Below are 144,179 nucleotides of genomic sequence, written 5' to 3'. Positions count from 1 at the left end.
TCCCAGAAACAAGGCTGAATTGGTCTGGCAGCCTTCAGGTTGGAATCTGGGGGAAGCTCAGTCTCCCAGTGAGAAGTTTCTGAATGGGGCTGGGAGTCACTTCTCCAATGGTAACATTTTTTGACTTAGATGGTAATTTGAGTGCCCAAGCTGGGTGAGATTACAAGACTGTGTAGTTCATAGAGAAAAAGAGATGGTGCTCATCCTCAACTCGAGTTGATTCTCTAGAAGAATCTCTGGGATCTGATACCCATAAGCAAATATATAATAAGATTTGTGATAGTGGAAGCAGAAGGAGTAGAGGACCAGGCAAAGAGCCTTTGCTCTCAGCTGACCTGCAGAAATTGAATAATTTAGATTAAAGAAAGCCCCAGGCACATTTTAGCAGCTGGTCAATTTTTCTGCTTGAAACAGAATTTCTGGACTTTGTTTTACATGAAGACATAGTTTATTTTTAGGCCCATCAGGGAGGCTGTCAGGTGGGTAGCTCAGAAAGCTGGCCTGCTAGTGAAATACAGCCCCCATCATCATGTTGTCTTGTAGCCTAGAAAGACTCTCTTGCCTGCTCTAGCATGAAGGACCAACCAGTTGCCTTTGAGGGTAGTGGGAAAGGTCATGAGAAAGTTGAAGGTTTTCAAAGGAGAACACGCTTTCTTGCACAAAGCCCATTGCTGTAGGCCCAAGTGTAGCTCTTTGGCTAAGAAAGCTCCAGCTGAAATAGCTCATTCCCCTGGGTACTAAGTGTTCATTAAAAATCCAGTTTGTCAGGTGGTATGACCCTGGTTGTCCCCAATTTAAACAAAAGTCCCTTTGTGGCCACTGGCACTTGGGAATAGAACCTTGGAGCCATGTGGAGGCCAGAAGGCAGCTGGGGGAGCCTTTACAGTGTTTCTTGGTTTGCCACTGATAAAGGATCCCAGCACGACACAAGAAGAACCTTTGCTCTTATCTTGTTTCTTGGTTGACTAAAGAATCGTGAGGCCTGCACTTCACTTTCAAGAGTCATAAACTTCTCAAGTGGTGAAACAGGCCAAAGCCCAGGATGTTGAGCCATAGAATTTGTTGTGCTTGCAGAAATCTGTCGTGACAGGACCTATGCTCGCCCCAAACAGCATAATGACAGAGTCTCTAAGGACTTCTGTGAGCAGAACATAAAATTAACACTTGTTTTTCAAGACCAAAGAGAGAAAAGACAAGGCCACTGCTTGGGCTGCCTTCTTGAGCTCGTACTTTCGGTTCTTCTGATCTGTAGACAGATGAAATCTACCGATTCAGCAGGTGCTTTCTTCTTCTACGAAATCTCTCTACGGAAGAAAAGATGGGCACTTGGATGGAGTGTAGGCGTAAAGGTTTCTTATGCAAACACTAGGTGAGCAAGAATCCTAGCATCCTGCCTTGAGTTGTGAATTTAGTTGACACACCATTTAATTGCACTGGTTCCTCGATGACAACAAAGTATGTATCTGCAAGGAAAATTACAGTCCAGGCAACATGCGAGTAATTTCAACTAATGACTCTTTGTTTGGGTGTCTCTTCCTCCGGGGATGCCTCACCATAAAAACATCTGTAAATCTGCAAAAGGCTGTGTGCTGCTTTCCTGGGCAGGAGGATAAGGAGGGGGGTATAGTTTTCCCTCTTTTTCCAGGTGAGTAGGGGGAGAGCCGAGTCTAGCCTTGGAGGATGGAAAGGTTGTGAATGAGGGAGAATCTTCCTAGGTCTGTTCTAGCTCAGTCAGGTTATTTCCCCCTAAATGGTCTTCTTGCACCCTGCTTTATTGCCCACCTGTTACTCCGCCCACACTTTCTTCAGAGAATCACAAATCAATATTCGGTACTCGGGCTTATTCAGGATAAAATGTCTTTCTTGGCCTCTTATGATTAAAGCCTGGTTTGAAAATGTAGTGGGACTAATTAAGCATTTATGAGGGGAGGAGAATAGTTCTGTCAGCCTTATTGAAAGATTCAGTCTGAGCTAAACCCTGTGAGAAAAATGGGGGGGTGGAAATTGCGGGGATGGGAATGTCAAAGGGAGAGCAGAGGCGGCTCTGGGCCCTGTTTTCGGGGCTGGCTTCATGAAAGTCATTTCAAATGTTGAGGTGTATGGAGTCCTCATTTAAACCCAGATGATGGTTGTCAGCCTCATCCTGTGAGTTGGGAAAGCTGGACGCTGGTCCAGCCACTTTAAATGGGCACAAATTCCCACCCAATGTCTGGGGGCTTTTCAATTATGAGAAAAGATTATAATCCTTCCTGGCTGAATCATAAGTGTTGGAGTTCTCTTGCTTTCTGATATCAAAGGAGAACATTGTTTTTCCCAAGAGCTGTAATAATTCTACCACTTTGAAAATCTCATTTAAAAATCCATCCCACGACATCCAGTACCTTGTACGCCCAGGCAGAAGCATTCTGTGTAGAAGACTATGTCCTCAAAAAGTTTACAAGGCAGGACACTAGTCTGCAAAAGGGGAAAAAGTGACGGATGAATATGGTTATCTGCCAGGAGTCGGGGTTGGTTTTGGACCCTTAGGAATCCTTTCTAGATGATTCCATAAGAGCATGGACATTAAAGGCAAGGGTTTGGTGTCAGATCTGAGTTCAAGCTGTGCTCTGCTATTTATTGATGGTGTGACTTCGGATAAGTTATTTCTCCCCCATTGTTATTATTTTAAATCTCTCCAAACCACAGCTTTTTGTGTAAAATGGTGATGGCATTTCCATAAGGTAGCAACAACAAGGAATATATAAAAGTGATGGAAAGTGTTAGAGGACCATGAACTTGGAGTAGCGCAGAGACCACTGTCGCCAACCAAAGGCAGCCTTGGAGTGGAGGTCTTGGAGCGCCTGGCTTCTCTCTGCATGGCCCCCGCCACCCAGCGCACAGATGGAGTCTGAATTTTGGTGAGCGCCTAGTGCTTCAGTTCTCAGGTCGGAGGAGAATTCCACTCTTCCTCCCAGGCCTAAGAAGCCCATTGCAGTTCCTCATTGAAATTCTCATTTATTGGGGCTGCTTTGGTGGCTGCAGAGTTGGTGATTTGCCCAATTTGTATGGGAGCGCACACTTTAAAAAGGCTACTTTAAACTGTGACTTGACAGGATAAACATGTCATTTAATATCTTCCCAACACTTCAAGTTCCAGGACCAGGGTCAGCACCAGGGCTGAGCTCCTTCTCCTCTCAGGTCTGGAGGGCGGGGCTGAGACCGAGAAAGAGACTGGTGTTAACAGCCACAGGATCCTCTCTTGTCTAAAGGGGGAAATGAAGACATGCATTGGAAAAAAAAAAAAAAATCAGATGATCAAATTGTTGAAGGGCTGACGAGTGTTTCCACATGTGTGACAATGAAATCCTGTCCAAGACAAATTCTATCATTCCATCCAAGATTTACCTACTGGCTGTGCCTCACAGAGAGAAACCAAAGGAGAGCCTGGCTGGGTCCAGGCGTTGTGTTCTTAGAGAGGTCTGGAAAGCATTGGCTCAAAATGGAATTGGAGCTCTCCCTTACCATCCCGTTCATGGGGGGGGCTGAGGCGAGGGTACTGGAAACTTCCATAATTGGAACTGTCAGAGGCACTCACTAAGCACCTAAGTTTTTAAAAATAGAGTTGACATATGATCCAGCAATCCCAATCCTGGGCATATATCCGGACAAAACTCTAATTCAAAATGATACATGCACCCGTATGTTCATGACAGCACTATTCACAATAGCCAAGACATGGAAACAACCTAAACCTGTCATCTGTCCATTGACAGATGAATGGATAAAAAAGATGTGGTATATATATATATACACACACACACATACACACAGTGGAATACTACCCAACCATAAAAAAGAATGAAATAATGGCATTTGCAGCAGCAAACGGATGCAACTAGAGATTATCATACTAAGTGAAGTTAAGTCAGAAAGAGAAAGACAAATACCATATGATATCACTTATATGTGGAATCTAAAATATGACACAAATAAACTTATCTATGAAACAGAAACAGACTCACAGACATAGAGGACAGACTTGTGGTTGCCAAGGGGGAGGGGGGTGAGGGATGGATGGATTGGGAGTTTGGGGTTAGCAAATGCAAACTGTTATATATAGAATGGATAAACAACAAGCTCCTACTGTATAGCACAGGGAACTATATTTGTATCCTGTGATAAATCATAATGGAAAAGAATATAAAAAAGAATGTATACATGTGTATAACTGAATCACTTTGCTGTACAGTGGAAATAACACAACACTGTAAATCAACTGTACTTCAATAAATTTTTTTTTAAAAACATCTAAGTTTTCCCCCAAGACAAGGTGTTTCAGGGCATCCAGAAGAGGCAGAAGGTCTAGTCCTTGCCATCTCAGGTACACAAACATTGGAAACTAGTGAGAAGGTTTAAACAAGTGAGAGGGAGAAGCTGTCAGTCATGGAAACTCAGGGAGTGTTTTGTGGCCACTGTCTGGTCAGGCAGAGGAGACTTGTGGGAGGTGGTGGGTCTTGATGTGAATCTTTCCGGATACCTTGTGGTGTGGACTTGGTCTCCGTAGGTAGGAATCCCAAGCCCCCCACAGCCCATGGTGGAGCTCAAGGCAGGCAGCAATGAGGTGCTCCCCAGAGCTGCCCTGTGGATGTAGAAGGGTTTGGTTAGATCATAGGAGAGCTCTGGGCCATGCGAGGTCAGGAATTGATTGTGTGGCTACACTGATCCCCTCAAGAGCTTCTCCTTTTCGGGCTGGTTTTCTTCTCATCTCCAGGGAGATAATAGCCACTGCTATTCATGGCTCTGCCCTTCGATCTCCTCTTGGCTAGGACTTCTTAAACTTTTCCAATTTGAGATTAAATTTGGCCAATCAAGAGACCTTGGAGGTGATGCTCCTTTTTGGAGTGGTTTTCTAACTTCAATCTTTCACGGTCACTGGGAAGGTTGTTTAAAACACAGACTAATAGCCCCACCCCAGATATTCTGATTACGGGGTCTCATTGCTGGTCTGTTTAATCTATTCAACAAGAACTCGAGGAGCTCCTGCTTCAGGTGGTTTGAGGACCACTATCCTAGTGCAGTGTGATTCAAAGTCACCCCGGACAAGGATCACTGGGGATCTTGTTAGAAATGCAAATTCTTTGGCCCTACCTCAGATCGACTAAATCAGAAGCTGGGGTAGGGCCAATAATCCAGTTTCAACAGCCCTCCTGGAGATTCTGAAGCAGGCTAAGGATTGAGAAAGAACCAAAGCACTAGGGTTTGCAACGACCAAGGGTGTGCTGAATGAATTTCAAGCCCTGCTTGTTTGCCACTTGCTCCTGGGGATAGGGCACCAAATACCAGTGTGAGCAGGCAGGCATAATTTTGGTTAGGTACTAATCTGGTGGTATTACACATTTACAAGGACACTAAAAATAACAAGGAAACGATTCATGCTTACAAGTATTACCATTGTCCTCCTATAATCACGGGTATGTCACTGTGCGCTGTGAATGCTGGCTTTGTGAGCCTGGGTAAGGTACCTGACCCTCCCGAATATCAGTTTCCTCAGCTGTAACATGTGCATAACATAATTTTATCATCTACCTCAACAGTGTTAAAACTTGTATGAATTCCATAGAACAGAGCCTGGTTCAGAGCAAGCCGATACAGCTACTAATATTTGCTAGAAATCTATGGTGGACAGAATTCTAAGATGGCTCCAAGATTCCTACCCCTGGAGGGTTGGCATCTCTGAGTATGATGTCATTCCTTTGATTAGGTTCTGTTACCTGGCAAAGGTGATGGGATGTCATTCCCGTGATCACACTGTGTTATGTGACTGTGTCTTAACTGACAAGGGAGAGATTTCTCCTGCTGACCTGGAGAAAGCAAACAGCCACGTTATGAGAGGGTCATCTGGCAAGGACCTGAGGGCAGACCTGGGAGCTGACAGTGATCCCTGAATGGCAGGTAGCAAGGACAGGGGCTCCTGATATGTTTGAGGGACAGCAAGGGGCAGGGTAGTGGGAGATGAGGACAAAGAGAAGGGTTTATAGACCACTGTAAGGGCTCTGGCTTCTGAGCAGAGGAATGACATGTTCTGACTTTCAGTTTTTAAAGAGTCACTTTGGCTTCTGTGCAGTGAATAGACTGTAGGGGTGGGAGGACTAATTACCGGTTGTGAGCAATCCAGGTGAAGAATGATGGTGTGTGTGTGCCTGCATGTGCACACAGACAGACACATGCACACACATGTGTAATATACATGTAATGTATATTACAGTACAACTCCCACCTTTAGCCAGAATGGTAGCAGTGGAAGTGGGGAGGAATGGCTGGATTCTGTATGTATTTGGAAGGTAGGGTTAACAGGATTTCCTAATAGATTAGATGTAGGTGGTGAGAGAGAGGAGTCAGATGTCACTCTAAGGTTTTTGGTGAACAACTGGGGGTGGAGTTACCATCAATGGAGATGGTGAAAGCTGTGTGCAGAGCAGATCTGGGGCAGAAGGTCAGGGGTCGGTTTTGAATATGTTGGGGCTATGATGTCTAGAAGACTTTCAAGTGGAGGTAGTGGGAGTGTAGATGGAACACAAGCCAGAGTTGGGAGCCAGGACTGGGCTGGAGATGCAAATTTGAGAGTTATAAGAATATAAATGGTTTTTAGAGCCTTGTTTAAAACTTTCAGAAAGAAATTTACTTAATTTGATGGACTCCTTCATTCTGATATTTTTCTCATGAGCTTTTCGGTGTTCTTTCCTTTTTTGGAATAAAATTGAGATTCGTTGGTGGACCTTTCTAATGTTCTTACTTAACAAAGGATATAATTAGCAACCTTTGTTCATACAGGGGGCAATGGAACTTTAAAAACTGAAGTAGGACATACACAAAAATGTGCACAACTCTGAAGTGTAGTGCAGCTCAGTGAATTAGCACGAAGTGAGCACAGCTGTGTAACCACTGCTTCACTCACAGAGGATGGCATTATCTATACCTGAGACTCCTCATACCTTTTAATCACCTCCCCACCTTCTCCCAAGGTGACCTCTCTCCTGACTTGTACATTGTAGTGTAGTTTTGCCTGTTTTTGAACTTCCTACGAATGGAATCGTAGAGTATGCTTCCTTTCCGTCTGGTTTCTTTTTCTGAACCTACCATAGGATTCATCCATGTTGTTCTGTGTAGCAACAGTTGGTTCTTTTTCATTGCTATGTAGTATTCTGCTGTGTGACTAAATCACACACTTTTAACATGTCCATCATTCTGTTGATTGTCCTTTGGGTTATATCCGGTTGTTGACCATTTTGAATGGTGCCTCTATGCTTTCTCATTCAAGTCTTTGTTGTATATTGCACACACTTCTTCAGGAGTAGAAGAACTGGGTGTGCTTATGTTCATCTTTAGATGCTGACAATCTTCCAGGGTGGTTGTAACAGTTTGCTCTTTCACCAAAAGTATATGAGAGTTCCAGTTGCTCTGCATCATTTTGTCAGCCCTTGATATTGTCTGTCTTTTTCATTTTAGCCATTCTGGTGGCAGCGAGTAGTAGATCGTTGCTGTTTGCATTTGCATTTCCCTGTTGACTAATGATGGTGAACACTTTTTTTTTTATCAGCCATTTGGATATCTTCTTTCATTATGTTTTCTAGAGGCTTTTGTCCATTTCTTTATTGCATTATCTGTCTTTTTCTTATCGAATTGTAGGAGTTTATGAATAATATGGATACCAGTCTTTGGGTCATAGATATGTTCTCCTACTCTATGGCTTGCCTTTTCACACTCTTAATGGTGTCTTTTGATGAGCATAAATTTCTAAGTTTAATGTAATCCACAATATTAATCTTTTCCTTGGTGGACAGTGTTTTTTGTGTCCTGTTTAAGAAACCTTTGCCTACCATGAGGTTTTACCTTTTCTGTTTGGATCTAAAACCTACCTGAAATTGATTTTTGTATATATTGAGTTAAGGGTCAAGATTCTTCTTTTCCAATATGAGTATCCTGTTGATCCAGTACAATTTATTGAAAAGATCATCTTTTCCCCCATGCTCTGCAATGCTCTCTTTGCCATGAATCAAGTATCCATATATGTGTGATCTGCTTTGGGCTCTCTATTCTGTTTTATTAATCCGTTTGTCTATTCTTGCTGTCACACCATTCCATCTTAGTTACTGTGGCATATGAGTCTTACCATCTAAGAGTGTGAATCCTCCAGCTTTGCTTGGAATCTGGCTAGTGAGCTTGATGGGCAAGCCAGGTGGACAGGTCAAGAGGTACAGCTCAAGAATGTGAATAACGCATCTGGAATGGTGAAAGCTAACTCTGCTGCATGCTCACTGCATGCAGACTTGTGCCGAGCCCTCTACACGCACCATGTCAGTTATTCTTTGAGGTCTCTGTCATCCAAGGATGGCTGCTATCGGAAAAGATCCCTCAAAGTTCAGTTGCCTTGGTTGTTCTTGGCCCTGTGCATTCCATAATACATTTTATAATCAGTTCATCAATGTTCACAGTGAAATCCTGATGTTGTTTGATTGGCATTTTATTGATTTATGATCAATTTGAGGAGAATAGATATGTTTTCAGTATTGAATCTTTTAATGCAGTGGTTTGGTGAACTTTTTCTGTAAAGATTGTGATAGTAAATACTTTAGGCTTTGTGGGACAGACAGTGTCTGTTGCAACTGCTCAATTCTGCCGTTGTAGAATAAAAGCAGAAATAGATCTATAATATACAAATGAATGAGTGTAGCTGTGTTCCAATAAAACTTTATTTATAAAAAGAGGCAGTGGGCCAGATTTAGCCATAGGCTGCAGCTTGCTGACTCCTGTTCTAATCCATGAACATCTCCAAGTTCTTTCATACCTTCTTGCTCTGTGAAATCCAGAAGTCTGGGAACCATATCCTATTATCTTTAACCACACCTTATAATCCCCTCCTCATAGTTCTGTCCTGCCTTGCACAATAATTGTTTGTATTTTTATTGGAGTCTCTGATTAGGTCATGAGCCATTTGAGACCAGGGACTAGGTCTTTTCCGTTTCTTTTATCCCTGTGGTGCTCTACTCAAGGTCTGGCACTCAGGTCCTTTGGACATACAGAAGGAACATGTATATATTAGATTTGGAGCCACCGGAGAGCCAGCCTGCATTTATTGATCTCCTGGGTCCTAACACGGCACTCCATGAGCCTTTGAATGAATGACTGGACTAACCAAAGGAGAAGGAGCTGCTATTTCTGTTTCTCATTGGAAATCCCTTGGTAACACCTCTTGGGATCACGTTCCTTTTAGAATGGCGGCACTCTGCACCCGACTTCCAAGAGGAGGGTTTATTGGGGGCCACTCTTTCAGCACCACCTGGCAGAGCTGCTCCAGCCCGCTGTGATTTGAGTTTTGTTGTTGTCTGACCCTGAGTGGGGAGGAAGAGAACCTGGCTCAGCATAGCCTGCGGTGACCTTCTCTCCGTGATTTACAGCTTCACGCACAGAGTCGCTGGTCACCCTGAGAAGAAGTGACTCAGCAGATCACAGCCCCGGAGGCTGATAGGGGCCATTTGGGGCCTCTGGCACAAGGACACCTGGCAGCCTGGGCTGGCTCTCCATCCTCAGAGTCAGCAACAGGACCACGTTCCAGGACTTCCCAGCTCAGGTTAGAAATTGGGCTCCCTTGGAATGTTTTTTCTCACTTTTGGTTGTGTTTTTAAAGCTGTACCATTTTATTTCTCTAGTGCTTAGAACACTTGTTAGCACATTGTAGTTGCTCAAAGACTTCAGATCTAACTAGTGTGGTTGGTGGGCTAGCCAGGTGGACAGCCTGGAGGAGTGAGAACAGAGCATCTGGAATGGCAGTAGCTAAATTTCCTTGTGTCCACTGCATCCCAGACCCTGCCACGCTCTCTGCATGCACCGTCTCAGTTACTCTCTGCCATCCAAAGCCGGCTGAAACTGGAAAAGGCCCCTCAAAGTAAATCCATGTAAATGGGGGCTAAAATTTCAAAGTGAACGGAGGTGGTGGGGTTGAAAATATTTTGGAATTTTGTATTAAAACTGCAATTAAAAACTTTAGAAATAAGTTTACTTAAAGTAACAAAATTTAAGTTGGGGAGAGGGTATGAAGGAGAGTTCAATTTCAATAATATGTTCTCTTGTTTAAAGAAAACAATAACTGTAAAGCAAATATAGGAAAGTGATCATTTACTAATTCTGGGTGATATTGTATTCTTTTTTTTCAAACAACAACTTTATGGAGATTTAATTCTATACAATTCACCCACTTAAAGTGTACAATTCAGTGGTTTTTAGTATATCCACAGGTTTGTGCAACCATCACCAAAGTCAATTTTGGAGCATTTTTATCAGCCCACAAAAACCCCATACACTCTAGACATCACTCCCCTCTCCCCTCCCCACACCCATTCCACACCCCTCCTCCCCTGCCAGCCCTAAGTCAACTGCTAATCTACTTTCTGTCTCCATATATTTACATATTGTGGACATTTCATATGAATGAAATCATATAATATATGGTCCTTTGAATCTGGCTTCTTTCATTGAACACCATGTTTTCAAGATTCATCCATGTTGTTCCATGTCAGTGCTTCATTTCTTTTTATGGCTGGTATAGTTCTTTATGCTTTTCTGTAGTTAAGAAATTTCCCAACCTGGCAAAATATTCTATTGTGGTTGTATTGGAAGAATTTTCTTACCTGCAGGAGCTAAATATTGCAGGGAGGGGCACGAGGGGTGCAAGGGATCAGGTTCAGTTGTAAATTGGGTAGTCGGGGACGGTCGTCTCAGTGTAGAGGTGCTCTTAGGGCAAAGATTGAAAGAGGTGTGAGTACCTAGGAGAAGGTGATCCAGAGTAAAGACCTGAGATAGAGGCATGTCTGGGTGGTTCAAGGAATATCAAGGAGGCAGTGGGGAGCGAGGAAGGGAGGGAGCAGGAGGAGAGGTATTGGGGTGGGGGTGGGGATTGGAGATCACTTAGGACCTTGTAGACTGTTGAAGGCATTTGGCGTTTCTTCTGGGTGAAATGGGAAGCCATGAGAAGGCTTTGAGCAGAGCAGCAGCTTTCCTGACATTCAAGTTCAAGGGCCCCTCTGGCCATAGTGTTGGCGATGGACCATAAGGACTGGAGGGCAGAGGCAGGGAGTCCAGTCTGCAAAGAGTGAGTGTGACCATGGCTTGGATTCCAGCACGGGGAGATGAGACAGGACTCACAGGATTTGCTGATGGATCGAATGTAGGGGTGTGAGAACAACAGAAGAGGTGATGCTGGCTTTAAGGGTCTTCTCTGAGTGGCCAGTAGAATGGAGTGGCTGTTGTCTGACATGGTAGAGACTTGAGAAAGGCAGGTGAGGGTTGAGGGGAAAGATCAGTGATTTGTTTTTTTTAAAAAAGATTTATTTATTTATTTATGGCTGCGTTGGATCTTCGTTGCTGCGCGTGGGCTTTCTCTAGTTGCGGCGAGCAGGGGCTACTCTTTGTTGCGGAGCGTGGGCTTCTCGTTGCAGTGGCTTCTCTTGTTGCCGAGCACGGGCTCTAGGCGTGCAGGCTTCAGTAGTTGTGGCACAAGGGCTCAGTAGTTGTGGCTCGCGGGCTTAGTTGCTCCGCGGCATGTGGGATCTTCCCGGACCAGGGCTCGAACCCGTGTCCCCTGCATTGGCAGGCGGATTCTTAACCACTGCACCACCAGGGAAGTCCCAGTGATTTGGTTTTGATAACGTTGTTTTTCAACCTTCACTTCTCCAAAGAGTATGGTTCTGACCCAGCGTCTATGTAGTATTACAATTGCTAGTTTGGTCTCTCCTTACAAGTCATTTCTCCTGGGAAGATGTCACCAGTTCCCCCTGACGCTGGGTTTAGGGTACCTGCTTGTACTTCCCTTATGGCCTGAGCTTACAGTGCTGTTACAGTGCTGTTATTGCACAGATGGGCAGGCCAGGGATGACCCTCTGCCCTGTGCTGGCCGGGACCACCAGTGAACACTGTACATCCCCACTGGGAACATAGGGGATACTCACCATTAGTTTGGTGGCATCCTTCCCTACAGACATGAAGGTACTTCCTTTTCTCACTCCGAAATCTCCCATTCAATGTTTAGGACAAGAATGAAACAATGTACAATCCCCAGTTGAGTTTCTGGGTCTCCCAATAACTTTCTTCTACATTTCCCCAGCCTTTTCCTATTTTCTATTCCCCTTTGGGCAAAGGTGTACACACACGGGTAGTGACATTGGGTAATGATTAAAGTGAAATTGACAGCTCCCTGTTATTAATAAGTAAAAATAACCAGGCACGAAAATGAGAGAGGAAGATGTATCTTTGTTTTTTTGTTTTTTTTTTCCACACACACACACTGTATTTTATTTTTACAAGAGATAGACTGACACCAAGCACTGTAAATGGATGACCACAACAAAAGCAACAATGATTGCAATTACCAAACACGAAACACACTCATACTATGTCATAATATTGACATTCAGTCCAGTAATCCTCCACTGTAACAGCTCCTTTACTTTGCAGTGAAAATTGATTTCTATATTCTTTGCCTCTGAGTCCTTGTGGGATTTTTTAAAAAAATTCAAACAGAAAGTCACAAAAATTATAATCATCCTCATCAGTTCACTCAGTCCCATGTAATTAATTTTTTTTTCATCTTGATCTTTTGTTAGCACTTTTATGAGTTCATCAGTTTTTCATTAGAGTTCTGAAAATGCTTATTCATTCAGTTCAGCAGTACAGTTACCAGAAACCTGTACTTGTCAGAGTCTTTTCTATGAATTCCTTGAAGATGAAACCCTTTTATAGGAACATATTTGCAAAAGCATCAGGGTACACCCAGAACTGTCTGTAAATGACAAAAGACTTAAAAATGACCATAGTTAAAGATTTGATGAAAGTTCATAATAGTGCAATTGACAAGGAAATTTAGTTTTTTCTGAGATATACATTTTAAAGTAATAACTAGAATTATGACTTATAACATTATACCAGAACATATAAGATTTTTAGAAGTTTCACGTAATGTCTGAAACATTTATATTAACATATTTCCATACAGATAACCCAATGAAAGTTTAGTATTAGTTGTTTTGTTTGTTTGTTTTTTATACTGCAGGTTCTTATTAGTCATCAATTTTATACAAATCAGTGTATACATGTCAATCCCAATCGCCCAATTCAGCACACCACCATCCCCACCCCACCGCAGTTTTCCCCCCTTGGTGTCCATATGTCTGTTCTCTACATCTGTGTCTCAACTTCTGCCCTGCAAACCGGCTCATCTGTACCATTTTTCTAGGTTCCACATACATGCGTTAATATACAATATTTGTTTTTCTCTTTCTGACTTACTTCACTCTGTATGACAGTCTCTAGATCCATCCACGTCTCAACAAGTGACTCAATTTCGTTCCTTTTTATGGCTGAGTAATATTCCATTGTATATATTTACCACAACTTCTTTATCCATTCATCTGTCGATGGGCATCTAGGTTGCTTCCATGTCCTGGCTATTGTAAATAGTGCTGCAATGAACATTGGGGTGCATGTGTCTTTTTGAATTATGGTTTTCTCTGGGTATACGCCCAGTAGTGGGATTGCTGGATCATATGGTAAATCTATTTGTAGTTTTTTAAGGAACCTCCATAGTGGCTGTATCAATTTACATTCCCACCAAGAGTGCAAGAGGGTTCCCTTTTCTCCACACCCTCTCCAGCATTTGTTGTTTGTAGATTTTCTGATGATGCCCATTCTAACTGGTGTGAAGTGATACCTCATCGTAGTTTTGATTTGCATTTCTCTAATAATTAGTGATGTTGAGCAGCTTTTCATGTGCTTCTTGGCCATCTGTATGTCTTCTTTGGAGAAATGTCTATTTAGGTCTTCTGCCCATTTTTGGATTGGGTTGTTTGTTTCTTTAATATTGAGCTGAATGAGCTGTTTATATATTTTGGAGATTAATCCTTTGTCCGTTGATTCGTTTGCAAATATTTTCTCCCATTCTGAGGCTTGTCTTTTCGTCTTGTTTATGGTTTCCTTTGCTGTGCAAAAGCTTTGAAGTTTCATTAGGTCCCATTTCTTTATTTTTGTTTTCATTTCCATTACTCTAGGAGGTGGATCAAAAAAGATCTTGCTGTGATTTATGTCAAAGAGTGTTCTTCCTATGTTTTCCTCTAAGAGTTTTATAGTGTCTGGTCTTACATTTAGGTATCAAATCCATTTTGAGTTCATTTTTGTGTATGGTGTTAGGGAGTGTTCTAATTTCATTCTTTTACATGTAGCTGTCCAGTTTTCCCAGCACCACTTATTGAAGAGACTGTCTTTTCTCCATTGTATATCTTTGCCTCCTTTGTCATAGATTAGTTGACCATAGGTGCGTGGGTTTATCTCTGGGCTTTCTGTCTTGTTCCATTGATCTATGTTTCTGTTTTTGTGCCAGTACCATATTGTCTTGATTACTGTAGCTTTGTAGTATAGTCTGAAGTCAGGGAGTCTGATTCCTCCAGCACCATTTTTTTCCCTCAAGACTGCTTTGGCTATTCGGGGTCTTTTGTGTCTCCATACAAATTTTAAGATGATTTGTTCTAGTTCCGTAAAGAATGCCATTGGTAATTTGATAGGGATTGCATTGAATCTGTAGATTGCTTTGGGTAGTATAGTCATTTTCACAATATTGATTCTTCCAATCCAAGAACATGGTATATCTCTCCACCTGTTGGTATCATCTTTAATTTCTTTCATCAGTGTCTTATAGTTTTCTGCATACAGGTCTTTTGTCTCCCTAGGTAGGTTTATTCCTAGGTATTTTATTCTTCTTGTTGCAATGGTAAATGGGAGTGTGTCCATAATTTCTCTTTCAGATTTTTCATCATTAGTGTATAGGAATGCAAGAGATTTCTGTGCATTAATTTTGTATCCTGCAACTTTACCAAATTCATTGATTAGCTCTAGTAGTTTTCTGGTGGCATCTTTAGGATTCCCTATGTATAATATCATGTCATCTGCAAACAGTGACAGTTTTACTTCTTCTTTTCCGATTTGTATTCCTTTTATTTCTTTTTTTCTCTGATTGCCGTGGCTAGGACTTCCAAAACTATGTTGAATAATAGTGGTGAGAGTGGACATCCTTGTCTCGTTCCTGATCTTAGAGGAAATGCTTCCAGTTTTTCACCATTGAGAATGATGTTTGCCGTGGGTTTGTCTTATATGGCCTTTATTATGTTGAGGTAGGTTCCCTCTATGCCCACTTTCTGGAGAGTTTTTATCATAAATGGGTGTTGAATTTTGTCAAAAGCTTTTTCTGCATCTATTGAGATGATCATATGGTTTTTATTCTTCAATTTGTTAATATGGTGTATCACATTGATCGACTTGCGTATATTGAAGAATCCTTGCATCCCTGGGATAAATCCCACTTGATCATGGTGTATGATCCTTTTAATGTGTTGTTGGATTCTGTTTGCTAGTATTTTGTTGAGGATTTTTGCATCTATATTCATCAGTGATATTGGTCTGTAATTTTCTTTTTTTGTAGTATCTTTGTGTGGTTTTGGTATCAGGGTGATGGTGGCCTCATAGAATGAGTTTGGGAGTGTTCTTTCCTCTGCAATTTTTTGGAAGAGTTTGAGAAGGATAGGTGTTAGCTCTTCTCTAAATGTTTGATAGAATTCACCTGTGAAGCCATCTGGTCCTGGACTTTTGTTTGTTGGAAGATTTTTCATCACAGTTTCAATTTCATTACTTGTGATTGGTCTGTTCATATTTTCTGCTTCTTCCTGGTTCAGTCTTGGAAGGTTATACCTTTCTAAGAATTTGTCCATTTCTTCCAGGTTGTCCATTTTATTGGCATAGAGTTGCTTGTAGTAGTCTCTTAGGATGCTTTGTATTTCTGCGGTGTCTGTTGTAACTTCTCCTTTTTCATTTCTGATTTTATTGATTTGAGTCCTCTCCCTCTTCTTCTTGATGAGTCTGGCTAATGGCTTATCAATTTTGTTTATCTTCTCAAAGAACCAGCTTTTAGTTTTATTGATCTTTGCTATTGTTTTCTTTGTTTCTATTTCATTTATTTCTGCTCTGATCTTTATGATTTCTTTCCTTCTGCTAACTTTGGGTTTTGTTTGTTCTTCTTTCTCTAGTTCCTTTAGGTGTAAGGTTAGATTGTTTACTTGAGATTTTTGTTGTTTCTTTAGGTAGGCTTGTATAGCTATAAACTTCCCTCTTAAAACTGCTTTTGCTGCATCCCATAGGTTTTGGATCGTCGTGTTTTCATTGTCATTTGTCTCTAGGTATTTTTTGATTTCCTCTTTGATTTCTTCAGTGATCTCTTGGTTATTTAGTAACGTATTGTTTAGCCTCCATGTGTTTGTGTTTTTTACGTTTTTTTCCCTGTAATTCATTTCTAATCTCATAGTGTTGTGGTCAGAAAAGATGCTTGATATGATTTCAATTTTCTTAAATTTACTGAGGCTTGATTTGTGACCCAAGATGTGATCTATCCTGGAGAATGTTCCATGTGCACTTGAGAAGAAAGTGTAATCTGCTGATTTTGGATGGAATGTCCTATAAATATCAATTAAATCTATCTGTTCTATTGTGTCATTTAAAGCTTCTGTTTCCTTATTTATTTTCATTTTGGATGATCTGTCCATTGGTGTAAGTGAGGTGTTAAAGTCCCCCACTATTATTGTGTTACTGTCGATTTCCTCTTTTAGAGCTGTTAGCAGTTGCCTTATGTATTGAGGTGCTCCTATGTTGGGTGCATATATATTTATAATTGTTATATCGTCTTCTTGGATTGATCCCTTGATCATTATGTAGTGTCCTTCCTTGTCTCTTGTAACCTTCTTTATTTTAAAGTCTATTTTATCTGATATGAGTATAGCTACTCCAGCTTTCTTTTGATTTCCATTTGCATGGAATATCTTTTTCCATCCCCTCACTTTCCGTCTGTATGTGTCCCTAAGTCTGAAGTGGGTCTCTTGTAGACAGCATATATATGGGTCTTGTTTTTGTATCCATTCAGCAAGCCTGTGTCTTTTGGTTGGAGCATTTAATCCATTCACGTTTAGGGTAATTATCGATATGTATGTTCCTATGACCATTTTCTTAATTGTTTTGGGTTAGTTTTTGTAGGTCCTTTTCTTCTCTTGTGTTTCCCACTTAGAGAAGTTCCTTTAGCATTTGTTGTAGAGCTGGTTTGGTGCTGCTGAATTCTCTTAGCTGTTGCTTGTCTGTAAAGCTTTTGATTTCTCCATCAAATCTGAATGAGATCCTTTCCGGGTAGAGTAATCTTGGTTGTAGGTTCTTCCCTTTCATCACTTTAAGTGTATCATGCCACTCCCTTCTGGCTTGTAGAGTTTCTGCTGAGAAATCAGCTGTTAACCTTATGGGAGTTCCCTTGTATGTTATTTGTCGTTTTTCCCTTGCTGCTTTCAATAATTTTTCTTTGTCTTTAATTTTTGCCAATTTGATTACTATGTGTCTCAGCGTGTTTCTCCTTGGGTTTATCCTGTATGGGACTCTCTGCGCTTCCTGGACTTGGGTGGCTATTTCCTTTCCCATGTTAGGGAAGTTTTTGACTATAATCTCTTCAAATATTTTCTCTGGTCCTTTCTCTGTCTCTTTTCCTTTGGGACCCCTATAATGCGAATGTTGTTGCGTTTAATGTTGTCCCAGAGGTCTCTTAGGCTGTCTTCATTTCTTTTCATTCTTTTTTCTTTAGTCTGTTCCGCAGCAGTGAATTCCACCATTCTGTCTTCCAGGTCACTTATCCGTTCTTCTGCCTCAGTTATTCTGCTATTGATTCCTTCTAGTGTAGTTTTCATTTCCGTTATTGTATTGTTCATCTCTGTTTGTTTGTTCTTTAATTCTTCTAAGTCTTTGTTAAACATTTCTTGCATCTTCTCGATCTTTGTCTCCATTCTTATTCCGAGGTCCTGGATCATCTTCACTATATTTATTCTGAATTCTTTTTCTGGAAGGTTGCCTATCTCCACTTCATTTAGTTGTTTTTCTGGGGTTTTATCTTGTTCCTTCATCTGGTATATAGCCCTCTGCCTTTTCATCTTGTCTGTCTTTCTGTGAATGTGGTTTTTGTTCCACAGGCTGCAGGATTATAGTTTTTCTTGCTTCTGCTGTCTGCCCTCTGGTGGTTGAGGCTATCTAAGAGGCTTGATGGGAGGCTCTGGTGGTGGGTAGAGCTGACTGTTGCTGTGGTGGTCAGAGCTCAGTAAAACTTTAATCCACTTGACTGTTGATGGGTGGGGCTGGGTTCCCTCCCTGTTGGTTGTTTTGCCTGAGGCAACCCAACACTGGAGCGTACCTGGGCTCTTTGGTGGGGCTAATAACAGACTCTGGGAGGGCTCACACCAAGGAGTACTTCCTAGAACTTCTGCTGCCAGTGTCCTTGTCCCCACAGTGAAACAGAGCCACCCCTCGCCTCTGCAGGAGACCTTCCAACACTAGCAGGTAGGTCTGGTTCAGTCTCCCCCAGGGTCACTGCTCCTTCCCCTGGGTCCCGATTCGCACACTATTTTGTGTGCGCCCTCCAAGAGTGGGGTCTCTGTTTCCCCCAGTCCTGTCGAAGTCCAGCAATCAATTCCCACTAGGCTTCAAAGTCTGATTCTCTATGAATTCCTCCTCCCGTTGCCGGACCCCCAGGTTGGGAAGCCTGACGTGGGGCTCAGAACGTTCACTCCAGTGGGTGGACTTCTTTGGTATAAGTGCTCGCCAGTCTGTGAGTCACCCACCCACCAGTTATGGGATTTGATTTTACTCTGATTGCGCCCCTCCTACCGTCTTATTGCGGCTTCTCCTTTGTCTTTGGATGTGGGGTATCTTTTTTGGTGAGTTCCAGCGTCCTCCTGTCGATGATTGTTCAGCAGCTAGTTGTGATTCTGGTGTTCTCGCAAGAGGGAGTGAGAGCACGTCCTTCTACTCCGCCATCTTGGTTCCTCTCCCTGTATCTTTGTTTTAAGAGTTAAAAATCTCTTGGGAACTTCAATGCATTACTGAAATAAATGGCTGTAAATTGTCCTGAGCACAAATCAGTATTTTAAGGTGACAAAAGGCTGGCTAGAGTGACAGATTATATTTAATATTGAGGTGACAGTGGAGATAGCATCCTCTTCATTTGCTGTTTTTCCAAGTTAGGGCTTCAAAGGGAATAGCTAGGGAGACAAACATTTATTATTTAAGTTTTCCACTTCCTTTAAAAGGTTAATATTGCTGTTGTGCTTAAAGAAAAAAAACCCACAAAAATACGTTTTAAATATACATTTGTTTTAAAGCAGCTAAAAGTGAAATCCATGTCACTTAACCCTTTACTTTCCACAAAAACCCTCTGGCATGTTTATGTCTTGTAGCGTGACAATGATGTTGATAAAGTGATGCCATATTTTCAGTGTCTTTAAGCTGGATTCTAACTTCTGTATGTGACCCAATTGCCGTGTTCCATAAAGCCATTTCAGAAGCCTTATAAGATCAAGCAATGCTGCAGTTTTGAGTTTCATTAATAGAAGGATAATGTCAGGGTGCATTGCTAACAGGAAGGTCAGGTCACCTTCCCTGGGATCAATCTAGTCCTTGTGCCATTGGAGGAGAAGGACCCTTGGGAAGTGGAAGGTCACACAGGGACCTAGAGGCAGGTCTGGAAACCTTTCTGTGTAGGACACAGCTGAGTAGGATGGGGCATTGCAGAGAAAATGTAAAACGGGTCCTGGGAGCTGTTTGCAGACACCTGATAGGTTTCTAGCAGAGGGGAGTAATTTGTTCGTGCATCACATCAGCAGGCTAGGTAAGAACAGCTGGGAAAAGAACTGGGGTGGGTGGGTTAAGCATTTGGTCTTTGCATCAGACAGACCTGTGTCAAGTCCCAACTTCTCTGTTTCATTCAGCAAATCTTGGTTGAGGGTCTGCTTCAAGCCAGGCACTTTTCTAGGCATGAGGAATACAGTAGATACAGGACAGAGAAGGTCTCTGCCCTCCTGGAGCTTACATCTGAGTGCGGAAGCCAAAAGGAAACCCATATTCAGATATTGAGAAGGTTCTGCTGCAAATAAAACAGGGTGATTGAGAGCAGACTGGATGTGTGTGGGTGGAAGGGACTACTGTGTACCAGGTGCTCAGCGGCTGCTTTACAAGGGTAAACATTTAGGCTGAAGCATGAACGATGAGAGGGATCCAGTCCCATGAAGATTCAGGGGGAGGGTGCCCAGCAGGGGCAGAGGGAACACAAAGTCGCTGTGATGGGAAGTGGCCTGGGGTGCTCAGGGTTCAAACTCTCAGCCACAGAGCTGAACTGCACACACTTGGAGGAACCAGAGGACATGTTCCCATGGCGGGGTCAGAGGTTGCATGGCTCAGGCCACTGGGGACGATCAGCTTTCTGCAAAATAGCTGCCTGTGGCTCTATCAACTGCGGCATCTGTGCTGCTTCTGGAAGGGCTTTCCCATGTTGTTAACCTGGGTAGAGACCCTGTTGTGTCACGTCTTGTGTTGGGTCCTGTTAGGGTCACAGATGATGATGATAATCACATATCACAGCTTAAACTGAGGACTGTTGTATACTCAACACTTTGTGTGCCATCTTGAATCCCTACTAGTTGGGAACGATTTCTCTTCCCCTATTGTTCTGATGACACTGAGATTAGAGAGGGTACGTGACTTGCCCAGGGTCACACAGCATCAGTACTGCTCCTAGGACCATGCTTGTTGCTAGTTTTCTGAACTGCAAATCAGGAAAAAACAAGTTTGGAAGTAGAGTTTAGAAACTCACCATGTCCAGGACACCAGTGTCAGTACTATGCGTGACTAATATAATTTAAAATATTAGAAAACATGATTCTTGTCCTGAATAAAATATTCATCCAGCAAGACTCTGTGTGGTGGTGACAGCTGAGGGCATATGTGGGCATTTGTTTTTGGAGGGGTGGCCTTCCAGTTAGGAGACTTCTTCAAAGTAAGCTAAGCATCACTCTCTAATAAGATATTGTGACCTTTAATTTTTGAATGAGTAGATGCTTTGGGGCAAAAAAAGGCTCCATTTGAGGAAATCTTTCTTCTTTTTTTTTCTCTTGATATCTAATTTTTGCAAAAGAGCCCTGACTGGGGATAGATTCAAATGCTTTTTTTCTGCCCTCAAACTAGCTGTGTGATTGTAGACACTTCTCCTGGTAATTAGCTTTCTGGATTGTCTACTAGGTCTGGGTCAGTGATGACTGAGGTAGGCTCTGCTTCAACACTCTTTAATTCTAATTAAGGGGGCCCAGGAGTGGTACCTGCGAGGCACCTGCCCACATTTTATCTTGAATGTCTTTGTCTTGATTCAGTGCAGTTACAAACTCAGGCTGCAGACATAGCCCATGCATTCATTCAGGAGTGAAGTTGACGCCCACTGTGAGCTCTTTATCTTCATGACTGCATTCTGGCTTCCAAGGAAGAGATGGATTGTCCTGGAGGCACACTGCAGCTCAGAAGCCTGCAGCCATCCATCATCGGGACACCTTCTTTATGGGCAGAATGACTTTGGTGACGCTTGCATCAATGTCAGCCCCGGGCGATGGTGCCTGATGTGAGCCTGACGACCAAGGGTACTTTGAGCAGCTACTGAAGATTTCCTTATGGTTAATAAAGGGATTGTATTAATGAGTTAAAATAGGTGGGCCAATTAGGGGAAACTGGGGAGTCTGGCCACAGGAGGTTTGGCATAGGTGAGGGCTGGGGGCTGGGGAGCGTCTGGTGTTTTCTATTTTCCGGGAGAAGATCCAATGTGGAGAAGAGAGAGGATTAAACTAACGGCTAACATTGGGCCCTTGCCATGACTAGATCCCATGCTAAATGCTTTGCATGGATTGTTGCATTAAATCCTCATGGCAGCCCTCAGAATTAGGTATTATTGTTGTGTCAGTTTGACAGATGGGGAAGCTGAGGCACTAACTGTTTGAGTCACTTCCATAAGGTTACAATCTCGGGGGGGGTGGAGCCGGGATTTGAACTCAGGCAATCTGATTTTGGAGTCTAACTCTTAATTATTCCCCTCTGCTGTTCCTGTACATCATATAGCCACACTCTTTACCACGTGACTTTGCTGTGCCTCCCAGTACAGAAGAGGGAATATCTGCCCCCACCAACTATTTGATGTTGGACTCGGCCATGTGACTTTGTTTGGTCAATGAAATATTAGTGGAAGTGATTCAAGCAGAGACTTTCAGGGGCTGGATTCTCACCTTTGTGCTACGTGCCATGACAAGAACATGCCCTGGGAAGCTGTTTCTCCATGCATTTGATCTAAACTCAACCTGCAGCCAGAAGCTAAACTGAGCCACAGCAGCAGTACACAGCCTGTGTACAAATCCACAAGTGAGAAATAAATGCTGCTTGTTAAGTCACTGGTTTTGGGGGTTGTTACGTGGCATTATCATAGCAATAGTTGACTGATACAATGGGGTCTGCGAAATCATTTTCTTTCTCTCCCTTCTTTCCTTTTTCTTGCCCCCTCTTCCATTGAATACCTACTATGTGACAGGTGCTGTGCTAGGCTTGGGGAAAACAGACACACTGTGAGTCCCTGCCCTCATAGGTCCCAGTCTTGTGGGGGAGTTTGTTGATAGGCAGATGAATTAATGTGCTATACTTGAAGCACAAGCAAAGCGTGACAGTCATCGACTCAGCCTAGGAGTTTGGAGAAGGTTTTACCTTGGTGGTAACATTTGGCCTGGGCTTTGCAGGATTTATAGGAGTTTGCCAGAACTGCTATTCTAGAACAAAGGAAGTGCTTTATTTAACAGTCTCTGCGTCCCTGGGGTCTGGTACACGACAGACACCCAGTGATAGGTTGGAAAGAGAAAACTCTGGTGGTCCTTAGGGAGTCCTGGACTGCCCGCCCCGCCCCCTTCTCCAGCCAGCCAAGATAAATCCCACAGATCTACTCCAAGGCCTTGTGCTTGATCCTTTAGTGCCTTCCCCACCCTGCAAAACCTCCCTTCTTTGTCTGGACTTCAGTGAAGCAAGAAGCAGCTTCTGCAGGTTTCCAGTAAAATCCTATGGTCAGAACATCTGTGTACAGGATCTTTGGTTTTCTCCTGATTAAATAACGAAGGGCCATTCATCTCTGTTCATGCTAGAAGAATTCAATTTTGCCAATTAATGTAGTGAATTGCAAAATTTAAGGAAATGATTGTTTCCATAAAATAAAAGCAGTCACCATATTTTTATTACACGACTTTAATGGTTCAATACCACTGCAGCTTTCCTGACGTGTTTTAATTGCTGTGCTTTGTGGTGCAGGAAAACCTGGCTGGGTGTGACTGGAGCAAATTGCTTCTTTGGGAATTGCTGATGTTTTCAGCAAGAGGAGCATGTGTGTGCATGTTTGTGTGCACATGGACACCTGTCTCTTTCTTGAAAGGTGCTGGATTGAGGCTTAGCATTGACCTCTCAGAGAAGCTTAAACTGGAAGCAATCATGACCTAAGGCAGCATCCCCACTTCCCCATTATCCAAACTAATGAGCCAAGATCAAGGGCGTGGATAATCAAAAACATGGACAATCGCTAATGACTGTTGTGTGTGTGTGTGTGTGTGTGTGTGTGTGTGTGTGTGTGTGTGTTTAGCTCCTGGCATATTATGTGTGGCTTAGACTGAGCTATTTCAGAACCAAAAATCAGGATGCAAATTCTCACAGTTAAATTTTCTGATTGGTAAATGTATTTATATGAAGCATCTTATAGAGATGTACAGATTGTTTTACATCTAACAACTTATTTATAAAAGAAGGAATAAGATTATTAACTAGTTTATCTTCACTTATATGTACCAGACATGATTCCCGGGATTTTAAATGTATTAACTGAATGATTCTCCTATTATCCTCATGATAGGCACCGTTTTGATCTCCATTTCATGGATAAGGAAATGGAGGCCCAGAGGGGATGAGTTACTTGGCCACAGTAACACAGGTAGTAAATGGGAGAGCCAGGATTCGAACCTAGGCAGTTTGTCTCCAGTGCCTGAGCTCGTAATCACCAGCAATATGTGTTTGTTGATAAGTGTTTTACATCAGGACTGGACTGTTCTAATACCTGGGAAGGATGGTGCCATATATACAATTTCTGATCCTATTTGAGTCCTTTCATTCTGACATAATCATTACGGTGGAGCCTCACTTAGTCATTTTATCAGTGTATTCCAAAATAAGAAGTTTATTTGAAAAAAGATAGTGGGAAAGGATACTGTTTTTTAAAATAACTATTTTATTTTGGAATAACTTTAGATTTACAGAAAAGTTGCAAAGATAGTACAGAGAGTCCTCATACAGCCCTCATTCTACTTCCTCTGATGTCATCTTACATGACTGTGGTGCTTTGTCAAAACTAAGAAACCAGCACTGGTACAGTACTAAGTAAACTCGAGGCTTTATTTGGATTTCACCAGTTTTTCCATCAGTATATTCTTTCTGCTCCAGGGTCCCATCTTGACCCCAAATAGCATTTTTTTTTAATTAAAAAATTACCCATGGAGTCTGGCAGGGTCTAGCATGTAGTAAATGCTCATTCATTCATTTGGCAAACGTTTGCTAAACGCGGCTTTGTGCCTGACTCAGTTCCTGGCATTGAGGCACAGCTGAACAACCCAATCTTGCCCTCCCAGGGCTAACATGCTAATGATTTGTTGAAAGACCTTTTAATGATGAGAATGAGTGTTCGCAAAGTGGCAGACTCATTTGACTGATGTGACCCGGGGAGGTGACTGATGTTCAGAAAGGTGAGTAACTTTCCCAAAGTCACACACCTGGTTAGTGGCAAATAAACCCTTTTACCCCACGTCTGCGTGACTATAAGGCTGATGCCCTTAACCACTGCATGGAAATGAATGAATGAATTCTTAATGCAATCTGAGGCCAAAGATGTGTTGGATGCCAAGAGGGAGCTAGTCTGAGGTCAAAAGAAGGAAAATAAAATTACCAAGAATACCCACCCCCCTGTCTTTGAATACATGGACATAGTCTGTACCAATCCTTTTAAATAATGTAGGTGTTTCTCTGCGTAGATGCCTAGAAGATAAGCAGCAATGAATTATCTCTGGACTCACAGAAGCATGGTTGTATGTGTGTGGGTGGAGCCACCACCTCGAGACTTCACTCTTGGAGGAAGCTTCCGGAAAGTGCTGCCTAGAAATGGTGGTGGGAAAGAGAAGTCTGCAACTCAGCTAGCAGAAAGTCATTACCTATAAATTTAATGTCAGTTGTGCTTTTGCCGAAGTCCGTGACATTCCTGTAGGATAAGTGAGCAGGTGGTGCACACATCTGGGCAAACCTCCCTGCATGGATCCTGGGAGGAGAACATGTTTTTTCTCTCTAAATCCTACCCTCCAGTCATGCCAGACTCTCACTGGCCTGTCCAGATATGCAGTTTTGTGTGACTGTGCATTTTGTTTGCTGTTTCCCTCTCTTTTTTCTTTTTTTTCCCTTTGAAATCCTTTCTGTCTTCTAAGACCTGAAATTGGAAGGAGTTACTCTCACCACTGGGCTCCCAGACATTGTATTCAGTCCTTGAGCAAGACTCACCCTCTCTTTGTGTTCACTCATCTATCTCCTTTGAGCGACCGAGAACTCCTTGAAAATGGAAACTGGGTCTTCCTCAACAATCTTGTCCCACAAGCCAGCCCAAGAGGGCTGATCTTAGCAGATGTTCAATGACTGTTTCCACTTAGAGAGGAAATGGAATTGAATTAGTATAGTAATAATCCTTCAGTACTTACATATGATAAGCATTTTATATATTAGGTTATTTATTCCTCCCAAGAAGTTGAACTATTTTAATTCTCATTTTCTTATCAGAAAGTGAGACTTTAAGGGTACAAGAGAGTTGTGCAAGGTGCCAGAGCTAGCAAGAATAGAAACTGAGATTTCAAATCCAGGCAGTCTGGCAACAGAGTTTGTACCCTTAACTGATGTTCTATGCTGCCACCAATCAACTCAAGAGAATTTACTGGACTTTGTCCAAGAAGTTTACCTTTGGGGATGTCATTCTATGGCTTAGATCTGTGGAAGAGAGGTGTGAACAGGTTGGGGAGCTGGTGCACTGAGCTCCAGCTCCTTTTTGGGAAGTTGCATTTCTAGTAGAGAGTACCAGCTGGTCTATAAGTCCCAAACAAATGCGTAGTTGTACCTTGAATTAAGAAAACCCAGGATATACATATCAGAATTTACAGCATGGGATAGTAGATGAAATATGAACCTCGGAGTTAGACAGAGTTGAATTTAATAGCTGACCAGCTGACCATGACACTACTGACTGCAGCTTTGGGCAAGCCACTTCACATCTCTGAGCCCCAGTTTCCTCATCTCTAGAATGGGCATAATTACTTATACATCTTTCTCAAAACTGTGAAAGTTTTGATATAAGATATATATATACATTCTAGTTCTCTGATAATATATACATATCAGATAATTTATCAGAGAATTAGAATCTATAAAAAAGAATCAATGATAACTCTACAGTTGAAAAATACTGTAAGTGAAATGAACTCAATATATGGGTTAGACACAGCAGAAGAGAGGATTAGTGACCTGAAAGATTACTAGAAAAAAATATATGTGATTGGAGTTGAAAAAATTTTAGCTGTTATTCTTAATGGGGGATTATTTGGGTTCAATTTTTTAAAAAATTTGTAGAATTAGTTGTTAAAAAGATTCTTAAATGGACTTCATCTGAAATATCTGATTAGTATGAATTTTATTTATGCCCCAAAGGTCTGAGATGCATCTGTGATGTTAAGTGGGGAAAATCTGCGTGGTCAACCATTACTACATAGGGAAGACTGAGCTCTTTCATACTTACACACTCTTTCAACCCCCCTCCCCACCACTTGCCTTTGTCAGATATTTGCTGAGTGCTGGAGATGAATAGGGCACAGCTTAGGAGACTGGTGGTCCTCAAATGTACATGTTCACCCACACTAAGATTCATGTTTAGATTAGACAGGCTTCCTCTCTGCTCAGCCCTCATACCAGCAGCCCTAAACCTTGCCAAGTCAAGTCAGGGACAGTGATTGTTTGGCAAGTGCCTAGGTAAAGCAAATGGGATTTGCGGATTCTTTCCCAGGAAGCATCCTCTCCTGAGGGCTCTGTGTTCTGGAGTTTTGGCAGCAAATGGAACTTTAGAATGAGCACAGCTGTGTTTCAGATTTTCTTACCAGTAATGGAAAAGAAACTTGTTGCAGACAAATGTTCCCACTGAGAACAACTAGAAAAACTGGTCCCAAATAAAAATAAAACCCACCACCACCACTACCCCACCATCACCATCACCATCACCATCTACAACCAAATTCATGCATTTGAGAACATCAAAGATCTACCAAAGCAGCTAGAACTTAGGGACCCAGGGTCCTGGAGAGAGGAGAAGCCCAGTTGGATGTTAGTCCAATTGGATGTTAGTCCAATATTCGGCTGTGTCTTCCTCTTAAAGGTGTTTGACAGTTGCATAAAGCTGAGAGGATAAGAAGCTGAGCAGAAAGGAATAGTCAAAAGGCTGGAAGACCAAGCAGGAATTTTGGCAGTCTCCTGGGTCTGGGAGACAAATATTGAAATCTGGGTCTGCCAAGGAAGAGGGTCTCTGGTAAACCCTCAGATTTCCAGTTGGTGTCCTGGAATGGTGATATAGTAGGAACTCAAGTAAACTTAAAATAGAGCAGCCTTCAGAAGAGATTGAAGCCTGGCTTCAAACTCCTCAGTCCTCAACTGAATTCAGGTGATTTACCTCTGCTTTACTCCAAAGAGAAGTAAATCCTTTCTGGAGGAATCTATACTTCACCAGAGCCTCAAATTATATTCATTGTGTTTCATACACAATATTTTGCATTCAATAAAAAATTCCAGAAATGCTAGAAAACAGGGACAAATGACCAAAATCCAAAACAAAGACTTGGAGTTATTTAGATATGGACTTTAAAATAACTATGATTAATATGCCTAATAAAATAAAAGTTGGAGAATTTTATCAGAGAACTAGAATCTCTTTAAAAAAAAGTCATACGACAACTGATGAAGGAAGAGCTGAAAAATATTTTAGCTGAAATTAACTCAATATGGGTATAACAACAGATTAGACACAGCAGAAAAGAAGATTAGTGACCTGGAAGATAAATAGATAATGCACACACTGAAGCATAAGGAGAAAAACTGATGGAGAATACAGAGAAGAGTATAAGAAGCATACGGGACATGGTGAAAAGATCTAATATGTAAAATTGAAGTCTTGAAATGAGAAGAGAGAGACAGTGGAGTAGAAGCTGTATTTGAAGATATACCAGCCAAGAATTTTCCAAACTGGTAAACAATATCAAGCAATAGACCCAAGAAGCCCTATACATCCCAAGCAGAGTAAACAAAAAGACTATGCTAGATTCATTTTTCTACAACTAAAGAAAACCAAAGACAAAGAGGAAGTCAGAATCTTCCAATGAGCACAACACAAACAGCTGACTTCTCTAAAGACATGGTGAAAATCAGAAGACACTGGAACAATATCTTTAAAGCACAGAAAGAAAATAATAGCTACTTAGAGCTCCATATCTAGAGAAAATAACCTTACAACACAATGGTGAAATAAAGGTGTTCTCAGATAAACAAAAATCTAGAGAATTTGTTGCCAGCAGACCATACTAAAAGACATATTAACAAAGAGAGTTTTCAGGCAGAAGAAACATGACCCCAGAAAGAAGAGCAGAAATGCAGGAAGGGATGAAGAGCAATACAAAGGGAAGTTATGGGGAAATCTAAATACATGCTGATTTTATAAAATAATATATGCAAAGATAACGCAATCAAAAAAGAAGCCTATGTGGTATATAGAAGAAGATATACAAATGGCTAATAAGCATGTGAAAAGATACTCAACATCATTAGTCCTTAGGGAAATGCAAATTCCAGTCAACATGAGACACTATTTCACAATGAATGGCTATAGTAAATAAGATGATAACAAATGTTGATAAGGATCTGGAGAAGTGAACACCTTTATACATTGCTGGTCAGCATGTAAATTGGTGCAGCCACTTTGGAAAATAATTTGGCAGTTTCTCAAAAAGTTAAAGATAAAACTATCACATGACTCAACAATTTCACTTCTATGTATCTACCCAAGAGAAATGAAAACAAATGACCACACAAAAACTTTTATGTGGATGTTTATTGCAGCATTGTTCAAAACAGTCAAAAAGTAGAAACAACATAAGTGTCCATTAGCTGGTGAATGGATAGACAACATGTGGTGTATCACACAATGGAATACTATTTGGCAATAAAAAAGAATGAACTATTGGCACATGCTATATCATGAATAAACCTCAAAAACATTATGACAGAAGCCAGACACAAGAGACCACACATTGTGATTCCATTTATATGAAATGTCCAGAAAAGGCAAATTCATAGAGACAGAAGACAGAAAGTAGATCAGTGGTTGCCTAGAACTAAGAATAGGAATGAGAATTAACTGTAAGTGGACATGGAGGATTTTATTGGGGGAATAAAGTGCTCTAAAACTAATTTATGATGATGGTTTTACCACTTGTAAAAACTTACTAAAAGTCATTGAATTGTAGATTGATGAATTTTATGATATGTAAAATATACCTCAATAAAGTTGTTTATATGTAAAATTAAAATACATACCCATGTTTACACAAAAGTTAGTGAAGTCAAAGGGATTTAACGTTATAAATATCTTGAATTGTCCACAAAGGGTTAAAAGTAATAATTTATATTAGACTCTAGTAAGTCAAGGATGCATGTCATCATCTCTATGGTAAATACTAATAGAAGAGTGAAAATGTAACTAAAAAGCTAATAGAGGAATAAATATAATAAGAAATACTTGATAAATCAAAAAGAAGGCAAGAAAACATAGAATAAGAAATAGAAAACAGTTTGACAAATAGAAAACAAATAGGAAGATAATTGATTTAAACAGATATATTAATAATTACATTATATATGTAAATAGATAAGATATTCTAATTAACAACAACAAAAAATGAAAATCTAACACTATGCTCTTACAAGAGATATACCTTAAATATAAGGTACAGAAAGATTTACAGTAAAATGATAGAAAAGGATATACCATGCAAATACTAACCAAAAGACAGCTAGTGTCATTTTGTTAACATAAGACAATGTAGACCTTAAGACAAAAGACATTACTAAATATAAGGTGAAACGTTTCATAGTAATAGCAAAGACAGGCTCAATCTACCCAAAAGAGAAAATCTGTAAGATAGAAATAAAACAATTCATATGCACCTACTAACATCACCTCACAATATATACAGCAATATATGATCGAGCTAAAAGCATATTCACAATCACAGTGGGAATTTTTTTTTTAACACAACTGTGCCTCAGGATGATTTTTTTTTAAACAACATTTGCCTTCAGTGTTGTGGTCTCTGTGTGTGTGTGTGAGTGTGTGTGTGTGTGAGAGTGAGAGAGAGAGAGAGAGAGAGAGAGAGAGATTTGTTTTATGGACCTAGTGTGTGGGGTGAGCTGAGATATTGGGAACCAGAATGCTAATGGCAAAGGCCACCTGAGTTGGGGAAGGAGGTGGTGATATGGTCCACAGACATTGGTGATGGTTCCTGGGCTTGCTTTGGCCCCCTCTCTGCTGGATCACCCATATCTGACCCCTGAGGAAGCACAGTGACAGGTCTTGGGTATTTCCATGGAAGGCCTGTCTCCAGCAGCAAGAGGGGTCACATGGTAGTGGACAGACCATCTGGACTCCTGCCTCCTTGGGGAAAGTCACTCAGATAGATGAAACTCTCCTATTTTAAAATAAATCCAGAGTTAGCCTTTCTGTATTCTTTCCCTGATCAGCAGTTTCTGGTGCTTTTCTATCAAGAAGAACATTCTTTTGGCTAACCTGAATCCCTCATGTCATGATTTAAGTGCCTTTAATCTGCTTACCACAGTCTTATTGATAGAAGAGCAGCAATCTCTTTGAACACAAGGTTTTTATTTCCTTAATCATAAAATGTATAATGGAGTGGTGAAGAGTCCAGATTCCAAAATAGGATGCTCCTCTTCTTAGCTGTGTGACCTTGGATAAATTACTTCTCCTTTTCCCTATCCATAAAATGGGGATAAAATTAGTAGTTCTGAGGATTAAGAGAGATCATGAACACAAGTCTGCCAATATAGTGATCAATAGTATTACTTACGCTTATACTCACTGTAGAAAATTGGAATTGTTTCACTTATCCCTGTAGTACTGAGGATAATTCTTGGCATCTAGTAAGGTCTCAATAGTTGTTGAATCAGTACTCCAAAAGACCCATGATCTCTGCCTCTGTGCTCCACAGTGCATGTCAAAGCTCCTAACTGGCCAAGGTTTTATACTACTGAAGGTAATATAACACTTTCTTCATCTGTCTTAATCCATAACTCTATATGCTAGGGCTGTAACTGGCCCCTACTAAACATGTTTCATATTTTAAAATAAGGTGGTGTATTAGTTTTCTAGGGCTGCTGTAACAAATTACCATAAACTTGGTGGCTTAAAACAGCAGAAATGTATCGTCTCCTAGTTCTGGAGGCCAGAAGTCCAAAATCCAGGTATCAACAGGGCAATGCTCTCTTCTGAGGCTCCAGGGGAGCATCTGTTCCTGGCCTCTTCCAGCTTCCGGTGGCTCCAGACATTTCTTGGCTTGTGGTTGCATCACTCCGACCTCTGCCTCTGCGGTCACATTGCCTCTTTCTCCTCTGTGTGTATGTGTCAAGAATCCCTCTGCCTCTCATAAGGATATTTGTGATGGTATTTATTACTTACCTAGGTAATCCAGGATAATCTTCTTCATCTCAAGATCCTTAACTTTACACCTGCAAAGACCACTTTCCCATATCAGGTACCATTCACAGGTTCCAGGGACTAAGAACTGATTTCTTTGGGTGGCCCTTATTCTGCTTCCTACAGGCAGGGAATAGAAAGAGCAAAGGACTATGGCAATGTCAGGTGATTGAAAGTTGTCCTGCTTGGGGAAGGAGGGCAGTTGGGACATTTTCTGCAAGATGGAACCTTCCTGTACTGAAATCCAGTGTTGGCTTTTCAAGCCTTACCCCCCAAACCTCTCTGTTGCCTTTGACATCATGGAATATTTCTTCTTTTTGGAATCAACCTCTTTCCTGTTTCAGTGCTACCTCCCGTGGTCTCCTGGTTTCCCTTCTACATCTCTGGAAGCATCTTCTCAGAAGCTCTGCTGCCTCCTGTTCGTTAGGCTGCCGTGTTTGGAAATGAAGGTGTGGCTCAACCTTCTGCCCAAGGCCCCTTCCCATTTCACAGATGGAAAATGGAGGCTGAGAGAGCTAAGAGGTTGCCCAAGGTCACTCAAGCAGCAAGAGGCAAAATCAAGATTGGACTTGATGTGTGACTCAGATGTCCTAGCTCTTTAATGATACATGTGCTGCCTCTCTGGTTTAATGTGTCCCAGTACCTAGCATGTACTAGATGTTCAATAAATATTTCAGTAAATGCTGAGTAAGAGCTCAAACCCAGCTCTTCTGGATCTAATCTATTATTTATTTCAGCCAACATTTTGGTAAAGACATCATTTTCTTCCCCCCAAAGGGAGTAGCTGTCCCAGAAATTGCAGTTCCTCTCAAGATTTTTATTTTCAGCAGCTCTTAATTTTTATGTCCAGGGACTACACTTAATTATTGCAAAACATCTGCCTGCACAAAATGCCATTTTGTTCCTGAATCATTCCCAAGAACTCCCTGTGAGCTCTTGTACTTGGAGACACAACTTCTGCAGAGGCCCTGGGCCAGCAGAAATGCCTCCTGTTTAAATGGCAGCAGGAGAGATTCAAGGACAACTTGCTTTGAAAACCATTACTAATTAGATCACCCAGGGCTTAAAAAAAAGATAAGACTCTTGAGTAACAGGCAGTGGTCCTTATCAAACATTTAATAACCTCTGCATGGCTTTTCATGAGCATCTCTGTTTGAGGAGGCATTTTTTGGGTGGGATTTTTTCCAAGCCCTTGCATGGAGTTTCATAATGATGATCATAATAGCTCACACTTACCAAACCCTTTCCCCATGCTAGGCAGGATGCTAAGCAGTCCTTGAACTGCATCACTTTCCAACTTCACAATGTCCTACAAGGCATGGATTGTTACCATCTCTACTTTACAGGGAAGGACTCTAGGTCACCAAGAAGTTGACCCAGCCTGACCCAGTTGGTAGGTGGGAACAGGATCTAAACCCACATGGGCTGACCCCAGAGCCCTCTTCAGCCTCCAGCCTCTAAGGTCAAAGGCATTCAGGGAGCTGCTGCCCAAAATGCAGCCAAGACAACACTCAGCTGCAGGTTTGGGAGAACTCCTCCTGCAGCCTTTCACTGCAAGACTGGGTTTGACATTAGGACGGTCTTCCTGGCTAGGATTTTGAGGCACTGGGACCAGGTGAGGTCCACAAGCCTTTGCATGGCCCACAGGGGCCTTGCTGGTCTCATCCCTGCCTTGCTCTTCTGCCTCATTTTACACATCTCCTCCCTCCACCCCCAACCCTGTGGCTGAGCTCCTGGAGCACCTGTCTCTCCCAGGCCTCTTACTTTGCTTTTCCATGTGCCTTTGCCTTGTTGGGGCTGCCCTTCCTCCACCCTTGGGCTGAGTCAGGTACCAAGACCTTCTCCCTGTCCTCCCAGTGGCCTTGTACAATGCCATCAGGATGTCCTTTATGTCGTCCTGACCTCCCGGCCAGGTCAGTGCCCTCCAAGGCCACCTCTCCTGGCATCCTGCATTGCTCCCCTGCAGTGCTTGCAGCTGGCATTTTGCACCTGTCTCTGGGATTTGATTGTTGCTCCTACCAGACTGTAAGATCCGGAAGGCTATTACCTGTGTCTGGTTTTGGTTTTGTTTGTTTGTTTGTTTTTTATAGTCAATCCCCAGGCTTCAGCACACTACCGGGCCCATAGTTCAAATTCAAGGTATTTTTTGAATGAGTGAATTGTCTACTTTCTTGTTGGTTTCCTCAACAGACTGGTAGGTAGTTGTTGACATGTTCAAACTGGTCTATTGGTGCTAATAAAGGTACAGTATACAAAGGTGGGGGCGGGATGGAAAGAAACCACATGGGGTAGGGCAGTACTGTGGGCTAGTGCCAGCGGGGAGGTATTAGAACCCCCGGGCCTGAGCGGCCAGGGGAGGGAGGGGCTGCTAGAGCATGGAGAGGGCTGCCTGGCAGGAGCTGGGGCCAGCCCCTGGCCACCTGCAGGAGAGAGCAGGGGAATGAGGACCCTACCTCACCCATCTCTCGTTCTCTGTCCTCTTGACTCTATTCCCATTGGCTGAGCCCACCATGCAGCCATAGAACAAGGGGGCCCACTGATGCAGTTGGCACAGGCCTACCTCTCGGGGTACATCAGGGGTGAAGTGTCTATCCAGAACTGTGTTATATGGATGTGGGAAGGAATGAATGGCCTTCCCAAGAGATGTGACAGTGTTGTGGTTCTCTGGGAATTGGAATTGAAGGAGAAGATAGAACTGGATGTTGCTGGTTTTATTGAGAAGACCTTGCCTGGGCTCCATAGGATTTCTCTTAGTTTCAGCCTTTCATGCTAATACCCAGCCCTGTATGAACCATAACATGTTGTATTAGCAGGCTATAAACTAGCATTGTTGAGCAGAGAGGAGGGAATATGGTGGTGTGGACAGATCAGCCCCATTTGAGTACGCATCCTGGGTCCAGGAGAGGCAGTATTGCATAATGGTTAGAGCATGGGACTAGGAGCTTGGTGGCTCGGGTTCAAATCCTGGGTCTACCACTTCAGAGCTGTGTGCCTTGACTTTTCTATCTGTGAAATGGGGATAATGGTATATGAGGATGTGATGAGCTAATACATACAAAGCATTCAGAAGCATGCCTGGCACATAACATAGGTGAGTGACCACACTTCCTGGTGCGCTCTGGACAGCCCTGAAGTATGCCTGTAATCCTGGCGTAATTATTGTATCCCTTCACTCCCAAAGAGGTTCTGATTTGGAGATAACTCATATGACCTTACACACAATAAGACGTTATTAATGCTGAATGTTCAGCCAAGCTACTTAACTGCTCTGAGTCTTAGCTCAGAAATGAGCATAACAATAATACCAGCTTTGTTGGGTTGATTCGGGGATGGTGGGATGATGCAGGATGGCTAGTGTACGGTTGGTCTCAATTATGGTGATGCCGTGTGTGGTTCAGGCTCTGAGTCCAGGTAAGCCATGTGGACTTGGATAGGCCCCCTGACGCCCTTACCATCCAGTCTGCATGCATACAAACCTTTAAAGTGAATGCATTATGAAGAATATGATGCCCCAAAACCCTCAGACCTCCTGGGAGGAAAGCATGACCCGTGGCCCTGTTGCCCTGTTGGCTATCTTGCCTTGGGCAGCTCTGCTATTTATTCTCAGCAAGGCAGTTTTGGTGATTGTTTCCCAGGGAAACCTTGAACCAGGTCAGGCCTGTCTGCTGTAAGTAAGGGTGGTGTCTTAACCCAGATTCCTGCAGACCTATGGGAGCTGCTGATTGTTTGAGGACTGTTTGATGTGTCATCTTCTTTTTTCCAGCAGCTCCTTATTTGAATGAGAAAAAGGGATTCAGGGCTCCTTACAGCTCCTGACTTTTTTTTTTTTTCCTCCTGAGCTGCCTTCTTGTGCTCCAAATACCTGGTGCTGGACTTTTCAGTGGAAAGACAGAACGGACATCACAAAGCTGGGGCAGGGTCTTCAGGAACAGATACAAATCTCTAGGTTCCTTTCTGGGGCAGAACCTTCAGTTCAGAGCACTTTATTTTATAAAGCCAGCCTCTGGAACACAGTACAGAGATGATGTCCCACTTTTATTGCTTTGACCATGACCCTGAAAAATCTCTCCACTCCATCATCATGGAAAGCTCCCCATGTTGGAAGGTCACTGGCCAGTCTATAAGCACAGATCAAATACCAGTAGTGCCAGCTGGACCACACCTGTGGTGTGTGACTTTGGGGATATCACTTTCCCTCTCTGGGCCTCCACTTCTTCATCTTTTAAATGAGGGAATTGAATGAACTAAGGTGATTTTGACTTCCCTCCTAATTATGTAATTCTGTTATTCCTAAGATATAGGGAAATAAATTTTTAGCTCAACACAAAGGGCTTTCCAATAGGCAAGACTGCCCAACAGACAGTGGAGCAGCCTGTCTCAGGAGTAGTGAGAGGTTGGAGGCATTCAAGCCGAACAATCTGAAGGGGAGGCTATAGAAAGCCTTCCTGACTTCAATGGGCAATTGGTCTGGGTGGCTCAGAGCTGCCATGATTCTTCCTGGGACTATCTCATTTCTCTTCTCTCACAACCTCACGTGCTGGGGTGGGTTTTCAGTTCATGGAGGAATTATGGCTACTCCTAGGGGCCTTGCTAGAATGGTCTAAATTGACACTTAGCTCTTAGAATCTGGAGAGATTTTTTTTGGCCAGCAGAGTACTTAGTGCTGTAAAAGTCAAGCTTGGATCCAGGCCAAACCTGACTATGGGAGAGGGTTAGTTTTGCAAAGATTTCAGAAAGCGTCTCAGTTTTATTTTCACCTCAACGTCAGATGATGATTTGTCTGAGCAGAGAATTCCTGATCCCAAATAAATTTTCTACAGAAATTAACCCTTTTTCTTCCAGCATTTGGTCTTGCCAACAACAAGTCTGATCTCAATTTGATTTTTCATTCCTATGTTGATAATCTTTTTTTCTTTTCTGGAATCTTTTAGGGTTTTCTTTATTCTGTTCTGAAAGTTCACTATTGTATTTCTAATTGTGGGTCTATTTTCATGAACTTGGTGGGGGTGTATTCATGTCTTCATCTTATCTCCTATTTCCTCTCTTATATCCTGATTGTTCTTTAATTGTTCTCAAGTCCCGGTTACATCTGTGTTGAACAATAGGGTAGCCACCAGACACATATGACTATTAATCATTTGAGGCGTGATTAGTCTGAACTGAGACATGCTTTAAGCTTAAAATACACTTCAGATTTCGAAGATTTATTTATTTATTTTTCTTAATTTATTTTTATTTATTTTTTTAACATCTTTATTGGAGTATAATTGCTTTACAGTGTTGTCTTAGTTTCTGCTGTATAACAAAGGGAATCAGTAATATGTATACATATATCCCCATATCCCCTCCCTCTTGCGTCTCCCTCCCACCCTCCCTATCCCACCCCTCTAGGTGGTCACAAAGCACTGAGCTGATCTCCCTGTGCTATGTGGCTGCTTCCCACTAGCTATTTATTTTACATTTGATAGTGTATATATGTCCATGCCACTCTCTCACTTCATCCCAGCTTACCCTTCCCCCTCTGCCTGTCCTCAAGTCCATTCTCTATGTCTGCGTCTTTATTCCTGTCCTGCCCCTAGGTTCTTCAGAACCATTTGTTTTTTTTTTTTTCTTTTAATTTCATATATATGTGTTAGCGTACAGTATTTGTTTTTCTCGTTCTGACTTACTTCACTCTGTATGACTGACGCTAGGTCCATCCACCTTGCTACAAATAACTCAATTTCGTTTCTTTTTATGGCTGAGTAATAGTCCATTGTATATATGTGCCACATCTTCTTTATCCATTCATCTGTCGATGGACACTTCCATGTCCTGGCTATTGTAAATAGAGCTGCAGTGAACATTGTGGTACATGACTCTTTTTGAATTATGGTTTTCTCAGGGTATATGCCCAGTAGTGTGATTGCTGGGTCATATGGTAGTTCTATTTTTAGTTTTTTAAGGAACCACCATACTGTTCTCCATAGTGGCTGTATCAATTTACATTCCCACCGACAGTGCAAGAGTGTTCCCATTTCTCCACACCCTTTCCAGCATTTATTGTTTGTAGATTTTCTGATGATGGCCATTCTGAATGGTGTGAGGTGATACCTCATTGTAGTTTTGATTTGCATTTCTCTAATGATTAGTGATGTTGAGCATACTTTCATGTGTTTGTTGGCAATCTGTATATCTTCTTTGGAGAAATGTCTATTTAGGTCTTCTGCCCATTTTTGAATTGGGTTGTTTGTTTTTTTGATATTGAGCTGCATGAGCTGCTTGTATATTTTGGAGATTAATCCTATGTCAGTTGCTTCATTTGCAAATATTTTCTCCCATTCTGAGGGTTGTCTTTTTGTCTTGTTTATGGTTTCCTTTGCTGTGCAAAAGCTTTTAAGTTTCATTAGGTCCCATTTGTTTGTTTTTATTTCCATTTCTCCAGGAGGTGGGTCAAAAAGGATTTTGCTGTGATTTATGTCATAGAGTGTTCTGCCTATGTTTTCCTCTAAGAGTTTTATAGTGTCTGGCCTTACATTTAGGTCTTTAATCCATTTTGAGTTTATTTTTGTGTATGGTGTTAAGGAGTGTTCTAATTTCATTCTTTTGCATGTAGCTGTCCAGTTTTCCCAGCACCACTTACTGAAGAGGCTGTCTTTTCTCCATTGTATATTCTTGCCTCCTTTATCAAAGATAAGATGACCATATGCATGTGGGTTTATCTCTGGGCTTTCTATCCTGTTCCATTGATCTATATTTCTGTTTTTGTGCCAGTACCATAATGTCTTGATTACTGTAGCTTTGTAGTATAGTCTGAAGTCGAGGAGCCTGATTCCTCCAGCTTCGTTTTTCTTTCTCAAGATTGCTTTGGCTATTTGGGATCTTTTGTGTTTCCATACAAATTGTGAAATTTTTTGTTCTAGTTCTGTGAAAAATGCCATTGGTAGTTTGATAGGGATTGCATTGAATCTGTAGATTGCTTTGGGTAGTAGAGTCATTTTCACAATGTTGATTCTTCCAATCCAAGAATGTGATACATCTCTCCATCTGTTTGTATCATCTTTAATTTCTTTCATCAGTGTCTTATAGTTTTCTGCATACAGGTCTTTTGGCTCCTTAGGTAGGTTTATTCCTAGGTATTTTTTTCTTTTAGTTGCAATGGTAAATGGGAGTGCTTCCTTAATTTCTCTTTCAGATTTTTCATCATTAGTGTATAGGAATGCAAGAGATTTCTGTGCATTAATTTTGTATCCTGCTACTTTACCAAATTCATTGATTAGCTCTAGTAGTTTTCTGGTAGTGTCTTTAGGATTCTCTATGTATAGTATCATGTCATATGCAAGCAATAACAGTTTTACTTCTTCTTTTCCGATTTTGATTCCTTTTATTTCTTTTTCTTCTCTGATTGCTGCAGCTAAAACTTCCAAAACTAAGTTGAATTATAGTGGTGAGAGTGGGCAACCTTGTCTTGTTCCTGATCTTAGACGAAATGGTTTCGGTTTTTCTCCATTGAGAACGATGTTGGCTGTGGGTTTGTCATATATGGCCTTTATTATGTTGAGGTAAGTCCCCTCTATGCCTACTTTCTGGAGGGTTTTTATCATAAATGGGTGTTGTATTTTTTTGAAAGCTTTTTCTGCATCTATTGAGATGAGCATATGGTTTTTCTCCTTCAATTTGTTAATATGGTTTATCACAGTGATTGATTTGTGTATACTGAAGAATCCTTGCATTCCTGGGATAAACCCCACTTGATCATGGTGTATGATCCTTTTAATGTGCTTTTGGATTCTGTTTGCTAGTATTTTGTTGAGGATTTTTGCATCTATGCTCATCAGTGATATTGGCCTATAGTTTTCTTTTTTTGTGGCATCTCTGTCTGGTTTTGGTATAAGCGTGACGATGGCCTTGTGGAATGCATTTGGGAGTGTTCCTCCCTCTGCTATATTTTGGAAGAGTTTGAGAAGGATAGGTGTTAGCTCTTCTCTAAATGTTTGATAGAATTTACCTGTGAAGCCATCTGGTCCTGAGCTTTTGTTTGTTGGAAGATTTTTAATCACAGTTTCAATTTCAGTGCTTGTGATTGGTCTGTTTATATTTTCTATTTCTTCCTGGTTCAGTTTTGGAAGGTTGTGCATTCTTAAGAATTTGTCCATTTCTTCCAGGTTGTCCATTTTATTGGCATATAGTTGCTTGTAGTAATCTCTCATGATCCTTTGTATTTCTGCAGTGCTAGTTATTACTTTTCCTTTCTCATTTCTAATTCTGTTGATTTGAGTCTTCTCCCTTTTTTTCTTGATAAGTCTGGCTAATGGTTCATCAATTTTTTTAATCTTCTCAAAGAACCAGCTTTTAGTTTTATTGATATTTGCTACTGTTTCCTTCATTTTTTTTCCATTTATTTCTGATCTGACCTTTATGATTTCTTTCCTTCTGCTAACTTTGGGGTTTTTTCGTTCGTCTTTCTCTAATTGCTTTAAGTGTAAGGTTAGGCTGTTTATTTGAGATGTTTCTTGTTTCTTGAGGTAAGATTGTGTTGCTATAAACTTCCCTCTTAGAACTGCTTTTGCTGCATCCCATAGGTTTCGGGTCATCATGTTTTCATTGTCATTTGTTTTTACGTAGTTTTTGATATCCTCTTTGATTTCTTCAGTGATCTCCTGGTTATTTAGTAGCATATTGTTTAGCCTGCATGTGTTTATATTTTTTACAGTTTTTTTCCTGTAATTGATATCTAGTCTCATAGCACTGTGGTCAGGAAAGATACTTGATACAATCTCAATTTTCTTAAATTTACCAAGGCTTGATTGTGACCCAAAACATGTTCTATCCTGGAGAATGTTCCATGAGCACTTGAGAAGAAAGTGTATTCTGTTGTTTTTGGATGGAATGTTCTATAAATATCAATTAAGTCCATCTTGTTTAATGTGTCATTTAATGCTTGTGTTTCCTTATTTATTTTCATTTTGGATGATCTGTCCATTGGTGAAAGTGGGGTGTTATAATCCCCTACTATTTTTGTGTTTCTGGCGATTTCCCCTTTTATGGCTGTTAGCATTTGCCTTATGTATTGAGGTGCTCCTATGTTGGGTACATAAATATTTACAATTGTTATATCTTCTTCTTGGATTGATCCCTTGATTATTATGTAGTGTCCTTCTTTTTCTCTTGTAATAGTCTTTATTTTAAAGTTTATTTTGTCTGATATGAGTATTGCTACTCCAGCTTTCTTTTGATTTCCATTTGCATGGAATATCTTTTTCCATCCCCTCACTTTCAGTCTGTATGTGGGTATGAAGTGGGTCTCTCATAGACAGCATATATATGGGTCTTGTTTTTGTATCCATTCAGCCACTCTGTGTCTTTTGGTTGGAGCATTTAATCCATTTACTTTTAAGGTAATTATTGATGTGTGTGTTCCTATTACCATTTTCTTAATTGTTTTGGGTTTGTTTTTGTAGTTCTTTTGCATCTCTCGTGTTTCCTGCCTAGAGAAGTTCCTTTAGCATTTGTTGTAAAGCTGGTTTGGTGGTGCTTTTTTTTTTCTCTTAGCTTTTGCTTGTATGTAAAGGTTTTAATTTCTCCATCGAATCTGAATGAGATCCTTGTTGGGTAGAGTAATCTTGGTTGTAGTTTTTCCCTTCATCATTTTTTTAAAAATTTTTTTCTGCCTTTATTTTTTAATTTTTTTAATTTTATTTTTTAAAATTTATTTATTTATGGCTGTGTTGGGTCTTCATTTCTGTGCGAGGGCTTTCTCTAGTTGTGGCAAGTGGGGGCCACTCTTCATCACGGTGCGCGGGCCTTTCACTGTTGTGGCCTCTCTTGTTGCGGAGCACAGGCTCCAGACATGCAGGCTCAGTAGTTGTGGCTCACGGGCCTAGTTGCTCCACGGCATGTGGGATCTTCCCAGACCAGGGCTCGAACCCGTGTCTCCTACATTAGCAGGCAGATTCTCAACCACTGCGCCACCAGGGAAGCTCTTTCCCTTCATCATTTTAAATATGTCCTGCCACTCCCTTCTGGCTTGCAGAGTTTCTGCTGAAAGATCAGCTGTTAACCTTATGGGGTTTCCCTTGTATGTTATTTGTTGCTTTTCCCTTGATGCTTTTAATATTTTTTCTTTGAATTTAATTTTTGATAGTTTAATTAATATATGTCTTGGCCTGTTTCTCCTTGGATTTATCCTGTATGGGACTCTCTGTGCTTACTAGACTTGATTGACTATTTCCTTTCCCATATTAGGGAAGTTTACAATTATAATCTCTTCAAATATTTTCTCAGACCCTTTCTTTTTCTCTTCTTCTTCTGAGACCCCTATAATTCGAATGTTGATGCGTTTAATGTTGTCCCAGAAGTCTCTGAGACTGTCCTCAATTCTTTTCATTCTTTTTTCTTTATTCTGCTCTGCAGTATTTACTTCTGCTATTTTATCTTCCAGGTCACTTATCCGTTTTTCTGCCTCAGTTATTCTGCTATTGATCCCTTCTAGAGAATTTTAAATTTCATTTATTATGTTGTTCATCATTGTTTGTTTGCTCTTTTGTTCTTCTAGGTCCTTGTTAAGTGTTTCTTTTATTTTCTACATTTTATTTCTGAGATTTTGGATCACGTTTACTATCATTACTCTGAATTTTTTTTCAGGTAAACTGCTTATTTCCTCTTCATTTGTTTGGTCTGGTGAGTTTTTACCTTGCTCCTGCATCTGGTACATATTTCTGTTTTCTCATTTTGTTTAACTTATTATGTTTGGGGTCTCCTTTTCGCAGGCTGCAGGTTCATAGTTCCTGTTATTTTTGGTGTCTGCCCCCTGTGGGTGAGGTTGTTTCAGTGGCTTGTGTAGGCTTCCTGGTGGAAGAGCCTGGGCCCTGAATTCTGGTGGGTGGGGCTGTATCTTGTCCTTCTGGTGGGCAGGGCCACGTCCGGTGGTGTGTTTTGGAGTGTCTGTGAACTTAATATGACTTTAGGCAGCCTCTCTGCTAATAGGTGGAGTTGTGTTCCTGTCTTGCTAGTTGTTTGGCATGGGGCTTCCAGCACTGAAGCTTGCTGGCCATTGGGTGGAGCTGGGTCTTAGTGTTGAGACGAAGCTCTCTGGGAGAGCTCTTGCCGATTGATATTATGTGGGGCTGGGATGTTTCTGGTGGTCTAATGTCCTGGACTCGGCCCTCCCACCTCGGAGCCTCAGACCCAGTACCCGGCCGGAACACCAAGACCCTGCCAGCCACACAGCTCACAAGAAAAGGAAAAAAGGTGAAAAAACATCACAAAACAAAAACAAAAACAAAAAGATGGACAGACAGTACCCTAGGACAAATGGTAAAAGCAAACCTATATAGACAAAATCACACAAAGAAGCATACACATACACACTCACAAAAGGAGAAAAAAGAAAAAGAAATATATATATATATATATATATATATATATATATATAAAGGAAGAGAGCAACCAAACCAATAAACAAATCCACCAATGGTAATAAGCTCTAAGTACTAAACTAAGATAAACATAAAACCAGAAACAAATTAGACACAGAAAGCAAACCCCAAGTCTACTGTTGCTCCCAAAGTCCACTGCCTCAATTTTGGGAACATTCGTTGTCTATTCAGGTATTCTTCGGATGTAGGGTTTATCAAGTTGATTGTGAGGATTTAATCTGCTTCTCCTGAGGCTGCATGGAGAAATTTCCCTTTCTCTTCTTTGTCCGCAGAGCTCCTGGGTTTCAGCTTTGGTTTTGGCCCTGCCTCTGCATGTAGGCCACCCTCAGGAATCTGTTCCCCCCCCAGACAGGAGGGAGTTAAAACAGTGGCTGATTAGGGCTCTCTTGCTCTCTCAGGCTGGGGAGAAGGAGGGGTATGGTAGTCATAATTGGAATGCAGGGTGAACCTGGGTTGCAGAGGCTGGCATGACATTGCAACAGCCTGAGGCATGCTCTGTGTTCTCCTGGGGAAGTTGTCCCTGGGTCATGGGACCCTGGCAGTGGCATGCTGCACAGGCTCCCGGGGTGTGTGTGGGTAGTGACCTGTGCTTGCACACAGGATTCTTGGTGGCAGTGGCAGCAGCATTAATGGTTCATGCCCGTCTCTGGGGTCCGAGCTGATAGTTGTGGCTTGTGCCTGTCTCTGGAGCTCGTTTAGGTGGTGCTCTGCCTTCTGTGGGCACACCGGGAAGGAATCCCCTCTCCTCACGCACCCCAAAACAAAGGTCTCTTACCTCTCCGGCAGGTCCAGACTTTTTTCCGGGCTCCCTCCCAGCGAGTAGCTGTGGCACACTAGCCCCCTTCAGGCTGTCTTCAGGCAGCCAACGCCAGTCCTCTCCCTGGCTGGTGAGTGCTGGTCAGCACCCATCCTTTGTGTGGGAATCTCTCTGCTTTGCCCTCTGCACCCTTGTTGCTGCACTCTCCTTAGTGGCTCTGAAGCTTCGCCCCCCGGCCACCCCCCATCCCCACCAGTGAAGGGGCTCCCTAGTGTGTGGAAACTTTTCCTCCTTCACAGCTCCCTCCCAGAGGTGTGGGTCCCATCCCTATTCTTTTGTCTGTTTTTTTCTTTTTTCTTTTGCCCTACCCAGGTACGTGGGGATTTTCTTGGCTTTTGGAAAGTCTGAGGTTTTCTGCCAGCATTCAGTAGGTGTTCTATAGGAGTTGTTCCACATGTAGATGTATTTTTGATGTATCTGTGGGGAGAAAGGTGATCTCCATGTCTTACTCCTCTGCCATCTTGAAGGGCTCTCCTAAGATTTATTTTTAAAAAAGAAAATATCTCATTAATTTTAACATTGACTACATGTTTAAATGGTGATATTTTGTGTGTAATGTATTAAAGTTATTATTAAAGTTAATCTCACTTGTTTCTTTTCACTTTTTAAGTAGCTCCTAGAAAATGTAAAATCACATATGTGGCAGGTATTTATGGCTTGTATTGTATTTCTTTTGGACTGTGGAGTATCAGACACTTATGGAAACTCTAGGGTTTTTCCTTGAATGTCTTTTAACTTTTCTCTTTTACTTTCTATATCTTTGATCTCTTTTTCTCTCATATTTTATGTTTCTAAAATCTTTGAAGTGCATTTTGGAGGATTTCTGAACTCAGTCTTCTATCTTACACAATTTATCTTCAACTGTGTTTCTTCTCATATTTAACCCTGTACTAAATTTTTAATTTGGATGGTCATGTTTTGAAATGTTGATAATCTCTAATTGTTTGTGATTATTATAGTTGGTTCTTATTTTAGAGATTTAATAGGCTCTTTGAGGATATTAATTATGCTTATTTAAAAAAAATGGTTTGGTTTGTTATTTCTACTTCTTCAGGTGTTAATTCCTTCCTCTGTTCAATTTGGAGCTGCTTTTTCAAGGTGTGAATTTCCCTGAAGTGTGTCCTGAGTTTGACTATGTACTTATCCTCATGTTTAAGATTCCCTGTTCCTCTCTCCATGAGTGTTCTTTTTGTTCATGACGGTCTCTGTCCGTAAATTGTGAAAGATGTTTGGGATGTGCAGTTTGGTGGGCATGCTGGTAGCTTATCTTCTGGGTGTGGGACTCTCTGTTGGTCCTTCCCTAGTTCACGGGCCCCAGGGCCCACATTCACAGCTTCAGGCTGGGAATGCTTTCTTCTTTGCTGTGCACAAGCAGGGGAGAGTGTGGGCTGCCTGCCCTAATATTCTACGTATGGTGGCCCCTTTTCACTTAGTGATTGTTCCCAAGCCCCATCCCATCCCATGTCTCCACTGAGTCTGGGCTTAGAGCGCCATGAAACTGCTCTTGCCTCTGTGGTGGTCTTTACCTGAATATGTTTTGAATTGTGGTTTTCTCTTTTTGTTTCTCTTATTCATCTGACCCTCTCTTTTTTCCTCTCTTTTAGAAAATTTCCAAAAATTTTGGCTTGCTGATGAAATTCATTTTTATCTTTCAGAGTTTTATGAATTCTTTCTTTAAGAAAATATTTCCTGTTTATTTTACAGGATTTGGGGACATGGACATGGTGGGTGGGTAGCAGTATACACATGTTCTTAATCTGTCAACATGAGCTAGTTTTTCACAAAGAAATGTAGATTCCACGTGATCATAACTTCCCAAGTCACTTCCTACTAATTACAACTCAGCCAACACAATATGGAAGTCCTCTTAGGAGGACCCGTGAGAGGTGGCAAGAGGCCACAGAGAACTTACCAGGGGAGACAGCTCACTCCTTGTACCTTCATCCTGAGAGGTCGTAGGTGTGCTGTACCTGAGTTCAAGTTCTGGAGCCATGCATGTTTTACAAAGTTGTTCTCCAACTCAGGAATCTGGAAAGGAGAAGAATATGGGGAAAACGTTAGATGGATGCACGAGCACTTAAAGCCATCTTACTTTTTTAGAAAGTTTCCCACCCTGTTGGGGTTCACTGAAAATTCTATTTTAGTCTTAGACCTTGATATGACTAATATTTTATCTCAAGAGGAACTGTATTGCTACTACATGAACACAACCTTCCTAACTTCAAACTTTAAAGAAAAACTAAAGAAGGGGCACTAAGGAAAGTCCATGGGTATTTTTTTTTCTTTAAATCATGAATCTTTTTAATATCCTTCCATGGTTATGGGGCATCTCTTCTCCTGGGAGTTGTAACTATGCTGTCCACAGATTGCTGGGTCATACCAGCAATTCCACAAGGAAGTGTTCTTCTGTTGGACCCATCCTAGGCACCTGTATATGGTGAATGCCCATAACACCAGTATATAGTGAGATCTAAGGTAAAGATTCTGGAAAGACTGTTGAATGAATGAGTGATTAATGCAATAATCAATCCCGATTGGAACTGGAAAATATGTTCCCATTTTTATTCACTAAGTTGATGATGTTTTATATTAATTCCCTCTAGATCATTAATAGGTACTTTCCCTTGTTGGCATTCTCTTTGTTATTGTTATCACTGAATTGTACAATCTTCAGGTTGACTCTTCTTTGCTTGACATGTCAACCCTGAAAGAAGTTTTAATGATGTCTGTAAGTGTTACTCCATCATTTCTTTCTGTTTTTTTTTTTTTTGATCATTTGTGAAAGTGTCAAATTAGCCCAGTTCTAGCCCTGATTCTCTAAGTGGATTTACTGTTTATAGTCTTCTACCCAAGAGACATCTTTGTCACATCACAAAACTGTCTTCCTGTTCCTTGCCAGCTCACGTTTTGAAAGGAACTCTTAAGAGAAGTATTTCTTGGGAAGTATTACGATACACACATGGTCATCTTTTCTTTCTGGGCATCCCTCCAAGGCTCTTGTCACTAAGTTTGTATCCTCCGAGTGTGGCCCACTAATGCTGTGGTAATTGTTGCATCTCCGGCAGGAAGTCTGTGCTCATATGATTGCATACATGCTTGGAGCGTGATGTGCACCCTCTGTTTTGTTGTTGGGGAACAAGTTATTGCTTTCAGGTTTAAGAAAAACCAGCAAGGACTTGAAGGATGCATAGAAAAGATATAGGAAGAGACTGAGAGAGCTGCTGTTTGCTTCTTGTATCTTAGATAAGTAAATGAGGACCCAAGGAAGGGAAGGATGTTTTCAGGGTCCTGAGAGGTCCGGGTTACTAAGTGAGGCTATGGCATCCTGGATTGTGAGTGCAGACTTAGGAAAATTCCTCCTTACTTTTGTCTTTAGGTTGGTGAGTGGGTGAGGACCTGAGGTTGGGGACAGCCAGTGCGGGTCTTGCCTACAGGATGATCTTGCCTTTGCTCTGAGTTTTTGTTTGTTTGTTTGTTTTTTTCATGATTCAAGGATTTATTAAGTCATACATGCAAAACATGCTGCTAATCGCATTAGCAAAAGATCAAGGTAAAAACACTCCACAATTTTGCAACTGTCAATTTAAAAAATTTTGTTCTAGTGGTTGAAAGGTCCACGCTCGTATTCTTGCCAGTGGGTAAATTGTACAGAACTTCGTTAGCACGAGCACGGGGTTGACAGAACCTCACAGACCCCAGGGAACATCGTTTGAGCAAGGACAGGAGGTGTGTGTGCACGCAGTGAGGCAAGAGAGGGGGTCAGTGTTATTAGTCCAGGTGCAGTGTTGGTGATCTGGCAGGGTTTACAGTTTAAGAATATCTAAAGTATTTTAAAAACTGTAAAGCTGCAACACATGATTTTTATACCTAGTTACTAGAAAACCAAGGAAAGCACATATTAGCTTTGAATAAAGTAACATGAAAACAGGAATGCACTGTTACTAATCTATAAAAAATTTTTTCTAATGCATATTCAGAAAGATTTTATAATACAAGCAGACATATTGCTCATTAAGAAGGGGTTCTAAAAGAAAAGCACTTACTAAGTTAGCAACTATGAGAATGATCAGGTCAAAGATGGATTAAATGCCCAATTTCAGGAGGGATGGGCATGTTTAAGGAAAAGGAAAAGCTTAAGAATGCTCTGAGTTTTATAGGGAAGATCCACGAGTTGGAGGTGGAAGGAGAAATCCTGCCCGGTATCAGAGCCTTGTGAGCTGCCAGGATACTTAGAGAAAGCTCTGAATCAAAGAGTAAGAGCTCCAGTCATTGCTGCTTGCCACCAACTAGCCCTGATTTAGTCGCTGGACTTCAGCCCCCCTCACCTGTAATGTGGGCTTCACTGTACCTGCATCACAGAGGTGTGCGGAAATGCAAAATGAAATGATATAAACAGACTATAAGGTGAGAGTTAATGCTTCCTGGATGCCAAGTACTGCTCTCGATGCCGGGGATATAGACAGTGACCAAGATGATCCAGGTCCCCGCTCTTCTGGGGCAGGGAGTCGGAAAAAAACCAAGCAAGCCAATAACTAAGATAATTTATGGTAGTGATGGTGCTGTTCAGTCAGTAAGAGGGTAAGGAGATATGGAGTGACTGGGAAGAGACTTTGAATTGGGTACCCCTGTTTCTAATAGTATACATTGGCTGCTGTCGTTATAAATCTGATGATGATAATGATGACAGTGATACCCAGGGGACAAGATTGGTCAGTGCTGTATGTCTAAGGATGGGATGGGAACCTGATAGTAGTAATCCTGCTGGCTGTTGAATGGGCATGTGCATTAATGCTGACCCCATTCATTCATTCAAATGTTTATTAAGCACTTATATGTGCCAGGCACTGCTTGGGCACTGGGTACACCGTGGGGAACCCTGAAACCATGGCACGTGCACCCAGAGCTTACAGTGGAGTCAGGGAGACAGAAGTTAATCATGCACAAGTAGAAAGTCAATTGCTAATTTTGGTAAGTAGTCTTACGGAGAAGCACAAGATTTAATTAAAGAGATTAACAGGCTGGGGAGGATCTGCTTTGGCGGAAGGTCAGGGAATCTCTCTGGGGTCGTATTTAAGGGGAGACCTGAGGGGCAAGTAGGAGTTGTCTGGCCTGGGAGAAGTGGTGGTGTGAGCAGGACCCTCTTGACAGAGAGATGAATCTTTGGGAGGGTGGAGAGACTCTAGGAGCAAACGAGCTTGGCAGGTTCCAGAAGAGAAAGGACACACGCATGGCTGGAGCAGCGGGGGCGTAGGGGGTAGATGGAGACACGGTTAGAGGAAGATGCTGGAGGCCAGATGGCTTGGTAGGGTCTGCCGTCCATCCCATCCATCCCAGCTAACGTGTTCCTTGTTGTTCTTGCCTCTGGTCCTGCCTCACCCCCAGCCTTTGTTTCCATCAGGACCACGGTGATTCTCAGCCCCAGGTCCAATCACGTCCAGGTGGCTGCAGACGTCTCCTGGCTGATATCCCTGACTCAGCTTTCTGTCCTTCCAGAGCTGGGTGTAGGCCCTGTGTGGCTTGAAAACCAACCATGCAGGAGGCCACCTTGAGGCCTGTGGCTGACCTCACCATGAGAGGCTCTGGGATGGACTGCAGGATGGCAGGGAGGAAGTAACAGGCAGTGTTCATGACCAATTCTCTTTATCCACAGTCCCCAGAACAGCCTGGAAAATGCTTCAATAGAGTGAGTCACATTGAAGAATCAATTGGCAGTCAGTCCCGCTGATCCTGCTGAGCATGGCTGTGTCCTCTCGCACCCTCAGGGCCTTTGCACTTGCTGTTACCGCTGCCTGGGATGCTCTTCCCCTCCCCCACTCCTCTTCACCGAGTTAGCTCCTATGTATCCTTCAGTCCTACGCATAGAGGTTTCCTCCAGGAAATCTCTCCTGACTAGGTGAGATGCCCCCATTCCCTCCATTCATTCACCCCCGCCCTGGGAGATTGACAAATTCAATCAGCCTTTCTCACTAGACTGTGAGCTCCTTTATCACAGGGCCTGGGTCTAATTCACTCTCTTAGCCTTGGTGCCTGACACCGATCTGGCTTATAATAGCACCTAATAAATAACCATTAGAAAGTCATTTGTTGAAGGCCCGCTATGCTCCAGGCACTGCGCTGGGAGCTGGGGAGGGCTCTGTGATGAGTAGAAACAGACACAGGCTATTCCTTCTACATTCATGTATATTTCAAATTTTTCTAATAAGAAGTTTAAAAAACTATATTAGGGTCTTCCCTGGTGGCGCAATGGTTAAGAATCCGCCTGCCAATGCAGAGGACACGGGTTCGAGCCCTGGTCCAGGAAGATCTCACATGCTGCGGAGCAACTAAGCCCGCACGCCACAACTGCCGAGCCTGCATTCTAGAGCCCGCGTGCCACAACTACTGAGCCCATGTGCCACAACTACTGAGCCCACGCGCCTAGAGCCCGCGCTCCGCAACGAAGAGTAGCCCCCGCTCTCTGCAACTAGAGAAAGCCCGCACAGCAGCGAAGACCCAGTGCAGCCAAAACTAAATAAATTTATTAAAAAAGATATATATATATATATATTAAACCCCATCCTTGCCTTCATGGAAGTTAAAGTCTACTGGGAAAAAAGCTATTAATAGTCACAAAATTTATTGTTATAAATCATGCTTAGAGATATGGAGAAAAAGTGATAATAAAGTTAACTTTTACAACTCCTGAGTCCATGCCAGCATTGTTCTAAGAGTCCTATGTGCATCACTCATTTAATGCGCACAAAATCCCTAAGAGGAAAGCATTGTTATTATCCCATTTTGCAGACAGGGAAACTGAGGCACAGAGCTTTGCCCAAGATCACACAGGCAGGTGGGGCTGGATTCTAACCTAGGTATCCTGACCTTAGTTAGAACCCACTTTTGATTGTATCTGTTGCTTTTATAAAGATGCACAGAAGTCATGTATGTTCTAGCAATTCTAGAATCAGTCCCAAAGCTGTTCTTAGGGAGTGCATTTCCCCACTTGCCCTGGTCACAAAGAGAGAAAATCCCAACAAATTCACTCCCTGACCAGGTCCATATCGAATGCTACATGTAGCCACAGTGACCTCTTGTGGTCAAAATGGGGATAGCATGAATATGCCACATGGGTGGAGGGGAGACCCAACCTCTGGGTTATTTCTGAAGTCGGTTTGTATTTTCTGAGGCTCATCTGGCTCATACCTGTGCTGTGCATCTGAGAACATGTGGAACGATAAGTCTCCAAAGGTGGACTTTCGGGCATTGGGCATTGGATGGGGCCGTGGTGGGGGGGGCATGGGAAGTCTATGCTCCTGTGTTCTGTACAAGCTTATGGAAACCCCCAGACCTGGCTCTTTCCAGCTTCCCTCTCCTGGTGCTTCAGGGCAGGAGGACTCTGGGGAACTATGGCCTGGGGAGTTTATCTCAGCCCTGTTCACATAGTCACAGCTTTCACAGGCACTGTGCCCCTGGTGGAGAAAGGACCAGCTTATTCATTCGTTTGACCAAATAATTATTGAGCACCTACTATGTGCCGGGCATGTTCTAGGTACTGAGAATAAAGCAGACAATAAAGCAGATGAAATTCCTGCCTTCCTCCTCCCCCACTTCCTACTTATAATTCTGCATAATGATTTAATTCCTGGGGTTTGTGTGTGTACAGAGTCTGTATGTGCATTCAGGGAAAGGAGCCCAGCTTCTACCCCATTGAAAATAAAGATAATAAACCACAAAACCAACCCCTGCCCCGTGCATTCTGCTTTCATGGTGTTTACTTTCTAGTGGGGAGAGACATACAACCAGCAGATGGTGATACATGTCACAGAGAGAAGTAGACCCACAGTTAGGTGGGTGGAGAGTGGGGTGGAGGATGGGGGCCATTTTATGCAGTGGATTGGGAATCTTGTTTATAAGGCACATTTAAGGAAGGTAAAAGGTGCCTGGGGGCAGTGCAATTTGTTCTCTCTTTTTTGTCTTTTTTCCTCTCTCTCTCCTAGAATTATCCAGAAATTAATACATGCAGGCGTCTTTTTATTTGTTTGATAGTCAACAATTTACTCAGGGTAAAACTGAAAAGAGAATTTCCCTGCTGGAGTGTTTTCCCTGCAGGAGCATATATCCCCCTCTGTCCTCCTGTGCTTCACCCCTGGAGAAGGATCTGCAGGAAGTGGGAGAGTGGGCCATGTGTATATCTGGGAAGAACATTCTGGGCAATGGAAACAGCATATGCAAAGGCCCTGAGGTGGGCACTTGAGAAAGGAGGGGGTGTGGTTTCAGGAGAGTGAGGGTAGTGGGGTCAGAAGGTGAGGCCAGAGAGTTGGGGAAGGGGAGGCGGGTAACTGTCCTATGGGGCTTTAAAGGTGCATCGTCCATACTGTTGGTGGGACTGATTTTGGCCTTGCATACAAGGGCAACACCTCTTCAGGATGGTGAGTGACTTTACCCACACAGAGGAGGGAGCGATGAGATCAGCTCCTGGCTCAGCTGTCCCGACAACATTTGGGGCTCTCTGGGGCTTGGCATGGATAGAAGCTCTCACTTGCATTATTTCCATATATTTTTACAACAACTTTGAGTGATGAGTGACATCCTACCCATTTTCTAGATGAGAAAAATGAGGGGCAGAGAAGTCAGGGAGAGAGTTCTAGGTGGACAGAGGCATGATGAATGGAGGATTAGGAGACGTCCAGGCAATGGAGAGGTCTTGCTGGGGATTGGGGCTCTCGGGGATGAAGCTAACGAGATGAATCGGGGCCCCTTTGCAGGCACTTGTGTGTGATAACAGGAAGTTGGGACTTCATCTTGATTTCAGCAAGATATTGAAGGAGGAAGGGACACGATAATGTCTGTTTTTCTAAAACAGCTTTGGTGATGAACTAGAGAGAGGTGGGCAGTGGGGCGGACAGGTCAGAGAGACAGACGGGAGATTTTGGCCAGAATCTAGGAGGAAGCTGCTGACCATCTTAAATAGGTGGAGGGCTATTTTCAAGAGAGAAACAACTGGATTTAGAAACATTGAAAGTTGAAAGCGAGGGAGAGAGGTTAAGGAAGAGTATGAAGCTTTTAGCTTTTAACTTTTATTCCCTAGAACCTTTGCGGATGCAGCATTTTGGGGAGTACACTTGAGAAGCACTCCTTGAATTGCAATTCCCCAGCTTTTGTTGCCCTGTCCTAACTGTACCCTTTGTTGTTTCCTTACATGGATGGTGTCTCCAAATAGGCCTTATCCTCTTCAAACCTAAGCAAGCATCATCTTTTGTACACGCAGCATTTTTGTTGGAAAATGTTGCTTTAATTGTTATTCCTCTGGCTCCTTTAGGAATGAGTCTATCATCTGGGAAAATAGAGAATTTTCTAAGTAAATAACAGCTACCTCTTATCTTCCTTTTTATCTCTCTTAAAATCCTCTTCATGCTTCACAGCCTAGTTTGATTGCTATCTCCTCCATGAAAATTTCTCCCTCTCTCTCTTCTGTGCTCTTTTAAGGGGTTAAACACTTTTGCTCTGAGCTGTGTGTGTGTGTGTGTGTGTGTGTGTCTGTATTTGGGGAGTGGGGTGGGAGGCAGGACAGTACACTAGATGGGCTTTGTAGTCAGATACCTGGGTTCTCCTTCCAGCTCTGCCATTCACTTGCTGTGCAGCCTTGAGCTGGTTGCTTAACCTCTCTGAGTCTTAGGTGCTCTCATCCCCATTTTACTGATGAGAAAGCTATCTCAGAATGCTGTTTTGGGAGTTAAATAAACTCACTGACCAACGAGCTTGGAACAATGCCTGTCATTTGGCAGGTGCTCAAACAGTAGTGGTGGAATTGTTATGATTATGTACCCGTTTGTTTATTAATTCTCCAGTTATTTCTTGAGCACCTATCATGTGCCATACGTTGTCCTAGGCACTTGGGGAGGCATCAGTGAACAAAACACATGTGTCTGCCCTTGAGGGGATACAATTCTATATAATCTGGTTGGGGGAGATAGACAATAAACAATATACACAACAAATAAGTATATTTTACAGCCTATTAGAAGGTATTAAGTACTGTGGAATAAAGAAAGATGTCAAGGGGGTAAGGTGATTGGCAGTGTTTGGGGTAGGTATAGCAGTCAGCTACTGCTGCATAACAAAGTCACCAAACCTGATGGCCTTGCTGTGGAGACCATAGTTGTATCGATTTGTGCAGTTTGGGCTCTGCTGGGTGCCCCTCTGGTCTTGGCAGTACTCACATGTGTGCCCATAGTTGCTGGCTGGTCTAGGACAGCCTCAGTTAGGACAGCTCTGTCCCATTCCCTGTGGTCTTTCCTCCTCCAGTGGGGCAGCCCAGGCTTGCTGTCATGGCCTCAACTGGGAGGCACCTCATCATCTCCGCTGCATTCCATGGGCCACCTCTTAAAGGAAAGAGCTGAGAGGTGACAGTGTGAAAGGTGTGGACATGGGGGAGGGAGGGACAGACCACTGTGGCCGTTTGTGCCGCCTGTCTACCTCAGTGTGGAGGGTGCAGGCTGCGGCATGAAATGGGGTGGCCTCCCTGAGAAGGTGACACTCGGACTAAGACTTGAAGCCAGGGTGAGGAGGTCATAGGCAGGGAGCCTGGAGAGGAGTGTCCCAGGCAGGGGGCACAGCTAGAGCAAAGGCCCTGGGGCAGGTGCATACCTGGGTCATCAGGAGGGGCAGGGGGCAAGGCTGCAGGGCAGTGGGACAGTGGCCAGAGAAGAGGACAGAGACCACCAGGGACCTTTCACAGAGTGACCTGGTGGGGGGGCCCTGGAGGGACAGGGTCTGACTTGCATTTTCAAAGTGTGGTTTTGGGTCCCATGTTGAGACTAGATTGTAGGGGGCAGGGGTCAAAGCAGGGAGACCTGCCTGGAAGCTCATGGGGGGATGCAAGGGAGAGGATGGCAGCTCAGGCTGGCGACTGTCACAGTGCCCACCTCCTCGGCATGACGGGGACCTTCTAGGGCTGTTTTGAGACTTGAGTGATGCTGGGATGAGGTTGTGTCAATGCCCAGAACGTGGCCGGGATTCAACAGTTGGATGAGGGCTGTGGTTTTTACTAGGTTGGGAGATTTAATGGTAATTCTTTCAGAAGGAATCCCTTTCTGACCTTTTGGACCTGTCAGTGTGGCATTGACCTCCTTGCACTGCTGCGCCCCCGAGAGGCTGGAGCAGCCTGAGGACGGGCACTGTGTGTTCACCTGCATTCCTGGCTCCCAGCCCCACACCTGACGCAGCGGGTCTTGGAGGCTGGGTTGAGTGAATTCACTCTGCTGTGAAATCAAGGGGGCAGGAGCTGCCTCTTAATTATCTGTTTGCACAGGGCAAGGTCCCCTCACAGCCAGTAGGTCCCTGTGATTGAATTACTCTGTTGTCATGTCTTCACCTAAATGCAGAATGTTTCCCTCTGAATTAGAAAGACCTCACGAACCACCCAGTGTTCGTGATTCCAGCTGGTTTCCTGCCAAGCTGCTCATCCTTCTGCAGGAGGGGCTTGGGCCCTCGTCCTGATTTACAGGATTATTGAGCCCAGGAGAGGGAGGCAGAGTACAGCAGAAGGGTGCCTGTGTAGGAGCAGCACGGTCAGGGTGTCTGTCCTAGTCTCTGTCGTTTTCAATCAGACCCCTTGGGGGCAGCTGCCCAGAGAAGCTGAGGCAAGGTCAAGGTCTCCCAAGCCTCTCCCCATCCTTCTCTTCTTCCCCCTCCCCCCTCCTCATCCCCCTCCCTTCCCCTCCCCCCTCTCCCCTCCCCCATCCCACCCTTCCGCTTCCTCCCCACTCCCTTCCTTCTGCCCTCACACCCCCTCTCTCCTGCCTTTCTCTCCCATCCCTCCTCTTCCTTTCCTCCCTCTGATGTTCCCTCAACACACCTGAGCTACTGTCCCTGTAAGAGGCTGCTCGGGACCAGGAAGGAAAATAGCAGCAGGAACGAGAAAGGACATAGGGAAGGACCATCTTTCCTTTTTTTTTTTTTAACATCTTTATTGGAGTATAATTGCTTTACAATGGTGTGTTAGTTTCTGCTTTATAACAAAGTGAATCAGCTATACATATACATATATCCCCATATCCCTTCCTTCTTGTGTCTCCCTCCCAGCCTCCCTATCTCACCCCTCTCGGTGGTCACAAAGCACCGAGCTGATCTCCCTGTGCTGTGGAGCTGCTTCCCACTAGCTATCTATTTTACATTTGGTAGTGTGTATATGTCCATGCTACTCGCTCACTTCGTCCCAGCTTACCCTTCCGCCTCCCCGGGAAGGACCATCTTTCCAGGGACAGTGATGGAGCCAGGGGGTAGGACCCAACTAGCCCTTTGGATCTCACACTCTTTTCTTGGGCTTCCCCTTAGCCCTGGCTTCTGTCTGCTTTTAATAGCAGCAGACCTGACTCACAGCACTTCCTAGATGCTGGGTCCGATGGTAATTGATGTGTGAATCTTATCTCGCAAACCTGGCAAGGACTCCGTGAGGCGGAAGCCTAGGCTTAGAGCCGTGACAAGACCTCTCCAGGGCCACACAGCTGGAGAACAGTGAAGAGAGTATCAGAACCCAGGAAGTCCCAGCGTAGACCAGTGCCACCTGCAGCTGTCCGGCACTTGAAAAATGGCGAGGCTGAACTGAGATGAGGTTTTGAAGAGTTAGAGTCACCAAAGGGTGTAGAATATTGTATTAATCATTGTTTATACTGATTACTTGCTGACAGGATCATTTTGGAGATATAGTAGGTCAAATAACGTCTATTAAAGTTAATTTCTTGTTTTCCTCTTTACTTTCTTTAATGGGCTACCAGATAACTAAAAGTCACAATCATGTGTAGGCTTATATTGTAGTTCTACTGGTGGGTGCTGGTCTAGACCTTAGGTTTCAATCACCACCTTATATGTGTCTGTGTAGCTGCTCCCCTCCCCCCATCACCCCCAGCTCCACCCCAGCTAGACTTGAAGCTTCTCAAAGGCAGGACCCAGGGCTTACCCACCTTTTTTATTTTCCCTGGCACCTTAGATGGGATGGGGCACAGACTAGGTTTTGATTTCTGTTTCTGCTTGCTTTTTATTTTGAAAGCATCGCAAACTCTCCAGAAGTTGCAAAACTTGTACAGAGGGCTACAGGCACCCTTCACCTGGCTTCCCTGGGGTGGCGTCCATAGGTAACAGAGGAGGTTTCTGACAGATGTGTGTTGATTGACTCAAGCATGCATTAAGTAGGCGTCACTCTTGTCTACCCTGCGAGGAACGCAGGGTTTCCGGAGTTGAAACCTGAATGTGGAGAAGATTACCTCAGTGGCGCTTTGGAAGCTCCTTTGGCCCCCAGTAGTATGCCTAGATGACCCTCTGGAAACCACTCTGGTGGCCAGAGTCAGGTGGTGTAGACACAGACACAGTGTGGACGGGAGGGAAAATGGAGAGGCCTGGGGTGGGCTGCCCGAGTCCAGTCCTGCCTTTACCACTTGTGAGTGGTGACCACTGCACTTCACTCCCCAGGCCTCACTCTCCCTACCTCTAAATGGAGCCAGTGACCTTGCTTTACCTCCTGGCTGGTGATTTGGATGAACTGGGACAGTGCAGGCAGAGGGGTGTCATCCCCACTCTACGGGTGGGGATGGTGGTGGGGGAGTGAGTGGTGGCTTTCCCAGCCAGCCAGACCCTGAGTTCCCAGTTCAGATCTCCAGTTTCTGTTTTCCTGAGACCAGAGAAGGGTCTTTGCTCTGCAGGGATGGGTCTGCTGTCCGTTGCCAAGAACAGATACAGCTAGTACCCTGCACCTGCCAAGGCTGACACTGCTTTTCCCCACATGGCCTCAAACACAGATGGGCCAGTGACATTGGCATTGAAGCACGTGCCTCTCGGCAGCTGCAGGAAATCAGGCGTGGTGGGGAGCACCGTGGCCTGCCTGTGCTCTCCTGCGAAGGAGCAGTGCACCGCTGGTCCCCAAGGCAGCAAGGAAGGAAACCATGGAAACCATGGAGACAGGGCAGGAGGCTCCTCGCCCTCGGCCTCTGAGCAGCAATCTTCCAAGGGCTGCCGCACTTGCAGGTCCCTGGGGGCCTCCTCCTGCCCCCAGCAACATTATCCCAGGGCATTCATTTCCCACTGTGATTTCTTGTGGAGAAAATGACTCGTTTGAGAGCTCAGTTTTAAACTGCTAAGTGGTGGTTCCAGGCACTGGGGAGCCCGCTGCCCTGCATGTGTTCAGTGTAGGCCGCTGAGAAAGTATCATCTTTTAGGGCATCCTGGGACTTCACATTCACTTCTTAGGATACCTGCAAGGCCATTACCGAGGGAACTGAGATCATCTGAGAGGGTGATTTAAGCCAGGGTGGTTTCCAGCAAGTGGCCTCTGACTTTCCTGAACTGGGAGGCAGACTTGCTAGGTTTGGGAGATGGTCTGGGAAGAACCAGGTCTTTGGAACTTGTACTATGGATCCCTGAGATATAAAATGGGTGAGAAGCCGTGAGGAGCCAGCCCCTTCCCCCTTTCTTTTTTTTTTTGTTTCCTAAGTATATCTATCTATTTATTTATTTATTTAAAAACATTTTTTTTTTTGGCTGCGTCAGGTCTTAGTTGCAGCACGTGGGATCTTCATTGCGGCATGTGGGATCTTTTGTTGCGGCATGGGCTTCTCTCTAGTTGTGGCATGCAGGTTTTTTTCCTCTCTCTAGTTGTGACGCACAGGCTCCAGAGTGCATGGGCTCTGTAGTTGTGGCGCGTCGGCTCTGTAGTTTGCAGCACGTGGGCTCAGTAGTTGTGGTGCGCAGGCTTTGTTGCCCCGCGGCATGTGGGATCTTAGTTCCCTGACCAGTGATAGAACCCACATCCCCTGCATTGGAAGGCAGATTCTTTACCACTGGACCACCAGGGAAGTCCCCTGTTTCCCCCTTTCTAATCCTAGCTGCCAAAAATCTGTCTTTGACCCAGTCCGCTCTGCCTTCCCTTTGTCCGTCACAGCCAAACTCCTCAAGAGATTTCCCTGTACTCCTTGCCTCTACTTCCTCTCTATTGTCCACTCTCCAGCCCCTTCCAGATGGGCCTTGTCCCCACCATCAAGGACATTGATGACCTTTATTTTGCCAAGGTCCATGGTTGGTCCTTCCATGTGACCTCATATCAGCATGTGATCATGTCCTCCTAGAAATGCTTTCTTTTCCTGGCTTATGAGACACCAGACTGTTCTGTTTTATTTTCCTCACCACCCTCACCACTTCTTCCCAGTCTTCTTTGCTGGTTCCTCCTCTTGCATTTGAACTTTGAGGGTTGGACCACCCAGAGTTCCTGTTTCTCGATTTCTACTCTGTGGATACTCTCTCCCCAGTTAATCTCGTCCAGTCTCATGGCTTTAAGTGCTGTGCACTTGCTGATGACTCCCAAATCTACAAGTGCAGCCACAGCCTGCCTGTTAAGATTCCATATTCAGTTACATGGTTGACATCTCTACTTCGATTTCTAATAAGCATCTCAAACAGCAAATCTAAAGTGAGATATTTGACTTGTACCCCTGAAAATTCTCCTCCCCAATCTTCTCTAGTGATTCATTTATTCAACAAATATTTCTTCAGCGTATGCTATGTACTAGGGAGTCTTCTAGGTACCTGAGATATGGCAGTAAGCAAAAAACAAGTTCCTGCCCTCATGGGGTTCATATTCTAGTTGGGGAGGGGGATGTTATGGATTGAATTGTGTCCCTGAAAAATTCGTATATGGAAGTCCTAATCCCCAGTACCTCAGAATGTGAACTTATTTGGAAATAGGTTTGCAGATCTAATTAGTTAAGTTAAAATGAGGAACTACTGCAGTCATGTGGGCTTCTGATCCAAGAGGATTGGTGTCCTTATAAAAAGAGGAGATTTGGACACAGATAAACATGGAGGGGGAATACAGTGTGAAGATGAAGGCAGAGACCAGGGTGCTGTTTCTACAAGCCAAGGAACACCAAAGATTGCCAGGAAACCACCAAGAGCCGGGGTCTCCCCTGGCAAGGAATAGATTCCCTCTCACAGCCCTCAGAAGGAAGCAACCCTCCTGATACCTTGATCTCGAACTTCCAGTCTCCAGAACTGTGAGGCAATAGATTTCCACTCATCTTGTGGATCTTTGTTACAGTAGCCCAAGCAAACTCATATGGGGAAGACAAACAACACAAACAAGTGTAAATATCCAGGATGTCAAACAGGGGTGTATGTTATGGAGAAAAACAAAGCACTTCAAGGGAGTTGGGAAGCACTGGGGTCGGGGGGGAGTGGTGGTTATTTTATAGTTAGTGGTCGGAGAAAGCCTCCTTGATGGAGTGATGCTGAAGCATGGGCCTGGAGGAGGAAAGGGAGTGAGCCATATGAGTATTCACAAGAGGAATATTCAAGTAAGAAGGAAGAGCAAGTTCAAAGACCCTAAGGTGGGAACGTGCAGTTAGGCTCAAGCCAAAATCCCAGGAGGCACCTTAGCTCCTTCTTCTTCCTTCATACCCCACATCCAGCCCAACAGTGAATCTCGTTGGCCCTGTGTTCAAAATATACCCAATATTCAGCTCCTTCCGCTGATATCACCTTTCTAAGCCATGCTCATCTTTTGCTTGGATTATTATAGAAGCCTCATCACTTGTCTCCTGGCTTCCATTCTTTCACAGTCACACCCACAAGTCTGTTCTCCACGCAGCAACCAGAGTGAACCTGTCTAAAGGTACGTCAGATCATGTCTCTCATCTGCTCGCCAGGCCTGAAGGCTTTCCATCTCCCTCTGAGCAACAGCCAGGTCTTACCTGGCCCCTCCTCTGAGTGCATCGCCCATCACTCTTCTCCCCACCCCCTCTGCTCCAGCCCCCTCGGCCGACGTGCCAGGCAGTGAACGTGCCAAGTTGGCTCCTGCCTCCAGTTCCCTGCACTATTCCCTGTCCTTGGAACATCTCCCCAGCACTTCATGAGCCTTAATCCTTTGCATCATTCAAACCTAGGCTCACCTGCTACCTGGCCAGTTCTCCAGGCTGAGGTTTCATATGATGTCAATCTTTACTTGGAGGACAGATGACTAGGACATGTGCCCTGTGCTACACATCACCAGATAAATAATTTCAGGTGGACTCCATCTGTGACTTGAGAATTTTGGACTGCGTTGTCTTTTGGATTAAAATATAATGACCAATAATAGCTAATAATTACTTATTCTTAATATGATCCTGGGATGTAGGCAGAACCCATTTTATAGAAGAGGAAACCAAGGCCCAGAGTGGTTAAGTAGCTTGCCTAAAGGTGCACAGCTGATAAATGCCAAAAATGGATGTAAACCTTGGTTTATTTGATGCCAAGGAAAATTCCACTTTGCTAAGTGGATTAATGTTCCTATTCAATTGTCACTCATGTCCTAGACTACAGGAATATTTAGTCTAGGATAAAGAAGGCTAAAAAGTCAAATAATTATATTCTTGGTTTTTTAAGCAGAAGGAATATTCCAAATACCATCTGCTCCTGATCTCTCTTCTGATGGAGAAAATAATATCTGTGAGTGAATGACTAAGGCATTAAATATTAGCAAAGAGCACTGACAAGGGCTGATAATGGTTCATATTTTTCAAGGGTGTCCCAGGAGCCTGGCCATGTGCTCTGCCCATCTACACCTCACCTAATCTTATGACAGCTCTGGAAGGACATGCTGATATGATTCTCACTTTACAGGTGAGGAGACTTGGGCTCAGAAATGAAGTTGCACACCTGTGCTTATACAGCTTGGATGTGGGATAACAGGGGCTTAACTCCAGAGCGTCTGACCCCCAAGAGTTTACTCACTGATAATGAAGCAGGTGGGCTCTGGGCCACCGTGAGCACCTGTTACTAACTGTCTGCAGTGAATGAGGTGTGGATCTGCTCAAAGGCAGGGGGATGGGTGACATGACCTCTTAAGATGACTCTCTCTCAAGGGAGTTCCATTTTCCTTGACCAAAATGTCAAGATGTCTTTTGTTCCAGAACCAACGCCCATTCTTAACAATGACTTTCTTTGAGAGACAAAAGGCGTGGGACTTTGCCTGGTTCTTCTACTCTGACTTATTGGCATGGCCTCCACGCCTGCTTCTTCTAATTTTTATCTAAAATAGGCCATCCCGGCTCCCTTACGGGGTTGTGGCTTCTGTCTAAGCCAATCACAATACTCGGTCATGAAGAAAAGAACTTCCGGCATCCCGATTTTCTGGTTGTGATGACTGTAATGAGAACTGGAGATGGCAGTGCTGACTCAAATCTCATTATAGATTTGGGTAAAGTGAAGACGGATGTATTTTGTGTATCATTTATCTATTGCCACAAACCAGCCCCAAACTGCCTTGAAACAATAAGTGTTTGCTCAGCTCACTCTGGGTGGGCAACTTAGGCGGACTTAGTGGGGAGGTTCTTCTGCCCTCTGTTAGACTGCCCACATGTCTGGGAGCTGGCTGGCTGGTGTCTGATCTAGGACGGCTCGGCTGGAATGACAACTCAGGTCTCCTCCACTGACTCTCACATCCCTCCACCAGGCCAACTGGGCATGTCCTCACAGCCCAACAGAGATGTAATAGTGAGCAAACTTAATTGTGACAGAGAACAAGCGGAAGCATGCATGTGATTTTGAAGTCTCTGCTTTCTTCATCTGCTAGCACCGCTTAAGCCACAGCAGGTCATAGGGCTGAATGCAGAATTAGAATCAGACTGTCTGTGTATGAGGGGGGACCACAGGTATAGCTCAGAGGGCATGGATTCATCGGGTCCAATAATTGGGGTCACTAATACAATCAGTCTACTACATTTCATGGCTACACATGAATGCATTCTCAACATGGGCTTGAATGACCCTCCCGGTCATCTTCACATACCTTGGTTGCCAGACCAAGACACATCCAGTTTCCCTGATTCAGGGAACACACATCCACTTGAATATCTTGTGAATTTCATTTTGACTTATCTGGGAAGAATTTCAGAGCATGGCTTCCAAAGATATGGCATCACAGAGAATTGTCTTGGGTTAAATCAGAGTGGATGAGGCATGTGCAAAGGGAAAATAGAATATTTTAGTAAACAGTACAAATTGAGAAGTAAAAGACAGCAACCACTGAAGAAGCCTCCAATAAATTAAAAACTTACATTCCTGTGCAAAACACCACCCTACTTTTGAAATGTACAGAGATGTGGGGATGCTCCTAAGTACTTTTGTTTAATTAAAAGGAGTTCAGCTGTCAACTGCTGTTAGACCAACAGTCAAGGTTGAGTGCAAATAGAGGGCAGGCAGGTACAATCCACACCATCCAGAAGTTCCCTGATCCACTATGGGGCCTGTGATCTTTGCATAAACAGTACGATTAACCAGCTAGAGTGCCCAGAAGGCAAATCCTGAGCCTTTTACTCTGATAGACTGTCCTGAAGATAGGAGAGGACCAACCTCTCTCATCCTCAAAGTCAGATACCTTGTGGGGTTCTCAGATGCCATCACCAGAAGCAGCCTGGTTTTATTTGAAGAAACTGGACTGGAATCAGAACATCTGGATACTGCTCTCGTCTCTTTCATTGACTTACTGTGTGTCTTTGGGAAAGTCATTTTCCTTCTCTGGGCTCTAGTTATCACCTATAAAGTTAAGGTTCTCTTGTTCTGTGTCTCTAAGGTCAAGTCCCTGTGTTGAATCAGGGTTTAGAATCTGAGTGTAAGAACGCTTGATTCATTAATTTAATGTATTTCCTTAGTATCTACCACATGTCAGATAGGACAGTAATAAGGAAATTCTTGCTGACAAGGAGCTTCTTTCTCAAAGGGATTTTTTTTTCTTTCTCTTCCTCCTGCTCCTCCTCCTCTTCCTCCTCCTTTTTCTCTTCCTCTTCTTCACCTTCATCATCATCATCATCATCAATAAAATAGTGATTAGGCATTTACATCATACCAGACAATGTGCTGAGTTCTCCCTTTACATGTACCATCTTACTTAATTATCATGATAACCTCGTGATGGTAAGGACTAGTATTGCCACGGTGCTGGGGTACTTTCCATTTGCCCCCGCCCCCAGTTTCACTGTCCACTCTTTTCCAACCTGCTTTATGGCCTAGGAGGCTGACCCCTGTGGACCTTATCAACTGGTGTCCCTAATCTCAGGCTTGCAGTTGGGTTTGGCCAACAGAGGATCAGAGGAGAGTGAGGTCACAGTATTTGTTTACCTGGCTCCCTTCTTACCAGCTTACCATGGATTCTGGCTCTGGTCAGTCCCTCCATATAGCTACCTTCTCTGGGTTCTGATAACCACTCCCTCCCACTAGCCTTTCAGGCCTATGGGTGGTTCAGTTTCCCACTGTTGCTAGCCCAAGGGTACTGTATTTTCCTTTGTTGGTTTCCTTAAATCCTGACCATGCCTTTGTGTATAATCCCTTTTTAAAACTTCCCCCCAATAACCCAGTTTGAGTGTGCCATGGGTTTCCTGCAGATTTTGACTGATATACCCCCATCTTGCAGGTACGAAAACAGCTTCTGTACTGGCCCTGACACTCATGAGCTGTGTGATCTTCATCCTAGGTCTCAGCTCAAATAGCACATCCTCAGGGAAGCCTTCCCTGGGGCCCTAAGTAGGCTCCTGTGTCAGGTGTCCCCAAGGCCACCCACAGGTTTGATGATTCACTAGGAGGTTTCATGCCTGTGACTTTTTACAGTTAAATGATCCAAGGCAAAAGCAGCACAGGGAAAAGGCGCATGGGGTGGCGTCTGTTGGAAACCAGGCACAAGCTTCCAAGAGTCCCTCCTGGCGGAGTCACACAGGGTGTGTTTAACTCCCCCGGCATTGAATTGTGACATGTGTGAAATGTTTTCTAGCAGGGAAGCCCATCAGAGACTCAGCGCCCAGGGTTTTATTGGGGGATGGTTATGTAGGTATTCTCTGCCTCGCACGTATCAAAATTCCAGGCTCCCAGAAGGAAAGCACGTATTCAGAATAAACCATATTTTTTGTACAAATAGCCTAGGCACAGTGAGCTGCTCTTACCATTTAGGGAAAGCTTTATAGCAGAACAGGGAACTGTTTACAATTCCAGTTTGCAGATAGGAGCTATAGTGGGTTGAGTGAGGTCCTCTTTACAGATCTGTCCACATCTAATTCCTAGAACCTGTGAATATGACCTTATTTGGAAAAAGAGTCTTTGCAGGTGCAATTAAGTTAAAGATCTTGAGATGAAACTATCATCCTGGATGATCTGGGTGGGCAGTAAATCCAATGACAAGTGTCTTTATAAGAGACACACAGAGAAGATTTGACAGAAGAGGAGGAGGTAGCGTGGCCACGGAAGCAGAGATTGGAAGGATGTGGCTATAAGGCAAGGAATGCCTGGAGCCACCAGAAGCTTAAGAGCCCAGGGACAGATTCTCCCATAGAGTTGGCAGAGGGAGTGCAGCCCTGCTGGATTTGGGACTTCTGGCCTCCAGAACTGTGAGTGAATAGATTTCTGTTGTTTTAAGCCTCCCAGTTTGTGGTAATTTGTTATGGCAGACCTAGGAAACTAATATACCAGCCAAGGGTCAACCTTGCAAACCTTCCTTTCTAAGGGTAGCAATCTCAACCTGCTGCGTTAACTCTTTTACATCCCCACTATCCACATTGCTATTTGCCATCACCTGTTTGTTATCTTTATAGCACTTTTCTTACCGTAATTATGTTTTTGTCAAATCTGGTCATTCATTTAACACATATGTATTGATCACCTTCTGTGTTCTAGGTACTCTGCTCGTTTTGGGTGTACAGTGATAAGAAAAACAGACAGGAATTCTCTCCTTACAGATTTTCCAATGGGGAGCTATAATAGGAAGATGGATCACAGCACGTTTCAGGCTGGTGGCTGAGTCAGTTGCCCTGCCCTGCCTCCAAGTGCATTTTGATCAAGGTCACTACTTCCTGCCATTACTCAGAAGACAGATGGGGGGGCGGGTGTGACTTTTGATTTTGTGGCCCCTCGAGATCACTGTTCAGAACCCAAGGTTACTTCATCACAGCCCAGACCAAGCACATGAAAAAGGTCTCTTTGTTTTAAGAGCATCTTTGGAGTCAGAAAGGAGCTTGAGATGACATTGGGCTTAGGGGTGATGCTTCAGAGGGTTCAATCTTTCTTCTGGGCTCAGAACCAAAGGCTTCAGGAAAGAGTTGCATTTGGAAATTTCACTGTGCTTCCTTGAAGATTGAACCACAATATCGACTTTGTTTATGAATGTATTTGTTTATCGTCTATCTTCCCTACTAAAATTATAGCTACTCAAACACCCTTTCGTGTCCCCAATGCTGAGTACAGAGCTTGGCACATAGTGGGTACTCATTAAATATTGGTGAATGAATGAACGAATCAATCACATATTACCTTTTTATAGGACTTACTGCACCATCAGGAAATTAGCATCGATTCATCTGTACCCCCATCCGACCATGAGCTCCTTGGGAGGACCAATAATGTCATAGTATTTTTGTGGTCCTAGCACAGGAGAGGTCAGTCAGTCTTGCTGAATGAATGAATGACCTGAAGGGATAAATATGAACACATGCACAATAAATCCAGCTTTTGAAAGGTGTTTTGATGAAAACTTAAAACTTGCTCAGAGTCCTTGGGAAGTCTCTCCTAGATTTGGGTCACTTTTCCTCTGGGTTTTAGATGTCCAAGACAATTAATTTTGTTCAATCCATTGCAGCCTGCCCTGAATCCAGATGTCTGGGTGATTTTTCTAAAACTCTGGCTGTTGATCTTGTGAGACTGGTTCCCACATTAATACACATACCCCATCTGTTCTGCTCTTCAAATTGTGTCTTTGCGAGACTTCTTAGAGTCTGCCTCTAGAATCTCAGTTTCCAGATGATTTTCCCATTTGTAACAATGACCATTCTGTCTAATTTTTATCCTTAATATTTCCTGATGGACTTTCCAAATACATTCATGCTTTTGATCTTCCAAGGGAGCAAACGTGAAATGGACTAGTAAAAAGCCATAATTAACAGTTTTAATAAGTCAGTCTGTCCTTTGCTGTCATAGAACCAAGCTTCCATTTCACTGTTCAAGAACTCATCAGATAAAATGACCTCCCAGTCAAGAAAAATTACTCCATATGGTAATGTAATCACAAAGGAGAAACATTATTTTCCTATATATTATTCCCTGCAGAAATTGTAGTAAGAAAGCCATCGTATTAAAAATATCTAGGATGCCGAAGTTCCTGCTTGCCAGCCTGATGGAGTTTCATTTTCTTTACAGGAGAGGCAAACAGTTCTTGTTGGCAACATTTTATTTTAAGGGTTCATTAGGCAATTGTACATTACACTTGGACACCTGTGGAAGTGTAGATTATATCTACATGAATATAAATGCCTTTGTTATGACTCACATGATTACAGTCAATAACAGATATCTTTTTAAGGACAGACACTTAAAATGAAGTGTGTGTGGAAGCATTCACCTATCTTCCTTAAAATGTTAGTAGAAATGTTGTGTGTTTTGTAAATTTAGGAAGTCAGTATGAAGAGAGATTAAAGCATCTCTAGTCTATTAAGCATCACCTTCCATTAAAAGTGTGGTACTAGTCAGGAAAATGTATACGTTTAAATAGCATCTTACTTAATGAATCCTCTCTTTGAACCACATTTACTGCATAAGGAAAATATTTTTCTTCATTTCAGTAGGGCCATGGAGACAATTCATCCAAGGTTGAGTTGAGCTAGGAGCCCTCCTGTCTTATGAATTATTCAACAGTTTCTCACTTCAGAAATATAGGTCTACTCTCTATTGTTGGTGAGGATCAGAGAGGAGGTAGAAAGAGCCTGCCTGTGTGGGAGGAGAGCTAAGTGACAGAGAAATCATTCTTTATCCTTGTTTTTCAGCTGTTTTTCAGTTTTTCTTTTGTTCCAGATGTTATCCGAAGAGAGTTGGTGGTGAGGTATCAGTGGTATATTGGAGAGAACATGGAACTTAAAATAAAACTCAGCTCTTCTATTTTGATGATTTTTCTTGGGAAATAATTTAAATCTCCAGTGTCCTAGTTCCTCACCTATAAAATGGGGATTTATACCTATTGCACAGAATTGTTCTGAGGTTTTTAAAGAAGTGATATAGAACTTCTGATTCTGATGGAGCTTGGATAGACTAACCCTCCCCTCCCTCTGAAAACAATAATAAAACCATACAAAATACATGAAAAATAGAAAAAAAACTCTCTAAAGATATCAGAGAGTGACCAAGGTAACCAGAACTTGAGAGGCCAAATGCTGGCAAGAAGAAAATTTTCATTCGTGTGAGCCCCACATTTCTCTCTGCTTTCTTCCCTCAGGCACTTGCTGATTCACAGTGAAGGGGAATAAAGGCCTAGCAGAAAGAGATGACCTGGAGCTTACAGCAGTCTTGATAGCTTGGGGAGGCAAGGGTTAGAATTTGTTGATGCCAAGACAGTTAGGACTTGAGGGGCTCAATGTCTTAGAAAGGAGGAAGTTACAGAAAAATGAGCCCAAAAGTCTATGTGCAATTTCACATTGATGCAATTGGAACATTCTTAAATTATACATGTGAGGGGGCAAGACTCAGAAAACAAACAAATACAAAGCAGGTGCTAGGTGACTAAAGTGCTAAGCAGAAGTTTTAGCAGTTAAATAGAGCGTCTATAGTTTTTATATTCACAATGTCTGGCATTTTAATAAATTACTGCATATGATAGGAAATAGGACCAAATGACTAGAAGTAACAAGAAGAACAGACCTATGGGTGATCCAAATACTGGAGTTTTTAGACACAGACTTCAAAATGACTATGGTTCATTTGTTCAAGAAAATAGAAGAAAAGATGAAGAATTTTATCAAAGAAGTAGAATCTATTAAAAAAAACTACACAGAAGTACTGTACCCTAGAGATAAAATAATTGAAATTAAAAATTCAGTAGATAGGGTTAACAGTAGATTAGACACAGTAGAAAAGAGGATTAGTAAACTGGAAGATAGGTGGATAGAAAATATCCAGATTGAAGTGCAGAGAGAAAAAAAAGGATGGACAAATGTTAAAGTTTAATTTAAAAAACATGTGGGACATGATTTAAAGGTCAAACATATGTGTAAATACAGTCCCAGAAATAGAGGTGAGAACACATGGAGCAGAAGCAATATTTGAAGAAAATAATGACTGAAAACATTTTATGCTCATAAAAAGCATCAATCCCCAAATTCAAGAAACTCTACAAACCTCAGGATAAATACAAAGAAAACCAGTCTAGGCACATCATAATAAAACACGTTGGCAGCCAAATACAAAAGACATCTTAAGGGCATCAAGAGAAAAAAGATACATAACCTTCAAAGAAGCAACAATAAGGCCAATAGCCAATTCCTCAGCAAAAATGATAGAAATCAAGTGGCAATGAAAGCTCTTTAAATTACTGAAAGAAATAAATTCTAACCTACAATCCTATATCCAGCAAAAAATTCTTCAAAAATTAAAATAAAGAAATGTTTAGAAAACAAAAACTGAACTGCACTAAAAGGAATACTTAAGGCAAAAGGAAAGTGCTTCTAGATGGAAGCATGGTTATTCAAGAAGGATTGGAAAGGGTCTGTATCTGGTAAATCTAATTGAAATCTGTCAACTTAAACAGTAGTAGTAATGCCTTATAGGGTTTAAAATATACATAGAAATAAAATATAAACTAAAGCAGTTACAAAACGCAAGAGGTGGGTAAATGGAGTTAAAGTGTAGAAGGTTCTGGCATTGTCCAAAAAATGGTAATGTCCTAATTTAGGTAGATTTTAATAAGCCAAGCATGCATATTGCAATCTCTAGGGTAACCACTAAAATAATAAAATAATATATAAGTGAGAATTTGATGGAAGGAGGAAAGTGAAATAATAAAAAATACTTGAATATTTGAAAGAAGGCAAGAAAGCACAATTGAACAATAAACAGAGGAAACAAATATAAAACAAATAGTGAAAAAGTAGTTTTAACCCCAATATATCAAGAATTACACTAAGTGTAAAGGGAGCAAATGCTCAATTAAAAGCAAATATTGCCAGACTAGATTTAAAGACAATAACTGTATACTGCTTATAAGAAATATACCTTAAGTATAAAGACATTGAAAAGGTAAAAGTAGGAGGGTGGAAAAAGATATACCATGAGAATCCTAACCAAAGGAAATTTGGTGTAGTTATAAAAATACCAGACAAAGTAGACTTTAAGACAAAAACATTTACTAGACATGAAGAGAAAATTTTACAGTGATAAAAGGGTCCTTTCAACAAGAATGTATAACAACTCTAAATTTGTATGCACCTACTAAAGTAGCCTCAAAATATGTAAATCCCAAATAGATATAATTAAAATGGGAAATAGATAAATATACAGCCACAGCTGGAGATTTTAAGATACTTCTCTTAATCAATAGAATAAGCAGACAAAAAATGAGAAAATATATAAAATATTTGAAAAGCACAATGAATAACGTTGACCTAATTGACACATGTAGAATACTGCAGCTAACGACTGCAGAAAATACATTCTTTTCAAGAACACACAGAACCTTTACAAAATAAGACAAATAATTGTCCATAAGACAAATATCAGTATATATCACTGGATTGAAATTATACAAAATACATTCTCTGACCACAGTAGAATTAAGCAAGAAATCAGTGATGAAAAGGTAACTAGAAATTCCCAAATGTTTAGGAGTTAAGCAATATACTACAAAATAACCCATGAATCAGATAAAACATTATAATGAAAATTAAAATTATTTTAACTGAATGATAATGAAAACATGACACTCAAGCTGTTAAAAAACAACTAAAACAATGCTTGAAGGAAATTTACAACACAGAATGCATATGTTAGAAAAAGAAGAAAAGTTGAAAAAACTCAAGTTTTCATCTCAAGAAGCTCTAAAAAGAACAGCATATTAAGCTCAAGAAACACTGGAGAAGGGAAATAATAAAAATAAAGAGTTGAATCAGTAAAATAGAAAGCAGATGTACAATAGAAACATTTATAGAGCCCAAAATTGATTATTTAAAAAGATTAATATAATTGGTAACCCCCCAGCAAGGGTAATCAAGAAAAAAAGAAAAACTTAAAATATTAGCAGACTGAATCTAGTGCTATATAAAAAGGATAATACATCCTGACCAAGTAAAGTTTATCTCATAAATGAAAAGTTGGTTTAGCATTTTAAAATCAATCAGTGAATTTATAACATTATTAAAAACTATAAGATTCTTTAAATAGATGGAGAAAAGACATTTTATAAGATTCAACATTCAATCATAATAAAGCTCTCAGCAAACTAGGACTAGAAGGCAAGTTCCTAATATGATAATGAACATCTACTTGAAACAAATAGCAAGAATCTGACTTAATGAGGAGATACTGAAAGTGTTCCCTTTGAGGGCAGGAATAAAACAAACATATCTACTATCACCACTTCTATTCAACGTTCTACTGATAGTTTTAGCCAATGAAGTAGGGTAAGAAAAATAAATAAAATGGTTATAATTTGCAGACATAATTGTATAAGTAGATAATCCAAAAGAATCCACAGGTACTCTATCAGAATTAATAAGTGAATTTAGCTGGCTTGCTGGATACAATTAAATATATAAAAATCAATTTTATTTTTACACACTGGAAACAAATATAAGATAAAAATTTTAAATTCCTTTAAAGTGTGGAAACAAATATAAGATAAAAATTTAAAATTCCTTTAAAGTGTGCCTTTAAAGTAGCATAAACTATTCAACACCTAGGAATAAATCTAACCAAAGATATTATAAGACATCTACATGGAAAACCATAAAACTTTATGGAGAAAATTGTAAAAGGAGGAAGTCCTCAACTGTATTAAGTGATGTTGAGAGTTGAGTGAAATGTGGATTGTTAACCATTGGGTTTGACAATATGGAACTTGTGGTGACCTTGGGATGAACATTTTCAATGTAACAGGTTAGTTTCAGGGTAAAAGACTGATTCTCATATATTCAAAAGAGAATGGAAGGTGAGGATTTGGAGAGAACAGGAATGAACAACTCTCAGAGCAGTTTTTCCATAAAAGAGAGTAGATAAATAGGATAGTGGCTGGAGGGGATACTGGGTCAAGGATGGTCTTTGCTAAGTTTTCTCTTCCTTTTTTTAAAATATAAGAGTGTGTCAGTATGTAATAGAGAGGGAGTTGTAGATTAGATTTATGGTTTCTTCCCCAGGGTTCTGGGCTCTGTGTCAGCTGGAAATGCAAGTAGGCGTCTAGTTCCATGTCTGCAAACATCTCATGATGTTGAAAAGCTTCTCTGAACACTGGTAGAGAAGTGAAGAGACTATTGTGCCCCAAGCACATGGAGTTAGTTCTCAAGTTTCAGCTCTGGCTCAACCCCAGTTTGCTGTTAAATAATCAAATCTCTAGCCCTGCCTAAGATCCTTCATTGACTCCCTATTTGTCCTGGGAATAAAGTCAAAACTGCCTGAGAATGGCTTACATGGTTCACGACTCTGTAGCCTCCACTCACCAATTTCTACTCCACTCATACCATTCGGTGCTCCCTTCTGGCCTGCCTGGGGAAACCAACTGTCCTGGTTTCTTAGGACTGAGGGACTTAACAGGATGTGAGGCTTTCGGTTTTAAAATTCTGAGAGTCTCAGGCAAACCAGATGAGTTGCTTACCTTGCACCGTTTTCTCCCTTCACTCATGCCCAAATTCCTGAAAATCACTGACAATTTCCTGAATGTACTTTACTGTCCCCTGACCTTGCACAACTGTAATTCTGTTGGAATATCAGCCCCTGTCTTTTTTCTTGGCTGTCTTCTTTTCCCCATTTATTTATTGAATTATTGAGTTATAATTAACATACAAATTATATTAGTTTCAGGTGTAAGCAGTAATTCGGTATTTTTATATATTATGAAGTCCATCACTATATAAAGTTGTTACAATATTATTTATATTTTCTATGTGTACATTATTTTATAGCTAGAAATTTGTATCTCTTAGTCCCCTTCACCTATTTCATCTGTTCCCTCCCCCCTCCACCCCAGCAACCACCAATTTGTTCTCTGTATCTGTGAGACTGTTTCTGTTTTGTTTTCTTTGTTTTCTTTTGTAGATTCCACATATAAATGAAATCCAGTGGTATTTATATTTCTCTGTCTGACTTATTTTGCTTAGTGTAATACACTCCAGGACCATCCATGTTAGTGCAAATGAGAAGATTTCATTCTTTTTATGGCTGAATAGTATTCCATTGCATATATACAACATATCTTCTTTATCTATTCATCTATTGATGGACATGTAGGTTGCTTCCATATCTTGGTTATTGAAAATAGTGCTGCAATGATCATAGGGGTACAAATATCTTTTTGAATTAGTGTTTTTGTTTTCTTTGGCTAAATACCCAGAAGTGAAATTGCTGGATTATATTGTAGTTCTAGTTTTAATTTCTTGAAGAATCTCTATACTATTTTCCATAGTGGCTGCACCAATTTACATTCCTACCAACCGGCCATGAGGGTTCCCTTTTCTCCACATCCTCACCAACACTTGTTGCTTCTTGTCTTTTTGATACTAGCCATTCTAACAGGTATGAGGTGATATCTCACTGTGGTTTTGACTTGTATTTCCCTGATGATTAGTGATGTTGAGCAACTTTTTACATAACTTTTGGACCTCTGTATGTCTTCTTTGGGAAAATGCCTATTCAGATCTTCTGCCCACTTTTTAATTGGATTGTTTGGGGTTTTTTGCTATTGAGTTGTATGAGTTCTTTATATATTTTGGATATCAATCCCTTAGTGGGTGTATAGTTTGCAGATATAGTTTGTATCTTCTCCCATTTGGTATGTTGCCTTTTCATTTTGTTGGTGGTTTTTTCCCACTGTGAAAAAGCTTTCTAGTTTAATGTAGTCCCACTTGTTTATTTTGCTTTTGTTGCCCTTTCCTGAGGAGACATATCCAAAAAAGTATTGCTAAGACTGATGTCAAAGAGGTTACTGTTTTACAAGGTTACTTGTTTTCTTCAAGGAGTTTTATGGTTTCAGGCCTTACATTTAAGTCTTTAATCCATTTTGAATTTATTTTTGTATATGGCATAAGAAAGTGGTCTAGTTTCATTCTTTTGCATATAGTTGTCTAATTTTCCCAACAGCATTTATTGAATAGACTGTCTTTTCCCCATTGTGTATTCTTGCTTCCTTTGTCATTGATTAATTGACCATATGAACATAGGTTTATTTCTGGACTCTCTGTTCGATGGAAGTTCCATCTATGTGTCTATTTTAGTGTCAGTACCATACTGTTTTGATTACTTTAACTTTGTAGTATAATTTTAAGTCTGGGCGCATGATATCTCCAGCTTTGTTCCTTTTCAAGATTGCTTTGGCTATTCAGGGTCTTTCATGGTTCTGTACAAATTTTAGAATTATTTTTTGTAGTTCTGTGAAAAATGCCATTGGTATTTTGATAGGGATTTTTTGAATCTGTAGATTGCTTTGGGTACAATGGACATTTTAACAATACTGATTATTTAAATCTTTGAGCACAGTGCATCTTTTCATTTATTTGTGTTGTTTTCTATTTCTTTCCTCAGTGTCTTACAGTTTTCAGAGTACATGGTTAAATTTATACCTAGGTATTTTATTATTTTTGATGCAATTGTAAATAGGGTTGTTTTCTTAATTTCTCTTTCTGATAGTTCATTTTTTTTGGTGAAACCTTTGGGGTTTTCTATATGTAGTATCACATCTTCTGCAAATAGTGACAGTTTTACTTCTTCCTTTCCAATTTGTATGCCTTTTATTTCTTTTTCATACCTAATTGCTGTGGCTAGGACATCCAATACTAGGTTTAATAAAAGTGGTGAGAGTGGGCATCCTTGTCTTCTTGTTCCTGATCTTAGTGGAAAAGCTTTCAGCTTTTCAGCATTGACTATTATATTAGTTGTGGGTTTGTCATATATGACCTTTATTAGGTTCAGTTCTGTTCCCTATATACCTGCTTGTTGAGAGTTCTTTTTAATCATAAATGGATGTTGAAATCTGTCAAATCCCTTTTCTGCATCTATTGGGATGATCATATGATTGTTATCCTTTGTTTTGTTAATGTGGTGTATCACATTGATTTATTTATGGATGTCAAAACATTCTTGCATCCCTTGAATGAATCCCATACACATGATGTATGATCATTTTAATGTATTGTTGAATTTGGTTTGCTAGTATTTTGATGAGAATTTTTGCATTTATATTCATCACGGACATTGGCCTATAATTTTCTTTTTTTTTTTTTCTTCATACTGTTGTGGTAGGAAGAGGTGCTTGAGAAGATTTCAATCTTCTTAAATTTATGGTGACTTGGTTTGTGGCCTAGCATGTGATCTATTCTGGAGAATGTTCCATCTGCATTTGAAAAGAACATGTTTTCTGCAGCTTTTAAATGGAGTGTTTTATTTATATATATATATATATATATATATATATATATATATAGAGAGAGAGAGAGAGAGAGAGAGAGAGAGAGAGAGAAAGACAGAGAGAGAGAGAGAAAGAGAGAAAGAGAGGGAGAGAGTCCATCTAATATAATGTATTGTTTAAGGCCAGTGTTTGCTTATTGATTTTCTGTCTGGATAATCTATACATTGATGTAAGTGGAGTATTAAAGTCCCCTACTATTATTGTGTTATCAGTTTCTCCCTTTATTTCTGATAATATTTACTTTTTATATCTAGGTGCTCCTATGTAGAGTGCATATTTCTCTGCCATCTCATTTTGTTTGACCTTCATTTTATGTTTCTATAAATTAGGCAAAAAAGCTACTCTCCTGGTCTTGAAGGAGTGGCCTTGTATGGAAGTGTCCCCTGTATAGACTGCTTGTAACTGGTGGCTTTGACAGTGTGGCTGGGGCCGAAATGGGCCTGTGCCAGGGGAAGTCCCTTAGGGGCACAGTACCTGAGGCCACTTTGGCAGAAGGCTGGAGCTGGAGTGGGTGTGGGCCAGGGGAAGTCTTGGAGGGACTCAAACAATGGTGCTTACTGGTACCTCCAACCCTGGAGAAGGCTCCTTGCCCATTTGGCAGAAGCTCTAAGGTTAGTAAATGGATTTATTTCCCCTCTAGTCTAGGTGCCCTTTAAACTGTTGTTTTCTCACTGTGTCCCAGTGTAGGTGAGTCTGAGTTCAGCTCCTCAGCAATATCCCTCCTTACTGTAGGTCACTGAGTCAGGAGTGGGGTGCCTGTGGATACCATGTCTCTGTCTTTCCTACACATTTCTATGTGGTCCTTCTACAGGCAGTAGCTATTCAGTCAGTCCTCAGGTTTTCTTCTGGAGGAATTGCTCTACATGTAGGTGTAGATTCAGTGTGTCCGTTGGAGGAGGTGAGCTCAGGGTTTTCCTATACTACCATCTCAGACCCTTCCTGTGTCTCTTCTCTCTTAAAACTCTTTCCAAAGGCCACTCTTTCCAAGAAAGTCTTCCCTGTCCTCCCCCTGCCCCTATTCTGGTTTGGGTCTCCACTTGTATAGCATTCTGGCCTTACACTTATCATAATTTTTTTTTAATTTTATTTTTTTATTTTTTTAGATTTATTTATTGATTGATTGATTGCTATGTTGGGTCTTCGTTTCTGTGCTAGGGCTTTCTCTAGTTGCAGCGAGCGGGGGCCACTCTTCATCGCGGTGCGCGGGCCTCTCACTATTGTGGCCTCTCTTGTTGCGGAGCACAGGCTCCAGATGCGCAGGCTCAGTAGTTGTGGCTCACGGGCCCAGTTGCTCCGCAGCATGTGGGATCTTCCCAGACCAGGGCTCGAACCCATGTCCCCTGCATTAGCAGGCAGATTCTCAACCACTGCACCACCAGGGAAGCCCTATCGTAATTTTTATCATACTGAATTGATAACATTTTTATCTCTCTGTTAGACTGCAAGCTCCATGAGTATAGGAGCAATGACTTTTAACTAATTTTAGTATCCTTAATGCTTAGCATGGTACCTAGCTTGTGATGACTAATAAATGCTTGTTGAATAAAAGAATGTATAAACAGGTATTATGATGGGTAGAAGAACCAAAAAACATTGCAGCTAGAAGAAGCCATGGAGCAGTAATTCCCAAGCAAAGTGCAGTCCTACAGTTCTTCTTGGATGAGTTGCTAGAATTGAATCCATCTGTGAAATGTATATACTTACCTCATAGGAAATTGTGAGGATAAAATGAATTAATAAGTGTGGAATTCTTAGGATAGCTTTTGGTACATTGTAAGTGTTCTGGCTATCTGTTGGGTAATAAACCATGTCAGAGCATAGTGATCAAATTATTTGTTATTATCTCTCTGGTTCTGGGGATTGGCTAGTCTGGGCAAATCTGGCTTGGTATCTCTAATGTGATTACAGTCAAACAGCAGCTGGAGCTGGGGTCCTCTTGAAGGATTCTTTACTCATATGTCTGGAGCTTGGGCTGGGAAGACTCCCATGACTGATGGTTGGAATAGCTGAGCTTATGGGGCATCTTTCTGTATATGTTGTATTTCCAGATGGTCTGTCTAGCATGGCAGCTGCTGGGTAGTCTTTATATATATATAGTGCATATATATAATATATATATATATACTATATATATACTATATATACACTCAATACATAGCACCTAAAAGCTCCAAGAGTAGAGTTCCAAGAGAATCCATGGGAAGCTACCTGGCCTTTTATGGCCTAGCCCAAGCATTTTCAACAGAGGTGATGTTGTTTTCTGGGGTCAAAAGTTGATTCATGGAAAGGTGTGAAAAACATTATTTTTTGTGTAAAAAAACACAGATATACATACAGTACAAGAACTATATTTGTGGAATTAAAATATTATGGAGTTGGAAATGCAAGTAGGAAAAAATGTCTAAAAAGGCTTTCTAGGGGGAAAATAATGAATAAAAAAGGTTGAGAAAGAGTGCCCTGGCCTTAAAAGTCCCATAGTGTCATGTTAGCTATACTCTATTGGTGTCAGCAGTCAGAAACCTGCCCAGATTCAAGGGGAGGGACACAGATCTCCATCTTTTAAGGGGAGGAATGTCAAAGGATTTGCTGCCCTATTTAAATCAGCCAGAGTAAACATTCTACAGATTCCTGCAATTATGGAGCTCTGTCAAATGCACAGTTGTACTAAGCACAACAAGAAAAGCAGTGAGGAGAGGGAATCTGTTGAAAGGCAGAGTGAACTTGAACCTGTGACAAAGCAAGAGGTCTTTTTTATAGGTTCACATGAGAATGCTCACCTCCCATGTACGGAGAAGGAGGGAGTCAGGGCAGCTAAGAGTCTCCACTGCTAGCCCTGTGGTCCAGAGTGGGCCCACGTGAAAGGATACAGTAACTCTGGAGGCTTTTACAGACACTGGGAGATGCTGTGACACGTTGCATTTGTGACTGTCATCATTATTGCTGACCCAAATATCCCTGTCTTAAACATTGTTGGGTAGGACATTCTTATTTTACAAATCAGAAGAATGACCTTGAGAATGAAAGCAGCTTGGCTGTTGTCACACACAGAGGCAGAGAGCTGTCACCCTGCTTTGCTAGGTTCCCACTTTAATGTGAATTCACATGTCTTGGAGAATAATTAGAGGAATCATTAACAACTGATTGACCTCAGTTGTTACTGTGCAAAGACCCAAAGCCTAGAGGGACTCCAGTGAACCAGGGCTGACTCCTGTTAGGGGAGAAAGCCTTGGGCTCTGCTTAGGTAACTGTGCATGTGCTTCCACTAAGGGCAGGCTGTTTTGGATTGCCCATCTCATGGGTACCTTCTTTTCTTCTCTTGACACCTTGGCCCTCTCATTTATCTTCTCTCTCAGCCCTTACAAAACTCATGCCTTTTCATTTTTATTTCAAAAGCAACACATTTTCATTTTTGGACCCTTTCTTTCCTTTTCAAAACGTCAAGGGGAGTGTGGATCTAAGATATGGGGGCAGAAGATGGGGGTGGCAAAGAGAGGGAAGTTCTTATACTTATCAACTCAAGCTTGGTCCAACCTCAGTAAATTTTGGGAGTGATGGTAGAAATGACTTGCCCTGGGCTGCCTTTCTTTGGATTATATATCAGGTAGCCCAGTAAGCCTCAAGAAAATGGGCAATGAGCTGTTCTTTACTGGACTCATCAACAGAAATGGCAGTATTTCTCTCACATGTCAAGGATGGAAACATGTCAAAGCAGCTTGAGCATTAATAAATTCATCGTTTACCTAAGTAATTCCACTTCTTGAAATGTCTTCTAAGAAAGGAATGAGAGAGGTGGATAAAGATAATTTTGCGAGGATGTTCATCCCAGTGTTGGAAGCAGTCTAACCTTTCAACAATTGAGAGTTTGTTACATAATTGTGGTGAAAATATAAGAGGAAATACTAGGAAGGGATGGAGTCTGTCTTATTTTTATGCACAATGACCACCACAACGCATGGCATATAATAAGCCTACAATAAACATTTTTTTGGTAGACGTCTCATTGAGATCTAATTCATACACCATACAATTTACCCGTTTAAAGAATACAACAGTTTTTAGCACATTCATAGTTATAGTCAGTAATCACTTTTAGAACATTTTCCTCACTCCAGAATGAAACCCTATATCCATTAATAAGAGTTACTCCCCATTTCCCTTTAACTGCCAAGTTCTAGGCAACTAATCTGCTTTCTGTCTCTATAGATTTGCCTATCCTGGACATTTAATATAAGTGGGATGATTCAATATGTGATCCTTTGTGACTAGCTTCTTTCAGTTAGCATAATGCGTTCAAGGTTCATCTGTGTGGTACCATAAATCAGTATTTCATTCCTTTTTATTGCCAAATAATATTGCATTGTTTCTGTTTTTTGGCTAATATGAATGATGCTGCTATGAACATTCATGTACAAGTTTTTGTATGGACATGTGTTTTTATTTCTCTTGGAATATATTTGTAGGAGTGGAATTCTTAGGTTATACGGTAACTCTTTTTCAACTTTTGGGAACTACCAAACTGTTTTCCGAAGTGGCTGGACCATTTTACATTCCCAGCAGCAATGTATGATTTCTCCACATCCTTGCCATACAATAAATATTTGTTGAACAAAACAATAATATGGAAAATTGATCATGATATAAAATTATAAAACTGTAAAAGGTACTATAATTGTATTTTTTTTCTTTTATAAATTTGTGTTAGGAAGAAAGCTTGTAAGAAATATAATAGGTTATTTCTGGTTTGATGAGATTAGGAGTAATTAAAATTTTCATTGTAATAGTCACATGTTCTAATGTGCTGCCATGAACAAATGTTGCTTTTAAAATAAGAAAAAATATTTTACAAAATGGTGTTGGTCAGTAGGAAGTTGTATCAGAGAGGAGGAAAAACTGTCTCAAGAATATGTTGCTTGCATTGAATTGCATTCATTTCCTCCTGTTTTTGGTTGACTTGAGGATTCAGTGACTCAGTTGGGGGTGTACAGCAGTCAAGGTTCTTTGTTGCAAACAATAGAAATCAACTGCAGTTAAGCAGAAAAGGAATGTATTGGAAGGCTATCGACTGGTTTGCAGAAGGCTGGAGATCCAAGCTGAGGAAAACGAGCCAAGGAGGAAGGTAGAACCAGTACACCACAGAGGAAGAAAGTGTGGGCCACTGGGGCCCTCACATCTGGACAGCACTGCTGGGACATTGGGTTTCTCCCCATGCAGACTCAGGCTGCCATGTCATGGGACTTGTGAATATGCTACAGCCCTGTGATTAATGTCCCTTTGGTGTTTTCCTCAACCCTGAGAGCAGTCAGTTGACCAAGCTTAGGTCACATACCCATGCCACAACTGCTAGGAAGCCAGGAGAGGACTATCGCCCGCTGACCTATAGAAGAAAGGAAGTGTTCTTCCACAGTGTTAGGTGTGCCCCTGCCTCCTATCTCCTGAGGGATTTCTCTCAACAGAAGGGTGCTTGGGCACTCAGCAGGCAGAATTACATTGACTTTTGTATCAATGTAGTCTAGATTGCAATGTCACAGTCATAAGCATTTGGCAAGAAAGGACATTGTTGTTTCTTGTATGGGGGAGAAAGACCAGACTGCCAAATTATTCATATTTCAGCAGGAAATACTAGAGATAAAAATGCCTCTTCCTGCTGTATTAGTCAGGGTGAGTAAGGCTAGCTGCTGTTACATACAGCTCCAAAGTCATGGTTCTTTAACACATGAAGATTTTATTTCTTGCTTAAATCAAGAGTCCAAATAGGTGTTCAACAGGGAGCTTTCCCAGTGGTCATGCGGGGCCCGGACTTCTTTCATCTTATGGCTCTGCTCACTCCAAGGCAATCCTTTCTGGGACCTCCCTGGATCCCCTGGATGTGCAGACAATGAAAGAAGAGAAAGGACATGGAGCATCACCCAGGAGGTTTCAGGGCTCAAGTCAGGAAGTTGGGACCTCATTTCTCCCTACATTCCATTGGCTAGAACTCAGTCATATGGTCTCTAATTTCAAGGAAGGCTGGGAAATGCAGTCCAGCTGTGTGGCTAAGATGGCAAGGAAATGGGCTTGGTAAGCATGTAGCCAGGCTCTGCCAGAAGTCCTTTATTCATAAAAGAAAGCAAAAGTAGCTTTTGTCAAAATCTACTGCAGTGATTCTTAGCATGTTTTGGGTCACCAACCCCTTTGATAATGTGTTAAACTCCCCACCCTAAAAAGTATACTTGTGAAAACATTTTGCAGACAACATCAGGAATTAAGGCTACTCCTGCACTTTGGGGTTCCCCAGGTGAAGAGCCCTTGGTATATGTAGTAAGCAGAGATCAAGTTGATATTTCTTGAGTACCTACTATGTACAAAGCACATTTCTGGGTATTGTGGGGTCATACTGCTAAACTAGATGAAGTACCTGACCTAGAGGGGCTCTCACTCCTCAGGTGGAATCAGAGAAAGACATATCACCTAGACCAGGTATGCTAACTGCTCGGCAGAGGCTTCAGGCATCAGTGTACATAGCTGTAGATCAATATAGAAGCAGTTCTTCAGGGTTGGGTTACAAAGTAGAAATGAGACCAGCCATTCATTCATTCATCCATTTCTTTGTTTATTCAGTTCCTACTCTATTCTGGGCACTATTTTAAGTGGTTAAGATGAAGCAGTGAATAGGAGAAGCAAGATTCTGTTCTCAGGGAAGCTTACGTTGTAGTTGGGAAGACAGGGGCTGCGGGGGGAGATACTAGTAAAGAAATAAAAGTTTAAGTCACTTAGTAACCATAGACCCCTGGTGAACTCATCAAGCATCTAGACTCATCTTTGATTCCAAGGAGAAGGATTAGAAGGCAACACTGCCTGCTTAGAGGCCAGTATGGCTGACCTAGACTTCATGACCACTTTGGCCACCATCCTCGGAGAGGACCTGGCAGAGCTGGGCCAGCCCTAAGCAGGGCATGCCTAGCCAGATCAAATGGCTGGAACCATCTGAGGCTTTTCCCTGGTAAGAAAAACCACTCAAGTGAGAAACTACAGAGAGGGCGTTACAGATATGACATTGCCAATAATGAGATGTGAAGCTGAAAGGAACTTTTCTAAACTATCAGTAATAAAAAACAAAGTTCACTTCAGATGAAGGCCTTGGAAGTTTCTTATAAAACTAAGCATGCATCTACTCTTTGACCCAGAAATTCCACTCTTAGGTATCCACTCAAGTAAAATGAAAACATGTGTCTACAAAAAGACTTGAGTAAGAATGTTTATGGCAGCTTTTTTCATAACAGCCACAAATTGGAAACAGCTCAGGTGTCCATCAACAAGAGAATGGATAAACAAATTGTGGTGTATTTATACAAAGGAATGCTTCTCAGTACTAAGAGGAAACACATCCCTGATGCAGACAACAATGTGAATAAATCTCATAACCATTCTGAGTGAAGAAAAGCCAGATGCAAAGGAAAATATACTGTATGATTTGCTGTTTATTGTGCTCTGGACTGGTGAAGCTCATCTGTGGTAGAAAAAAAGTTCAAAGAGTTGTTTCCCATGGAGAAGTGGGGGCAGGGACTGATGAGAAGGGACTGGAGGGAACTTTCTGAGTGTTGGTAATGTTCTATATCTTGTTAGGGGTTTGGGTTTCACAGGTGCGTGCATTTGTCACAACTCAGGATGGTACACTTAAGATTTGTGTATTTCATTTTATGTACATTTTACCTCAAAAGAAAAAAAAAGCCCTTAACTCAAGTTAATGACATGCATACTGAAGTGTTGGGAGTAAATTGTACTGATGTCTGCAACTTTGAGGTGTGTAAACAATATGGAGATGGATGGACAACCAGATAGATATGTGATAAAGCAAGTATAGTAAAATGTTAATTCTGCAATCAAAGAGGTGGGTATATGAGTGTTTACAATTCTTTCAACTTTTATGTTTGAATATTTTCATAATAAAATTTTGGAAAGAAAACTATTATTGCTCAATAATAAACCACTCAAAGACTTGGTGACTTAAAACAATTATTATTCCTCACCGTTCTGTGGTTTGATCGGATGGTTATACTCCTTCATGAGATGTTGGCTAGGTTAATGAGATGGCTGGAAGGTCCAGAATAGTCTCATTTAACTGATATTGGGGCTGGCCATCAGATGGGAGCTCAGCCTTGGTTCTCCCCATGTGGACCTCTCCAACTGGCTACCTGACCTTCCTCGTAGTATGCCGCCTGGGTTCCAAGTGGGAAGTCCCTGGAGGAAGGAAGCAGAAACTGCCAGTTTTCTTTAGGCCTGGACTGGAAAACTGTGTAAATTTTTGCTGCATCCTGATTCAAGGGGAGGGAAAATAGAGTCCACCCAATGGGAGGAGTGACAAAAATTCACAGCCATCTTGAATCTACCAACATTTTTTTGACCAGCTCTTTTGTAGGACAGATTGTGTTATTTTTGTGTTCTCATTATGAAAATATTATGACTACTATCAAATGTGGAGTTAGTCAAGGAGAATGTAGTCACACTATATAGGATGAAATGATTATGGAAGTATGTTAGGAAGTTAGTTGATAACAATATTATCACGTCATTTTTCAGATTTTTCTGACTTTGTGACATTTGTGTTATTTGCCAGCTTTTGAGAATATTTGTAATTATTATGATTTCCTTTTTCGTTCTAAACAAATATTTACTGTTAATCTCATTTGAATTTGTAATTTTAAATTCTTTTTCCTTAAAAGGCCTCCAAATTATATATGTTTCACACAACACAAACTTGGATTCTTCTCTGAATAAGAGTAAAATATAATTTTATTTATCTTTGTTATAGGTCAGCTATACATTCTCTGCCCTAGGTCTATGGCTTATATCAGAGTATGTTAACAGCATCACAATTAGACACAATTCATGCCTTTTCTAGTTGGGTTGCCTCATTGGGGGCATTTCCTTTCTTCAGGTAGTGAATTTTCCTGTTTGAATTACTAGTGCTTTATTCCAGGCTCATGGCTTAGAATAAGTTTTGGTTTCAGACCAAAGCACTGGAGGATAGCTTAGAGGTGCTAGGACCTTACCTTCAGGTTTGCCTGGGACTGTGCTGGTTTATACTTATTCCAGTGTAAGCGTGTTATTTCCCTCCCCAGTGTCGTGGTTTGGACAATAAGTATATGGTACATCTACTCATGGAACTTTCTTCAGAAGTGGAGTTTTCTTAATCCAGGGGATGGTTTAGAGGTACCTGCTTGCTTCAGCCTTTGAACCGTAGGTCCATATGTATATTTTTCAGCTTGAGTGAATGTACAATTTTGCTTGTATGTGCCCTTTTAGGGTAGCAGGTTCTTTCAAAGAGTTAACACCCATTCTGCTCAATGGTTATTTACAATTTCTGTTAATCTGTTTAATGTTGATTTTATTGCATTTAAGGTAAATCACATTTCAGAAATAATTACCACCCATTTAATTAACATTTCATGTATATTTTTGCTGCTTTTCTGATCCTTTCATTTTAAAGTCTTTAAAATGAATAATACTGTTAACTTCAAAATTGAGGTGAGTCAGTGGACTGTTCTGAGGACAGTGTAATGGCAATGACAGTGATGAATTCACCAGGGTGGAAACTGAGGCAGAGAATGGTTGGGTAGCTCACCAAAGATTCCATAGGCGTGGTAGAGTTGGGCAGTGAGGACAAAGTTGGCATCTGCCTTATTCTCAATAAAAGAAGATTTTAACTACTTTGATGCTATGAAGTGTTTTGGGGGGTAGTATATTAAAATGAAGGGTTTCCAATTCTTTATAGTACCTTTGAGATTTTCCTATCTAACCCTCCCATTTTACAGATGAGAAAACTGAAGTACAATTATTGGTGGAAGCTCAGCAGCATAGGGTTTGAATTGTATATCCTGGAGTTTATTCATGAAGAAACAGGGAAGAGCAGAGTGTGTTCCAGAGTAAAGTTGTGCCAGTGAACAAGGGAGACTCGGGTAGAGGTGGTTTGTGTCTATACATGTGTTCATGGTGTATGGGGTACGGGAGGGAGAAAAGAAGCAAGAACAGGGAAGACTAGTTAATGTGCTTATTTAACGCATCCTATGAAATCACTGGTGTGCTGGTAAATGTTAACAACCAGCTCTTGGTGGGAGAAGTGGTGGGGGTAGGGAAAGAGGAGGGCCTGAATGGTAACATTTGCCAATTTCCATGCTGTAAATACTCTCACTGTGATGGATTTCATGCTACCAGTGTGATGTTGCTGAACGTGGGGTCGGGAAATTGCATTTTTACCACACAGATAAAATAAATGTATTGATAAATAACCTCAAGAACAAAGATAACAGTAACATGTAGTAAAATAGTTAGGAAGTAATACATTTTGAGTATGTATTACCTTTGTTTTGATGTAATTTCTTAAACTGCAAGTTTATATCATTATGTTTAACTATGGGCTCACAAAATTTTTGAACATGTAATAATTACAATCTGGTAAGAGCTGGCTCCAGCAAACCATGGCAGGAAATTGTGTTTTCATGATGTCACAGAACAGGAGTTGCTTCAACCTCTTGACAGCATGTGCCTGGAAAGGTGGAAAACCATAGTGGTACCACATTTTATTTTGGAATGGACCATCTGATCCTGCTAGTAGCAGGATACAACTTGGCATCTCAGGGAGATGAATTTTGTTGTGTTTAATGTGGAGCAAATATTCTTTCCCCCTGTACTTTCTGAGAGGTCAGCTGTTTCTTACTCTAGTTGTTCTTGGGGTTTGGCTGAGAGAAGGTGATGGCTAATTGTTTACACCTGGGACAGTGGGGATAATTTCTCTTCTGGAACTCCTTTCCCCCAATTTCCTTCAGCAAATACCATGGTTGACTTGTTTCTCTTTCCAAGTTTTTTTTTTTTCCTGTGTGTACTCTCAGCCCCAACCAACGTGAGCCATGGGTACGGATAGCAGTGTATCTCATTCCCACCCCTCTGTGCCTTACTCAGGCTGTCCTCTCTTCCTGGATGCCTTTTTTCCATTATATGCACCCTCCCTACTACCAACCAGCTAACTCCTACTCTCCCCAGCCAACTTCTATTCATTCTTATCTATGAATTTAGCACCTATAGGATAACTTCCCAGTTGTCTCAGGCTTGACTTTTGTTTCAGAACAACCCCACTTTCTACACTCCATAGAAAATATTTGTTGTCTCTCTAGTAGGCTGTAGACACCCCCAAATACTTGGGTTGTGTCCTTTACAATTGTTTCTAGGGCATAGTACAGCATGTCACTGTACGCGGTAGGAGATCCATAAATACTGCCGAATTTGTGAATATTTTTTTCTCACCAAGGTTATTCTCTTCCCAAGTTGCCTCTTCCATTCCAATTTACACAGCCTGAAATTGGGAGTCTCAAAAATCTCCTATCTTTACTCTCCTCTTTTGGTATCAATTCTTAGTCTCTGAAAAGAAATTCTCTTCCCTTAAGTAGTGAGACATAGGAGGGGAGAGATAATTTCCTGAAAGTGGTGGCTCAGAAGAATACCTTTCACTGAAAGGTTATTCCTGAAAGCTGGCTGCTGTTAGCCAAATCAACCTGCCTTAAGATAATGTCACTGGGAATTAAAAGATTGCAGTTTCCAGAATTATGCCTCTCTATTAGAGACAAATTGTCCAAGTAGGTAAAAGGAAAACCTCCAGGAAGGACTCTGAGCTCTTGGGGAAGGTGAAGAACAGGGAAGTAATGAGCAGTTACTTTACTGATGCTGCCTCCTGATTGGAGGTGGGCAAAATGGTCATCAGAGGCCTTCTCCTGAGCGTGTAGGAGGAGAAAAATCAGCTCATCTCCTCTGTACTTCTATATAAGTTCAGAACTGGCAGAGTGTGGTCCTCAGGTGGTTTTCAAGGGTCAAATGAGAATGGTTTTTATTTATTTTTCTTTTTGAGTTTGGACCTGGAATTCTCCATCATTCTGTCTCTCATCAGCTCCCAAAGCTGAAACCACAGTGTGATAGGGTCTGTAACAGGTCTACCAAATATTACAGTTCCCTTCCTGAGGTACTCCTCTGCTCCAGTGATGTCAGGCCTGACCGTGTGATTTGCTTTGGTCAAGGCAACGTGAGTAGAAGTAACTCGTGCCACGTCAGAGCCCAAGCTTTAGGGGCCAGTGTCCCAAATGAAGGCTGTGCCATCAGCCTGGGTCTCAGATTGAAGGCAGCGTGGGATGGAGCTGTTGTTGAGCTAGGGGTGACATGTGACATAAATGAGAATGATATCCTTATGGTTGTAAGTGCCTATGATGTGGGGGTTGTTTGTTACTGCAGCAAATCTTATCTTAGGCTGATTGATACACAGAGTCAGTTAAAAGAATTTCCAGATCACCAGATTTCCTAAAGAAAGGAAGGGAAGGAACTTAAAAAAAAAAAAGCTTTAGTCAACATTAACTTATTCAATGTTTAGTTTAGAGATAGATGAATTATTATATAATAAATAAACATTTCCACTTGATGAATTATCTCTAACCTGGCATTATCTTTTCTGTTTCTAAAGGTAAGTTGATTGGTAGTTGGTGTGGTGATGTGGTCATTTCTTTTTTTTTTTGGTCACTCTGCACAGCTTGCGGGATCTTTTTTTAAAAAAATTTTTATTGGAGTATAGTTGATTTACAATGTTGTGTTAGTTTCAGATGTACAGCAAAATGAACCTGTTATACATATATATATATGTATATCTTCACTCTTTTTTAGATTCCTTTCCCATATAGGCCATTATACGGTATTGACTAGAGTTCCCTGTGCTATACAGTAGGTCCGTATTAGTTATCTATTTTATAGCCTGTGAGATCTTAGTTCCCTGGCCAGGGATCAAACCCATGCCCCCTGCAGTGGAAGCACAGAGTTCTAACCGATGGACTGCTAGGGAATTCCCGATATGGTCATTCTTTGAATGAGTGTGTATCAAGTGTCTACTCTCATCCAAACACTGTGTTAGGTGCCGGACAGAACAGACAAGTCCTGGTCCTCATAGAGCCTTCACTTTTGTTGGGTTAAGCAAGTAAAAAACAAAATAAAGGACCAAATATAAACATGGTAATTTTTTGAAAGTGATTAGATTACAAGAGCAGTAAAGCAGAATAAAGTAATAGGGAGTAACTGTGAGGGCAAGGGAAGGGTATGGGGCCACTCTAGAACATTTGGGTTCATCATGTGGATGTATCTCTCTTTACACTACAGAGAAATTGAACTGATAGGTACAAATGACTTTTTTTTCTTTTTAATGGAGTCACAGTTTTACATAAATCCCTTTACTAAAAGCACGGGAGAATTTAAAGCTGAGAACCATTTTGTCTTACAAATGATTCTTTTTGTGTTGTAAACATTCACCTTCTAATTTGTCTGAAGTTCAGTCTGAATCTTATCCATAAAATGACCCCATTCCAGGGACTTCCCTGGTGGCGCAGTGGTTAAGAATCCACCTGCCAGTGCAGGGGACACGGATTTGAGCCCTGGTCCGGGAGGATCCCACATGCCGCGGAGCAACTAAGCCCATGCACCACAATTACTGAGCCCATACGCCTAGAGCCCGTGATCCGCAACAGGAGAAGCCACCGTAATGAGAAGCCCATGCACCGCAATGAAGAGTAGCCCCCCACCACTTGATGCAACTAGAGAAAGTCCACGCGCAGCAATGGGCAGCAGCCATAAATAAATAAATAGATAGATAGATAGATAGATAAATAAATAAATAAAAATAAATCTATATAAAAAAAGTGACTCCATTCCAATGTCGAAGAGAACTCTTCCTGGAAGGCATTGGGAAGGACTTGGTTTCTGAAGTAGCTGGGGAAACCCCGTGGCAGGGCAGTTAACTTTAATTTGTTTCCAGAACGTGAGACCCATGTGTTCTATGAAGCTCTGATCCAGGACATTCCATTTTCTGATAACAGGGCTCCCCTGTGGACAGAGTCCACCACCTGCCTCCAACGAGACTAAGGTGAGCTCACAGTACTGATGGTCACAGTCACAAAAGCACACCAACTAGCTTTTATGTTTTCAAATTCAGCAAAGCTAACAAAACCAGAAAAGGAGAGAAGAATGGTCACAGCCATCAAAAGTTAACCCATATCTTTTACAACCATGCTACTCTCCAACGAGAAACAGAAAATGTCAAAATTAAAAGACACAAAGCTCACCATTTTACAGTTGTGGGAACTAAGACCGAAAGAGATTAATATGAATTGTCTGAGTTGGTTTGTTCATTCATTCATTCATTTATTCATTCAACAAATACTCACTGAGCACCAAGTCACTTGGAGCTGGACACTGAGCTGGACCCTGTGATGATAACAGAGGACAAAATAGTCTTTGTTCCTAGGAAGTTTACAGTGTGGAGAGTCTAGGGGAGGTGAGAGCTGTGAAGGAAAGAGATAGTTCTATGAGTTCTGCTTATCCCTAAATAGCCTGATCTGGTCTGAGGGGCAGTGGCCAGGGAAGAACTCCCTGAGGAGATGGCCCTCCAGCAGAGGTCTGAAGGAGGATTAAGTTTTAACAAGGAGAAGGACATGTAAAGAGGATGCTCCAAGGCAGGGGCAGAGCACCTACAAAGAAACTCTGGTGATGGGAGTGTGGTGTGCTCAAGAAACTGAAGGTAATTGAGATTGAAGAGTAGAGAGCAAGGGACACAACATTTCTAAGGGAAGGGACGCAGTCGTGGGCGCAGTGAGAACTTCGAAGGAGGGAGTGACATAACTGAATTTTCTTTTTGAAAAGAACATGCTACCTAGGAATAGAAAGGCACTCACTGAATACAATAAAGATCCTCAGGAAGCCTACAGCAGATGTCATACTTCATGGTGAAATAGTGAAAGCCTTTCCCTTTGAGACCAGGAATAAAACAAGGATTTCCCTGATAACTACTTTCTGTAAGTCCTAGACAGTGTCATAAGGATAGAAAAAGAAATAAAAATCATGGTGATTGGGAAAAAAAAGACCTGTTACTATTTGCAGCTGAAAACGATTGTCTATGTAGAAAATCCAAAAGAATCTACCCACAAATTATTAGAACTAATATACAAACTTGGCAAGGTTATTGGATACAAGGGCACTATAAAAAATTTGTTTTAAAATGCTGGAGAGGGTGTAGAGAAGAGGGAATCCTCCTATACTGCCGGTAGGAATGTAGGTTGGTGTAGCCACTATGGAGAACAGTATGGAGGTTCCTCAGAAAACTAAACATAGAATTACCATATGATCCAGCGATTCCCATCCCTGGGCATATATCCTGACAAAACTATAATTGAAAAAGATGCATGCACCCCTATGTTCATGGCAGCACTATTCACAATAGCCAAGACATGGAGGCAACCTAAATGTCCATCGACAGATGAATGGACAAAGGAGATGTGGTACATATATACAGTGGAATACTACTCAGCCATAAAAAAGAATGAAATTATGCCATTTGCAGCAACATGGATGGACCTAGAGATGATCATACTAAGTGAAGTAAGTCAGAAAGAGAAAGACAAATACTGCATGATGTCACTTGTGTGTAGAATCTAAAATATGACACAAATGAACCTATCTATGAAGCAGAAACAGACTCACAGACATAGAGAACAGACTAGTTGTTGCCAAGGGGGAGGGAGTGTGGGGGAGGAATGGACTGGGAATTTGATGTTAGTAGATGCAAACTATTACATTTAGAATGGATGGACAACAAGGTCTTACTGTATAGTACAGGGAACTATATTCAATGTCCTGAGATAAACCATAATGGAAAAGAACATAGAAAAAAATGTGTATATATGTATAACTGAGTCACTTTGCTGTACAGCAGAAATTAACACAACATTGTAAATCAACTATACTTCAAAAAAATTTTTTTTTATATGTTAGCAGCAAGAAAACAGGAAGTAAAGAGTTAATAAAGATGCATTTACAATAGCATAAAAAGTGGAATACTTAGGAATAGATCTAACAAGAGTTCTTCTGAAAATGTGACACATTAATGAGAGAAATTTAAAAAGACAAGTGGATGGATGCATCATGTTTGTCGATCAGAATATGCAGTATTGTAAAGATGTCAACTTTTCCTACATCTATAGATTCAAAGCAAGCTCAGTCAAAACCCCTCACCTTTTTGGGGGTAGAAACTGATGAGATGATTCTAAAAATCTATGTGGAAATGGAAAGGGCTAAGATTAGTTAAGGCAATCTAGAAGAAGCAAAAGTAGGTAAAGGGCTTATACTACTACATACCAAGACCTATTAAAACCTATAATAATTAAGACAGTGTAGTACTGACACCTGGATGGACAAAAAAGACCAATGGAACAAAACAGAGAACCCAGAACTAGACCTGCACATATACAGTCACTTGACCTAAAGGTGACACTGCAATATGGTGGTGGAATGATTTTTTAAAATGAATGTTGCGGGGTCAGTTGGATGATTCACGTGAAAAAAGATGACAGGTGGATTGTAGACCTAATTATGAAAGGCAATGCAAGCAAAAACAAAACAAAATAAAACAAAAACAAAAACAAAACTCTCTTAGAAGAAAATGTGGGAGAACAGCTTCATGATTTGGGGATGGGCAAAATCATTTTAAGTAGGATACACAAAGCTCCAACCAGAAAGAAAATAAAATTGGTAGATTGGACTATGTTAACATTAAGAGCTTCTGTTCTTTAACAGATACCACAGAGGGAGTGAAAACGCAGTCCATGAGATGAAAGAAGATGTTTGCAATGCATATATTTGGCAAAGGACTCATTTCTATAACATATAAAGACCCTTACAAATCAATAATTAAAAGGCAGGGCACTTAATAGAAAAGTGAGCAAAGGATTTTAACATTCACTTTACAAAAGAGAGCATCTAAATAGCTGTAAAACCATATGAAAAATGTTCAACATCGTTAAGAATCAGAGAAATACGAATTAAAAGCACAATGATCTACAATCCTACCCCCATCAGAATGGCAGATGAACCTATTTACAAAACAGAAATAGAGTCACAGATGTAGAAAACAAACTATGGTTAGCAAGGGGGAAGGGGGGGGGTAGGGATAAATTGAGAGATTGGGATTGACATATACACACTACTATATATAAAATAGATAACTAATAAGAACCCACTGTATAGCACAGAGGACTCTACTCAATACTCTGTAATGACCTATATGGGAATAGAATGTAAAAAAGAGTGGATATATGTGTATGTATAAGTGATTCACTTTGCTGTACAGCAGAAACTAACACAGCATTGTAAATCAACTATACTCCAATAAAAATTAATTTAAAAAAAGGATGTGCAGTAACCAGAACAATGAGACACTGCTGGTAGGAGTATAAGTTGGTACAACTATTTTGGAAAACTATTCGGCAGTGTCTACAAATGTTGAACATATTCCCACACTATGACCCAGCACTTCTGCTCCTGTGTGTAGACATACCCATCAGAAATGCATGCATATGTTTGCCAAAATGCATGTCTGTAAATACCAGAGCATTTACATTGTACCAAAAAAGCACAACGTAAATACCAGCACTATTCAGATTAGCACTAAACTGGAAACAACCCAAATATCTATCAACAGGAAAAGAAAGAAATAAATTGTAGTATATTCAGATAACGGAATACTACAACAAGGAGGGTGTTACTGGCTAGAAGAGGCACAATGGGGGTTTTCTAGGGGACCTGGGGGTGATCTGCTTCTTGATCTGGGTGCTGGCTTTGTGGGTATGTTCACTTGGTGGATGCTCAGCAAGCTGTACCCTTATGATCATTTTGTGCATAATGTTGTACTTGAATAAAAATTTCACTTTAAAACAGCAACAAACATAATTACTGCAGAGCAGAGAAGATAGTAGAGTGAGTAGTCAGGATGTGGAGCACTAGGCAGCTCTTGCAAGAGTCCAGGCACAAGGCCAAGCTGATGGTGGTTAGAGAAATAGTAAAATAGGTTCTGGGGGAGTGAAGGAGAAAGCCAAGAGGACTTGATAATGGATTGGCTGAGGCAGGATGCATGAGAGGTGGGTGTCAAGGTTGACTCTCAGGTTCCAACTTGTGTAACAAGATGGAGAGTGTTTCCCCAGAGGAAAGGGGAGCATTGAAGGGGGGCCAGGTTATTGGGCAGGGTGTCTGGGGAGATGAAAAGTGTATGTTTGGAGCTGAGGTTCCAAAGAGATATACAAATAAACTCATTGTATAGACAGTGGGTATGTAGGTCTGGAGTCCAGAGGAAAGGCCAGGATCGTTTATAAACAGAACTCTGAGAAATAGAACTTGAACTGAATCTTTTGGATAAAGATACCAGTTATTCATATACCAGGTACCACTGGGCTAAATGCTTTACCTGTAAAATCTCATTCAGTTCCCATGTCCATGGTCTTACTATGAGTGTGCCGTGTTCCCAAAGAGCAAGGTGAGGTTAAGCAAATTGCCGACAGATTGAGCTTTAGGAAGGGGTAGGAGGAAGGATGATGGAGACTTTTAGATTTAGATCTTTTGACTTAAGTTCTGGGTGTTGCTGCTGAATCACGATGCTCCTGTGGGTGGATTCACGGGTCCGTAGTGTCATGGACCTCAGATGAGAGAACAAGAGCAGGTTCAGCATTTCCATTAAAAGAAATCTTCAAGGGAAGACTACACGTGTCCATCTGTCAGACTGGGAAGGAGCTCAGAGGTTTGAACTCTATGACTGTCCCAGATCAGATTTAGAGGGTAAGCTCTCCGTGTTCAGACCTAGTTAAGCCACCCATCAGCTAAGTGACCTTGGGCAAATCACTTAACTTATGCATGCCTGTGTGAGTTCTTTATTGCTGCATAAAAAAACCCATCACAGCTTAGTGGATTAAAATAGCACACATTTATCATCTCACAGTTCTTGTGGGGCAGGAATCCAGTCTCTGCTGAGCTGGGTCTTATGCTCAGGGTCTCTTGCAGGCTGCAGTGAAGGGATTAGCTAGGGCTGGGGTCTGATCTGAGGCTTGTCTGGGGAAGGATCTGCTTTCAGCTCACAAGGTTGTTGGCAGAATTCAGACCCCTGTAGAATATGGGAATGAGGGCCTCAGCTCCTTGCTGGCTGTCAGTTGGAGGTCACCCTAGTTCCTTGTGATATAGGTCTCTCTGTACAATGGTTTGTTTTGTCAAAACTGACAAGGAAGTGTCAATAAAGAGTGTCTCCTAGCAAGATGGAAGTTATGATCCTAAGTAACATATCATGGAAGTGACTTCCTGTCACCTCTGCAAATTCTATTGATTACAGTGAGTCCCAAGTCCTTCCTACCCACTCAAGGGGAGAGGATTACACAGGGCATGAACACCAGGACTCAGGGATCATTAGGGGCCACCTTTATGTCTGTCTGCTATGACGTATCAGTGTTCTCATCTATAAAATGGGAATGGCAATGGTATCTACCTCATGGGTGTTTGTATGACATAAATGAGATAATGCATGTAAAGCACTTAGCACAATCCCTAGAACATAGTTTGTGCTCTAAAAATGGTTAGCTGCTGTTTTTATTCTTCTAATTCTGCAATCATATGGCCGTATGAAAGGAGTCTATTTTTATAAATAGATTCATTGTGGATGGCCAGCTTCCTGTGGGACATTTAAAATGCAATGCCATTCGTAAGCAATCATGCACTCCCGACAGGGCAGGAGGCATGTGTGACAAAAAGTGAGGCAGACCAGTAACCGTCAGGTGGCATTGCAAAGGGAAAAGGTAGCCGTGTCTGGCCCTGAAATATGAAAAGTGAACGCCCCCGCCATCTGATGGGGTCTACAATCACCCTTCTGCAGATACATAAGCCATGGTTCCATCACATTCGTTTCCAAATCAGTCGCAGCGTGGAGATCCCGTTGACATTCAAATACTGGCTCGCTGATGTACAAGTACAAATATCTGCCTTTTAGTCACGGACAAGTAAAACATGCATCGTACTTGCTGTTAAAAATCAGCAGGCTTATAAGAGACCCTCTGATAATGATTTTTAACTTTAAACCATCAGGAGGTAAGGAAAGGTGCTGGACCAGGAGTCGGGAATCCTGGGTTTGCATCCTGACTCTACGGTTGATGATCCCTGTGCCTTGTTACTTCCTTCCGGCCCTCAATTGCCTCGTCTGTATCATGAGAGGTTTATACTGTTGTGTCCCTGTGAGTCTGTCCTCTGATAAATTTCTTTGATTCTAAATTTAAATGGCACGTTAGACTTCTGGTTCTGCTAGAGGTAATTGGAGTCGTGGCCTGCCTCTCTTCCTTTAAAAAGGTCAAGGCATGCTGCTCCGGATCCCCTGTGTTTAATGTTCATTTGCTAACCTGAAATTTAAGTTGGTCATGCAAGAGTCTCCTGTGCCTAAATGCATCTGAGGATAAAAATAACTTCCTGTGAATTCTTCCCGAGGGTGAGCAATTTCACATGCATTAGTACCCTTAGCTTCCGCACGACTTCTCGCCACCCTCCTTAATGTTCTAGTAAAAGGTATGCAATCACAGAATGCTAAAATGTTTCATGAAAAGGAGACTGGGGCTGATCTGTCAAGCCTGCTAATGCCATTGTATTAAAAGGGACTTCTCAGGATCTCAGAAGGGGATTGTTCATTTGTTCAATCGTTCATTCAAACAACCAAGCACTTTGTAACTATTGTGTGCCAAACCAGAGTACCGGGGATACAGCACTGAAAAGGGGGTTCAGTCTTAGGAAGCATAATGTTTAGTGGGATAGGCAGGCAAAGAGATAATTCTATGTACATATAACCAGATGACTGATGGCATTATTGCTTTAAAGTCATTCTCTCTTTTGGGTGGGGATGAAGATTTTGATGAGGACGATGAGGAAGACGATGGTACTGATATAGCCAGGCACTATTCGAAGTGCTTTACATATATTAATTCATTTAATTTTCACAACAACCCTTTGATGTAGGTACTCTTATAATTCCTAATTTACAGATGAAGAAATTTGCAGCAGAGAGAGGTCAAGTTATTTCTTCAAGGTCACACAGCTAGTAAGTGGTAGGGTCAGGAGCCTATCATAGGCAGACTGCTCTTGACCACTCCCCATACCTGCTAGAGCTATTCATTCAGCAGGGATTTACTGGACATTAGCTATGGGCTGGGGGATAGGGCATTAAAGATATGTGTCCTATCCTGGCGGAGTCCACAAGCCACAGTGCACAAGTCTATCAGAGGCATGTGCGGTATGCTGTGGAGTCATTGGTGCCCCCGGATGTACACACACTGATGATTGGATAGTTTCCTTAATTACCAGGAATATCTCTCCCTCTCCATTTGCTTTGGACTAAACATGTAGCTCAAGAGTATTGCAGACAAACTTCAGGCATTTAAGAAACACCTTGACAGGTTTGATATTGTTGCCATATCAGTATCCTCTATATTATCATCTAAATAGGAATTTAAAATTTTTCTAGGAGCAAGGGCTGGTGCCAACTCAGAATATAAAAGTGCTGAAATTCTAACATATCATTTTCATTTCTGATCAGAGTTATGTACTGGGGAAAGGATCTGTGGGATGTCCAGAATGGGATGTGTCTCTCGGTTGCTCAGCTGAGGGTCCCAAGCTTTACCACCCTTTGTAGCCAAGAGCAGTGTCTTACAGATAGTCTGCCCCTCACCTCAGCTTGAAGCTGGTATCCCAGGCTTCGCCCTGCCCTTTTATGAGCAGGACCGAGACTCATATATCATTGTCAGAGAGTGTTTAAATGTTCTCATGATGCTTTGATGCTAGGCTGCCAGCCATGTATTCAGAGTGGACAACAATGGAAACAGATGTGTTAGAGGCCATAATGATTGAGTAACGTCAGAGACAGTCTGACAGCCTCATGGGAAAAGTCCTGTTCCTAAGGTTAGGTGAAGCGTCTTGTGGCCAGAGGAAAAGCATCTGTGTGTAAATGACCGTTCTTAAGAACTTAATTCTTTGCCACTGGCTGAAACCTCCTGGTTATTCCCACGTTCTCAGTCATGCTTCCCCTCTTCCTTCAACTTTATCTCCTTTCCACATCTTCTCATCTTTCTTGCCTTCTTCCTCCTTTGCGTTTGTTGCCTCTGTTTAGGGTTCTCCCCCCAGGTCTTCACCTGGCCACTTCCTTTGCATCATTCCTGTATTACCTCTACCGAGAAACCCTTCTCGCCCCTTTGTTTAATATAAGTCCTCCCTTGCTTCTCTCTCTTCCATCAGTCTTATTTTCTTCATAGCAGTTCTTGTTATCTTAAAGCATCTTCCTTATGTGTTTATTATCTGTCTTGTCCATTAGAAAGTAGCTTCTTGAAGACAGTGCTTTTTCCTGCATTTCATATATATCACCTAGAATAAGACCTGGCCCAGATCATATACGAAAATATTTTTTTTTTGAGTGAAAAAATGGATTAATTAATTAAATGAGAACAGAAAATAAATGTTGGTTTCATTTTATAGAATTGGTTCAGTCACAGTGTTATAGTACAGGTTACAGACTTTGGTGAGTTATTTAATGCATAAGATGGGTTAGCCTTGGAACCTGATTAGCTAAGTCAGGAGAGGTCCACTTTAGGTCAACAATGGGTGTGTTTAGCCAGAGGCATGTCTTGCTTTTCTTATCTTTTGGAAATCCATGGATGAAGCTTCTGGGATTTATCAATATTTAATAAATTAATATTAAATTTATTATATTATATTATTAATAATATTTCCTTGTCTTCCACAATGGTTCTTGGGAGGGAGAATCTTAATCATAGAAACAATAATGATAATAAAACACCTAGAATGTGCACACACATGCTAAATGCATTATGAACATTCCTTGATTTAATTAAGACATTGTTATGAGTTGAATTATGTCCCCCACGCTTGAGTACATATTTTGAAATTCTAACCCCCAGTACCTCAGAATTCTTTGGAAATATGGTGGTTACAGATACAACTAACTTAAGATGAAGTCGTTAGGGTGAGCTCTAATCCAACATGACTGGTGTCCTTACAAAAATGGGAACTTTATATATAGAGAAACATATAGAGACAAGGCAGCGTGGAGAGACAGAGAAAGAAGATGGCCATCTACAAGCCAAGGAGAGAAACCTGGAACAAATCCTTCCCTCACAGCCCTCAGAAGGAACCAACCGTACCAACACCTGGATTTTGGACTTCTAGACTCCAGAACTGGGCAGCCTCTTGGTTGGATGCTCTAAAATTAGAGACTGTATATAGGGAGTGAGAATAGTGTGGGATTATGAGCCTGGACTGTGGAGCCAGATTGCCTGGATTTGAATCCCTGTTCTACTATGACCTGAGTGACCTTGAGCAAGTTTTTTAACCTCTCAGAGCCTCCGTATTTCATTTGTGAAATAACATGATTGTGGCAAGGATTAAAGGAGTTAATATTTGTAGAGCGCTTCCCTGTTTCCTGGCACAGAGTAAGCAGTAGGTAAGCTGGTAGATGTTCTCGTCATTACGTTGACATCACGTCTGTCTCCTGCAGCAGTAATCCTCGCTGGGGGTGGTTCTACCCTCTAGGGGGCATTTTGGGAGTATGCTTGCATCTCACAGTGATTGAGGGAGGCTGCTGGCATTTGGTGGGAGGAAGAAATGCTACTTGTCCTGCAATTTATAGGGAAGGATTTTTCCATCTCCTACGTGTCTTGTAAACCACCTGATGCCAGATGTTCACGTGTGTGAAGAACCTGTTTACAGTGATCCGACTGTGGAATTTTTTTGTGTGGTTGAATTTACAATGGAATTTTGAGGAGTGTAATTACATGTAAATTGAGGATAGACTGTGCCTTGTTTTATTTGGAATTTTACCAGGAGTTGCTCCCCATTTTGAAAATATTCATCAAAGGTACATGTGCCTCATGGTATTTGACCCACCAGAACAGCCGCCTGAACCAGCGTGTAGCTTGCAGCTGTCATGGTGATTCTTCATATATGAACAAGTAAACTGATTTAGTGCTGCTTCCTAAATGCCAAATATGAAAACAAATATCAACAATATTCAACTGCTTATCTCTTGACACCAAATGAAGTCAGGCTGAGTGAGTGCTCACAGACTAGTCCTGCCTGAGAACTTACTTCTTGAAATATACATTATTTTTGCCATTTATTTATTTCACTTTATTCCTCCTTTATAATTAAAGTAGTAAAAGGGGAATTCTAGCATTGTCTTTGTGTCACATTTTGGTAATTCTCACAATATCCTCCACTAGCAAAATGATTATAACTCACTCAGATGATGGTTAGCATTTTTTAGCAACAAAGTATTTTTTCATTAAGGTATGTACATTAACATACATAAGGAATTTTTTTTTAGACGTAATGCTAGTGCACACTTAATAGACTACAGTGAAAACATGACTTATATACACTGGGAAACAAAAAACTTCATGCGACTCACTTTACTGCAGTGGTTTGGAACTGAACCTGCGGTATCTCCGAGGTCTGCCTGTGTGTTTTAAAAAGAGGACTTTGAGTCTGATAGACTTGAGCATCCCTGCCCTGTGGTACCTCTCAGTTAATCTGAGGTCAGCTTCCTAATTTCCCTTCCCTGTGACAACTCTTCAGATATTTGAAGATGGTGACAGCCTTCATCCGCTCACCTCTCTCTGTGTCTTCACTTTTCCAGAATATACATCCCCAGTTCCTTCAAGTCTTTCTCTAATGATGTGGTCTCAGGATTCCTCATTCTCCTGGCTGCCCCTCTCCAAGTTTGTTCTGGTTTCTCTAAATGCCACTTTCAAAAGGAAACCAACTAAACAGAATCTGCTGAGCTAATTTTTCAAGTATGCAGGATTGTTTTCAAATATGCAGAAACAAAGTTGGATCTGGAGCTGGGCCTTATGTGCCGTAGTCGATGTGCGAAGTTCCATCGGGCAGGACAGACAACCCACAGAGGTTTCCTGTTGTGTCACTCTGTTTATCCTTGGCAGCACCAGGAACTTTGCTGCCAGGTTTACACCATCATTTGTCAGAGGATGTTCCGTAGGAGATCAAACTCCAAAATCATGGAATTTGTGCTGACGCAGAGAAAGGTCCCAAAGATGAAGGTTTGGGGGGGGAAATAAGCTAGGAGATGTGAACCCTTAGTACCAAGTCTCTGCCCTTGCCGTACTTTTCTGACACCATCATCAGACAGAAACCATGCTGACCCCTCTGTTGTCTTGGATGAAATAGAAGCAGCCCCTCAGTGAGCTTGTGCCAAGGGACCAACACCGGGTGTGGGCCTCTCACTCTGGGAGGAGTCCCCTCCAGAGAGGCAAGATGCTGATTTGACCAGGCACCACATTTGCTGGAAGCAAGCCTCTAGAACTTGACGATGTTGGTTTTGGAGTTTTCAGGGCCTTTCACCGACCTGGGATTGGTCCAGTGAATTCTGGTTCAAATGTGGCACCTGCAACCCAACAAAGGCAGTGATAGCAGGGCTCCCTTGGGGCCTCAGGAATGTAAGTTGTCTGCCCTTGCATTAAATAGCTCCAGGGAGCTCCACTTTGAAAGGTTATTTCATACGTACCTTTTGTAATTTTTCCATTTCTTTCTCGTGACAACTCTCTACCCTGCCAGCCAGCCATCTACGTCCTTTTCACTACACTGCAGTGAAACGGTAGCACTTTACAGCAAAGGAAGGCTGGGTGCTATGTTGTGACTACTATAGTTGTTCAACGTAATCTGGGATTTTCTGGACAACCTGAGACACCGAGGAACCTCAAAGTCATCTAGACAAGGGTGCGGGACCAACAGCTTGGAAGTGTTACCATTCTGAGTCAGACAAGAGAGAATCACCTGTCAAAATGTCAGAGATGTGGGAGGATGCTGAGCTGTCCCAGGACCCAGGGTTACAGGGAAAGGATGCCTGGGCACTTAGCTCTCGTCGCTTCTGCAAGGTCAGAGCAGCGACCATTTCAGAAGAATTAAAGCAAGTCAGACTCTGGCCGGTGCGTCCAATCCAGCTCACTGCCTATTTCTTTTAGCCTGCAAGCTAAGAAAGATTTTTATATTTTTAAATGGTTGGGGGAAAAAAAAATCAAAGGAAGAGTAATATTGGTAACACATGAAAATGATGTGAAATGCAACAATCAATATCCATAAATAGTCTCGTTGGAAGGACCAGGATGCAGCATCTAAATAAAAATGATATCTTGGAGGAAAGCCTGAGAATGTGAGAAAGTGGAGCCATGTTTAAAATAATGAGCTCCTTACAAGTTAATAAGATAAAATTGTCAGGATGATGCTGCCCTAATCTGATTTGTACTGGAGCCAAGGCCAAACTGCATTCTTTGGTTGAGAGGAAATGTAGCCTCAGTGATACTAATATTCAAGCAATTTACCAAGAGATAAAACTAAAGTAATTTGTTATAATTTTACGATGAGATCTCTTTCCTTGGCTTAGGAGAGGTTTTTATTGCCTCTAGTCTTGCAGTTTCACTCTTGCTAATATCGATTTTACTATAATCTCTTTCCCTCTTTTACACTTCTCAAGTTACTTCTTGATTTGGACAAAATTCACTTTTTAACACAGTTGAAGATACAAAAACCAACCTTTGAGAAAATGCATTATGATCATTATATTTTACTGCTGCTGGCCAATATTATGTGTGCGTTGATAGAGAAAAATGCATTTTTGAGTTGCAAGACTTTTCTCTTTCCTTGATCTGCTTTTGTCTTAAAGGGAGGGCCAAAGAGGCCAGGAATGCCCTGGTGAGGGCCCTGTCTATTGGGAAGGGCTTTGTAAAGCTCCCTGGAACGAAGACCTGCATTCACTCTGCGGGCCTAGGTGTCGCTGGTAACACCCTTTAGCAGTTCCTTATTGCCCTACATTATTTAATGAGGCCAAGTGCATTACATCTGTGATTTTATGTAACCCTGGGAGGTTGGTGGGGTTCACGGTGGGATGTTACAGAGGAAGAAAATTAAGCTCATCAAGTTGAAACACATCCCCCAAGCTCCAGCAGCTGCCATGTGAGGTGGTGAGAGGTCAGACCCTGCTATCTGATTCCAGGGCACCATGATCTTTCCACCACTCTGGGACCCAGGGCCTCCCCAGAAGGTACCTCCACGTGACCAGAGATGTGGGGACCGTTGAGGCCTGAAATGTAGGGCTGCATGCCCTCAAACCTGAGCATTCCATGTCCCTTTAAGAGTATGACAGTTCTGAGTCTTGTTGCTAGGCTAGCTGGGTTTCCAGGCACGCTAATCAGAGCATATCTCAGTTCTGAACATCTTGGGGTGGGGTGTTCATATCTCTTCTCTCCCAATGCAGGAAGTGTTGCCAAAGCCTGGTGTTAAATAAAAAGGATAATTCGGGGCTCTGAGATGAACCGTTGCTGTGTGTATCAAACACTTCACACATACTCCATGTTGCAGTAAGGAAAATGCAAGCACATCTCCCTGTCTGTGCGTGATCTAACCCTCACTCACACAGCGCTCTGGCTTACAAAGCATTTCCATGAACAATATCCTATGTAAGCCCCTCAAGGTTAAATATCATACCCATTTCACAGGTGAGGAAACTGAGGAACAGCCAACTAAAGTAATGTACCTGGGGTTCCATAACTGAGATCAAAGGCATATGTGTAACTCAGGCTTCCTGACTCCCAGAAGGTCAATGTTTGGGGCCCATTGGTGAGGTTGTACATGTCCCACTGTGGACGCTCTGTGAATTGTCAGGACATCTCCCTTGGCATGAATTTTCCTACTTTCCTTTTACGGGCTTCTATCAGCTATTCCCCAAACAGATTTTATGGTGGTCTTGCTTCCCCTAGACCTTTGTCCTTGTGTTAATGGCCTTTATTTCCCATTAGCCTCTCAGAGCTGGTATATCGATGAGTGTGTATATTTTACAAAACTCACGAAAACCTACTGTTTCCTTGAGGATCCAGAAAGAAAATAGAGAAACTGGAGTTTGCCTTCATGTTGCTCTTATTGCATTAGAAAGTAAATGCAGTAATTTTTATGTGTGCATTTGGGATTTTCTTTTCTGGGTGAATTCTAGGGCAGTTAACATAAATAAAAATGCCTTTGCTGCTTTGGCAGAGTTTTGGAACTAGCTTAGCGTGATCAAGCTTGTCTCTTATAGTTTCTTCAAAAAAAATGTTTTCTTGAGATGAGTTGGCAGCAGTTCTGGTCAATTTCTTGTCGGTCTGGCAGAAGGCGAGTAGAACATGTGTCTTCTCTTCTCCTTCTCAGAGGTAGGTAGTATATTTGCAAAAATAGATCACATCTCTTCTACTTTCTCTCAAGAATGTTTGGCCAATCAGAGGCAAAGGCTTGGGGACCTTTTCGGGCTGTTTCCTGGGAATCTGCCATTGCAAATTCCATCCTTAAGATGCTTGCACCTGCTTTTATGTCTTTACTCCTTAGTTTCATTCTTATTTCTCTACAAAAGACTACATAGCCTCAAATGTGTGTCTGTAAACATTTACCTTCTGATTCATGTCTAGGTTCAGAAAGTAACTTGTACAGCATTTACAATTCCACTGTAGAAACTGACCATTTCTCCTCCTTAGGAGAGGTGGAGAGGTAACCTACATTAATTGAGCACTTTCTGTATTCCAGACACATGCATTTGTTTTCACCATGACCCTATGCATTCTCTTAGCCTATTATTTATTTATTTATTTATTTATTTATTTAATTTTTGGCTGCATTGGGTCTTAGTCGTGCCATGCGGGATCTTCATTGAGGCATGCGGGATCTATGGTTGCAGCGCGCGGGCTTCTCTAGTTGTGGTGTGCAGGTTTTCTCTTCTCTAGTTGTGGCAGTCAGGTTCCAGGGCACATGGGTTCCTCCGTAGTTGTGGTGCACGGGTTCCAGAGTGAGTGGGCTCTGTAGTTTGCATCACGTGTGCTCTAGTTGAGGCGCATGAGTTCAGTAGTTGTGGCGCGCGGGCTTAGTTGCCCTGCGGTATGTGGGAATCTTAGTTCCCTGACCAGGGAATCTTAGAACCCGCGTCCCGTGCATTGTACAGGCTGGAGGGGAAAAATGACTTGCCTAAGTCACTTTACCAAGTAAGTGGTAAACTAAGACGTAAAGCAGGCCTATCTGACCACAGAGTGAAATCTGTTTTGCCCTGATGACTCACCTGGCTTCGGAGGCTCTGTTGGATTAAATGTAGCTCTTGCCCCCTTGACTAAAATCCTTCATTGTGCTGTAATCCTTTCCCCCTCTAATTTGAAAGAGGATTGCACATGCTGTGTGGAATTTTTCCAGCGTGGGAGAAGACTGTGTTGGTATTCTGTTTCCACTTGTCGAGCCCAAACAAAGAGTGATTTATCTTCACCCAGAGCTGTCATGCCTGGGTGCGTGGGCGCCAAGCACCCTTGCCAGGACTCCACGGAAGCCACATGATGTTGCTAAGCTATCGCCACCTGAATGCTAGCCAGTGGCCAGGATAATGATCACAGTAATAATGGCTGACATCTATTGAGCATATGTGCCCCAGGCACAGATCAAAATGCTGTATGTGAATTAACTCATTTAGTCCTTGAAACATCCCTGTGATCACATTATTATCCCCATTTGGCAGATGAGGAAACTGAGGCTCAGAGAAGTTGTTAGCACTTATCACTGGCTAACATGTAGTTGTTCTATACTTTTCTTATTTCTCTCTCTCTCCCCCTCTAGAAGGTAAGCTCTGCGAAGGCAGGGTTTTGGAGTTTGCGTTTGATTTGTTCACTCTTGTATCCCCACTGCCTAGAAGGAGGCTTGGGACATAGTTGGTGTTCCATAAATAGTGTGGAATTAATGAAGTCATGTAGAACAGAGACAGGAGAGAAGCCACTCACCAGCTGAGTTGGATTGTTCTCCAGAACCTCTATGTTTTTATTTGATCCCTGGCCAATTGATTCAACTGATCTATTGTCCCTGGGCATCTGGAGGAGGCAAGAAGGCTGCCTCTATCTGGAACAATTGTGACTTTACAGGCACTGTCTGGGCCAAGTTCAGTGCCTGGCACTCAGTAGGCCCAAGCTGTCTGCATGAATGAACAAATAAATTATTCCAATGGTGGGAAACCCTGTGGTGGAAATGTACCAGCATTAGATTTGGGTGGAGAGACAGACCAGATGGCTCCTCCCTAGAGGAACATGATTGCTTATCCACTGAGTACTTCCCATGGCCATGGTCCCAGCTCTCCAGGAACTTTTTGTCCAAATAAGCTTGCCAGGGCTTCCCTGGTGGTGCAGTGGTTAAGAATCTGCCTGCCAATGCAGGGGACGCTGGTTTGATCCCTGGTCTGGGAAGATCCCACATGCTGCGGAGCAACTGAGCCTGTGCGCCACAACTACTGAGCCCGCGTGCCACAGCTACTGAAGCCTGCGTGCCTAGAGCCCATGCTCCACAACAAGAGAAGCCACCGCAATGAGAAGCCTGTGCACCGCAACGAAGAGTAGCCCCTGCTCGCCGCAACCAGAGAAAAGCCCGCGCGCAGCCACGAAGACCCAACACAGCCAAAAATAAAATAAATAAAAAATTTAAAAAAAACAAGAAAAACAAATAAGCATGCCACTCCGTTATGGTAAATTTCATGCAAGTAACTGTGCAAAGTAGAAAGGAAGGTTACAGTCGAGGCAAGGAAAATGAGAATATAGAGGAAGGAGCTGTTCTTCTTTTGCCAAAAAGACCAAGAAACAAAAAAACACTTTTCTTAGGAAACTTTCCGGACTTGCTTCCCCCTTCCCACTTTCTTCCCAACCATTTCTGTTTCTCCCTTCATCAACCCTGGCCAAGCTGCCACACCTTTGGATTTGTGGCATTTGTTTGGAAAATGCCACGCATTTTCCTAACAGACGTTTCCATCTCTTTTGATCATATGTATTTTCTTAACTGTCAGTTGATTTTGACTGATTAGCAAAAGCACCTCAAAAACAAACACTAATAAAAATTCTCCAAACAAAACTAAATGAGCTTGTTTAAACCCTATATTGACATTTATGTTTGCAAGATTTTTCTTTAACAACAAAACAGGGTATGTAATTGGGAGGGGGTTCATTTCATCACACAGATGAATGCCTTATAGAAAGATTTTCCCCAAGGATTAATAAGAAGACTCATTCCAACAGATAAGCCCAATTTTGAACAGTTTACCCAGGTTATTAACAAAGGAACAAAATTCCACCTGTGGAGGAGGTTGGGGCAATAAATCTCTCTCTTCTTTCTTTCCATCACTTAAGCCCTGCACACTCACACACACACACGTGTGTGCACGTACACACACACACACACACACACACACACACACACTTACACATGATCTCTCATTCCAACACGGACATCTTTAAAATATGCCTGTAAGATGCTTAATCTACAACAGAGGTGAATAGAGGGATTCTGATTTGGTGCAGATGGGGAGATTCCTCTGAATCAGAATAAAACAAAAGCTTTTTAATGTGTCTGATCTAGCTCTACTACAGGCTTTTATTCCCAGTTTTTGTAGTGCCTATCTGCTGTGTGAAGTTTATTTCAATAGCTTATGGCCCAACACACAGTGGGTGAGTTGATGTTATGATGTGATGATATTTGCTTCCAGGCAAAACTTACTGACAAGCAAAAGAAAGACAGAAAGACAGAGCTTATTAATCTCCAAATGTAAACTTGAGGATCTTAGCCCTTCTGGGCAACACTATAGAGCTAACAATAACAGCTATACTTTGATAGTCATGATAATTTGTGCATATGTGACATTTTAACTTTAAAAAGCTTTTTCTCATATATAGGATTAATTAGTACTGGCCCACAAAAGGCCAAGAGAAACTTAACTCTCACTTGCATACTTATGGCTTAGAAATGACTTGTTTTATTTAACATGTTTTAAAATTTATATTGGATGCTTGAAAAATATCATACACCCCCAAACAGTTTATTAGCTGCCGTATTCCGGATGTGTTGGTGTAATTAGAACCACCTCTCCTGATAATGGCTGCCTGTTGTTTTAATAATATTAGAAGCTGTGCCTTTGTGTGTCTGTTTTGGCCAAAAGCATGAAGTGTTATCAGCAAAAGAAAATCCCAGTAGGTTGGAAATGGTAGTTCTGATCTTCTCTTATCTGAACCCACTGCTTATGATATAGGTTGAGTATGTAACCAAGTGGAGAAAACTGTCAAGCCTGTTGCATTCGGTGGCTTGGTGTGTCAGGGAGTGGCAGTTGCTCCTAAACCCTTAGATGACAGTGTGAGGCCTTGGCGGGGGTGTGTGCTGTGGCTGTATTATATATATCCCTGGCTGATTTGCATGTAGCTCAGGGTTTTGATGGCAGCCTGTAGCCAATGGCAAGGGAAGAATAACCAGGCCTTGCATTGTTTTGGGGTCCTTTAGAAGCACCCCATTGAACTGGAGTATATTACTCAGGGGTCTACTAATTGTAAGCATAGCTCAAAGGAAAGTTATTGGCTCATGTAAGTAGAAGTCTCTGGAGAGAGCAAGTGGTTTTCAGGGACTCACCAGTGCCTTCAGGACTTGGTTTCTCCACAGTCTCGGCTCTGACCTGCTCCATGCTGGCTTCATCTTCATCTTCATCTTCATCTTCGAGCATGTTCTCCATAGAGGAGACCTCTCATAGGGACACCCTCATAGACAGCAACCCCAGCGGAAAGAGGGCTTCCAACAAAACCCAGATTTAAGTCTCACTGATTGACTTGGATTACGGGTCCACATTTGAACAATCACTGAGCCTTGGGTGGACGGAATGCCCTGATTGGCCAGGCTTGGATCATGTACCCATTTCTCAGAAATAGAGAGAAAGGAGTTCCCCTCCTGGGCCACATCAACTGAGAGCTGGGTGCTCCTCAAGAGAAAATTAAGGAGGGAGTGGGGTTATCAGAGGAAAGAAGGAATGGTTTCTGGGCTTGGAAAACAAATGACTTCTCCATGGGGCCACTAAACCCTTGGATCTGACTGATTCTGCACCTTTGTTCCCTCCCCTTCCCCTATCTCTGAGACATCCATCATGTTGAAATATTTATAGGACATTGGCCATTGAGATGGGTGCCAGGGTAGGTTCAAAGGTGAGTAAAAGCACAAGCCTTTCCCACCCAGAGCTCACAGTCTGTACACACACACACACACACACACACACAATTTCAGTACTTGCGATAAGCTCTATGATCCAGCCATGTACCAAGACCTGTTGGGAACACAAATGAGGAAACAATCTTTCTTCTTGGGAAAGTAAGCAGGGGCTTCTTGGAGGTAGAGACATTCGAACCAGGTCCTGAAGGCTGAGCACAGCACACCTGGGGATATTTGTGACCAGTCTTCTTCTTCTCCTGACCTTTCTCCCTTCATTAACTATCCACCTATCTTACCCCTCAGCTTCTACAGACACACCTCAGCCAAGGTTCCCTTTCCTCCACCATGATCACCATGACTTCATCCAGCATGATCTCCACCAGCCAATGGGTGGTGCTAAGCACATATCCATCACACAGTAGTTGAGAACTCTCCTTCCGAGCTCTTCACCTGTGTGGACCACTGAGCAGGTGAACGTGGTCTCCACTCTGGTCGATCCCTTGGTGATTGGTTGCCTTACTCTTGACTGGTAGGTATTTTCCAGAGTTTTCTAGCCCAGCTCTTCCTCTGCTGCCATGAAATCTTTTCTTCAGATTATTCTAGCAGCGTGGGGGCCAGAGCAGAGTGTTAGGTCCTAAAGCTGTCGGCACCCATCCCTGCTCTGGGCTCCTCACCAGCCTGGGCATGAACTCCTTGGAACATCTTTGGCTGGACGTCCACTCTCTTTCTCCCCACCTCACTTCACCCCAGCCCAGACCTGTAAGACAAAGCCCATTTCCACATTTGCACAGGCTGACCAGAAAGTATCATTTCTTCGTAAAACAGTTGAGGAACCCAGACCCCCTAAAACTGCTGTAAGACTAAATGTGTCAAGGTGACTAGTAAACTGCTTTGTGAAATTTAGCAGTGGAGTCTGGATATACTATGCTGGATGTGCACTGTGAAGGTCCAATTTATTTCTTAAGACAATTCAGGAACAGCAAGATAATTCACCTTCATGTACCTATCCTTCCTTAGATTTTGGTTTTAATTAATTGAGTCAGCAGGACCATTCAAAATCTGATTTCCAAGAGAGTGTTTCCTCTGTGAGTGTGCATGATTTTGCAGTATCTGGGTGGAAAGTAAAAAATGTAGACCGTCATCTGGAGTCCGAAAACAGGACGTTTGTAAGAATACTGGTGGTTGGCAGCACTTGTCACTTTTCCTTTAGGTGTCTGAGACTTCAGAACCTGAGGGGCAAACATGTAGGTTTCTTTTTATATTCTGTAAATCACAAATCCTCCTGTGGCTGCAGCTCTGAGAGAAGGATGTTCATTTTACCGTTTCTTCTAATTAAGCAAAGTGGTGACTTTGCCATTCTAACTCTCTTATATGAGCCAGGTTTCTCACCATCTTTTAAAATTTTTTTAAAAATTAATTAATTAATTTATTTTTGGCAGTGTTGGGTCTTCGCTTCTGTGCGAGGGCTTTCTCCAGTTGTGGCAAGCGGGGGCCACTCTTCATCGCGGTGCACGGGCCTCTCTTGTTGCGGAGCACAGGCTCCAGACGCGCAGGCTCAGTAGTTGTGGCTCACGGGCCCAGTTGCTCCGCGGCATGTCGGATCTTCCCAGACCAGTGCTCGAACCTGTGTCCCCTGCATTGGCAGGCAGATTCTCAACCACTGCGCCACCAGGGAAGCCCCATCTTTTTTCTTTTTAAATGTGTGTGTCCTATAGTAGGGTTTCTTAATCTTGACTCTGTTGATCTTTTGGGCTGGACAGTTCTTGGTTAGGCAGGATGGGGGTTGTGGGGGGCTGTCCTGTGCGTTGTAGGATGTTTAGCAGCATCCCTGGCTTCTACTGTCTCCACTAGATGCCGGTCTCCCCACCAATTCTGACAACCCAAAATGTCTCCAAACATTGCCAAATGTCCACTGCGGGGCAAAATCATCCACAGCTCAGAACCACTGTCCCAGAGCCTTGCTACTCCGTGGACCGCGGATCAGTAGCATTGCATCCCCCGTGAGTGGTTAGAAATCCAGACTCTGGAATCCTACTGCAGAACTACTGGATCACAATCTGCATTTTTTTTTTAACATCTTTATTGGAGTATAATTGCTTTACATTGTTGTATTAGGTTCTGCTGTATAACAAAGTGAATCAGCTATACATACACATATATCCCCATATCCCCTCCCTCTTGTGTCTCCCTCCCACCCTCCCTATCCCTCCCCTCTAGGTGGTCACAAAGCACCAAGCTGATCTCCCTGTGCTATGCGGCTGCTTCCCACTAGCTATCTATTTTATATTTGGTAGTGTATATATGTCCGTGCCACTCTCTCACTTCATCCCAGCTTACCCATCCCCCTCCCGTGTCCTCAAGTCCATTCTCTACGTGTGCGTCTTTATTCCTGTCTTGCCCCTAGGTTCTTCAGAACCATTTTCTTGTTTTTAGATTCCATATATATGTGTTAGCATATGGTATTTGTTTTTCTCTTTCTGACTTACTTCACTCTGTATGACAGACTCTAGGTCCATCCACCTGGACAGCTACATGTAAAAGAATGAAATTAGAACACTTCCTAACACCATACACAAAATAAACTCAAAATGGATTAAAGACCTAAATGTAAGGCCAGACACTATAAAACTCTTAGAGGAAACATAGGCAGAACACTATGACATAAATCACACCAAGATCCTTTTTGACCCAACTCCTAGAGAAATGGAAATAAAAACAAAAGTAAACAAATGGGACCTAATGAAACTTCAAAGCTTTTGCACAGCAAAGGAAACCATAAACAAGAAGAAAAGACAACCCTCAGAAGGGGAGAAAATATTTGCAAACGAAGCAACTGACAAAGGATTAATCTCTAAAATATACAAGCAGCACAAGCAGTTCAATATCAGAAAACAAACAACCCAATCCAAAAATGAACAGAAGACCTTTTAAACCTTTGAAACCTTTATGACAGATCCCCAAAGATTAAACTGTATTGGAGAGGTCACAGTACTGAATCAGAAAAAGAGACATTTTTAAAAAGGTCTGTACACAGCTAGTGGGGGTGGGGTGGGAGACGTACACTTCTTCACTCCAACATCAAATACACAATGCAGAAGGGTTTCAGTGATTATCACAGATTTCTAGACCACTACCATGTACGCTAGTCCCTGGCCCGCTTTTTAAAGTTGCTTTTAAAAAGGATTAAAAGTGCACAGACACTTTTAAATAGACATTTCTCCAAAGAAGATATACAGATTGCCAACAAACACGTGAAAGGTTGCTCAACATCACTAATCATTAGAGAAATGCAAATCAAAACCGCAATCTGTATGTTAACGCAATTCCCAGGTGATTTGTTTACACATAACAGTTTGAGAAGCTTAGTAGTTCAATGAGTTAAAGTAGTAGTTCTCAAACTTCTATGTATATCAAAATCACCTTCTGAGCTAATGAAGAACACAGATGCCAGGCTCATTGAAGTAAGAGAGAGCCTGGCTCTTTGCATTTTTTCCAGGTTCCCCAGGTGATCTGTTACTGACCGACATTTGAGAGTCATTGCCATAAAACCCACAAGATCAGAAAATAAACCAGCTTCTGTGCTGAGGTTAGTGCCTGGATATTATTTTGAAATTCTGGAAGGGAAATTTTAGATGCAGTAATCATGTTGAGGGACCCAAGCAAAGTATCCTGATGGTCAGCATCTTATCACATCTCAAGCTTTGGTGGAGATAGATAGACTTCACATTCTCTGGGGAAAGCCAATTCACTCCAAGGGCTGCAATCCAAATAGAAATTCAAGAAGTATTTGCAAGCATGAGATGCAAACTGGAGATGGTTTTCTCTGGGGTTGATATTCTCCAAGAGGAAATGGGATGTGAATAAACATGCTTTTTTTTGGGTAAAGATTCCTCAGGTGCAATGCGTTTGTCTGTTCTGTATTGGATGAGGATCAGTGTCAACCAGACTTCCCATGCTGCACCTGGTAAATAGAGAATGACAATTGATTTCGTATCTTGTTGAGTGATGGTGGGGGTAGGTGAGACTACATAATGACTAGGGTCTTGGTGTGTGTGTGTGTGTGTGTGTGTGTGTGTGTGTGTCTTGTGTGAACGCACATTCTTTCTAGCCTTTTCTTTAGATGTGACAAAAATTGACTTCTTTTTCTCCAGTTCATTAAATTCAGTCATGGTGTTTATATCTAATCTGAGTGGTTTAAAATCTTTTTCGATAACTTCACCTTTGCAAATCCATTGTAAGCTTTGTATAAATGTTAGCCCGAAGGCTGCAATTATAAGAGAATGGCAAGGAAAGAATGAACGATAGCAATCTTGATTATTAAGAAGTCTTTGACCTATGCAGAGTACAGGTCTCGAAAAGAGCAGAGTGAATTATAGCACTCTTTCTTTTATTTAAAGCAACAAACAAACAGATTTTTTGTTTGGATTTGTGTGGATTTCAAATGTCATGCAATATAACATTTCTATATTGTTGTATTTGTAGCTGAAGACCAAAGGCTTCAAGTACTCCTTACTGATAGTGTAAACACAGAACTGTTCTCTTTACATTTTCCAAGATTGTACCATTTCCATTCTTGCATGTTCTTCTTCCAAATGGTTTAAATAGTTAATGACAGTGTAAAATAATAAAGATTTCCAGATTTTCTTGAAAGAGAGGTGGGCTAATTTGGTGGAAAGATACTGATGTTTTGCTTGTAATTGCCTTGGGTTTACATCCCATTTCCACCATGAGGTATCTTGACGACTTTTAAGCAGATTCGTCAACCAAATCCCTATGAGGTTTTTATTAATATCATCATTCCATCTTACAGATGAGGAAATGTGCCTCCCTGGGCCTCAGATACCCTCCTTGCCTAGGGTGACAAACTAGAAAGTGGCCCAGGAGGGATTCAAACCCAAGGGTCTGGTTCTGAGTTTGTGATCTTAACCCACAGGCTGTGCTGCCTCTCTTGTGTGAATATTGGCTGGAAAGTGTCCTGCATGTGGATTTCATAAGAGAAGATGCAGGAGGAGATGGTAGTGGAGGGAAAATTAAGGAAAGGTAAAAAGAAAAGGGTCTTCTCAGTAAGCAAGTATGGGTAGCATGGCGTGGCCAAGAAGCCAAACTCAAAGATGTTGTGAAGAGAGGCAGGTGAATGAGGATGAGGGTGCCTGCCTGGGTAGGGATTAGAGCTCATCCTGTATGTGTGGCTGACTCTTAAAGCCTCTTCTGTTGAGATTCTCCCCTAAGGGACTCTGAACAGGGTCTGAGAAATCAAGACAAACCAATGGGCCATGTGCAGAGGTCAACAAACCCTGGCTTCTCAGGCCACTGGGGGGCTTTGGGTTGTCATAGTAACTGAGGGACATGATTGATATCTCATGGATGAGACAGGGATGCCAAACTTCCTACAGAATATAGGGAAATCTCATACAGTGCAGCATCATTCCACCCAAATGCCTAGAGCAGCCCACTGAAAAACATCAATGGAAATTCTGCTTTGGCTTGTCATGTTAGAGATATAGATCAGGTGACAGAGAGAAAGTGTGGCATGACCGAAGCTGGAAATTCACATGGGCTGACAAGAGAGAAACTTAAAGCCCATGACCCAGAAAAAGTTCGATGCAGAAAGACTTTCATTGCAGCTTTGTTTATCAACAGTGACAAATGAGAGGCAACCAAAACACACAACAACATGGAAATAAATTATGATTAAATCATTTCAGTGAAAGTTTACACAGACATTTAAAGTGGTGGCCATGAAAACTGTGTAGCATCATGGGAGATATTGCTAATAGAAAGCTTTCAAAATATCAAAAGTATTTGAAAGGTCCCATGTATTCATGCCTAAGAACTAAGAAGAAACAGAAAAAAACCCAGCAAATTCCTTGGCCATGGTCAAGATATTGATAATTTATTTCTTTTAAAAATAATACAGTTTGTAGCACATCTGTTTCATTAATTTAGAAAAATCAAGGGATGTAGTCAGTCCTTCTCCCTGTGACAGTGATTACCTGGCAGGGGCAGGGATGGGGGAAGGTGTTTTCACCAGGTGTCAGGGTGCACAGAACTGGAAGGTGAATACTGGAGGGCTTTCCTGGAGCAGGCATGAAGCTCAAAGCAAGTTAGACCCCAGGCTGTCAGTGTGGAGGGTAACAGAGCATGGAGTCAAGGTGTGGGATAAACCCAGGGGAGGGAGCAGCCCATTTGTATGAAGAAGCTGGCTATTCAAAGCTGGGGATCTCCACCCTGGCTGCCCATTGGAATAGACTGGATAGTGCTTAAAAACACAGATTCCTGGGCTCTCCTCCTGATCAATTAAATCAATCACTGGGAGGGGCAACAAGGAATGCATTAAAAAAATTTTTTTTGCACGTGACTTTTTTTTAAATTGAAGTATAGTTGATTTACAATGTTGTATTAGTTTCTGGTGTACAGCAAAGTGATTCAGATATATATTGATTTTTATATATACTTTTTCATAGTCTTTATATATATATATATATATATATATATATATATATATATATATATACTTTTTCATATTCTTTTCCATTGTGGTTTATTACAAGATATTGAATACAGTTCCCTGTGCTCTACAGTAGGACCTTGTTGTTTATCTATTTTATATATAGTAGTTTGTATCTGCTAATCTCAAACTCCTAATTTATCCCTCCCCCACTTCCCCTTTGGGAACCATAAATTTGTTTTCTGCATCTATGAGTCTGTTTCTGTTTTGTAAATAAGTTATGACAATCTCTAGATCCATCCATGTTGCTGCAAATGGCATTATTTCTTTTTTTATGGCTGAGTAGTATTCCATTATATATATACCACATCTTCTTTATCCAGAGGAATGCATGTTTTTAACAATGTTTCCAGATAATTAAATATACACCTGAGGTTGAAGCCAAGGATCCAAAGAGGGAAATAATAACCTTTGAAAATATCCCAAGTGAGAATTTTGGTGACGTACTAAAAGAAAATTAAGTCAGATCAAAGCATATCTTCTTTGTCTTAGGTTTAACATCGTTTGGAATAACTTCCCTGTGCTTCCACTAAATTTTTCTTTAGTTCCTTCCAGAATTCTGAGCAGAACAGGCCACTGGTGAGTTGGCCCATGGGGGAAGAGATTGGCTGGATTTAAATTTGGAGAGATTGGGGTGGTCCAGAAATGAATATTATGTATCTCACTCAGCAGTCATCATTAGATTCTTACTGCTCCTCTGAAGACCCTGGTTTCCACCACTTCTCAACAGAAGATCACTGGTCAAGTGCCCAATAAGTCACAGTCTATGAGGGACCTCTAATCAGAGCTGTCTTAATAAGATTTGGAAATTCCTGATCTTTCTGACTCTGTGTCTTCACCCTGTCTACTCAAAGGGTAGACCACCAGCAACAGCATCACGTAGGAGCAGAAATGCAAAATTCTGGGCTCCACTGCAAACCTACTCAATCAGACTCTGCACTTTAACAGGATCTCAGGATTTTCATAGGCACATTCAAGTTGGGGAAACACAGTTATAGACCAGTGCTATCCAATAAAACTTTCTGCAATGATGGAAATTTCTATATCTGTACTGTTCAATATGGTAGCTGCTAGCCACATATGGCCATCGAGCATTTGAAATGTGGCTAGTGTGACTGAGGAACTGAATTTTAAATTTGATTTTAATCATATTAAATTTAAATATCCCATATGGCTAATATATGACTAATGGCTACCATATTGGATGGCTGTAAATCCTTCTAAAATTTGGCTCCATCTTAGCTCTCCAATGGACCCTCTGCATTATGGTTACTTGTATTTCCAAAAAAAGAAAAAAGGAAAGGAAAGGAAGGGAGGAAGGAAGGAAGGAAAGAAAAAAGGAAAGAAGGAAAAAAAGGAAGAAAGGAAAGAAACAAATCACCCTTTAGCTATACTCTTCACCTGGGTGCAAAGAGTGTGGAGCTATACTATGCGAGGAGTGATCTCCATTCTCACACTCTCCCCCGAGCTGAGTTCACCCTCAGCTTATGCCAGCAAGACAGACCACAATTATGACTATAAAACTCTATTTGAGCAAGCAAAGAAAATGTGTTTGTATGGAGGAAAAGGATATTTAAAGAGCTTTAGAGAATAAGAATGATAAAGTATTAAACCTTCTCCATGTCCCAGGCTAAGTTCTTTATATTCACAATTTCATTTAATCCTCACAACAAGAAGGTAGAGATTTTTGGCTTCTTGGTCACTGTTGATTCCCAAGTGTTTGGAATAGTGAATGGCACGTAGCAGATGCTTAAGTAACAGTTAAATGGATGAACTATTATCCCCATTTTAGAGATGACAAAATTGAGGCACAAAGCAGTTAAGTAATTTTCCTGAGGCCATAGAGTGACAGGGCAAGGATTTAAGCCCCTGCAGTGGAGGCTCCAAATCCCATCTCAGCATCATGCATGGATACCCAGCCTGTTTGACCACATTAATAAATGATGGTCCATTTGCTACTTCTCCTGGATTCATCTATACTACTTGAGGCAGGAGCAGAGTTTAGATATAAAGGGAAGGCTTGATTTTAAAATATTTGTTGAATGCCTGCCATTTGCCACACTCTAGGGAAGCAGTGGTATGTAGCAGTGTTTCATCACCTTTAATGTGCTTATGAATCTCCTGGGGATCTTGTTAAAATGCAGATTCTGATTCAGTAGGTCTAAGGTGGGGCCTGAGGTCCTGTATTTCTAACCAGCTTCCTGGAGATGCCAAGGCCACTGGTCCAAGAATAGCAGTTGGAGAGTGAGCAACACAGCCCTGCTCTCAGGGAGCTCATAGTCAGGGAGTGGAGGGGAGGGAGTTCACAGTGACATTGCAGAGTGACAATTACTCCGATAGGATACAGTAGGTGCTGTAGGGCTTGTGAAGGGACAGCCAACTGTCACTTCCTGGAGGAAGTGACATGGAGCTGAGACTTAAAACAGGCATAGGAGGTGAGGTAGATAAAGAAAGTAATGGAAGGGTATTCCAGGAAGAAGGAACAGCATGTGCAAAGAATGGGAGGCTCAAGCAAGGATGGGGCATCTGGGGATGTCTTGACATCCTATGGTGCACCTGCTTCTCCCAGGGCAAATACCTTATCTGAAGGATGGCGTGTTGGGTTTCAAACGCTGCCTTTTCTTGTCTGCAGGCTGGAGCCCCGGTCACCTGCAGATAAACAGCTTACTCTGAATCCCATCCTCAAAGCACTGCTTGGTTCTAGTTGGTATTTCTGATTTCCCGTTTGATGTTTGGAATCCTCTGCCCACTGCTCCTCAGCCCCATGCAATGCGCTGGCGTCCCCTGGAAGCCTAATGAGGCAGTTGCCGTGGTAACCCGGTGACATCCCTCTGTAGCTGATGCTAATGCTGTAGCTCCCCAAACCCTGTGCCTGTTTCTCTCTGTTTGGTAAGTTAATAACATTTAAATTAAACATATTAATTTATTTCATGTCAATTAATTTGTATGTTAAGCTGCATGCTGGCTTCACCCTCCCCTCCCCCCAACACCCATTAATTAACTCCAGCCAAATTGGGAGCACATCAGAGAAGGTTGCAATAGCTTCTAGCAAACTGCAATTACAATACTCTGCTCCTATGTAGAAAGTAATCAATGTCAAAATAATTGCTTTTCACAAGTCTACAGTCAGCTGTCTTGTCAGATAGTTAACTTATAATTATAACCATTTGGATTTTTAAAACTAAAATATGTAGCCAAAACACTAGAAGGAAAAGCAGTGGCTGCTAATGCAACTAATTGTGTTGACTATCTCCCTTTTTTCAATCTTTTTTTTTCCAACACCAATCATCTCTCTCTAAGGCTAGTGATGACTAGGCAATTTTGAGTTCCCATTTCAGGAACCATGGTTCCCAAGAGGTACTTACAGAGAAATGTTGAACACACCAGTGAGTTCCACTGGACCCCAAACGAGCCAGATTCTGCCCGTCTTTATTTTCTGTCTTTGTGGAGATGGTGGGAAAGCTGGTTCCTCCAAATGAGATTATGTTCCTAGAATCTGCGCTCCCTGGAGGGGCATGGGTACTGCCAAGCTTAGTGTGTGCCTTGCTAATCTCATTGGAGCAGCTTCTCTTTCCCCAAACTCTCTTTGCACAGCTTTTTAGCATGTACTGGTGTCTTTCTCCAAGCTTTGGGGCACAACTCTTTATTTGTGGTAAAAACTGGTGTCCGGGAAACTGCACATAGGTGAATGCCACTCACTTCTTCATTCTGGCAGGAAGTGGAGCTATGGGAAGGTTGGTGGCTATGCACAGGCTTCTACCAGTGATCCAGCATTGCGCTTTTCAGATTGGGTGTGCCGGAGACCTACTCACGTTGTAGCCTTAGATATGATGTGTTATATCCTGGTGGATCCTGGAGCTCCAATTTGTCTACCATCTAATCACCTCCCCCTGCACGTCCAGCCAGCCAGCTGGATATTGACCGGCTGCATTCTTGCACAGGCTTGCCTCTGTTTTAGGCTCTGGGGAATGAGAGGTGAGCAAGGAGAGTTTGCCCAAAGCCCACCTATATTAGAGCTGGGACATGACCCCCTTCTTTATCATTGGGATTTTGTTAAAGAGCAAAACAGGTTTATCATTTCTGCTATTGATTTGTGGAGACCCCTTTTGACTTTTTACAGTCACTAAAGACATTTATCTTCCAAAGTCAAATATTTCCTTTGTCAAAGCTTGCTCCTATCTGTAGTTTACAAAGGTTTGTTTTGGGATAGAAAGTAAGACAAAAAACCCCAACAACATCTACATGGCATGTGCATACACATGCACACACCCCTCAACGTATCCCTTTTCCTGGAGTTATAACTGCTTCTCCTCCAGCTTGGGCAGATGGGTGTTTATTACCAGGGTAAAGAATTGCAGGAATGAGGGTACCACAAGTTACTAAAGATTTAAGGACAGGATGCTAAAAAATGACTTTGCAGGTTTTACAAGTATAAGGGGAACTACCTGTTTTATGTGTGCAGGAAAATGGAATTTACCATCTCCTCTAAACCAGCAACTATGCCTCTTGACCCAGCAACTGCTGCACTCTAGGCAGTTAATGAATATTTATTTTAAGGTCCCGGATTTCTTTATGTCTTTATACAAGCCTCTAATCTATTTTGTGCCTGCTGTTTCTCCTGACTTAAAAATAGATGTGATATCTTCCTTCCTCATAGATATGTCAGGAATTGGTTGAAAAGCCATTTGTAGGACTTTTTACATGCCACCTGGCGTGCCAAATTGTAACCCTCCTAATTGGAGGGCTTGAATACTATTTGCTTATAATCTATGTGTAATTATTAGTCATTTACTTCATAGGGTTGGTTTGGAGGCACCTGAAGAGGTATGTCCGAATACCACATGTATATCAGTAAGTGGACTTCAGTAAGGTTCTATGTTGATATAATTATATGCAAAAAAAAAAAAAAAAGAATTGATCAATAGTACAGGGAGGATTCCCAGAACAAATAATTTGTTTCCTTCCTCATCATGAGGCTTCATGAGCTAATTCTTACAGAGTGGCTAGTTCTGGCCAGTTGAAGGATGCTCAGTGAGGATTTTGCAGGTGACCAGTACTGACGTAATTCTTTATCTCCTGTAGGCAGACAGAATGGTTTTCTTTGTTCTGGAAATGCGTGGGGGAAGATGCTGCTTTGGCCTTGTCTAATTTTCAAGAAAAATGAGAAGATACATTTTAGGACATGCAGTCTTCCTTCCTGAGAATAAAAGGCAGAGAGCTTTCCTTTCAGTTCTATTGCCGGCTAGATTTTTGCTATAGGATTTGAAAATAATGGAGTTGGGTTGTCATGGCAATGCATCCCGTGTTGTAGTTTTGATATTGTGGCTGATTTCTCAGCACTACTTTTATTTCAGGAACTGCTGAAAGTTTCTCGATACTCTGCTTCAAGGGCACGCAGACTGGCAGCTTAGACGTCGGATGAAGGAGCAGGTGCGAGGCTTGCCTTCCTTCCTGGGTGTCGTTGACAGAGTGGAATTCTTGAGTCTCTGAGATTGAGAGAAAAATCTAAAGAAACTTGGTATCCTTATTCAACAAAACCACTTTTGTACACCTAACATCTCTCGGAACTGCTGGGCCGAACTTTTTTCTCCAAACAGAATTATTTCCCAACTTGGGAACGTGTATATTACATCTGATGGCTGGTGATCCTTAATGATCATTGATACCTTCTATTCCCTTGGTCTGTCCAACCTGCTACTCCCTTGGGGTCTTCTTAGACTCCTCCTCTCTGGCCCGTCTAATGGGTCACCAAGTCTTGTCGTTTTTTAGAATGATAAGCAACATTTGTTGAGTGCTTTCTCAGTGTTTGACACCATCCTAAGTGCATCGCATGCAATATCAAACTTAACTTTGACATCAACGCTGTGAGGTTGATAGCATTCCTTATTCTCCTCAGTACATAGATAGGAACATGGAGGCATAAGAAGATCAAATTACTTGCTCAGGTTCACATAGAATAGGGATGGCAGGGTCAGGGTTCAAACGCAGAGCCTGTGCTCTTAGCCACTGTGTCCACATTCTGTCTCCTTCGTGCCTATAGAGTCCAACAACCTCTGTCCATCCCCACCACCAGCTCAGACTCCCATTGTCTGTTGCTGAAATCACTGCCGCAGCCTCCTGAACTTGTCCCTCTCTCTCAGTCTGGCCCATTTCCAATCTGTTCTTCATGCAGCCACCATAGTGATTGTTTTGAATTTCCATCATAGTTACACCCCATCCCATCCTGGCTCAACACCTTCAATGGACCCTCAAGGCCTCCCTGATGTCGCCCTAACTGCTTAATGTGTATGTGACTCCTGTGTGTTCTGCCCCCACTGCTTGAAATGATAGTGAAAATATCCGTGAACTTGATAATGATGAGAACTGACATTTACTGAGCATATGCAAAGTGCCACATGCGTTATGGGGATCATCTCCTTGGATTCTCTCAACAACTCTAATTGGAGCTGGATCGGCTTCAGACAGGGGCAGTGTGACTCCCGGCCCTCGACTTTTAACCACATCGTCCTGCTTCCCCTGCCTTCTGCACCCCGGGTGTACCGAGCCACTTGCAGTCTCCCCAGGGGCTGTGTGTTATCTCACCTCTGGACCTCCACCCTGAGCCTCCCCCCTGCCTAGCACTGTGCCTGGCACATAAAGACGTTTGTTGAATGAATGGAAGAACTTCATAGAAGATGTCATTACTGTTCAGAATCCACTGGGGCCACTAACGTATCAGAGGGGGAAACAAGCCCAGTAACACAAGACAAAACCAAAAGAGAAGCCAGTGATGGGGAGGATTACCGAGGCAGGATGAGTAAAACCAGAGGTGGGAGAGGACAGGACTTGAGAGCCAAGATGGGCAACTGATTTTGTCTCCAACCTGAGAGGTAATGCTGGGAATACACAGCAAGGTGATCAGTGGGGTCAGGAGTCAAAGTGGCAGGCTCTGAATTCCACAAACCAGGGATGGGGGCTGCTGTGTAATTCCTGGAGACAGTAAAGCAGCTCTGTTGACACTGAGGACTTGATTCCTTCCCACCAACTGACTGAGGTACAGGGGTCACCTTCTCCTGGCTGTGCAAGTACCAAGTTAGACACTGGATAAGGCTGTTAAAACAGGCTGGTGAAAAGCCTTGCCAAAGAGCTTGCGATTTTATTGTGCAATCTATGGAGAGCCACTGGAAGGCAATTTGAAGCACGCAAGTTCTCCCCAGCCTACTGGGAAGTTTAGATTAATACCTAATCACAGCAGCCATGGCAAAACTTCCAGAAGCCCATGTCAAGCAAAGCAGATGAAATTGAAATCCTCTCCTAGCAAAAGCAGTTTCTCATTACTTCTTCATTCCTCAAACACACGCAAGGGAGACTCAGAATTTGTAAAGGGAAGTAAACCTGGGAAGCAGTGTTTAGTTCTCTATTAACCCAGCTCACTCTTCACCGGAGCTGGAACTAGCAGATTTTCTCTTCCATCCAGGCAGGGCGGTACAGTTAAGGGGATGAGCATGGAAAACCTGAGCTGGAATGACGTTGGGCCCAGCAAGGCTGTGTTTCCATTGTGTGCCTTTGATTGATGAACGGAGTTATTAGCTCCACTAAGAATGTCATCTAAATATAAATCTCCTCTATGCCTAATAGATAAATGCTCCTTTTTGCCTTGATTTTCCAAACAACCTATATCAGGTGTCTGGACATAATGGCAAAGCTAGACCTGAACTCACACCGCAAAAGGGAAAAGAAATGTACATGATCATGAGCTAATTTAAATGTAGCAGGAGACATGTGGGTGTTTCCTTGTAGCTAACCTTTTCTCCCCCCCTGCCCCTCCCCCACCCCGGTGCTTTTGCAAAAACTTTCTGAGAGCCCCTGGGAGACTTCATCCAGCCTGACTGCCATGAGAGACTGTGAAATAAGGACCGAATTGGTTAATTCTAATATTGCACCATTAAGGGAAATGATTTCTTTTCCATGGAGCCAAATTGGATTAATTATATGCATGCAGAGTATACTTAAGAAATGGCGTAATTGGAAGGTGCAGAGCTGGGTCACGGACAATCTGGTTCTTTGTTTTTCAACTGACAAGGCGTTTGCCATTTACACTCCTAATTAAATATGCTGGGTTTGAACACTCTAGTGGTCGTTACTGTTGGTCGATGGGCTTTGATGCGTTTATTTTTTTCCCCTAGATTATATACGTAATGCTACAGATTACCACTGGTGGAGTTAAAACACAGCCAGAAGAGAGAGTTCACGGTTCACTGGGCGCATTTAGTGCCTGATCAGAATACAGAGAGCCATCAATCCAATCTACCCCTTGATTATCAGCCTGCTCTGTGTAATTAAGGGATGAGGCCTGGCTTGCTGCCCTTTCTTCACCCAGTAAGGACTGGTCTGAAGCATTAAGTTCTGAAGGCAGAGTTGGCCTTGTGATGACATCCCCAATGGCACCTATTGGGCAGGTGACAAAGATGGGGGAAGGCTCTGTGCCCTCAGCACTTACAGGGAGAAGCATGCGGTGAGGCGGGGGGGGGGGGACGTGATAAGGCTCTGATAAAGCTTTCATTAGGTGAGAGACGACAGAGAGACAACAATCTTAAGTTTCTTCCTCTTATACCTGCAGGCTGAGCCTTGACAAAGTTATAAAGAACGTCCTGGCATTCCCCCTCCCCCACAACACACACCTTCTTTGGCTCCTTTGACAGTGACACCGGGAGGTGTCACTGCATCTCTGGTCTTGCGAGAGGTCCTAGTCTGATGGAAGGGCAGACAGAGTAATAGGCTGCTGCTGTCGGCGTCCGTGGTTGCCACCATGGAATTGTGCCATGATTGACAAAAATTTGCCAAAGACAGCATTTGAGGAAGTACAGTTTCCTTAATGCCAAAGGCCATGGTTTCATAAAGCAGAAATAACACAGAGTGCTCCTGGATGGAGGGACAGACAGCTACCCAGGTCTTCCTAATGCCCCTGTGGACTTAGAGCTGAAGATAAATCACCTGCCCCAAAGCAAGGATTTGACCAAATGTGAGAAGTTTCTTCTGCTATTCTTATGGGGACTTTTGGACTCTCTTATTCACCCCCTGTCCCCACAGCTAGGTTTCTGGCTATGTGTCTGCTCACTCATCAGAGGCAAACATCTTCTGACAAAACACCTCCAATATATTTACTGTGAGATGCAGGGAAACCATTTCCTAGGAGCATCCCTCAGCAAGCTCAGGCTTCAGCCTGTCTGAAGTCCACTTTGGCTAGAAATAAATATTTACAAAGGTCTTAGGCAGTGTTTCTCTGAGAGAATCTGGGAAGGCTTCATAGAGGAGGCATCATTTGACCTGAGTTTTGATGCAAGAAGAGGAGTTTTCTAGGTAAACTTTGGAAGGAAGGAGCAACCCTGGCAAGGGAACCAGCACATGCAAAGGAGAGGAGGCACAAAAGTATGCCTTTGGGATAACTGGAGTTTGGCGTGGTGGAGAAGAAACTGAGCTGGACAGGGGGGTTTCTATCCCAACTTGGGTGGCCTCAGGTCCAAGGCATATGGGGATTTCAGCAGTTTTGGGTGGGAGGAAGGAAGCTGGGAAGGGCAAGACCTTTATTGAGAGGTACTAACTCAGCTCCAGAGGTCAGAGCATGTGGCTCTCCAGGCTCAGTGTGGTTCAGGCTGTGCTGCAGTGAGTGGAGAGTTTGCACGTTTGAGCACACTGGTCCACGTGTGTTCCATGCATGGGCAGGTTTCATTCCACGTATTAACCTAATACCTGAATGTTGGACTCTTTTTGACAAGATTATACATGTGGTAGAAAATTTAGAAAATACAATAAAATAGATATGTGAATTACCTATAACCCCATCAACTGAAGGTAACTACTGTGAATCTTTGGGGGTCTATTGTTTATATACACATGTTTTCTGAACAAAAATAGGATCACATAGTATGGATCATTTCATTATTTTATTTTATTTTTATTTATTTATTTTTAAAACATCTTTATTGGAGTATAACTGCTTTACAATGGCGTGTTAGTTTCTGCTGTATAACAACGTGAATCAGCTATACATATACATATATTCCCATTTCTCCTCCCTCTGGCATCTTCCTCCCACCCTCCCTATCCCAACCCTCCAGGTGGACACAAAGCACCGAGGTGATCTCCCTGTGCCATGTGGCTGCTTCCCACTAGCTATCTATTTTACATTTGGTAGTGTATATATGTCCATGCCACTCTCTCACTTTATCCCAGCTTACACTTCCCCTCCCCGTGTCCTCAAGTCCATTCTCTACATCTGCGTCTTTATTCCTGTCCTGACCCTAGGTTCTTCAGAACCATTTTTTTTTTTTAGATTCCATATATATGTGTGAGCATATGGTATTTGTTTTTCTCTTTCTGACTTACTTCACTCTGTATGACAGTCTCTAGGTCCATCCACCGCACTGCAAATTACTCAGTTTTGTTTCTTTTTATGGCTAATATTCCATTGTATATATGTGCCACATCTTCTTTATCCAATCATCTCTCAGTGGACACTTAGGTTGCTTCCATGTCCTGGCTATTGTAAATAGTGCTGCAATGAACATTGTGGTACATGACTCTTTTTGAATTATGGTTTTCTCAGGGTATATGTGCAGTAGTGGGATTGCTGGGTCATATGGTAGTTCTGTTTTTAGTTCTTTAAGGAACCTCCATACTGTTCTCCATAGTGGCTGTATCAATTTACATTCCCACCGACAGTGCAAGAGGATTCCCTTTTCTCCACAACCTCTCCAGCGTTTATTGTTTGTAGATTTTTTGATGATGGCCATTCTGACCGTTGTGAGGTGATCCCTCATTGTAGTTTTGATTTGCATTTCTCTAATGATTAGTTATGTTGAGCATCCTTTCATGTGTTTGTTGGCAATCTGTATATCTTCTTTGGAAAAATGTCTATTTAGGTCTTCTGCCCATTTTTGGATTGGGTTGTTTGTTTTTTTGATATTGAGCTGCATGTGCTGCTTGTATATTTTGGAGATTAATCCTTTGTCAGTTGCTTCATTAGCAAATATTTTCTCCCATTCTGAGGGTTGTCTTTTCATCTTGTTTATGGTTTCCTTTGCTGTGTAAAAGCTTTTAAGTTTCATTAGGTCCCATTTGTTTATTTTTGTTTTTATTTCCATTTCTCTAGGAGGTGGGTCAAAAAGGATCTTGCTGTGATTTATGTCATAGAGTGTTCTGCCTATGTTTTTCTCTAAAAGTTTTATAGTGTCTGGCCTTACATTTAGGTCTTTAATCCATTTTGAGTTTATTTTTGTGTATGGTGTTAGGGAGTGTTCTAATTTCATTCTTTTACATGTACCTGTCCAGTTTTCCCAGCACCACGTATTGAAGAGGCTGTCTTTTCTCCACTTTATACGCTTGCCTCCTTTATCAAAGATAAGGTGACCATATGTGCGTGGGCTTATCTCTGGGCTTTCTATCCTGTTCCATTGATCTATATTTCTGTTTTTGTGCCAGTACCAAACTGTCTTGATTACTGTAGCTTTGTAATATAGTCTGAAGTCAGGGAGCCTGATTCCTCCAGCTCCATTTTTCGTTCTCAAGGTTGCTTTGGCTATTCGGGGTCTTTTGTGTTTCCATACAAATTGTGAAATTTTTTGTTCTAGTTCTGTGAAAAATACCATTGGTAGTTTGATAGGGATTGCATTGAATCTGTAGATTGCTTTGGGTAGCAGAGTCATTTTCACAATGTTGATTCTTCCAATGCAAGAACATGGTATATCTCTCCACCTGTTTGTATCATCTTTAATTTCTTTCATCAGTGTCTTATAGTTTTCTGCATACAGGTCTTCTGTCTCCTTAGGTAGGTTTATTCTTTTTGTTGCAATGGTAAATGGGAGTGTTTCCTTAATTTCTCTTTCAGATTTTTCATCATTAGGGTATAGGAATGTAAGAGATTTCTGTGCATTAATTTTGTATCCTGCTACTTTACCAAATTCATTGATTAACTCTAGTAGTTTTCTGGTAGCATCTTTAGGATTCTCTATGTATAGTATCCTGTCATCTGCAAACAGTGACAGTTTTACTCCTTCTTTTCTGATTTGGATTCCCTTTACTTCTTTTTCTTCTCTGATTGCTGTGGCTAACACTTCCAAAACTATGTTGAATAATAGTGGTGAGAGTGGGCAACCTTGTCTTGTTCCTGATCTTAGTGGAAATGGTTTCAGGTTTTCACCATCGAGAAGGATGCTGGCTGTGGGTTTGTCATATACGGCCTTTATTATGTTGAGGTAAGTTTCCTCTATGCCTACTTTCTGGAGGGTTTTTACCAAAAATAAGTGTTGAATTTTGTCAAAACCTTTTTCTGCATCTATTGAGGTGATCATATGGTTTTTCTCCTTCAACTTGTTAATATGGTGTATCACATTGATTGATTTGCATATATTGAGGAATCCTTGCATTCATGGGATAAACCCCACTTGATCATGGTGTATGATCCCTTTAATGTGCTGTTGGATTCTGTTTGCTAGTATTTTGTTGAGGATTTTTACATCTATGTTCATCAGTGATATTGGCCTGTAGTTTTCTTTTTTTGTGACATCTTTGTCTGGTTTTGGTATCAGGTTGGTGGTGGCTTCGTAGAATGAGATTGGGAGTGCTTCTCTCTCTGCTATATTTTGGAAAAGTTTGAGAAGGATAAGTGTTAGCTCTTCTCTAAATGTTTGATAGAATTCGCCTGTGAAGCCATCTGGTCCTGGACTTTTGTTTGTCTGAAGGTTTTTAATCACAGTTTCAATTTCAGTGCTTGTGATTGGTCTGTTTATATTTTCTATTTCTTCCTGGTTAAGTTTTAGAAGTTTATGCTTTTCTAAGAATTTGTCCATTTCTTCCAGGTTTTACATTTTATTGGCATGTAGTTGCTTGTAGTAATCTCTCATGATCGTTTGTATTTCTGCAGTGCCAGTTGTTACTTCTCCTTTTTCATTTCTAATTCTGTTGATTTGAGTCTTCTCCCTTTTTTTCTTGATGAGTCTGGCTAATGGTCTGTCAGTTTTGTTTATCTTCAGAAAGAACCAGCTTTTAGTTTTATTGATCTTTGCTACTGTTTCCTTCATTTCTTTTTCATTTATTTCTGATCCGATCTTTATGATTTCTTTCCTTCTGCTAACTTTGGGATTTTTTTCTTCTTTCTCTAATTGCTTTAGGTGTGAGGTTAGGTTGTTTATTTGAGATGTTTCTCGTTTCTTGAGGTAGGATTGTATAGCTATAAACTTCCCTCTTAGAACTGCTTTTGCTCCATCCGTTAGGTTTTGGGTCGTTGTGTTTTCAATGTCATTTGTTTCTGGGTATTTTTTGATTTCCTCTTTGATTTTTTCAGTAATCTCTTGGTTATTTAATAGTGTATTGTTTCTCCTCCATGTGTTTGTATTTTTTATAGATTTTTTCCTGTAATTGATATCTAGTCTCATAGTGTTGTGGTTGGAAAAATGACTTGATATGATTTGAATTTTCTTAAATTTACCAAGGCTTGGTTTGTGACCCAATATAAGATCTATCCTGGAGAATGTTCCATGAGCACTTGAGAAGAAAGTGTACTCTGTTGTTTTTGGATGGAATGTCCTATAAGTATCAATTAAGTCCATCTTGTTTAATGTATCATTTAAAACTTGTGTTTCCTTATTTATTTTCATTTTGGATGATCTGTCCATTGGTGAAAGTGAGGTGTTATAGTCCCCTACTATGATTGTCTTACTGTCGATTTCCCCTTTTATGGCTGTTAGCATTTGCCTTATGTATTGACGTGCTCCTATGTTGGGTGCATAAATATGTACAATTGTTATATCTTCTTCTTAGATTGATCCCTTGATCATTATATAGTGTCCTTCTTTGTCTCTTGTAATAGTCTTTATTTTAAAATCTATTTTGTCTGATATGAGAATTGCTACTCCAGCTTTCTTTTGATTTCCATTTGCATGGAATATCTTTTTCCATCCCCTCGCTTTCAGTCTGTATGTGTCCCTAGGTCTGAAGTGGGTCTCTTGGAGACAGCATATATATGGGTCTTGTTTTTGTATCCATTCAGCCAGTCTGTGTCTTTTGGTCACAGCATTTAATCCATTTACATTTAAGGTAGTTATTGATACGTATGTTCCTATTACCATTTTCTTAATTGTTTTGGGTTTGTTATTGTAGGTCTTTTCCTTCTCTTGTGTTTCCTGCCTAGAGAAGTTCCTTTAGCATTTGTTGTAAAGCTGTTTTGGAGGTGCTGAATTCTCTTAACTTTTGCTTGTCTGTAAAGGTTTTAATTTCTCCGTCAAATCTGAATGAGATCCTTGCTGGGTAGAGTAATCTTGGTTGTAGGTTTTTCCCTTTCATCACTTTATATATGTCTTGCCACTCCCTTCTGGCTTGCAGAGTTTCTGCTGAAAGATCAGCTGTTAACCTTGTGGGGATTCCTTTGTATGTTATTTGTTGCTTTTCCCTTGCTGCTTTTAATATTTTTTCTTTGTATTTAATTTCTGATAGTTTGATAAATATGTATCTTGGTGTGTTTCTCCTTGGATTTATCCTGTATGGGACTCTCTGCTTCCTGGACTTGACTGACTATTTCCTTTCCCATATTTGGGAAGTTTTCAACATAATCTCTTCAAATATTTTCTCAGTCCCTTTGTTTTTCTCTTCTTCTTCTGGTACCCATATAATGTGAATGTTGGTGCATTTAATATTGTCCCAGAAGTCTCTGAGACTGCCCTCAATTCTTTTCATTCTTTTTTCTTTACTCTGCTCTGCAGTAGTTACATCTGCTATTTTATCTTCCAGGTCACTTACCCGTTTTTCTGCCTCAGTTATTCTGCTATTGATTTCTTCTAGAGAGTTTTTAATTTCATTTATTGTGTTGTTCATCATTGTTTGTTTGCTCTTTAGTTCTTCTAGGTTCTTGTTAAGTGTTTCTTGTATTTTCTCCATTCTATTTCCAAGATTTTGGATCATCTTTACTATCATACTCTGAATTCTTTTTCAGGTAGGCTGCCTATTTCCTCTTCATTTGTTTGGTCTGGTGGGTTTTTACCTTGCTCTTTCATCTGCTGTGTGTTTCTCTGTCTTCTCATTTTGCTTAACTTACTATGTTTGGGGTCTCCTTTTCGCAGGCTGCAGGTTCATTGTTCCTATTGTTTTTGGTGTCTGCCCCCGGTGGGTAAGTTTGGTTCACTGCGTTGTGTAGGTCCTGGTTGGGGGGACTGGTGCCTGTGTTCTGGTGGATGAGACTGAATCTTGTCTTTCTGGTGGGCAGGACCATGTCCAGTGGTGTGTTTTGGAGTGTCTGTGAACTTAGTGTGACTTTAGGCAGCCTCTCTGCTAATGGGTGGCGTTATGTTCCTGTCTTGCTAGTTGTTTGGCATAGGGTGTCCAGCACTGTAGCTTGCCGGTTGTTGAGTGGAGCTGGGTCTTAGTGTTGTGATGGAGATCTCTGGGAGAGCTTTCGCTGTTTGATATTTCGTGGGGCTGGGAGGTCTCTGGTGGACCAGTGTCCTGAACTCGGTTCTCCCACCTCAGAGGCTCAGGCCTGACACCCAGCCAGAGCACCAAGAGCCTGTCAGCCACTTGGCTCAGAAGAAAAGGGAGGAAAAAATAGAAAGAAATAAAGTATAAAATAAAATAAAATAAAGTTATTAAAATTTTAAAAGTTTTATTAAAAATAAAAAAATTAAAAAGTCATTAAAAAAAAGAAAGAAGAGAGCAACCAAACAAAAAAACAAATCCACCAATGATATCAAGTGCTAAAAACTACACACACACACACACACACACAAAAAAAAACAAAAAAACAAAAAACAGACAGACAGAACCCTAGGACAAATGGTAAAAGCAAAGCTATACAGACAAAATCACACAAAGAAGCATACACATACACACTCACAAAAAGAGAAAAAGGAAAAAAAAAGAATATATATATAAAAAAAGAAGAGAGCAACCAAATCTATAAACAAATCTACCAATGATAATAAGCTCTAAATACTAAACTAAAATAAACATAAAACTAGAAGCAAAATAGATGCAGAAAGAAACCCCAAGTCTACAGTTGTTCCCAAAGTCCACTGCGTCAATTTTGGGATGATTCGTTGTCTATTCAGGTATTCCGCAGATGCAGCGTACATCAAGTTGATTGTGGAGATTTAATCACTGCTCCTGAGGCTGCTGGGAGAAATTTCCCTTTCTCTTCTTTGTTCGCACAGCTCCTGGGGTTCAGCTTTGGATTTTGCCCCACCCCTGTATGTAGGTCGCCTGAGGGCGTCTGTTCTTTGCCCAGCCAGGACGGGGTTAAAATAGCAGCTGATTAGGGGGCTCTGGCTCACTCAGGCCAGGGGAAGGGAGGGGTACAGAATGCGGGGGAAGCCTGTGGCAGCAGAGGCCAGCGTGATGTTGCACCATCCTGAGGCGTGCCTTGTGTTCTCCCAGGGAAGTTGTCCCCTGGATCACGGGACCCTGGCAGTGGTGGGCTGCACAGGCTCCTGGGAGGGGAGGTGTGGATAGTGACCTGTGCTTGCACACAGTCTTCTGCAGCAGCAGCATTAGCGTCTCATGCCCATCTCTGGTGTCCACGCTGGTAGCCGTGGCTCGCGCCCATCTCTGGAGCTCGTTTAGGTGGTGCTCTGAATACCCTCTCCTCGCACACCCTGAAACAATGGTCCCTTGCCTCTTAGGCAGTTCCAGACTTTTTCCCAAACTCCCTCCCAGCTAGCTGTGGTGCACTAGCTCCCTTCAGGCTGTGTTCACGCAGCCAACCCCAGTCCTCTCCCTGGGGTCTCACCTCCAAAGCCCGAGCCTCAGCTCTCAGCCCCCACCTGCCCCCACAGGTGAGCAGACAAGTGTCTCCGGCTGGTGAGTGCTGGTGGACACCGATCCTCTGTGCAGCAATCTCTCCGCTTTGCCCTTGCACCCCTGTTGCTGCCCTCTCCTCCGTGGCTCTGAAGCTTCCCCCCTGCCCACCCCCCATCTCCGCCAGTGAAGGGGGTTCCTAGTGTGTGGAAACTTTTCCTCCTTCACAGCTCCCTTCCAGAGGTGCAGGTCCCGTCCCTATTCTTTTGTCTCTGTTTTTCCTTTTTTCTTTTGCCCTACCCAGGTACGTGGGGAGTTTCTTGCCTTTTGGGAAGTCTGAGGTCTTCTGCCAGCATTCAGTAGGTGTTCTGTAGGAGTTGTTCCACATGTAGATGTATTTTTGATGTATTTGTGGGGAGAAAGGTGATCTCCACGTCTTATTCCTCTGCTATCTTGAAGGTCCCCCCTGGATCATTTTATAATCTGCTTTTCCCACTGAACCCATCATAAACCTCTCTCCATGCCAGTTCATATAGTTCCCCCATACTAGTTTTAATGACTACATGGTAATCCCTTGATAACATGCACTATCATTTATTTATCCAGCTGCTGATTGTTAGATACTCAGTTTGCACGATAGGCCACCACATCCCTCTACCCTCATTCAATGTGCTTGCATCTCCTTATTCTCTAAGTCTACCTGAAGCAATCCCCACTGGGGTAGAAACACTGTTTCTGACGCTTTCATATAAAGCAACATGCCTCTGGTCTGAAGCTCTTCTTCCTTTGCTGTTTGTTCTGTCTTTACTCCCCTTGTTGGTCAGTGGAGGAATAGGAACCAAATTTAGAACCCCAAGTCCTGTGATGCGTGGCTTCTGCAGCTTGTAGGGAGACAGAATCTTTGATTTAGACATGTCCATTCCACTCCTCCAGCTGTTTCTAAGAACCACAGCGCAGAGGCAGCTGACAGCTTGTCATGGTGAATTTGGCATGGTGGCAGCCTCGCCAGAAACAAGCCACCCACATCGTGGAGAAATGAGGTTCAATTAAGTCTCTTAGGTCTCCCGGCCGTGCTGCCTGAGTTGTTTTTTTCATTTGTGTCCATGTTCTGCAGACTTAGGCCGAATGAAATAGTGTTTCTGCACCAGTGAGTTTGTTTAAGCTGCTTGCTAATGGGCTCGTGTTTGACTGAAAGCTTGAGGATTCACTGTGTGTGTGTGTGTGTGTGTGTGTGTGTGTGTGTATGTGCCATGGCATGTGTGTAGACCCAGAGGGCTTTGAGTTCTGGGGCAAGAAACTGACTGCCTGGGGGACCAGCTTCATGAGGGGCTTGAGAATCTGGTATCCATTCCATGTGACCTCTAGGGAGAAGCCTGCAAGGGAGGTCCCACCTTGGTATGACCTTGGGGAAGAAAGTAGAACAATCCTGCCTGTCTTTTTGCATATCCATTCATCCATCCATCCATCAGTCCATTCATACATCCATCTGTCCATCCACCCACCCACCCCTCCATTTATTCACTCATTTAACGGTATTTGTTGGGCATCTACTATATGCCAGGCTCTGTTTAAGGCACTTAAGACACTCAGTGACAAAAATTTCTACCCTTATGGAACTTACCTCTATTGATGGGAGACAGGCAGTACACTATGAGCATGATAAATAGATGTTACATAGTATTTAGAAGGTACTAAGGGATATGGGGGAAAACAGCAGGGGAGGGGAATCTGGAATACCCAGTCAGGATGGGGGAGGTGCAGTTGTGATTTTAAGTAGGAGGGTGAGGGTAGTGACAAAGTTTCTCTCCTTGACCAAACTCAAGTCCAGCTCTCCTGAGCTTTTTTCCAACCAGGCTTCGACTTTTGGACTTCCATGTTCATTTCTGCATTGTCTGATTTTAGTAAGAATCCTGCTAAGTCAGTTTAACTAGAAACCCCCATCCTTGATATCTCATTGGGTTCCTCATACTTCAGCATCCCCTACGGGATGTCTGACCACTCTGGCCTGCCTTCAGCAAGAATCCTGGTAGATCAGTTTAGCCAGAATCCTCTCTTATCCCTGATGTTTCCTCAGTAATTTTCCAGTCATTGACCTCCACACCTGCTTCTTGGCTATAAATTCCTGCTTTCCCTTTATATATATATATATATATATTTTTTTTTTAATTTTTTTTGCCTGCATTGGGTCTTCGTTGCTGCGCACGGGCTTTCTCTAGTTGCGACGAGTGGGGGCTACTCTTTGTCGTGGTGTGTGGGCTTCTCATTGCGGTGGCTTCTCTTGTTGCACAGCACAGGCTCTAGGCATGTGGGCTTCAGTAATTGTGGCACACTGGCTTCAGCAGTTGTGGCTCACGGGCTCTAGAGCACAGACTCAGTAGTTGCAGCGCACGGGCTTAGTTGCTCCACAGCATGTGGGATCTTCCCGGACCAGAGCTTGAACCCGTGTCCCCTGCATTGGCAGGCAGATTCTTAACCACTGCGCCACCAGGGAAGTCCTCCCTTGTTATATTTGGAGTTGAGCCCAATCTCTCTCCCCCACTGCAAGACCCCATTGCACTGGTCCCTATACCTATTGCAATATCCTACCCCCCTTGAATAAAGTCTTCCTTACTGTGCCTTTAATGAGTGTCATTGAATAATTTTTTAATAGTAGATGTCATTGAGAAGTTAACCCTCCAGTGATGAGCCAGAGGAGGGAAGGAGTTAGCCATATGGATATCTGGAGGAAGAGAGCTTCAGGCAAAGGGAACAATCAGGGCAAAGGACCTAAGGAGGAGCATCCTGTGTGTTTAAGGAACAGCACCTGGGACAGATGACCTTGGCAGACTGAACTTGGGAGAGAGCAAGAGGAGACTAGGTCTGAGCAAAAGGCTTCAGCTCAATGTATCTTTCACCATTGCCAGTAACTTGAGCACATCAGAGGATAGCAGTTGGGTCATGGAAATGGGGCAGTGGAGAGCTGGGTGCCAACTCTGGATATTAGCACCTTCCTTCCTGGGCTCCATTGAAAGCTCCTGGAGCATCCCTGTCCTGAGCTGCAGTGGCACCAGGAACGCACACAGAAGAAGTGCGAGGTAGAGCATGGGACTGGGAATAAGATAAAGAGATTTGGCTTCCAATCCCAACTTTTCCACTTACATTTGCAAATTACTTACCTTCTCCAAACCTCGGTTTTACCATCTGTAAATAATAATAGTTGTTCTTTGAGTACAGTGTATCTATTAGAGGGAAATGAACTTGCTGCGTTCATACCAGCCCCTGAGTGGCAGAGCCAAGAGCTGAAGGAATCTGTCTGCCTCCAAGGTCCCCCATGCCTTCCTGCCTCTCATAAGCTCCCCAGACTTACAGGGGAGACTAAGTGAGGTAATAAGGTATTTGAAAAGGACTGGCAGATGGTCAAGTGCTATGTAAATGTACGTTGTCATTGTTATTACAGATGGGACTTGGGGTTAAGTTCTGAGGTGACCCTGGCAGCTAGCAACACGAGATTGTCCGTGTCAGTTGGCAGTGGCCTTTGAGCGACAGCTGAGCATTCTGCCACTGAAGGTCACAGAGAAGCTCAGCCAGGCTGAACACGGTTAAGAGATTTTATCATGTTTTACACTTAAAACAGTTATTTACACAGTACGGGTTAGCAATGGCTGCCACATATACATTTTGCTAATTGATTTATGTTAACTTCCATGCATGCTGTTGATCAATATAAACAGCCTTGTTATGTCATGTCCTTGGAGATTTAGAACAAATTTCACATCAGTGCATTTGGAACACTGGGCGACCTCTCTGGTCCTCTTTTGCACAGGGGAGAGGAGCGCAGATAACTGTGGATTATCTAGATTCTTCTACATTGTCATGTGTGCCTGTTTCCAATCAATCTAGATAGACAAGCTTGTACTGCAAATCTATTTCAACATCAAATTTCTGGCAATGGTACTGGCATGCATGTCACCCTTAGGCTAGGGATTCTTAAATTCTTAAATTCTTTCAGTAAATCTTATTTGGGTAATAAATTCAGTGTGTGTGTGTGTGTGTGTGTGTGTGCGTGTGTGTGAGGGAGGGAGGAGGAGGGGGTGGAGAGAGAGAGAGAGAAGGAGAAAGAGAAGGAGAGAGAGAAAGAGAGAGTTTTCTGACTGTGATATTTGAGCTGGTGAGAGTTCATGTTTACCTGGCTCGGGCAATAAACCTAAACCTGCCTGAATCATTTCCACTAAATGTGAATGCCCAGAAATAGCACTCACACCTGACCTTTTCGGTTTGGAAACAGCTAACTCTGGAGCAGGAAATTGAAGCTCATGGAGAAGAAAGGGACAGGCTGAAAGAGGTAGAAGGAACCCAGTCTGGGAGCCTTCAAAGCCCCGGTGGCTGGGCTGGGGGAGGGTGGGCTGGGGTGGGTGGAGGGCCTCCTACCAGCCAACTTGAGTAGATACAAAAACCTGAGGTTCCTAAGGGTCTTTAAGGAAGCCTTGCAGTTCTTACCCACTTTAAATACTCTCCTGAGATCCTGGGGGTTCATATAATTGATATGAAAATCAAATTACATTAAGTAGGCAGAGAAGCTATTTTTTATTTTTAAAATGATTTTTATCATGCAGTTAAGCATCAAACAATGCTGAAAGCTTCTAACAAAAAACAGCAGTACCCTGATTCCCTCTGCACCCTCCCTCCATCCTGCTCCCCAGAAGCAACCACCTCTGCATTCTTTTTTTATCATTTCTTCTGTGATTGCTCCCATATTTCCAAATAATATCAGTGTATTATCCCTTGAATGATCAGTTTTGGACATTGTCTGTTTCTTTTGTATTATGTGTAGGTGAGGATTTCTGGCTTTCTTATGCCCCTCCTTCCTTTCTTTCTATGCCCCCAATAGTATAATTGCACATTTTGTTGTAATTATCATTGTTTCCATTACTATAACCATGAAAATATTGTTTACAGTTGAGTCAGAGAGTATATTAAGATTATACTTCTATGATTTCATTTCCTTCTCAACCTACAAATAAAATCTTCATTCTTCCATTTCTCATTTCCTGGATTTATTTTGAATCTCTGTCTCAGTCTTCATATATTCACCAGCAGTTCTATAAAATGCCTCTCAATTTTGCTACGAATGTCCACTCAGTCAAAACTGTCAGATAATCTATCAGTTCCATTTTTTTCTCCTTGATATCAATCTCCTGGAGCCCTTCCTTATTCTGCTCTTATCTGGACTGCTGCACCAATTTCATCCTGGGGTCTCTCTTCCTATATCCTGGAATTCCCGTTGCCTTTCTCCTTTGCTGGATTCTGTGTTTCCTTGATCCTAAGTCTTTTTTCTTAGCTGACTTTCCCATTTTAGTGGCATTCCTTCTCCAGTACAGAGTACAGAAGAAGTAACTGTGTGTGACCTTGCATGTCTAAAAGTGTCTTATTATATTCACACACCTGATGGATAGTTTGGCTGGGTATGGAATTCCAGATTTTTTTCCCTCTGAATTTTGAAGACACTGTTTAATTGTTTTCTGGCTTCTGGTATTGTTATTGAGAAGTCCAATGCCATCCTGATCCCTGATCCTTTGTATGTGACATTTTATTCCTCTCTGGATGTTTTTAGGATTTTCTCTATGTCTGCTTTGAAAGTTTCATGATGATGGGTCTTAGTGTGGGTTTTCTTGGATTTATTCACCTGGGGCTCATGTCTGGTACTGGGAAATTTTCTTGTATTATTTCTTTGTTAATTTACTGCCTATTTTCTCTGTTTTCTCTTCACACAAATCTTTTAGTCACCTATAGGGCCTCCTGGATTGATCTTCTAATTTTCTTATTTTCCTTTCCTCTTTCTTCCCCTTCCCTTCTGGGAAATTTCCTCAGCATAACTGTCTACCCCTTTTACAGGGCATCATACTCTTGATTCCAGAACCCTTCTAGTTCCGTTTTTTCAGAAAATACACTCACATCTCCTTTAGGAATAGAAGAGGGCTAGCCACTTCTCTATGCTGAATTGGGGGCAGGCAGGAAAATTAGTTGTCTAATAGCTCCTTATCCAGATTTTCCTAGTCTTCTGTTTTCATCCCTTACCTCAGCCCATCTACCTCTATCCCTGGTGCCTTAGATTCCTGAGAATTTCTAGGGTTCCCAGGGCAAATCAACTCACTTATCAGTAATGTGTCTTTCTGCCAGAACTTAAGTTGAACTTTCTTCTCTCATTTACTTTCTGCTCATTCTACATTGTCATTTTCTATATTGTGGTTCAGTGATACAGATAACGTCTATTTTAATCCAAGCTGCACTTGGGTCTCTCTTTTCTCTTCTCCATTTTGTCGTAAATTGATTTGTGAGAGGAAATGGGGACAGAGACTTTTTTTATTCTGCCGTCTTGAAGTTGGAAGTCAAACTGCATATTTAATGAGTTCTTAAGCTACTACTTTGGATAATAAAATGAAAGATCATTTGATACATGAATAAGCATCCCTAGTAACATACACTCTATTTATTAGGATTTCAGCTTTCCTTAAATGCCAAAAAATGCCCCCAAATTATCATCCATCCAAACCTTTTATGTGTTACTGAATTTTAGCAGTGAATGCAAGTAATGTAAGTAAGTTTCTGCTTACTTAACTGGCTTCAATGATCTCTCACTATAATGATTGTAATTGACTTAATTTTTTTTTCTGTTTTTATTGTGGTAAAATATACATAACAGAAAATTGACCATTTTAACCAGTTTTAAGTGTACAGTTCAGTGGCATTAAGTGCATCTACATTGTTGTACAAACACCACCATCCATCTCTAGAACTTTTCATCTTCTTAAACTGAAACTCTGTACCCATTAACACTGACCCCCTGTTTTCTTCTTCCCCCAGCTCCTGGCAAACACCATTCTCCTTTCTGTCTCTATGAATTTGACTACTTCAGATACTGATTATCAATAGAATCATACAGTATTTGTCCTTTTATGACTAGTTTATTTCACTTAGCATAATGTGTTCAAGGTTCCTTTTGAAGGATGAATAGTATTCCATTGTATGTGTAGACCACATTTTGTTTGTCAAAGGACATTTGGGTTGCTTCCACCTTTTAGCTATTATGAACAATGCTGCTATGAACATGGGTGTATAAATATTTGTTCCAGTGCCTGCTTTCAGTTCTTTTGAGTATGTACCCAGAATTGTAATTGCTGGATCAAATGGTAATTCTATTTGTGATTTTTGAGGAACTGCCATACCATTTTCCATACTGGCTGTACCATTTTACATTCCTACCAGCAATGCACAAGGGTTCTAATTTCTCCACATCCTCACCAACACTTTTGTTATTTTCTTGTGGGATTTTTGTTGTTGTTGTTTGTTTGTTTTTTAAATTTCATAATAACCATCCTAATGGGTGTGAATGTAATGTAATTGACTTTTTAAAAGCACATGCCCACTTTTATGGAGTGCTATTTAAAGTACATGCCTTATCTCCTTTAATCCTCACACCAACTCTCTGAGGAAGGCACTATAACTCTTCCTATTTTTCAGATAAAAAAACTGATGCCCAAAGAGGTTAAGTGACTTGCCCAAGGTGATATAGTGAATAAGAGGCAGAGCCAGTGTTCCAGTTATCCATCACCATACAACAGACCACCCAAAACAGGGGCTTAGAAAAAAGAATCTATTATAATCTTTCACAGTTCTGTGGGTTGACTGGGCTCAGCTGGGCACTTCTCAAGTGTGTTTCCCATGTGGTTGGGCCAGATGGTGACTGGGGCTGGGGTCAACTGAAGGCTTGACTGGGATGGATGTCCAAATGGCTTCTTTATGCATATGTTGCCTCCTCGGTGCTCCTGCACATGGTCTCTCTGTCTCTCTCTCCAGTAGAGTATCTGGACCTCTTACATGGTAGCTCTGGGCTCCAAGAGGTAAGATGTGGTAGCTGCCAGATCAGGTAAGGGCTGTGCTGGGCACCGGCACGCCATCACCCCCATCCTATTCAGTGCAGTCACAGGACCCACTAAGATCCAGGGCCTTGGAGGAGGAAACTCCATCTTCTCACAAAGGAGCAGTGAAGCCACATCACAAAAGATCATGTGGGGTGGGCAATGCTAGCACTGCCATCCTTGGAAACTAAAACCTCCCACTGTCAGGATCTGAACCTCCAGATGTCTGGCTCCAGACCCACCACGGAATACTCTTGGAGTTGTCAGTGTCTAAAGAAATAGAATCATTAGGGATCACCTAGTCCAGTGGTTTTCAAAACCGTTAGGGCAATGTTGAACCCTTTCCTGAAATGATAACTTACGAGGCAGTGAAGAGTAAAGCCAATAAATTAAAGTCACAGGCTGTGAGAATTCACTGTTCTCCTTCCTTCTAAGCCATGTGACCTTGCACAAGTTATTTAACTTTCATGTGACTCAGTCTTCTCGCTGTAAAATGAAAATAATAATAGTAGCAAAGCCTACTAAAGGATTGTGATGAGGAGTGGATGAACTAATATATGTGAGTGCTGAGAATAGTGAGTGACTGGCATTTAGTAAGGGCTTAGTAAATGATAGCTGTTGTTGTTATTTTTATTACTACTACTGTTGAGACTGACAAGTCATATAGGATAAACCAGGAGATATGCTGAACTGGAAACTGGTAAACGAGACTCCTCTTTTTGCATTACCTGTGTCACCACTGTAGGGGGTGAATATACTCTCAGTCTAATAGATAAGGCCACATCATGGATTAAGGACAAATAGTCAATTCTTGGCAACTCTTCCCACTGAGAGATAATTCCTCTCCTCCTGAATCTGGGCTAGCTTTATTGACCTGCTTGGCAATAGAATGTGACAGAAGTGATGTTATAGGATTTCTGAAGCTAAGTTAGAAGAAGGCTTGCAACTTCTGCCCAGGTGGCTTGAATTGAATGCTCTAGGGCAGCAGTCCCCAGCCTTTCTGGCACCAGGGACTGGTTTCGTGGGAGACAGTTTTTCCACGGATGGAGGGGAGGGTGGTTCAGGCAGTAATGCGAGTGATGGGGAGCGGCAGATGAAGCTTCACTCGCCCGCCCACCGCTCATCTCCTGCTGTGCAGCCCGGTTCCTAATAGGCCGCGGACTGGTACCGGGGGTTGGGGACCCCTGCTCTAGGGGAATCCAGTCACCATATAAGAAGCCTACCTGCCCCAAGACCATCATGCTATAAGCCTACACCACTCAGAGGGGTCCTGGAGGATGAGATGCCATGTGGGAAGAGAGAAACCAAGGAGCACTAAGGGGCTAGATCTATAGGTGACAAAGCCATATAGAAGTAAATCTTCCAGCCCCAGCTCACCTTACACATGAGCGGTGAACCACCCAGCAGAGCTCTTCCTGACTCACAAAATTGTGAGTCAAAAAAAAGGGTTGATTTAAGCCACTAAGACTTGGGGTAGTTTGTAACACTTCATAGATAACTGGAACAGGAAATATAGCCAATGGTTGAATGTTTACATGGAAAGGTACTGGTACAGAGAAGAGAAGCAACCCACCAGGGTCACCCACTGAGGACAGTTTGGTGTGAAAGTTAGAAGCATGGACTCTGGACTCAATTTCCTGGGTTCAAATCATTTGCTATTTGAGCAAGATTCTTAATCTTAAATCTCATAATCCAGTTGTAAGAATTGAAATAATATACTTGTAAATGAATGGTATATAGTAAACACCCAATAAATGTCTACACTTACTATTACCAATGGTAACTGAGAGCAGGTCAGAGTCCGTGTTCCCTGATTGTAATTTAATGCATCTCTGGGAGCCAACCTACAGTGGGATGTGTAGGAATTAGAGAGGTTTCCATCCAGGCTTTGTTACTTCCTAGTTTGCAATTCCTCAAGCAGGTTGCTTATCACTAAGCCTTAGTTTCTTCATCTATAAAATGGGGATAATAATAATAGGGTTGTTGTTGTATAGATGAACTACAACTTCTACTATTTTCACAAATGAGTGTGTCATGAAATTGAGGGGAAAGACAGAAGAACACACCACCAAAGGAGGGCTTGGAAGTTTTATTTCATAATGTAGAGAATAGACAAGGTCCATTTGCCCCAATCTTTCTATTTCTAGAGAAGCACTTTTTATGTGAATTCTCCAAAAAATTAGTTTCAATTGTCTAGTTGGAAATCACCAGCAGTTTGATAAAAATTTTAATAGGAATCATGGATGGTGGATTCATCCAATGATGACTGTGCGGCGACAGCATCTGTTACAGGTTCGCAGAGAGCCATTTTCAATATGACACACTCTTTCTCACCAAATGAAAAATCAATTTAAAAATTCCCATCCCAGATGCAGCCAGAACAGACATTCCTGGAGTCAAAAATGGGGAAAATACATCCAAAGTAGGTACAGGAGATGGTGCCCTTGTGGTTTAATAGCCATGCCTGCTGTTGAAAATTTAGGCAGGAATAGGCACACATATATTTTTATTTATTACTAAATCAAAAAAAAAAAAAATCCCCACCAAAAAAGAAAAGAAGGAAGAAAGAAACCTGAGGGTGTATGTGTGTGATCCAGATACATTCCAGCATCACATCTTGTTTGCTGGCTTTTGACACAACACAGAAATCATTTTTGTCCTGCTTGGAACTTTACTTACAGAGATTATTGAAGACAGCTGCATGGGTCAGACTCAAAGTATGGACCCACAGATGGTCTCCCTGCACTGTTATTACAGTAGATCGTGGAGGTTTACTTAGCAAGATGTATGTGGCCCGCGTCCAGGACTAGCTGTGCTCCTCTAGTCCTTACAGGCACTGAGTTTCCCAGGACGAGGGTGTGGTCAGGGCCCAGGGGCTTGGCCCTTGCTTCTCTCAGCGTCAGCAGGCTACAAGCCCTATGTCTCATTATTGGCAGCCTCTGAATTTCCCTCTTACATCCTGAGCAAACATTAACCAAGGCGGCCATTTTGCCAGAATGTTCATTCCTATCAGAGAGAGAAGATCTGAAATATTCTTGTGACCTTTCTGCATGTACCTGGCTTCGGCTTGGGGTGCCTGGGGAGCTTGTGTGAACCTTTCCAGCCAAAGCATTCTCTGCCTATTGGATCCACTTTATTTGTTCCCTGGTCTGTCCATCTATCCATCCATCCATTTGCCCATCTATCCATCTTAAACTCTTTGCCTAGAAGCAGAACTAATAGAGTAATAAACTGAAGCCTGGAGCTCTGCCCTGGTGGAAGTGGGGGTGGGCAGCATGGGCACCCCTTCTCTGCCCCACTGCTGGCTCCTGAAGCACCTCCATAGAACCCTAAGCTCTGAGGAGCACATCTTCAAGAACCACTGATCTTGGCCATTTGCCTAATCCTCAGCTTTCATTTCCAATTTTATTCCCAAATATCTATTTAGATCCTTCTCGAATTATGGCCTGAACATCCAGGAGCCCATTGGACAGTGTCCCCTGGATGTCCCACAGCAGCTCAGACACAATACTTCAGATGCAAGCCATTACCCTCAAGCCTCACTCCAAACAAGCAACCTCTCTTCTACTTTTAATTAATGGTACCACTGCCTACCCATTTGCCCAAGCTGGGAATTTAGATTGGTTCCTTATTGTATTTCTGCTGCTTAGAAAGAAAAGGTTTAAAAACACTGGACCGTGAGCTCCGTGAAGGGATACAGAGCTCATGTCTGGTGTGACTTTATCTCATGGGGACCCAGTGGCTAAAGGTTTGGGTCTGGAGCCAGCTCTACCAATCTCTAGCTGTGTGACTTGTGCAAATTCCTTAATCTCTCTCTGACTCATTTTTATCAACCACAAAATTGGAGAGTACCTACCTTGATGAATTTTTGAGGATTAAATGGCATAGTGTTTGCAAAGCCTATAGCATAATGTCTGGCATAGAGGAAATACTCAGTGAGCTCCAGCTAACCCTTCTCATCAGTACCTAATCAACAATTCTGGCCAAATGCATCTCAACATTTCTTAAGTTCATCTCCTCTTCTCCATGCTTACCATCACCATCCTAACTCAGACCTCCAGACTTTCTGGTCTGGACTGTTTAACAGCATACTGCTCTGAATAGCCAAACTGATTTCTCTAAAATACATATTTGACTACAACACCTCCAGCTCCCACTTAAAACTCTTCACGACTACCCATTGCCTACTGGCAAAAGCTTCACCTCCTCAGCAAGGAGTACTGGGTTGTCCACAGTTGCCAGGGGTACCTCTGCTCCCCTCTCTGACCTTAGTACTCCTACTCCATGCCCTCCCTCCCTCTCTTCTTTCCTTTTTTACTTCCTCCTTCTCTCTCTCCCCCCTCCCTCCCTCTCCTTCCTTCCTTCCTTCCTTCCCCTTTTTCCCCTCTTTTCCTTCCTTCTGTCCTCCTTTCTCTAGCTCAACTGAGGTTTCCTGAGGCTTTCAATGTGGAGGGAGCCCTGCCTGGCACTGGCGTGTGATGGTGAGGAAAACAGACAGTGCCCCTGCCCTCAAAGAGCTCATGTGATAGACAGATGGGAATCCAGATGTTGATCAAAGAGTCATGGAACAAGCATCCAGTCACAGGCTCTGACAGTGCTACCTGGAGGGCCTGAAGTGGTAGGGAA

This window comes from Eubalaena glacialis, chromosome 3 (assembly GCF_028564815.1).
Source record: "Eubalaena glacialis isolate mEubGla1 chromosome 3, mEubGla1.1.hap2.+ XY, whole genome shotgun sequence".
Classification (NCBI taxonomy): domain Eukaryota; kingdom Metazoa; phylum Chordata; class Mammalia; order Artiodactyla; family Balaenidae; genus Eubalaena; species Eubalaena glacialis.
The sequence above is the reverse complement of the archived record's forward strand: the minus strand, read 5'-3'. Positions refer to the sequence as shown.